At 50.6% G+C, this 113017-nt stretch overlaps 3 protein-coding genes across 14 annotated transcripts; 1 reads left to right on the top strand and 2 right to left on the bottom strand.

Annotated features, from left to right (window-relative positions):
• Positions 1 to 1173: 1173 nt before the first annotated feature.
• Positions 1174 to 29878, top strand: FMNL1 (formin like 1). The gene is made up of 26 exons (XM_064270997.1): positions 1174 to 1484; positions 12514 to 12597; positions 14128 to 14241; positions 15956 to 16029; positions 16387 to 16470; positions 16900 to 17037; positions 18615 to 18723; positions 19339 to 19415; positions 19671 to 19764; positions 21071 to 21145; positions 21413 to 21523; positions 23122 to 23271; positions 23774 to 23875; positions 24033 to 24291; positions 24512 to 24793; positions 24985 to 25109; positions 25502 to 25704; positions 26146 to 26380; positions 26563 to 26631; positions 27212 to 27292; positions 27375 to 27504; positions 27669 to 27832; positions 28068 to 28169; positions 28303 to 28398; positions 28645 to 28765; positions 29277 to 29878. The coding sequence occupies exons 1-26, from the start codon at positions 1356 to 1358 to the stop codon at positions 29378 to 29380; spliced, it is 3312 nt and encodes a 1103-aa protein (XP_064127067.1). The 5' UTR covers positions 1174 to 1355; the 3' UTR covers positions 29381 to 29878.
• Positions 29879 to 30533: 655 nt separating this feature from the next.
• Positions 30534 to 42073, bottom strand: SPATA32 (spermatogenesis associated 32). 3 transcript variants are annotated; one of them, XM_023553764.2, is made up of 4 exons: positions 37341 to 42073; positions 36842 to 36899; positions 35570 to 36537; positions 30534 to 34943 (listed from the first exon to the last, which is right to left on the bottom strand). In XM_023553764.2, the coding sequence occupies exons 1-4, from the start codon at positions 37349 to 37351 to the stop codon at positions 34841 to 34843; spliced, it is 1140 nt and encodes a 379-aa protein (XP_023409532.1). In that variant the 5' UTR covers positions 37352 to 42073; the 3' UTR covers positions 30534 to 34840. The 3 variants fall into 3 exon arrangements, with proteins under 3 accessions (XP_023409532.1, XP_023409531.1, XP_064127077.1); XM_023553763.2 differs by having other exon boundaries at positions 35570 to 42073; XM_064271007.1 differs by having other exon boundaries at positions 30534 to 31318; positions 35570 to 42073.
• A 1111-nt stretch (positions 42074 to 43184) lies between these two features.
• MAP3K14 (mitogen-activated protein kinase kinase kinase 14) lies at positions 43185 to 88624 on the bottom strand. 10 transcript variants are annotated; one of them, XM_064270998.1, is made up of 18 exons: positions 88518 to 88614; positions 76926 to 77112; positions 69816 to 73326; positions 65264 to 65539; positions 63569 to 63638; positions 62140 to 62350; positions 61428 to 62042; positions 60335 to 60472; positions 52080 to 52209; positions 51718 to 51849; positions 51093 to 51197; positions 49652 to 49815; positions 49016 to 49166; positions 47128 to 47481; positions 46847 to 46953; positions 46240 to 46384; positions 45259 to 45359; positions 43185 to 44880 (listed from the first exon to the last, which is right to left on the bottom strand). In XM_064270998.1, exons 4-18 carry the CDS (start codon positions 65517 to 65519, stop codon positions 44716 to 44718), a joined length of 2844 nt encoding a protein of 947 aa, XP_064127068.1. In that variant the 5' UTR covers positions 65520 to 65539; positions 69816 to 73326; positions 76926 to 77112; positions 88518 to 88614; the 3' UTR covers positions 43185 to 44715. The 10 variants fall into 10 exon arrangements, with proteins under 10 accessions (XP_064127068.1, XP_064127071.1, XP_064127073.1 ...); XM_064271001.1 differs by lacking the exon at positions 88518 to 88614 and having other exon boundaries at positions 69816 to 73323; positions 76926 to 88287; XM_064271003.1 differs by lacking the exon at positions 88518 to 88614 and having other exon boundaries at positions 69816 to 73013; positions 76926 to 88287.
• Between the last annotated feature and the right edge of the window lie 24393 nt (positions 88625 to 113017).

Here is a 113017-nt window from a genome sequence, read left to right as displayed (position 1 = left end):
AGGCAGGAGGTCTGTGTCTGCCCATTATTAGCTGTGTGCTTTTGGGCAAATTGCTTATCCCCTCTGAGCCCAGTTTCTCCATTTCTAAAATGAGGAGCTCAGTACCTGCCTCTCCTGGTTGTCTTTGTCAGGATGAATGAGACACAGGCCCTGGGAGTAATTGGCAGACACCAGAGATTGTTATTCTCCAAGGCGAGAGAGAGGCCACCTTAGTTCCCTGGAGGTGACAGCGTCAAGGAAAAAAAATTTTTTTTTTTTTTTCTCCTCTGCGGTGCCTGCTCCCAGCCCCGCGGTTGGCTTTAATCCTTCCTTATCCAACCCCCGTGGCTCTCCTTGGAACTGCCTTGGTGGTCCCAGCTTCTCGAAGCCAGCCGTTTTTCACAGGCGCCCTATACTAAAACCACTGGGTTTGCCGGCGCAGGCGCAGAGTTGGTCGAGGGTGGGACAGGTGGCAGGGTCTACGTTGGCCCTTGTCCGCGTCCCCCGCCCCGCTTCGTGCTTGTCGTTTGCAGATAGCTCCTTCTGGTCATTAGCTCATCTGTGGGCTAAAAAGAGGAGAAGAGAAACAAGGGGTGGGGGCCTGAAAGGGGGTTCCCACCTTCTCAGTCGGGGGCCCGAGAGGGGGACGCAGCCCCTGCGTCCCAACGCAGCACCACTGTGGGTCTCCCAGCCGCACTTGCAGTCGCTGAGAATCCTCGACTCAGAGGTTTACCCCCTCCCGCCCCCCGGCCGTGACCCCCTTCCCCAGACCCGGCCAGTGCTCCCGCTCCAGCTGGCGGCTGATATGGTTCTAGGACCCGGAGGCGCCGCCGAGCGGGCCGCCGCCTCTAGCCTCGCCTTCGCCACCTCCCGCTCCCGCAGGTGAAGCGGCGCCGGCCTCTCTCTGTGCGGCTGCAGGTGACCGGGCCGGCCGCTCCGCCCGCCGCGCCATGGCTGCGGGGGACCCCCGGCCGAGCAGCGCCCGCCCCCTCCCTCCAGCCCGCCCCCCTGGGGCTGGGTGCGCAGCGGCGGCGGCGGTGAAATGCGGTCTGCGCTCACCGGGAGCAGCAGCAGAAGTTCGAAAATCGCCGAGGGGGGAGCCTGCGCCGCAGCTTCCTGCCCCCGGCCCAGCCCTCCGGCCCCGGCGGCCTGCAGCCTGACTTCCTCCCCGCGCCCTGCAGCTCGCCGCCCCGCGCCCTCGGACGGGGCCGCCCGGATGGAACGCCGCGCCCCAGCCCCTGAGCGCCGCTGAGCCGAGACCCTCACCGCGGCGAGCCGCTGTCTCCATCACCCTCGGGCCGGGATCCGTGTCCCCCGTCCCTGGAAAGCTGGATTTCCGAGGCTGGAGGCGCCTGGCAAACTGGGTGGGGACCACCATGGGCAACGCGGCTGGCAGCGCCGAGCAGCCCGCGGGCCCCACTGCATCGCCCCCCAAGCAGCCCGCGGCTCCCAAGCAGCCGATGCCCGACGCGGGAGAGCTGGAGGAGAGGTTCAACCGTGTCCTGGTGAGTGTGACCCCGGCGGCGCGCAGTGCACGGCCAAGGGGCGGCAGGGGCTCGGCACTTGTCCCCGCCTCCGGGGGGCTCAGGTGTCGCTTGGAGATCCCTGGCCCAGCGGCTGCTTTCTCCAGGGGGTGGGAGTGACAGTGGCTTCCTTCAGAGTGACTTAGCACTCTCCCCCCAAAACTTTTCTTCTGCAACCGCCTGATCTCCCTCTCCAAGACGCCATCCCCCTCCTCCCAGCACTCCTGGGTCTAAAGGTCTTAAACAAAACTGATCAGTGAGGAAGTGGGAAGCAGAGCAGGCCAGGGGGTCCCCGGGCAGCCCCTTCCACACTACACGCAGGCCCAGCCACCAGGTGCGGGTCTGGAGCATTTCCCCTCTCTGTCTTCGCGGGTCAGAGACAGAAGGGGTTACATCTTAAGCTCCCGGGAGCAGGAGATGGAGGCAAGGTGTTTAGGTTCTGATTGTTCAGTGCCTGGGCTGCTGGGAGTTGGGTCGTTGGGTCGCGGAGAGGGTTATCTGTGTTTCTCACCCGTATTTATCAGGGTGCCTGCAGGTCCTTGTCTTGGGCATTGCCATCGGTCCACTGAAGGAATTAGGTCAGGAAGGGCGGGGTCGGGGCGGTCTGGTCACTCTGCTTGGGGTGGAGCAACAGTCCGGAAGTCCCCCTGGTTTGCTTGTAGGACTGGGAGGGCCCTGGGGACTAGGCCACTGCGGAGGGCTCCATCAGCTCAGTGGCCTAAGTTTGGTGGGGTGGCAGCACCAAAGCAGAGGCAGGGGGTCCCACCAGAGGGTGGGAGGCAGAAGTGGGGAGGGGGAAGAACCATTCATTCTCACTTCTGGCTCCCTACCTCAGCCTGTCCCGGGCCCCTTCTCTAATTAAGTGGCCTGTCTGTTGTCAACCTTCCTTTGATGGACACTGGGTGACAGGCGAATAAGGCTATGCTTTTTCCCAGAGGTCCTTCCTAGTCTGAGCAGGCTGGCATTGCAAGACTGGGGGTGGGGTCTGAGGGAGACCTGGCATCAGTAGTGCTCAATTTGTCCCCTCCACCTCCTTGACATCATTTTCCCGCCCCTGGCTGGTGGTTAGACTATACATTAGACCCTCTGCCTGGCCCCACAAAGCACCTCCCAACAGTTCTTGAAAATCTTGGCTGCTGTTGCCTCCCGGAAAAAGGCTAGGAGCAGTTTTGGAGGAGCTAGCTGGGGTGAGGTGGGGCAACAGGCTTGATTAGGGGAGAGAGAGGGCCTCTGAGGGGTGCCTCACTCCAGGCTAGCCCCAGACTTCCCCATTTCTCCACCTACCCTCTCTCCCCTCTCCCTAAACCCAGGGCCTGGCCAAGCTGAGCTGAGCTGAGCAGATGGGTGTCCAGGTGGGGGGTGGGAGGATGAGGGGATCATTTGGGGAGCCTAGGTTGGTGGTGGGTCCCTGGGCTCCACCAGCCTACTTGGGGAGCATAGGTCTTTCTCCTTAAGTGCATGTCTTTGGTGGTGGTGTGGGGGGTCCCAGGGTGAAGGCCAGGCTCCAGTCCACTCTCTGCTGTGCACACCAACGGAGAGGAGCTGTGTGAATAATGCAGACCGCTGGAAAATGCATAAGTCAAGTGGTGAGGCTTTGATGCCTGCGTAGGACATTATTTTTTTTTGGGTAGTTGCCATAACTCTGATTGGCTGGGTCTGACACTGAATGCCTTTGGGAGCCCCTGAGTACCAAGAAGTGGAGAGTGGAAGCCCAGAGGTGGGTCTTAGAGGATGATGCCCTTGTGGATAAAGGGTGGTGGCTGGGTAGAAACCTAGGGCATTAGTACCTGCTGAACTTACCCCCGCCCTAGCCCCCAGGAACCCTAGCGTTTACACTTTACTACTTCCTGAGGAGGGTTCGGCCTGGCCCTTGTCCTGTTGTGAGCAGTACTTACCCAAGGTCACTTGGCTAAGAACCTGACTCCTCACACTTCCCACCAGCAGGGGCGTTTGCCTGGAGCCTGGGGTGACAGTCTTGACCCCTTTCTGAGGCTGCCTAAAGCTAAAGATTTGGCTAAACACACACACCTGGCAATGGGCATTGCAAGGTGGGCCTCCACCTGACCTCCCAACCCCAATGGCCAGAGCCCAGTCCTGTCCTTAGGGAGTGTCTAAGATGAGAAGAACCTTAGCTTGCTGAGGGTGACAGGCCATCACCCTCAGTGTCCCCAGTTTTCATGGAAGAAGCATTACCCTACTTTGGGGATCTAGTCAGATGGCCTCAGGGAGCCCCTTCTAATCTCTCAAGCTCAGCCCTTTCACCACTGGGAGGCGAGAGATCCAGACACCCAAAACCACCCCTCCTTTTCTGGTTGTGGGCCTCCTCCCTTGGGTGAAGGGTGCCCCCACAAGGGCTATACCCACACAGGAGATCCAGGGAGCCTGCTTTTCCTTCCTGGGGCCAGCCTTTTTCCCATGCAAGGGTGTGGGACAAGCTGTGAAGAGAGAGGGGTGCCCTTACTTAAAATGGGGGCGGGAGGAAGAGCAGGTTGAGCCAGGGTTTCGGCTGCTGCCTTAGCAACGGTGGAGGAGCAGTGTCTGCCCAGCCACACGGGCCTGCTGCGGATGGTGGGAAAACCAGCCAGCCCTGCTCTGCTCTCTCCTCTCCTACGCCCATTCCTGAGGCTGGGTGGCTTCCAGCCCTCATTCCCTCCCCTGCGGGGCAGGCAGAGCCAGAGACTGAGATGGCAAGGTGCCCTTTCCAGGTTTGCCGGACAGCCAGGTATAGGACAGCCCTAATCTGTCTGTAACCTTGGGGCAGAGGTTTCGAAGCTACCTGGCAGGGCAAAGGCATCAAGCGGAGGTGCTGGGAAGGGTGTGCCCAAGGCCTAGGGTGATGCTGGCATCCAAGTGGGGGATGAACCATTTGGAATGGAATTTGTCTGAGGGGGGCCAGCATCCTGGGGTACTGTTAGCATATGCCCTTAGCATGTACCCTTAGCATGTGCCCAGGGATGTGGGCACTTGGCCAGGCTGTGTGGGGTGGTCAGAACAGCCCTAAGCAGGATGTGGGTCCTGGGAGTCCTACTGTGGCTGGCTCCTCCCCCCTCAGACTGGTGATGGGGAGCCGGGGGAGATGTCATGGTTCTGCTGCCCTAGGACTGAGCTCCATTCTCTCTGGTGGAACAGAATAGGTTTTTATTTTATTTTTTCCTAAATTTTATTAATTTTGTTGTTGTTGAGAATATACACAGCAAAACATACACCAATTCAACAGTTTCTACAGGTACAATTTAGTGACATTGATTATGTCCTTCAAGGGGTGCTACCATTCTCACCCTCCTTTTCTGAGTTGTTCCTCCCCCATTAATGTAAACTCAGTGACTCCTAAGGCTCCTATCTAATCTTTTGAGTTGCTGTCGTCAATTTGATTCCATATAGATAGTTCTTAAAAGAGCATAATGCTCAAGGCAGACATTCTTTACTTAAAACAAAACAAACTGTTGAGTCGATCCTATAGGACAGAGTAGAACTGCCCCATAGGGTTTTTAAGGAGCTACTGGTGGATTTGAACTGCCAACCTTTTGGTAGCAGCCAAATGCTTAGCCACTGTGCCACCAGGAAGCCATTCTTCACTAGTTAGGTTAACTTATTGTTTGGCTTTAAGAAGGCTTCCGGGGACATTTTTTTTTTTTTTCTTTTAAGTGAAAGTTTACACATCAAGTCAGTCTCTCATACAAAACCTTATATACACCTTGCTATATACTCCTAGTTGCTCTCCGCCTAATGAGACAGCACATTCCTTCTCTCCACCCTGTGTTTCTGTGTCCATTCAGCCAGCTTCTGTCCCCCTCGGCCTTCACATCTCCCCTCCAGACAGGAGCTGCCCAGATAGTCTCATGTGCCTACTTTATCTAAGAAGCCCACTCCTCACCAGCATCGTTCAGGGGACATTTTTGGTTTAAGGTTTAAAGATTATCTCAGGGCAATAGTTTCAGGGGTTCATCCAGGTTCCATGGCTCCAGAAAGTCTGGAGTCCATAAAAATTTTCAAAATCTGTTCTTCATTCTCCCCCCAACCCCTTTTGATCAGGAATCTTCTATGGAATCTTTGATCAAAATGTTCAGTCATGGTAGCCAGGCACCATACAGTTCTTCTGGTCTCATGGCAAAGGAGACAGTTGTTCATGGAGGCAATTAGCCACACATTTCATATCCTCCTCCTGTTCCTGACTCTCCGTCTTCCTCTGTTGCTCCAGGTGAATGGAGACCAATTGCTGTACCTTCTTGGATGGCTGCTTGCAAGCTTTTAAGACCCCATGCACTATGCAGTGAACTAGGAGGTAGAACAGAAGCACTAAACATATTATTGGGCCAAATGACTAGGATGTCCCATGAAACCGTTACTCTAAACCTCCAAACCAAGGAACCAAGTCCCACGAGGTGTTTGGTTGTCCATAAGTAGCCTCAGCAGCTACTCATTTTTTTTTTCTTTTGTCATTGTGTATATCTATCACACATCCTTCGTTAGTTCAACTTTCTACAGGTATACACCTTATTTGTCCTTTTGTGACTGCCTTATTTCGCTCAGCATTCTGTCTTCAGGCTCCATCCGTACTGTACCATGTATCAAGACTTCCTTTCTCCTACGGGCTGAGTAGTATTCCATTGTATGTATGTACCACATTTTGTTTATCCATTCATCTGTTGATGGGTATTTAGGTTGTTTCCACCTTTTGGCTATTGCGAATTTTGCTGCAATGAACATAGGTGTATTTAATTTTTAAAATAATTTATTTAATTTTATTTTGTTGTTGAGAATATACACAGCAAAACATACACCATTTCAACTGTTTCTACATGTACAATTCAGTGATGTTGATTACATTCTTCGAGTTGTGCTACCGCACTCACCCTCCTTTTCTGAATTGTTCCTCCTCCATTAACCTGAACTCCCTAAGGTTCCTAGCTAATCTTTCCGGAGTTGTTGTCACTTTGATCCCATATAGATAATTCTTAAAAGAGCATCATGCTCAAGGCAGACATTCTTTAATAGTTAAGCTAAACTATAGTTTGGTTTTAAGAAGACTTCAGGAGATATTTTTAGTTTAAGGTTTAAAGATTATCTCAGAGCAATAGTATCAGGAGTGTATCCAGCCTCCATGGATCCAGAATGTCTGGATTCCATGAGAATTTGAAATTCCATTCAGACCAAAATAGGTTTGGGAGCACGTAGCTGTGGAGCCTAGGTTGCTCAGGCCCTGTGCATCCCACCTCTGGACCATGCGGTCAGTTGTTAGGCTGGCCAGAGGCTGGAGGGTGGCATTCCTGGCAGGCAGGCTTGTCACACGTTGACCCTGGAAACCCAGAGATGTGGTGAGCATGATTCATAGAGACATCTGGGTTTGGCAAAGAGCTGGGTGAGATGGGCAGGAGCAGGTGGAACCACCCTTGGGGCTGCCTCTGTGTTTTTGCTGGGAACAGGAAGCCCTGGAAGGTGGCTTGGGCCTCCATGCCTCTGAGTTGGGCAAGGGCTACTCTGGGAAAGGTGAGGGTAGCTTCCAAGCATTGGAGTCATGAAGTTTGGGGTTTGAGTTTTGTCTTTGCCACTTACTACCTGTGTGACCTTGGGTAAGTTACTTAACCTCTCTGAGCATCACTTATCCTCACATGTAAAAGAAGAGAACAATAATGGTATATGCTGGCCTTCTAGTATTGCTGAGGGGATTGAATGATGGTGGAAATGCAGAGTGTTGAGCACAGTGTCTGGCACACAGTAAATGCTCAATAAACACTCTCCCTTGTGAGGAAGGGGTTGATGACGTTGGAGCTGATGAAGGCCTCTCCATCCTGGGCCCCTGTGAGGTAAAGGAGCACAGAGCCCATCTCTCCCCTTCCCTCACCCCCGTCAGCAAGACCACCCAAGGTTGCTGTGCACCCCTGCAGAGATTCCATCACCGGCCATCCCAGGCTAGGCTGCCACCACACAGGCCTATGTAGACAGCTCTGCAGTGGCTGGAAACCATGAAGGGCGGCCTGCCTCTCCTGGAGGGTGGAGCAGCAGCGGTGCTAACGGTAACAGTGTGTGTGGAGAGGGGGTGGAGAGGCCTCCACTTCCCCCTGAGAGAGGGTGTGTTGCGGGGGGGGTTCCCCAGTGAGTAAGAGCTCAGTGTGGGCAACAACAGGAAGCGTAGGGTGCTGGGTGGCAGGAAGTGGGGCTGACTGTTGCTGATTCCTCAGATGGGGGAGGGGGGCTGGGCCAGGTTGTCTGCAGAAGACCCCTGGGGGGGCCAAGACCCACATTTCTAGTGGTTCCATCTCCCTCAGTGCTTCTTCTTCCAAGGAAACTCAGTCTTCTCACCAGCTTATCAGCTAGGTCACCTTGGGCAAATGACTTAATGGCTCTGTGCCTCAGTTTCCCACCCATAAAATGGAGATTATAATAGTATCCACCTTGTAGACTCTTTGTTGAGGTTTAAATGAGGTAATAGATGTAAAAACACTTAGAGTGGCACTTAGCACAGGGCAAGTGATGCGGGGGTGTTCCTCCTCTTCCTCCCGCCAGCCTGCTTTATACAGGCAGTGCCTGCTATCCTGGCTTCTACCCTGTTGGTCCTTGTCCCTGCCGTGGGGGCCCTTGAACCCTGAAGGGAGAAGTTGCTAATTTTGGGGGGATTCCAGCACTCTATCCTAGGGCTGAGTCACCCCAGAGCACTTGTATAAGCCTGGGATTGTTTATAAGAGCCCCAGAAAATCTATATTCTGGAATTTTTTAAGTGGATAAAACGGGTTTTTTTGGAGATGCACTGACAGCTTTAGAACCAAGGTGGGGGCCATACAGGGGTGGGGGGTAGGGCAGCCATAGGGGCCGGGCCAGGGTGAGGAACACCTGCGGGTCTGGTTTGAAACTGGAGTTGGTGCCCAAGTTCAGGGGCATCCTGGGACTTGCAGGGCCGGGCCTCATGAGGAGAGGGTGGGCAGGTGGGTTGGGATGCAAACTCAGCTCGGCTGAAAGTGGAACCGGCGGGTGTGGCTGTGTCCAACTGCAGGTGGAGCCCCTTCAGTTTCCTGGGAGCCCCCTCCCGATGGCACCGCTGGTGGGAGGGTGGTATGAGCCTGCGAGGGGCTGGTCTTGAGTGAGTAGAGGATGGGGGCCCCCTTTGGTACCCAGAGAGGTAGGGGCAGGGAGGGAGGAGAATGGTCCACACATTCTAGTAGAAAGATTTGGGGAACCAGCTCCTTTTCTTGGCCACACTCCAAAAGATGACTCTTATCTGCCTCTTTGTCTGACCCAAAGCACTAAGAGCATCAGGAAAAGAGGGTCAAGGGGTCAGTTAAGATTTTAGCCAAGTCTAGGTTTTACCTGGATGTTTTTACCAACTTCCACTCATCATACCTTGTCACTGCACCCCCCGCCCCCACACTTTGGGCCTTTCCTGGACTCTCTCCTGTCTGTGGAATGCCTTCTGCATAGTGCTGTGCAGTTGAAGAATATTATTCCATCAGAACACAGCTTCTCATCGAGTGTCCCCAGCAGTTCTGTGAGCCTGTGAGGTAGAGGGTGTGTGCCCATTTTATGAGGAAGAAGCTGAGGCTCCGAGGGGCAAAGGAGCTCTAGGGCTGGGGGGTCCAGAGCTTGGGTCTTCTGAACCCAGTCCTGGTTCCTCCATGTCATAGCTGCCCCTCCTGCTCTCCGCCTCCCTGGAGGCAGGTGTCTCCCCCACCTGCACTGCTTGCCCCTTCTGGTCCCATCTGAGCACTGTCAGCCAACCTCCTGCTTATCCCTCCCAACCCCGTGCTGGGGACCTGGCTCTGGGGGGCTGTTCCTGCTTTCCAGGGTGGCTTCGCCCCACCCCAAGTGAGTGGCAGCTGCTGGCCTCTCCCTCACTCCCTGGGGTGGCCGTTTCCTTGGAGGGCACGGCAGGCCTGAAGAGCAGCTGCTAATTAGTGCTCAGTGCTGTCAGAGCTATTTCTGATTTCCAAGCCTAAATTTAGCCTGTCTTGCAGGCTGGTGTGTGGGCCCAGAGGCCTAAGAAGGCCCAGGTGGGGAAGGGGCAAAGGGGTACCCTGCCCTCCACCACTGCCTGGAGCTGTCTGAGATCTGGACAGGTGTGCCATCCCTGTAATTGAGGGAAGCAGGCCCCTCATCCCTGTAATAACTGTGGGCTTGTCTTGGGAGGGGCTGGGTGGTGGTTCAGAGCTAGCTCTGGGCTCAAAGCCTGGCTCTGCTCTTACTGGCTGTGCGACCTTGGACAGGTCACTAACCCAATCTGTGTCTACACCTGTACCAAAACCAAACCCATTGCCATTGAGTTATTCTGACTCATGGTGACCCCATGAGTTACAGTGTAGTACTACTCCCTAGGGTTTTTTTTTTGGCTGTAGTCTTTATGGAAGGAGCCCTGGTGGTATTTGGCTACTAACTAAAAGGTTGGGAGTTCGAATCTACTTAGCAGTGCTATGGGAGAAAGACCTGGCAATCTGTTCCCATAAATATTACAGTCTAGAAAACCCCATGAGGCAGTTCTACTCTGTCATATGGGGTCACTATGAGTCAGGATTGACTCATCGGCATCCAACAACAGTCTTTATGGAAGCAGTTCGCCAAGGCTTTCTTCCATGGTGCTGCTGGGTGGGTTCAAACCGCCAACCTTTAGGTTAGCAGCTAATTACAAACCACTTATACCACCCAGGCTCCTTCCTACACCTGTAGAGTGGGAATAATAACAGTGCCTAGTAATGGTTGTAGAGCCCTGGTGGTGCAGTGGTTGAGTTTGGCTGCTAACCAAAAGTCAGCAGTTCGAATCCACCAGCTATAACTTGGACACCTTATGGGGCAGTTCTACTCTGTCCTATAGGGTCACTATGAGTTGGAATTAACTTGATGGCAATGTTTTTTTTTTAGTAATGGTTGTGTGGTAGGAATAGGGTCACTGGTGCAAAGGGCTTAGAGCAGTGGTGGGCATTGAGGCAAAGTTGGATTCTGTGATTATTGTGGTCATCATTGCTATGGTGGAAGTGCTATCTGGGGTACAAGGGCCATTCTGGGAGCCAATCAAGTTGCTGGGGTATGTGAGCGTCCAGAAAGACCCATATTGAGGAGCAGCTGCCCTCTCAGGCTCAGATGCTGGGGCTCAGCCACCCCCTCACTCCTCTGCCCTCCTTCCCCACCGCCATCTCTCCCCCCACCCCCTCCCTACAGGCCACAGGCTCCAGCTTCCCAGACACTGCCTGCCTTCTCTCCTCCTTCCTCCTTTCCGCTCAGCCTTGCTCCCCGCCTTGCCCCTGCCCCCACCCCATGTCTCTGTGGGCTGGTGATGTATCAGGGAGGACCAGGGAGAGAGACAGAGAATGGCCCCAGGGAACCCTCCTTGGGAAAATGGTACCCTCCCCACAGCTCTCAGACCCTTTCCTGGGCAGCCCCTTCCATGTCATAGCAAGAGCTGTTCTGGAGGTTGGTGGGTTGGGGGAGGGGAGGGCGCCTGATGAGACAGCACAGTTTCCTCAATCCAGGCTCAATTTCGCAATGAGGGAGAGAGATGACGTACTCCCAACCCCAGCCAGCCTGGGGGTGTCCAGTTGATGGGCAGTTTCACCTCTCAAGTGGGGCCCTCAGCAATGGGTGCTGAGAGCACCCAGCTTCCTGTCGTCTGGGCTGACCCAAAGCAGTGATTTTTGGGGTGAGGTCTGGCCAGAACCCCAGTACTAGGCCCAGCACCTCAGAGAGGAAACTGGCTGAGGAGCCTCAGATGGGTGTGGCTCCTTTCTGCCCCAGCTGTGGCCTCTTCTTAGGGCCACCTGACTGAAGGGGCATCGTCTGAGCCTCCAGAGCCCACAACAGAAGCTTCCATGGCTCTGAATGGGGCTTCTTGGGGGCTCCCACATCCCCAGTTGAGACCCTGGCTTAACTCAGAGCTCCTTGAGGGCAAGAACTGTCTTTCAGGGCCTGACACATCGTAGGCCCTCAATAAACCAGGGGTTTACTAGATTAGAGTAAACTGGCTTCATCTTCTGGGTCTCTCAGGGAGAGGCTCCAATTCTTGGATGTCCAGGGAGCTCCTCGTGTTGGCGACACCTGGTTGATCCTGCAGCCCCGAGTTGGGCCCTCTGCCTTCCCTGTGGGGGAGAAGTTTGACTGAAACACCATACCGTTGTCATCTGTGGCTGGTCGAGGAGGGCCCAGGCAGGCTACTACTGACCTTTCTTCGGTGCTGAGGGAAGTCCCAGCCTGCGCCACAGCACTCCAGGCCTAGCGTGCTGGCTGGGGAGATCCTGTGGCTGGGTGACCTTCCCCTCTGAAATCCCCCTCCCTCCTGCAACCATGACGTACCCGCCTGGAACCCCTGGCCTGCCTGACCCGCCTGACCTCAGCTCCAGGTCCTATCTCCTCACTTCTCAGTGACCAGGTGGGAGGGGGCCCTTTGCTCTCCCCACTGAGAGGTTTTCTGGTGTTTATGAGGCACTGTGCCCTGGGCTGGAAACCCTGGTGGCGTATCGGTTAAGAGTTCGGCTGCTAACCCGAGGGTCGGCAGTTCAAATCTACCAGGCACTCCTTGGAAGCCCTATGGGGTAGTTCTACTCTGTCCTGTAGGATCGCTATGAGTTGGAATTGACTTGACAGCAATGGGTAATGGGTGCCCTGGGCTGGGTGTATGCACACATGGTGCCTGGTGGCACAGGCATGGGTCTGTGTCCATACCTGGCCACACTTGAGCCTGGCTGGGGATGGCTCCTGTTATCTTCCCACCCAAGTGGGGGAAGAGATGATACCCGCATGTCACAGAGGGGGATGCTGGGGCCCAGAGGTGTCTGAGGTCCAGGCGAGCTGGGCTGAGAACCCTCATTCCTGTCTCTGCACCCTGAGTTCCAGGAGGCATAGTCGGGGGGACAGAGTCCAGGCCTGGATGATGCTACCTGAAGGTAGTCCAGGGGTGAGAAGATGATGAGGAATTATGTGTGTGAAAACCTACTAGGGAGCTCGGCCCTTTGTGGTCCTGGGATGCCCATTCTCCCCTGCCCCCACATTGAGGCACCAGGCTCAGGGGGTCTTTGCTTTGTCCCTCCCTCCCCAGAACTGCATGAACTTGCCCCCAGACAAGGTGCAGCTGCTGAGCCAGTATGACAACGAGAAGAAATGGGAACTTGTCTGCGACCAGGTGGGTGCTGGCACAGTTCCTTGCCCTTCCCTCCCACCCTCGGGTGTCCTGCCCTGCCATGGCCAGGCTGGGGCTGGCTGAAGAAGGGAGACTGCCACACTGCCCATGAGACCAAGAGCCTGCCTAGAGGCCAGCATCGCATCTGGGGAGGGTGCTGGGGTGTCTGCAGTCTCTAGGATCCCCTCTCTCAGACATGGGGCCTCCCCAGAGAGCCTGTGAGTCAGAACCAGGGCTGAGGCTGCCTCTGCTGAGCTGGCAAGGCTGCTCCAGGGCACCCACCAGCATGGCTAGGGCCATGTCACCATCCTCCTGGCAGCCTCCCTTGACCCCCTACCCCAGGGTTGGACGTCTTCATTTAACCCCATGGGAGATGTGGAGAAGGGGCAGAAACCCCTGTCCTCCTTTTACCTGGGGCCCGGAGGAGCTGTGGCCTTCCCAGAGTCACTTGAATTCCCTGTCTCTTGGTGCTCAGTCTGGGCTCATGGGCCCGCCACCTTCATGGCTCACTCACTGCTCTTGCCCCTCCAGCTCTGGGCTGCTGTCTGGCAGCAGGGTGGACCCCTCTCCCACTACTGGGCGGGTGAGGCCTGGCTGCCGGCAGTGATTTGGTGAGGGAGGGAGGTGGGGAGCAGCATGCAAGCCTGTGGCTCTGGAGGCTGGAGCTGGGGGTTGGGGAGCAGAGAGCCTCCCCTGGGAGCCAGGGCTGGGCCTAGCCTCCTGTAATGGACGGATGGGATGACTGAGCTGGCCAGGCAGCAGTCTGGGGTTAACGGCTGGGTGTGGAAAGAGGTTGGGGAGCTGACTCCAGAGGCCTTGGGCCTATAGTAGAAGTAGGAGGTTAGGGGGAAGGCTGGAGCATCTGAGGGGTCTAAGTGGGGAAGGACAGGTGCCCCTCTGGTTGGGAGCCTCTGCTGTAGTCCCTGCCCCTTATCTGAGAGGCTGCCTGAGCTGGGGGTGGGCTGGGGGAGCCAGGAGTTGCTTTGCTGAACACAAATGAGCACACACACACAGGTAGCTAACAACACAGGAACCCAGGTGAGCAGGACAGCTGGGATGGAGTCCTGTGGAAGGAGCCCTCAGCTTGCCAAGGAGCTGGGCTAGGGGTAGTGGAGGGGGCTGGCCCTCAATGACCCCTTCCATACCGTCCCCTCCAGGGCATTTTTCCTTCCTGTCCCCCAAGGCCTGAGCTGGGGTGTGGTCCAGGGAGGGCAGGGGACTGGGAGGATGCCACCTAGTGGCCAGTCTGAGTGCCCTCCACCTCCAGAGGTATCCATGGCAGAACCCACCTCTCCAGGCCCCACCCCAGAGCTGTGCTAGCGTATGGCCTGTGAGGCCCAAGTGGGGAGTGAAGGCTAGGCCCAGGATGGGGGAGCTTAAAGTGGTCTGGTGGACTGCTTGGACTTGTGCCTTTGGTAGTTCAAAGGGGTCTTAAGACAGCCTGGGAGCCGGGTCAGGGCTGAGAATGGGGCATTGGGACGAGGGCTAGGGTAGCTCTGCCAGTTCCCTGTACACCCCATTCCCTCTCCCCAGGAGCGATTTCAAGTCAAGAACCCCCCTGCAGCCTACATCCAGAAGCTGAAGAGCTACCTGGATACTGGTGTGGTCAGCCGGAAGGTGGCAGCTGATTGGATGCCCAACTTGGGGGTATATGTCTCCCCTTTTTTCTCTGTCCCTTTTCCCCTGCACCTCCCAAGCTGTGGGCAGCTGGAGTGACTGCGTATAAATGTACACTGTTCTCTGGGCCTGTGTGGGGACAGGTATGGGTATGTGTGTATTTCTAGGGGATGGAGAGTGCCCTAGACGTGGGGTTTTACTGATTCCTCTGAGCGTCCTGTATGTGCATATGTGGGTACACTTCTGTGTACTCATGTGTGTGCAGGTGTGCACGTTGTATGTCCATGCATGGATTCGTTTGTGTACTCTGTGTATATTTTTGTGTTTGTGTATGGATGTGAATGTGTTTGTGTATAACTTTATATATATGTATATACCAGAGTGTGTATGAAGCCCCTCTATTAGTGCTCCTGGGAGCTGTCCATGTCTGAAGCCCCCCACATTAGTTCTCCTGGGCGCTGTCCATGCCTGAAGCCCCCCACATTAGTGCTCCTGGGCGCTGTCCATGCCTGAAGCCCCCACATTAGTGCTCCTGGGTGCTGTCCATGCCTGAAGTCCCCACATTAGTGCTCCTGGGCGCTGTCCATGCCTGAAGCCCCCCACATTAGTGCTCCTGGGGTTAGCCCATCAGCACTTGTTAGGTCCCGTCAAGTTGGTTCTGACTCATAGCGACCCTCTGCACAACAGAGCGAAACACTGCCCAGTCCTGCGCCATCCTTACAATCGTTGTTATGCTTGAGCTCATTGTTGCAGCCACTGTGTCAATCCACTGCGTTGAGGGTCTTCCTCTTTTCCGCTGACCCTGTACTCTGCCAAGCATGATATCCTTCTCCAGGGACTGATCCCGCCTGACAACATGTCCACACATGTGTTCTGTGTGTGTGTACCCCATGTATCATGGCCAGGCATGGGTGTGTGTGTACCCTGTGCGTATATACTCAGGGTACCTGTGTGTGTGTGTATGTGTGTATACACAGGATGTCCATGTATGAATGTGGATGTGTATTCCCCATGTGTGTATATATCTGGATTGCTTGTATAGGAATGTATATGTGCATGTGTGCTCAAGATGTCCATGTATGGATGTGTATGTGTACACTCTGTGTGCTTGTATGGAGATATGTATGTCTTTGTGCGCTGTATGTCTGAGTATGAATGTGTGTATGTGTGTGTGTGTCTGGTGTGTGTGAGTATGTGTGTGTGTGTACGTGTCATATGTGTCTGAGCATGGTTGTGTGTGTGTATGTGCCCTGTGTATCCGAGTATAGGTGTGTGTGTGTGCGTGCCGTGCATGTCTGAGCATGGATGTGTTTGTGTACGTGCTGTGTGTCTGACTATGAATGTGTGTGTGTGTGTGCGTGCCATGTGTGTCCGAGTATGGGTGTGTGTGTGTGCCATGTGTATCCGAGCATGGATGTGTGTGCGCGTGCCCTGCGTATCTAAGTATGGATGTGTATGTGTACCCTGTGTATCCGAGTAGAGAGATGTGTGTGTGTGCCCTGTATCCAAACATGGATGTGTGCTGTGCACCCCGTGTTCTGTGTATGGGGGAGTATGTGTAGCCTGTGAGTGCTTGTTCTGCTGGGCGGGTGTGTGGAGGTGGTGGGGAAGGCTGTGCGTGAAAGGCCACGGGTGCCAGTGTGGTTGTGTGGGGGTGGCTGCTGCTGGGTGCCACCTCAGGGCTTGGTGGGCCTGTGAGAGGCTTGGGCTACCCCCACCAGGCTGCCCTGTTCTTCACCCCCAGTTTAAGAGGCGAGTTCAGGAGTCCACACAGGTGCTGCGGGAGCTGGAGATCTCCCTGAGGACAAATCACATTGGGTGAGTGAGGGGCTCACATCCCCTCTCTGGTGCCCCAGGAGAGCTCTATCTCCAGGAAGCCCTGGGCTTTCCCTTCCTCCTCTCCCTGTACAGGGCTGTGCCTGTGGACCCTCTGTTTTGGGGTGGGTGTCGGGACTGCGGCCCCACCTCCTCCACTGCCCCACCTCTGGCCCTCATCTCAGCCATGCTTGAGCCGTGGTTCTTGCCTGAGCCCCTAGTATCCTGGGCCTTCTGAGCCAGGGCTTGTGGTGTCTCCCTGGGGGAGGGGCACCCTGGGGCCCTTGCACGCCCATTACCTGCCCAGTCTGGGCAAGCCCTCCTTCCTGGCTGGGACTCAGGGAGCCCTGTGTCCTGTAGGTGGGTGCAGGAGTTCCTCAACGAGGAAAACCGTGGCCTGGATGTACTGCTTGAGTACTTGGCCTTTGCTCAGTGCTCCGTCACGTAAGTGCTCCAGTGTTCACCCCCATGCCCCCATGCCGTGCCTCATAGCCTCACGCTTCCCTGTGCCTTGACCACTCCTCTGGCCAGCTCCAGACAGCACAGCCCCAGCCCAGCCTGGAACCCTGTGCTTGGCCCTGAACGATCCCTTTGATCCCTTTCCTGAAGACCTGCCCTAGACAGGGAGGAACATAGCCTGGGGTGCCACCTGGGACCTGGGGGACATCCCATTGGTGCACTCTTCTGTTCCACCCTTCCTATGCTCCACAGTCCCCCTACCCCATGGCTATGCCCAGCCCACTGCCAAGAACACAGCCTCCTCCCTACTCCAGCCTCTCCCCAGGCCTGTCTCTTTTCCCTCAATTTCCTCCACCCCTCTCTTAAGTACCCCTACAGCGTTGGCCTCTAACCCCACTGCATCATCCCCTGCAGGCATGACATGGAGAGCACAGACAACGGGGCACCCAACACGGAGAAGAGCAAGCCCCTGGAGCAGTCAGTGGAGGATCTCATCAAGGGTCCCCCCTCATCTTGCCCACCACAGCCTAAGAGTCGCCATCTGACCGTCAAGTATGTGTACCCCATGGTGGGTGGTGGGAGAATGGAGAATTCACCCCTACATCCCTGCATCTTGCCAGCCCACCTGGCACCCCTGGGGTGGTGGAAGGGGTAGCCAGGCACTGGGAGCAGGGTTGGGGCCACAAACAGGGCTTGGCTCACAGGTATGTTAAGAAGCCATTGGGGTGGCCACCTAGGGGCTGGAAATCTGGTTGGGCCTGGGATTAGGACGGGGTTTCTGTACCCATCTAACCCCCTGTTTTCTCCCATGTGGCCTCCAGATGCCCCCCTTCTCCCCGGTATGTAGCCCCCTGGTGGCAGGTGCATGTCTGGCTGGCTCCCTGGGATGGTGGGGGGTTGGGTGAGGTCAATGATTGATGTCCTGGGTTCAGCTACTGTGGATAGGACACCCCACCCAACTCTGCGCAGGAGACGGCCCTGGAGTATCGGCCCTGGAGTATGGTGTGGACCCTCAGCTTCCTCCCTTCCCACTTTGGGTCTAGGTGACCACCTTCACATTAGGCTCCAAACACTCACAATGTACTCATCCATTCATTCATTCAACAAACATTTTTTAGCACTTACTGCGTATCAGGTGCTGTGGTGGGTGTTCAGGAGCCAGACTAGCCTGTGATAGGGGACCCACAGTCTAGTGGGGGAGAATTCAGTGTGACAGGCTGTCACAGAGGTGTGACTGGGAGCTCTGAGAACAGAGGTGGCCACTGCCTAGGGCATCAGGAAGGTGTCCCAGAAGAGGTGACACTGGAACTCTGTCTTGCAGATGAATAGAGACTTTACAGGCAGTGATGGGGACAGGGAATGGCATTCTAGGCAGAAGGAACAGCATGGACAAAGGCTTGGAATGTGACAGGAAGATGGGAGACTCAACTGGGTGGTGGCAGGGCCTCTCAGTATTGTTGGAAATATGACAGAATTGTGACAAGGACCCAACATGCGGAAGTCACAATGGGCTGTTCTACAGTGAAAACGTCACACATGTTTTGGCAAATAACAATTACACATGCTCATATAGTACTTGCTATGTGCCAGGCACTGTTTTGAGCATTTAATATATTTATTCATCTTATAGTCCCAAAAAACCCTATCAAAAAGTTATAGCTATTACCACTTCCACTTTACAAATAAGGAAACTGAGGCCCAGAAAGATAAAGGAATTTATCTAGTAAGTGGCGGAGCTGGGATTTGAACCAATGTAGTCTGAATTGAGACTCTGGCTCTCAAGATGGAAGATAATCCCAAGTAGCCATGAGCGCCACCTTGTGGCCAACCCTTCCATGGCTGTTTCCAAGCTATGGCTGTCTTTTCACTCCATAGCCTCTCCACCCCAACCACAGGGCAACCCTTTTTAATGCCATATTGCTGTTAATGGACTTTACTTCCCTGACTCCTCTCTTCTCCTCCCCCCAGGTCTAGGGACTGAGGAACCCCACCTGCCCTCAGATGGTCTCTTTTGTTGGGTGGACAGGATGTAGTGGCCTAGGGTTCCAGAGTCCGTCTGAGTGAACAGTGGAATGGGAAGTGGGGGTTCCGGACTCTGACCCTGGCTGCCTCTCCTCCACCCCACTCAGGCTGACCTCAGCCCACAGCAAGAAAGCTCTGCGGCATTCCCGTATCGTCAGCCAGAAGGATGACGTTCATGTCTGCATCATGTGCTTGCGTGCCATCATGAACTACCAGGTGCGCTGGTGGGCACGGGGACTAGGGGGCCCAGGAACCAGGCCTGTGCTTACTAGGAGTTGCCCAGGCTGCTGGGGTTCTAGGACCAACTGTTCCTTCACCCCATCGCCCACTGGGGAGCCCTAGAAGTCTGGGCTGTTAGCTCAGTGTCTTGAGGTTGACAAGTCTTGAGGAGAGTCCCAGATTTTTGCTGCCTCCTTGTCAGTCCTCCTTGAGCACCCCTGGTTGTGGCCAGGGATGTGGGTGTGCCTCATTTGGGGACTTAGACACACACACCAAGAAGGGCTGGAGAGTGAGGTGGCAGCAGACAGCAGCCTGTGGCTATTTAGTTTGGAGGAGTGAATTGGTGAAGTGGGCCCTCCCTCACTTAGCCGGCCTTTGAGGATTCACTATGTCCAGGATGCTTCAGAAAAGACAAAGGGATTTAAAAAGAGGGACAGAGCCAGGCTTTGGCTATAGCAGAAGAGGGTGTGATTGGATAGAAAGGAATTTCCAAGCCTGAGGGCAGTTAAAGGCCAGAATAGCGTGGCACTGTCTGTGCTGAAGGTGCTGGGCAGAGGGTCCTGGCAGTCCTGGGGGTCTGCCCGGAGGAGCTGACCTCTCTTCTCTCCCCAGTCCGGCTTCAGCCTTGTCATGAACCATCCCGCCTGTGTCAACGAGATTGCTCTGAGTCTCAACAACAAGAACCCCAGGTAACGTCCACACCCCTCCTTTCTTCACTTCTAGACCCTCCTCCTATTTAACCCTTTGCCCACTCTGTCCCCCAGTTCTCAGGACTACTGCCCAGATTCATTCTACCCCCATCATTGGCTCCTCTCTTCTCCCTCAAGCCTGGCTCCCCTGCTCTTGCTGAGGAGCTCACTATCAGCTCCCCTGTCCTTGCCAGCCCTGTGCCCACCTTTGCTGCAGAGCCTGACTGTTTTCAAGGGACAACCTTCTCTCCCCAGAACCAAGGCTCTGGTGCTGGAGCTGCTGGCAGCCGTGTGCCTGGTGCGGGGGGGACATGACATCATTCTTGCGGCCTTTGACAACTTCAAGGAGGTACTGGAAATCTCCTCCCCCGTGGCCCAATACGCACCTGCCCCTGTGGTGGGCTTGGAGTCCCATTGCTAACAATTGTTGCCTCTGTTGGGGGAAGCCAGGGACGTCAGGTGGGCATTTGGGGAGCAGGGGGAAGTTTTGAAGAGAAGGTGCAGAATCACATAGTTACACTGTCTGGGGCCACAGGGTTAACTCCTGGATCTGCTGAACCTCTGACCCTCAGCTTTGCCACAGCCCGCTGACATGATTCACACATACATCTGAAGTTGCTGACGCTGGGTAACAGGTTCACGAGAAGTAAATGCAAGACATATGATGCATATGCTGGGAAATATTCATCCATTCATTTATTTAATGAATATTTCCCGAAGTACCTACTGTGCCTCAGGCACAAGAGTGAGCACTTGGGTTACACTGGTGAACGAAAGGAACAAAGAAACAAAGCGAGGGAGATGGATAATAACAATATAACAAATAACGCATAGTGTGTTAGGAAATGATCAGTGCTGTGGGAAAGAAAATTGTGTAGGGTAAGAGCAGAGACATTATGGGGGAGGGTGACTGTTTGCAGGGTGGTCAGGAAGGGTCTCCTTGAGGTGAAGGTTGAGCAAAGCTGTGAAGGAAGTAAGGGACTTGGTGCAGTGGCATCTGGAGTGAGAGCGCTTCAGGCAGATGCAAAGGCCCTGAGGTGGGTGTGTGTCAGGACACCAGTGTCACCAGAGTGGAGTAAGTGAGGGGGAACAGTAGGAGGGAATGTAGAGAAGAAATAGGAGGTTGAGCCCTGTGATTGAGTTCTGTAGGGCCCACTTGCCTTGGACCTTGGATCCCATGGCTGCTGGGGCACCTGGGTTTGGCAACAGTATTTGGGAAAGCAGAGGCTAACCTGGCAGGTGGCCAGCTGTGCTAGAAAGAGGAACTTCAGAGCTCCTGGGGGGATGGTGGCAGCCTGCCAACAGGAGAGGGTGTACCTGCAGTTATTGGGTAGGGGGTGGGATTCATTTGCATACAATTTGCATAGATTTCCTTGTAGAACTAATCTCTCACCTCCACCTGTGGACCAAAGGAATGATCCAGGTCTGGACCTCCTCCTGAGTAGTACCATAGAGACCAATTTCTCAGGCTTGTCTCTAATACAAGGAAGGTTTTCGGGCAATGAGGACGCTAGGTAGCTGCAGTCTGTTGGTGAACACAGGAGCTCTCTCCTAGATCCTGCCCTGTGACAATGCGGACTGGGGTGGGGGAGGCCAGGTTTGCCTCTGGGGCTAGGCTGCCCAGGCCATCAGTGACACCATTCCCCTCCACTCAGGTGTGTGGGGAGCAGCACCGCTTTGAGAAGCTGATGGAATATTTCCGGAATGAGGACAGCAGCATCGACTTCTTGGTGAGCTCAGTGACACAGCAGGCTTAGGCCTGGCCAGGGCCACTCTGGGAAGCAGGAGACAGCTAGGGGCCTAGGTATCTGGGGTCTGGGCCCTGCCCCTACAAAGTGTGAGGACTGAGTGGTCAGCGTGGGGGGGTGGGGCGGGTGGATGGCAGAGAGGGAGCAGGCTGGGGGAGAGGGAGGGAGATTTGGGAGTTAATGGGGGATGGAAGGCCCTGAGCACCCCCACCCAGAAGATCATATACCTGCTCATGTCCCTGCCCCCAGGTGGCCTGCATGCAATTCATCAACATTGTGGTACACTCAGTGGAGAATATGAACTTCCGTGTCTTCTTGCAATATGAGTTCACCCACCTGGGTCTAGACCTGTACTTGGAGGTGAGCCCCACATGCCCCAAGCCTTAACCACTCACCCACAGCAGAGCATGGCTGAGTGGTTAGCAGCATGAGTATTGGGGTCAGGCAGACCTTGGTTCAAATCCTGGCTCTGCCACTTCCTGGCCATGTGATCTTGGATAGGCTTCTTCCTAGCTCTGAAACCCAGTGTTGTCGTCTGTAAAATAGGAGAATAACAGAGATAATAACAACTCTAAATGTGTAGAACAGTACTGGGCACATAGTAGGTACCTAGTCCATGGAGCGGTTTTTGCGGGCACTGGATCAGGCTCTAGGGGTTGCTGGGTCTGACTGTGGGAGCACCAGCCTCAGACAGGTGCTCTGATGCCAGCACATAATGGGGAGTGACGAGATACTGGGCCAAAGTGGGAGCCAGATCACCTAGCCAGGCCCAGGCCCTAGGTGAGAGCTTTGCCCAGGAAAAGTATGCAGAGGGGCTTGATGCGTCCTGGCGCAGCCAGAGCAGAGAAGCTGCAGCTTCTTCCCTGATTCCTTTGGGAAGCTTCCTGGAGGAGCTGGGGTTTGGGGACTGGATTTTTGAAAGCCAAGATGAACAAAAGGTGAAAAGCAGACTAGAATTGTATATCCACACAAAGAGATATTATTCAGCCATAAAAAGGAATGAAGAGACTACAACATGGATGAACCTTGAAAACATGATGCTAAATGAAAGAAGCCAGACACAACAGGCCACATATTAGATAATTCATTTTATATGACATTTCCAGAATAGGCAAATCCTTGAGACAGAAAGTAGATTAGTGGTTGCCTAGGGCTGGGGGAGAGAGAGGAATGGGGAATGCTAATGGGGACGGATGATGAAATGATCAGATATTAGATAGTGGTCGTGGTTGCACAACCTTGTGAATCCACTAAAAACCACTGAATTATATATTTTATTTAAAGAATTTTGAATTGTATTTTAGATGAGGGTTTTACAGAGCAAATTAGTTTCTCATTAAACAATACATGTACTGTTTTGCAACATTGGTTGCCACCCCCATGACATGTCAACACTCTCCCCTTCTGGACTCCAGGTTCCTCGTTACCAGCTTTCCTGTCCCCCGCCTCCTGCCTCCTTGTCCTTGCGCCTGGGCTGGTGTGCCCATTTAGTCTGATTTTGTTTTATGGACCTGTCTAATTTTTAGCTGAAGGGTGAACCTCAGGAGTGACTTCAGTACTGAGTTAAAAGGGAGACAGGGGGCCATACTCTCGGGGTTTCTTCAGTCTCTGTCTGGTCTTTCTTTCTTTTTTTTTTAAGTTAGAATTTTGTTCTACATTTTTCTCCAGCTCTGTCCGGCATCCTCTGTTGTGATCCCTGTCAGAGCAGTCGGTGGTGGTAGCCGGGCACCATCTAGTTGTGCTGGACTTAGTTCGGTGGAGGCTGTGGTGCTTGTTAAATTGTATACTTTAAAATGGTGAATGTTACAGTATGTGAAGTGTATCTCAATTAACAACAACAAAAAAAGCAAGCTAGGGCTCAGGCCCCTTCCTCTGAGTCCTTGTGGGGGGACTAGAAGGACTGTTCCCCCCCCCACACACACACCAGTCCTCACCTTGCTTCTTCCACCTGGGGACAGAGGCTGCGGCTGACGGAGAGTGACAAGCTGCAGGTGCAGATTCAGGCATACCTGGACAATGTCTTTGATGTGGGCTCACTGCTAGAGGACACGGAGACCAAGAACGCAGTGCTGGAACATATGGAGGAGATGCAGGAACAGGTGGCGATGGTGAGAGCAGCCTGCATCCACTAGCACATAGTAGGCTCACAGGCCCCACACCCAGCTCAGATACTGGCTCTAGGTGTGAATTACGGGTGGCTGTTGACCTGGCGCATTTGTCCCAAGTCCAGATCCTGAAGCCTTTGGGTGCCGTTCTCAATGAGTGTTCATTGAGCTTTTCTACACTGGGCTGGACCTATGAGAAAGGCAGCCCCCCTGCTCTCCCAGTATGCAGACCCAAGGCCCTGGCTTGGGTGAAACTGGGTCCTTGGGTCCCCTCCCAGCTCAGTCTCCTCACTGCCCACCTCCCTCTTGAGAGAACTTCAGTAATCTCAGTGCCCTACCTACTTGAGTTCAAGTGCCAGGCTTGGGCCACCCACAGTACCCTGGGCTGAGAGCATCCAGAAGCCACCCCCAGCCCTCCAGGCAGGCATGCCTGGTGCCACCCCCTCGCTGGCGGCACCAGTGCCCCGCTGTGGGTGGGAGCTCACCAAATGTACTGCTGCCACAGCTGACAGAGAGGCTTCGGGACGCAGAGAACGAATCCATGGCCAAGATCGCCGAGCTGGAAAAGCAGCTAAGCCAGGCCCGCAAGGAGCTGGAGACCCTGCGGGTAAGGCTGGGGGCTGGGCTGGGCCGAGCCAGGTGGGCTCCCAGGAACACAACAGTTGGGACTGCTAAGCTGACATCCTCCTCCACCCCGGGAGGGGGATGGTGATCTGGGCCAGGGGTCTGCAGGTGGGCAATGACCCTTCCCTTGGAACTTACAGGAGCGCTACAACGAGTCTACTACCGTGGGCGCCTCCAGGCATCCCCTAGAGCCTGAGAAAGTGCCTCCCCGCACCTCAGCGCGGCCCTCGGCCCTAGAGCTGAAGGTGGAGGAGCTGGAGGAGAAGGGGTTAATCCGCATCCTGCGGGGGCCCGGGGACGCTGTCTCCATCGAGATCCTCCCGGTCACTGTGGCAACTCCAAGCAGCGGTGATGCCCTTACTCCGACTCCGGGAGTGTCCACGGGCTCCCCCAGTCCAGGTGTGCAGGAGCTTCAGACTCGGGGCCAGGTCGGGAGGGAGAGCTTGGAAGCGTCTGCGGCACTGAGGGTTGGAGAGGGAAGCTTGAATTGTGGGCGCCGCTCAGGTGTGTGCGGTGGTGAGAATGGGCCCAGTGTGCATGCGTGCGGCGGGGAGGCGGAGATAAGACCGCCTGGGTAAGAAATTGACAGGCCCCCTCCAACCCCCTTTTCCACCTGCAGCAGAGCCTGCTCCAGGAGCAGCGCTCCCACCCCTGCTTCCAGGCTCCGCTCCCCAAGAGGAATCCCCGCCCCCGGCGCCCCCAGCGGCCCCGCCACTCCCGGGCAGCGCAGACCTCCCACCCGCGCCACCGCTGCCAGGAGACCTGCAGCCCCCACCGCCGCCCCCCCCACCGCCCCCACCTCCACCTCCGGGCACTGATGGGTCTATGCCGCCACCGCCCCCACCGCCCCCAGGAGGCCTGTCTGATGGCTTTGGAGGGCCTGGCCAGGAGATGGGCCCAGGTGAGTTCACCCCCACCCACGGGCCGGGGCTGGGGAGAGGGAGGGAGCGGAGCCCAGCCTCAGTGTCCTCCAGGACCCTCCCTCGAATAGCCTCCTGATACTTCCTGCCTGCCCTGTCAGGCCTTGCTAAGCCCAGGTTCCCTCTAGATCCTCCTCCCCTCTCCATGCTCACCTCTCCCTCCCTGCCCCAGGAGTGAAGGCCAAGAAACCCATCCAGACCAAGTTCCGAATGCCGCTTTTAAACTGGGTGGCCCTGAAACCCAATCAGATCACGGGCACAGTCTTCACAGAGCTCAATGATGAGAAGGTGCTGCAGGTGCGTGTGGCCCTGTCTTGCCCCAGTGTGGGCACCAGCAAGGGAGGGCACTCACTCCAATCATGCTGGCATTGGGGGTGGTCATCTCCTCTACCCCCTTGCCTTTCCACCATTTACCCCTGGCAAATGCCAGCTCTTCTTTCAGCTTTAATGGCCTGGGATCTGGGTTACCTGGCTTGGGTGCTCCTCTTCCTCCTTGATGTACCCACAACCCCCTGTGCTTCCCTTTACCTCCTATCATGGCCCATGGTCAGGCTGGGTTATTGGTCTATTTCTTGCCTGGTGGCCTGGTCGGTGCCAGGTAGATGGTTCTAGCACTGAGCACATTCCTCAGTCAGGAGTGTACCAGGCCTTGCCTCGCCCAGCCCCACCTCCTCTCTCTGGTCCCTCAGGAGCTAGACATGAGTGACTTCGAGGAGCACTTCAAGACTAAGTCCCAAGGCCCCAGCCTGGACCTCAGCGCCCTCAAGGGCAAGGCATCCCAGAAGGCCTCTACCAAGGCAATACTCATTGAGGCCAACCGGGCCAAGAACCTGGCCATCACCCTGCGCAAAGGGAACTTGGGGGCTGACCGCATCTGCCAGGCCATTGAAATGTGAGTACCCTAGCACTGGACTGGTGGGCAGTCCAGGCCTTCTGCTGGGCCAGGGTCATCAGGCGAGTCCTAGTAAAAGAGCCCCAAACACTGGACAGAGTCAATCAGGCCTCACACCAGCCCTGGTCAGGGGAAAGAGTGGGGAACAGTGTCCCATTTAAAAAACTGAGGCCACACAATGAGTAACTGCCCAGGCCGGGATGTCCCCACTCCCTCTCTGTCTCCTTGCCCAGCTGTGGGTACTCAGGCCCAGGCATTTACAGCTGGGCACCTGCCACTGTGATATAACAGGGACTCCAGGCTTCCTAGCATCCACTTTCCCTTGTTCCCTGAAGCTGTCAGCATATGGCAAATATTGAAGTTCATTTATTCAGTCAAGGGTGGAGACGGCCCTTCTCTCCGGTGGGTGGGTGTGGAGTGACATCCCCACTACACATACAGGTATGACCTGCATGCCCTTGGCCTGGACTTCCTGGAGCTGCTGACCCGCTTCCTGCCCACGGAATATGAGCGCAGCCTCATCGCCCGCTTTGAGCGGGAGCAGCGGCCCATGGAGGAGCTGTCAGATGAGGACCGCTTCATGCTGCGCTTCAGTCGAATCCCACGCCTGCCTGAGCGCATGGCCACGCTCACCTTCCTGGGCAACTTCTCGGACACTGCCCAGATGCTCATGCCGGTGCAGGCAGGGGGACATTGGGCAGGGGGACAGCAGGCAGGGGACAGCGCATGGTCTGGGGCGGGGGTGGGGGTGGGGAGGAGGCAGCCCCAGCCTGGGCTCCAAGGTGAGTCTGGGAGTGCTTAAGCCTCCCGATGGGGCCATTCCCCCCAACTCACCTTGCCTTCCCTCCCCACACCCAGCAACTGAATGCCATCATTGCAGCCTCAATGTCCATCAAGTCCTCAGACAAACTCCGCCAGATCCTAGAGGTGAGAGGCCAGGCCCAGGGTCCTGGAGGTGGACCCCACGCATGACTCCCTGCCTGCTCTGGGTGGTATGAGAGTGAGGCCAGACCCTTCCCTGCACACCGAGGATGCAAGAAAGATGAGATGCCCACTTCTTGCTTACATGCCCCTGATGGCACCTCAGAAGGACAGAGCTGTAATGCCATGTCTCTAATTGCACGTTGAAGACCCTGCCTGAGGGCTCAGCCTCCCCCCCCCATCCCGTCACCAGCGAATAGCTCTGTGATTAGGGAGCCCCAACCACACCTGCCCCCTGGAGTGTCAAGGAACTATTAGAAAAAGCTGTTAGGTGACCCCACAGCCTAGGAGGGGTGTCAGCAACACAGTGTGGGGTAGGAGTGGCAAAGCACCATGCTGCCAACCGTGCACACATGTCAGACATCCACACACACGTGTATACGTGTCATGGACCTGAGGGGTCCATGCAGGAGTCGAGCGGGGCAGAGTGTGGGGCGTTTCTGCCACCTTTTCTCCTTGTGCTATTTACACTTAAGGGGGTACCCTCAGCCCCAGCACCCCGCTGAGCTGACTCCTGCCCCTCTAGATTGTTCTGGCCTTCGGCAACTACATGAACAGCAGCAAGCGTGGAGCAGCCTATGGCTTCCGGCTCCAGAGTCTGGATGCGGTGAGCGGGGCAAGGAGGGACCCCTGGCTTGGGGGATGGGGGCTGGCTGGTGGCCAGTAGCTTATGACAGGCCCTTATGCAGCTATTGGAGATGAAGTCAACTGATCGCAAGCAGACACTGCTGCACTACCTGGTAAAGGTCATTGCTGAGAAGTACCCCCAGCTCACAGGCTTCCACAGCGACCTGCACTTCCTGGACAAGGCAGGCACAGGTATGGGATTCTCAGGTCTCTGGGTGAGGGGACGGGCGGCTCAGCCTGGGGCCACTGGGCTTGGCTCCGTTGGGGAATGGCGAGGGGACTGCAGGATGTCTACGGTTGGGGTGGGAGTGCTGCCTCTCTGACTCTCTGCCCCTGTACTGCTACACTGCACCCAGTATCCCTGGACAGCGTTTTGGGGGACGTGCGCTCCCTGCAGCGAGGTCTGGAGTTGACACAGCGGGAGTTTATGCGGCAGGACGACTGCATGGTGCTCAAGGAGTTCCTGAGGGCCAACACACCCACCATGGACAAACTGCTGGCAGACTGCAAGACGGCTCAGGTACTGGGGCTGGGGAAGCTGAGGTGGGGGGGATACAGAGGTACTGGGATCTGGGTGGGGTGTGTAGCCAAGCCCTGGAGGGGTGTGGCCCCAGCTGGGACATCATGGGGGGGATGAAGCTCCTCTTGGTCTGGGGGAGCAGAGGTGAAGTGGCCAGTATCTTGGGGGGAGGTACCAAGCAGGGGTCAGGCTCCAAGGAGTCTGTGCTGGTGGGGCTGATGGGCTGTGCCCACAGGAGGCCTACGAGTCCGTGGTGGAGTACTTCGGGGAGAATCCCAAGACCACATCCCCCTCCATGTTCTTTTCCCTCTTTAGCCGCTTCATCAAGGCATACAAGGTACGTGTGTCTGGTGGGTGGGCTGGGACCCCTGTGGGACATTAAAGCCTCTCCACATGGGTGCTTCTTTCTTGGTGGGAGGATGGGGAAATAGGAAGGGCTTCCCTCATGGAGACTCCCTTCTGCCCCTCAGAAAGCTGAACAGGAGGTGGAACAGTGGAAGAAAGAAGCAGTTGCCCAGGAGGCAGGCACCGATGCCCCGGACAGAGGGGAGCCCTCAGGACCCAAGGTAGGCAGCAGCCTCTAAGCCTCTGCTGGGATGCAGGGATGCTTGGTATCCTCATTGTCCTCTAGTCTTCTCCAAGTCATCACTGTATGGACAGACCCTGCCCAAGGCGAGGGTGGTGCCCCAGGAGCCTGGGATGGAAATGGGTGCCCTCTGCTCAAGCCAGCTGCCCTTGCTGTGGAGGACCAGGCAGATGCTCTAGGGCTGGATAGGGCAGGGGATCTTCAGCTGGAGCTCTGTACCCCCCAGTCGCCGCCCAAGGCCCGGCGGCAGCAGATGGACCTCATCTCGGAGCTGAAACGGAAGCAGCAGAAGGAGCCGCTCATCTACGAGAGTGACCGCGATGGGGCCATCGAAGACATCATCACAGGTGAGGGCTCTGCTGGGCCTCTGTCCTGTCCTCAGTCTGTCCTGTGCTGTCTCTCTTCCATCTGTCTCCCTCGGGGGGTCTGGCTGCCTCACTGCCTTTTGCCACTTTTTCTGTCTTTTTTCTTTTTTCCTCTCTCTACCCCTCCCCACCTTCCCACCTTCCCCCCAACCCTCAGTGCTCAAGACGGTGCCCTTTACGGCCCGCACCGGCAAGCGGACATCCCGGCTCCTCTGTGAGGCCAGCCTGGGAGAGGAGATCCCTCTCTAGCTCCCCAGGTACCCAGAGGGCCTAGTGTCTGACCCAGTGGCTGCCCCCAGCCCTGGGAGCCTTTGGGGGCAATGGACCTGTGCATGGCTGGGATGTGTTAGAGCGAGGTTTCGCAAACAAGCAGTGCCCCCTCCCACATGCAAACAACCTGGGTTCCTAGAAGGGTGAGGCCTGTGCTCAGGAGTGGAGCTCCCAGCCCTGGGCAGTCTCCTGAAGGGTGTATGTGTCTCCTCTTGGCTGCCAGATTTGCGGAACCAGCCCTACATCCGCGCAGACACAGGCCGCCGCAGTGCTCGCCGGCGCCCTCCGGGTCCCCCCCTGCAGGTCACCTCTGACCTCTCGCTGTAGCTGCTATCCCCTCAGATGGATTCTGCAAGGGGTGTAGGCCGGAACTCAAGAAAGGTGGTCCTCAGCTCGGCTGGGCCGGGCAGCCCCCTCCTCCGCTGTCCCCCACCATGGACCGGCACTTCTCTCTCTTGCCACAGGGGGCAGCATCGGGGCCTCTCTCCGCAAATGCTGCTTGCAGCACCCCCTCTCCCCAAAAGCCATACTTAGCCCTAGCGGGAGCCTGGCCTATAACTTATAAAGTGCAGCCTCGTCCCTCCCCACCAACTCCCCAGCCCCGGGGAGTCTCCGTGGACCTTATTTTTATACGAGATTAATAAAGATGTTTGCAAAAGATGCGCGTCGGCCCAGTGCCTGCCCCCAAGGCGCAGCCTCGTTTTGCTCGGTAAACGCTTTACTTGTACAGGCTCTTCACTGCAGGTCTCTGCAAACAGGCCGGCGAAGGGGAGGACAGCTGCTTCTGCACTAGGGTTGGCGGAGAGGGAGGCAGCTTCAAGTGGCGCATACACTCTAGCGACTGGTCTACGAACCCTGTGGGAGGGAGGAGGGGGATGTGCGGAGGTCCAGAGGGCAGCTCCGGTGAGAGATGCCATCAGTTCCCACTGCTGTTGAGTAGATTCCGACTCATAGCAACCCTGTAGGTCAGAGGAGAGCTGCCCCATCGAGTTTTTTAAGGAAGCCGACTGGTACATCTTTCTCCTGGAGAGCGGCTGGTGCATTCCAGCCGCTGACCTTTCGGTTCGCAGTCAAGCGCTTTAACCACTGCGCCACGAGGACTCTTTAACTTCTTCGATGAGCCCCACCCAAGTCCGCCTTTCTGAGGCCCCGCCCCCTCTCCTCCAGTCCTGCCTCCAGTCTGCGTACCTCTCCCGTTCCCTATGCCCTAGCCTCTACCTTATAGTCAAGCCCTCACCCTTGGCTTATTCTCCCCCTGTCCCTGTCTCCATTTCTTCGGCTTCTGCTCCCACTCCTAGCCTGTCCCTCTTCTCCCTAGTATCATGCCCCATCCCTCCTCCTAGCGTCGATACCCGCAGGTCCGGCCCGCGTTCTCCCGTCGCGTCTCCCTGCCACGCCTCCCGCCCCGCCCCTGTTCCCGCCACGCTCCACTCCTTGCTTGCCCCGCCCCTTATCTGCATGGCCCGCCCACCCTGCCGGCCCCGCCTCCTCCCCGCTCTCACTTAGGCTGAGCTGCCTTTTGCAGGCCCCGCGCTTGGGGCCTCTGGGCTGGTATGGTTTGGGAAGTCGGACCTCCGGACGGGGTGCTCGGGTCCTGGTCCTGCGTTCAGATTCCGTCCGCAGGGCCAGGTTCGGTATCTGAGAGTAGGGGCTGCGCGCACCTGGGGTGGGGCGCCGGGGAGAAGCCGGAGGCGTGGATGGAGGGTTGGACGTGATTGGGAGTGCCCCCCTCCCGCAGGCCTCGCCCCACGCCTCCTGCCCTCTCCGCGCACCAGCTTTGTGCAGCCTGTGCAGCGAGCGCGCGAGCTGGGCACTGGAGAAGCCGCTGACGCGCGGCCGGGCAGTAGAAAGCGAGGCCCGCGGGGGCGTACGGGGAGCGGGCGTGGCCGCGGGACTGGCCCGTCCAGCCTGGGTTCAGTTGCAGAGCCTTCTTCTTGGAGTAATAGCTTGAAGGAGGAAGGAGGTGCAGCCGCCTCAGACGGCGCCCAGCCCAGCCTTCTCCATGTCACAAGAAGGGAAACCCAAAGCAAGACCGGAAGCCACTTGTCACTGGCCTGGGGCGAATTGGGGCCCAGGGCTTCTGTCTCTGGGGCAGGATCTGCTCCCTGCATCCCCGGCCCTGAAAGTGGTCGTCGTCAGCCCACGTCATCACCTCCTGCACCGACTTGGAGGGCACAGAGCCCTGGTCCAGCAGTTTGAGCAGCATCTCAAACAACAGCGTCTGCAGGCCCTGGGGGTCATGGATCCGGCTGTTCCTCACTCGGGCTGGGGACAGAAAGCATGAGAAGGCGGTGAGGAAGGACCTCCCCCGGGCCAGGCCCCGCACTGTGTCATCAGTCTGGTCCCTCACCCACGCACTGTGCGAAGCGGTGATTGTCAGTGAGGACACCCAGGAAGTCCTTGAAGCTCACGGTGCCATCACCTGGGGAGAGAGAGTGCCGTGGTGCCTCCCCTGCAGAAGTCCTGTCTTCCATACGCTTTAGGGACTTGCTGGCAAGATGCTGGCATTCCAGGAGTTAGAGAATCATGCCAAGGGGGAGACCCCAGTTTGAATGGGGGAGAACTAGCCCTTGCCCTGGGAGAGCCTCAAGGCTGGATGAGAGTAAACACTCTGCAGAAGGTGTGTTAGGTGGGATAGGTGTGTTAATCTGGGAGGGTTTCCTGGAAGAGGGAACTTTAAAACAGGATCAGGCCAGGGATTTTGTGGGCAAGCGAGGCGTTCTTCAGGGCTGGAGGTGGGAGACCACAAGTGGGTGGGGATGAGGCACTGACCATCCAAATCTGCCTGCTGAAGAGCCTAACACATCTCCTCTGGGCTCAGCTGGATGCCCACACTGCGCAAGGCAGCCTTCATGGGCAGCTTTCATGCTGCACATGTCCACAGTGCCTGCTGGGCTGGAGCTGAGCAATCTGAAGACATCCTGGAAGGCTGAGGGCAAGGAAGGGAGCAGGCAGCAAGGCGAGCCTCACATACAGGAATCCTGAGATCCGCCTACTCTAGCTGAGATAGGACCCACCTACTGGGTGTATTTTTAATACAAAGAACAACTATGGCTGCTGTGCTGGTGCTTGTCAATCATCCATTCAGTCCTCAATTTAACTCATGTCCAAGGTTACACCACCTTTAAGGGGCTATGATGGGATTTGGACCCTCAGCCTGGTGCCCAAGTTACAGTGCTCTGCACGTAGACGGCACTGACAATTGGTGATGAATAAAATGATCCTGATTTGAGCGGCCTCTGCCAATATCGGGACATAATCTTTGGGGGGCATTTGGGCAGTAACTCCTTCTGTTCCTACCCTCAGAGTCCCAGATCCCTGGAGAGGACTCAGATTATTTTCTTCCACCCTTCCTTCCTCTCTCCCTCTTCCTTACTCCCTTCAATTCTGTTCATCCATTCATCTGCCCAACCAAAACCTTCATTCACCCATTCACCAATCCATCCAGAACACTTGCACACACACACCACTAGGCTATGGGGCTGTAGATGACTGGCATGGAGGGAAGGTTAGAATCTAGTAGACTAATCACCTGCTTCCTGCAGTGAACCCAGCCAGGCAACCTCTTTTAATGCTGTCCTGAGCACTCCCTATTTTTCCAGCCCTTAGGCCCTCACCTGCCAGCTGTCTGGGTGTCAGGGGCAGCAGGTTCTTGTCTGTCAAGCTGCCTGGAAGGAAGAGGTTGAAAAGGCCTTTGCACCTGCTGCAGACAGATGCCAAGGCCAGGCAGGTCTCATCCCCAACCCAGTGTTCCAAGTCTGGCCTCCAGTCCCTGCCCTCATCTCTGAGACCTCATGCTTGGGTATGGCTGTACTGGATAGGTAGCCACAAGGCCCTTAAACTTCCTTGCCCCTGGCCTGGGCCGCTCAAACCCCGTGGCCATGGCCACTGCTGCTAGCTCCATCGCCAGCTGCAGCCTCCCCTTCTGCTCTCTGTCCACCTGCTCCTCCTCTGGATCTTGTGAGAGCAGTCTTCGAGGCTTCTGTGGAGGCCTTGGGAGTGGGGAGAAGACAAGGCAGAGGGAGCCAGCCCACTCTCCCTGCTTAGACTCTAGGAGTATCCAAGATCCCCGACCCAGGTTGAGCTCACAGTCGTCAACCCCAGGGAACTCTGGAGGCAGAGCTGGGGCAGTGCCACCTCCCCCCCAGGTGAGGGGCAAGGACCCTCCCCAGCTCTGTCACCTGCACTTGCTCTGTGCTAATGGGGCTGTCTTGGTCTTCTGCCCACTGCTGCCTGAAAGGCAGAGTCACAGGCTCTTAGGCTGCTCCAGGGCCCTGGGCTGCAGCCCCAAGCTGTGCCTTGGGGGTTAGCATTTTTTCTCTGGGCATGCACTCTCTCACTCACTCCAGGCCCACCCAACCCTGCTGGGGACACCTGCTGCTTCCTTCCTTCGAGTTCTTGCCTCCCTTAAGGCACCCTTGAGTCCTGATGGCAGAGGTCCAGAGAGAGAAGCAGCCCCTGAGTCCCCCAACTAGCGGGGACGAGAGTAGGTCCAGCCCAAGGTCAGGCTAGGGCCCCCTACCCCAGCTCCCCTAGGAGGGGAAGGTCTCCTTCCCCAAACAATGCAAATTCACAAACCAGATTTTAAAAATACCACAGAAGGGATGCATCCCAGCAGCCTGAGGGTGCTTCTGGCCCAGCCCCTCCCCAGATACTCACTTCTGCATCTCCTGCTCGGCCCCTTGCTGTCTGACCTCCTCCTCCACCCTCCTGCCCCCTTCTCCTTCTGGCCTGGCCCATTTGTTACCACTCACTCCTTCCTAATCCCACTCTCCCAGGCCCTCCACACCGCCCTCCTCAGCCCCTCCCAAGCCTGGGCAGGCCCTTGAAGTTCTACAAGCCTGAGCATTCACTTGACAGGGCAACCAAGGCCCAGACTGGGCAGTGAGTCAAGAAGCCGCTGTGCTGCTTCCCCTTCTCTTTCTCACAGATTTCCCTCTCAGCACCGGAGTCCAACCCCATGCCTCCACCTCTCCTCTGCTGGCAGCAGGGTCCATCCTCTGTGCCTCCGAGGCCGAACCTTGTGCATTTGTGTGCTTGTTTTGTACACAGGCATGTATGTTTATGTGTGTTGTGTGCACGGTTCCTGTGTGTGTGTGTGTGGATGTGTTTGTGTAGGTACCTGGATGTGTGACCCACTGGTTAGCTGATGGGCTGTGTGTGTATGTGTGCCTGTTTGTGTACGGATATGTGAGTCTGGGCTGCACATGGATGTGCACCATTACACGTAAGCACTCTCCTACATTTTGGGGTACCTCCAGATCTAAGCTGTGGCCCCCTGGCAGGCCAGTACTGCAGCCTCACTTCCTTTCTCCCTCAAGCACCTGGACACCATCCCTTCCCCACACCCAGGCCTCCCCTGTGGAGAGAAGCAGGAAAAACCCCCTTCACAGCAGCCCAGACCCACCCCCAGGAGGCCCCCTCCTCAGGTAACCTGACAGGTCCCTGGTTTCAGGCCAAGCAGAAGTTCCCATTTCAGTTGTCTTAGGGACGGATGCCTCAGACAGCGCCCCGGGGCCTCCCCATTGGCTGGTCATAAGTCTTTCCTCCTGGCTTAGAGGACTGGGCAGGTGGGCGTGAAAGGGGAACTACCCATGGGAGCCAGCAGGAGCAAAACAGATGGCAAGGAACAGGCATGGCAGAGTCAGGGACAGTGGGACTTGGGTAGCTAAAAATGGGAGTGGCTTCCCAAAAAAAGTCAAGACCAGGGCACCGCAGCCAGGTGTGCTTGCTTGGTCCAGACACGTTTGCACAAAAAAATCTAAGCAGGGGCCAGCACTGGAGGCTTTATTGGTTTTGTCTAGTCATTTCTGTGGGGGAAGAGGGGGATGACAGCTTAAAATGGATTTTCAGCAATAAGGGACTCCCTTTCTTGGTTCCTGGCACCGAGCTGCAATGCAAAAGAAAGAGCATCACTTGGACCCTGGTGGGAGGGTGGGGAGAGAGGGGAGAGCCCAGAAGCCTCTTGATGGGAGTGTTGGGGGTCAGAGGGCCTCCTCCTGTTCCGCGCTGATGGACAGCTGGCTTTCTGCCGTGCCCATTCATCACCAGGAAGTGAGGGGTGCTGGAGAACCCTATTCTCTCACTCTTCCCTTGACAGAAGAGGGCTGGGCCCCAGGGCTGGGGATATCAGGCTCTCCCCTGAGCAGACTCTAGTGCAAGCATTTTTGATGTGGGAGAGGTCATCTACCCCCTGGGTAGGAGGCGTCCTAATGCTAGAATGGCCCTTCCCATTTTGATCCCAGCTCCCTGCCCTGGCCCTGGAGTGCTCGCCGTCCATGGTCCCCAGCCCTTCTCCAGCCCTGGCCTTGGCACCGCACTTCAGTCCACTGGAGCCTTCTTTCCAGCAGCCTTTATGAGGTCACTGAGGTGGAGACATCAGAGCCCTCCCCATGCCCTGCCTGGCCCCTCGTTCCGCTGTTCCCCACCCCCACCCCTGTGTGAGGATGGGGGAGGACCCACAGGTACTAGCACAGCCCCGTCTTCAGGGCTGCTGCTGGACAGGCCCTCACTTACTCTTTCCTGGCTCCCTGAGGGGGTAGAGCCAAGGTCGGTGGTTGGAGAAACTTGACTTCCCCTTCAATGGTGGCCCTCTTGATTCCCAGATTGTTGAAGCCCAGGCAAGCACCAGGGAAGCTCTTGTCTCCCTCATTCCAAACTTTTTGTGGTTCGCCGGCTTCAGCTGGTTTTTCTGATGGCTTCTCTGTTGGCACCTCTGCGGGCTTTTCCAGCTCCAGGTCCGCTCTGGTGGGCTGGGCAGCAGGGTCCTTGGCAGGCTCTGTAGAGGGCTCCACGGCCTTCTGGGAAGGAGCTTTGATCAAGTGCTCCAAATTGGGCAGGTCCTTGCTGCTGGAGGCCATGACCAGGGAAGATGCAAAATTGATTAGGTCAGCCAGGCCGATGGCTGCTGGGAGACTGGAGGAGGACAGGGAGGGGCTTGTCAGCAGCGTCTGGGAGCTTGTGGTTGAATAAGCTCCCTGGGCCCTGCAGCTCAGGGCGTCGTTGGGGACGTTCTCCTGGCCTGCGCGGCTGGAGGTCAGCATGTTTGTGACGTTTTTCCTGGGCTCCAGGCCTATTGCTGGTGTCGGGCTGTGTTCTGAAGCCTGGATGTTCTTGTCTGCCCAGAAGAGGTGATTGGAGGTCTGTGCGCAAATGGAGCGATAGCTGGTGGACATCTGCTCCTCCTGCACGGAGTTCAGGCTGCATGGGCTGAGGTTCCGCTCCTCGTCGGGGTAGAGGGGCTCTATACTCTGCTGCTCAGGGGCTTCGTCTATACTCTGCTGCTCAGGGGCTTCATCGAAGGACTTCAAGTTGGTCACCTTCAGCTCGGGCTCTGTTTCTAGCGCAGACTCAGGCTTGGGCAAGTTTACCTCTAGGTCTCCCTCCAGCTCTGGGTCCAGGTCCGGGTACGGGTCTAGGTCCATGTCTGGGCCCACTTTGGGGGATGGGGGCGACGGCTCGTATTCTAGCAGTTCTGCTTCTAGCTGAAAGGGTACATCTGAAAGCTGAAGAAACAAGAGCCAAAGGCCCCTGCCCCTGAGCTCCTCCCCACCCCACTGGTACTTCTCACTTCTTCCCCCACACTTGCCCCTTCGGCAGAGTTCTGCTTGGGGTAGGAGGCAGTGTGTGGGCAGGTGGGGGGTGTGTGAGTGTGCCCACATTGGCCTGATGCCAGGGTCCCAGAATTGTCAAGGGTAGGGGTTGGTCAGGATTTAGGGAAGATGGATCTCAAAAAACCCTGCCTCGGCCTACCACCTCCCCATGAGTGGTGACCCCATCCACTGTTACCTCTAGCTCATCTTCTTGTACGAATTGGGACTCAGACTGGTGTTGGGGTAAGTTACTCCTATGATAGAAGGAGACAGGGTGGGTAAAAGGGCTCTGTGGGGTGGGTGGGGTGACTTCAGTGGGACAGAGGTATCTGGGTCCCTCAAGGCCCTCTGCCTTGCACAGAGGCTGGCAAGATGTCCTTCACCTTATCTGTTCCCCTGGCTGCCCCGTCCCCACCAGGAATTCCAGAGTGGTATTCTCAAGCTTTAGTGAGTTTAGGGAGCTCCTGGAGAGCTTGCCTACTCATTCCCCTCCCTCAAAGGAGTGGAATGAGGGAATCTTCATTTTTATCAAGAATTACAGGTGGACCGATGCAAGGGGTTCTTTCAGCTCATGTTGAGAGCTAGTGCTCAGGAAGTCGGTACGTGAGGAATTTGACAGCAGTAGCAGGGGGTAATGTTGGAAGTTTTGGAGGGTGGGGAGATGAGGTCCTACAGTGATGGGGGCTGGTTCTTACTGTGTATCCATAATGTCTACTGACTCCTTGCCACAGCAGGAAAATCCATTGACACCTGGCAGGGAGAAGAAGGTGAGAATGGGGGAGCTGCAGGACGGGAAACAATCTGAGGGATCCTGGAGCCAGGGTTGGGTACTCCACCCTAAGCTTCCCCCCTTCTTCCTTGTCCCTTACCTCAGCCCATTTGCCATCCTCTCTCCCATCCTGCCCCTCCTCTCTTCTCTCCCTTGCCAGCATCACTAGCCCTATCCTCCATGTCTACTTGGCTCCACTTGCCACCTTTGCCTTTATTTCAACTTTCAACTTGGCCTGGCTGACCTGATCAATTTCGCGTCTTCCCTGGTCATGGCCTCCAGCAGCAAGGACCTGCCCAACTTGGAGCACTTGATCAAAGCTCCTTCCCAGAAGGCAGTGGAGCCCTCTACAGAGCCTGCCAAGGACCCTGCTGCCCAGCCCATCAGAGTGGAGCTGGAGCTGGAAAAGTCCACTGAGGTGCCATCAGATAAATCACTTGAAGCTGGTGAGCCACAACTTTCAAACTTTCTTTCTCCCTACTCCATCACTGTCTTCCATAAGGGCTAAGGCTAAAAAACAGTAATAGGTCCCATTTATTGAGCGCTTACGATAGGCCAGGCATTGCACTGAGCACTTTTTGTGTTTTTTCTTTCTAATTCAACACAAAAAATTAGAAGAGGTTCGTTTACCCAAAGTCCCACAGCTGATAATTGCTGAAGTCAGGACTTGAACTCAGGTCTGGCTACAGTAACTCTTAACTTCCCTGCTGGACGCTGAGAACCACCCATGTACCATGTGGAGCCTATATACTGTGTGGGGCCTCTATCACCACCCAAATCAATCTTCCCCATCTCCCTCCCTTCCTGCCCCTGTGTCCCCTTTTTCTACACTCTCTGACCAGGCCTCAGATCTCCTGCTCACCCCCCTTCTAGCCTCTCCTACTCTGAAGCCCTCTCTTCCCCAGGCTTTTCATTCAATTGCACACTTGGTGTCATCCATCCTGAACTCCGGGCCTGATCTGAGGTGATCGCCTATCTGGTGATTCATAAGCTCAGATCACCTTCTGCTAGGGACAGTGAGTGACTCCTTGGGGGAGGTTGCCCCATCCCAGTCCCCTCCTCAGAGAGAACTTTTATTGCAGAAGCTCCTCCTTCATCCCTTGAGGGCGAGAGACACCAGGCTGTCCCGTCCTCTGCTCCCCAGGGTAATGGATAGGGGTTGACTGTGGGGCCGTTATGGCACAACTCAGACCCAAGAGCCTGGGGTGTGGTAGGAAGCGACAGTCCTGGCTGGAAGAATTGCTCCCAGAAGATATGTTGTGGCCTCCGCACAGAGGCTGGGAGTTCCTGCATGGCTGGTCCTGGGATTGGGATTTGGGCACATCCACGCGTCAGCATTCAGTATACCAGGTTTGGGCCTGGAGGACCTTGGATCTGCTGGGTGGCTGGGCTGGGGCTGCACTACCATGCGTTGGCCCCCAGTGGCCAGCTCAGTGATATCGCTTCACCTCTACTTCCTTGACCACCATGCCCCCTTGGCTTCTTCTTCTTTGTCTCCTCCTCCGCCTGCCCTAAGTGTTGCTGTTCCTCAGGCATCTGAGTTAAGAGCCTTCCTTTGCCTGCTTTACAAAGTTTCCCTGGGCAATTTAATCAACACTCACAGCCTCAACCCTTCCATAAAGAGCAACTGGATGTAGGCAGGAGGAGAAATCATTGCAGTATGAACTCTGAGGCAGCACGGGTGATTGGAAGAAAGCACTTGAGGCTGACTCAGCTTGGGACCTCTGTGCCTGACCTGGGCAAATTCTATTAGAGATTTCAGTGATGTTCTGTAGTATTTGAGATAATTGCAATTTCCAATTGTTTGTTGCTCGTATATAGAAATATGTTGTTCTTTTATCCTGCAATCATGCTAACACGAGTTCTAGTAGCTTTTTTGTAGGTTCCATAGGATTTTCTACATAGATAATTGTGCAAATTAAAATAGTTTTACTTCTTCCTTTCCTATCTGGATGCCTCTTTTTTTTTTGGTCTTATTGCACTGGCAACCATCACCAGGGCAATGCTGAGTAGAAGTGGTGAGAGTGGACAGCCTTACTTTGTTTCTGTTTAGGGGAAAAAATTCATTCTTTCACCATCAAGTATGTTGTTAGCTGTAGCTTTTTCCATAGATGCGCTTTATCAGGTTGAGGAAGTTCCTTTCTATTCTTAGTTCGCGTAGAGTTTTTAATTAGGAATGGATGTTGGGTTTTGTCTAATGCTTTTCCTGCCTGTATTGAGACGCTCATATGGTTTTCTACTATCTTGTCAGCCTGGAGTGTCTTTGTGGGAAGATAGTATAATTACAAATTCAACATTACAAAATAGATATAGGACTCTTTAGACAATTTTTTCTTGAGTGAGTTTTTGGAGTTTGTATCTTTTAAGGAATTTATTTCATCTAAACTGTCGAATTTGTTGATATAAGTTGTTCCTAATATTCCCTTATTATCCTTGTCATATCTGTCAAGTGTGTCCACAGAAGACTTTTGAATCTCTATTTCTTACTCCTGTTCTCTCCTGAGCTCCAGATCCAAATACCAGTCACTGATTGCACATCGAGGGACCTCAGATTCACCTTGTCCAACACTACGCATCCCTTGCTGGGGCAGGAGCCTTCTCCCCTCTCTGGGATGCTCCTTGTCACCTATTGGTGATGCTGCTCAGGGCTCACCTCTTCCTGGAGACCTTCTGGACTCCACTTCATGGCCTTGGGTTAGAGGCTTCTCTTCCAGTAGCCCCTACCCTGACCCCACTGACCTCTATCTGGGCACACGGTGCCTTGCTGGCCACCAATTAGAGGTGGGCAGTGTGTATGGGTTGGTACCCAGCACAGAGTCTGGCCCCAGGTGGATGTGCAGCAAATGTCTACGCAAATAAATGAATTGGTTCTCTCTCACCCTGCCAAACCCTGCTGTTCCTCATCCGTTTTGTACCTCAAGTTCACTTCCTGCATGTCCAGATTCTAGCCTGGCCAACACAGTTCTGCATCTCACCCCTGCATTCCTTTGCACTCTCATGCCCCTCCTCCTCTCGCCCCAATTTATCCTTCATCCTATGACCCAAATTAGAAACCTGGGTCATCTATGACTCCCTGTTGCTGCTCCAGCTCCTGACCTCCTCCCTCTGATGCTCACCTTGTACACATGCATCCCCTTTTCCACTCTGACTGCCTCTCTCCTCTTTACCTCCCAATACCAGAGTCAACGCAGACCTAGGACTTACTACCTGCCAGCACCTGGTGCTCAGTGCTGTGCAGGCATTTAATCTTCACTGCCACCCTATACACAGGTGGCCTCAACGCTCCTCTCATGGAGGAGGAAACTTGAACAAAGTCACACAGCTATTCAGAGCAGAGCCACAGCCTAAATGCAGATCCGACAAGCTCCGAAGTCCTGATGCTAACCACTGTGCTGTCTTAAATCTCTTTGGGCCTCCATGGCAACATGTTCCCCTCTAACTTGATCTTCTCAGTGACCCCAGAGTGATTCTATATCACATCTGCCTCCAGTCATGTTCAGACTTCAGTGCAGCCTTGAAGGTCCTGCATGGTCTGACCCCGTCTGTCTCAGTTTTTGATAACCAGCTTCCTGCTCTTTGCCCCAAGTCCAAGCTACCCCAGAACATGGCAGTCCTTTTCATTCCTCAGGGCCTTTGCACATGCTATTTCCTATACCTGCAAAGCCCATCTTCTGGCAAGTCCTACTCGTGCCTGAGACTGCAAGTCTCCAGTGTCATTTCTGTGACAAACCCAACTGTCCAGCCTGTATTTTAATTGCTAAACCAACTCATCAGACTCAGGGCCTCAGGACCCAGCTCATGAGGAAGCCCTGAGAGGGGTGCAATAAATGTCACAGGAGTGATTTAAGGTGCCAGGAATAAGTCTGTTACCCCGTGAATTTGGTTTTGGGGAAAGCTGCTCTCTGGTTGTAGATCCTTGGCACATTTTTAACACTGGCCTATGTCTTCCCAAGAGAGAAGGTACCCAAGGAGAAAGCCCCCATTTCAATGCGGATCTGAGCCAGAGCTCTGAGGGGCAAATACCTTTGTTCATTGGTGATATCAGCACAGAACAATGCAAGGCACACAAAACCAAAACCCAAACCAAACCCATTGCTGCTAAGTCCATTCAGACTCTTAGCGACCCTACAGGACAGAGTAGAACTGCCCCATAGGGTTTCCAAGGAGTGGCTGGTGGACTCCAGCTGCCAAACTTTTAGTTAGCTGCAGCCGAGCTCTTAACCACTGAGTCACAGGAGGAGCTCAATAAATATTTGTTGAAGACTGCTCCTCCCTGCGGCAAAAGCACCAAGTATCAACCAGGGACAATGTGACATGATGTTTTTGGACGATCTGCAGTCTGGGATAATTCACCGGCTGTTTGCTGGGCACAAGCCATGCCATTTCCGTGGACCCAGGGCCCCTCAAGAAACCTGTTGCATCTTCACCTTTACCCCAGGATGTGCACCGGCACCCGTGTGCACACACGTATTTATGCACGCCGCAGGGGCGAAGGCTGGGTATGGAGGTGCGGACACCAGCTGCTCCCTTGCCTCGCGGGATGGCAGGAGTTTGTCTGCAGCACTTCCCTTCCGGCGCACGGAGCTTTGGGAGCACACGCAGCGTCCCGGCCGATTCTTTGCCACCCGCTCCGCGCCCCGCTCTGACTTTCACTTTTCCCGCCCCCCGGAGCCCACCCCCCCGCCCCGGCCCACTGTCCCTCGGCGCCCGCCCCACCAGGCCGAAAGCCTGCCCGCTCCGACCTGTCACCCCCATGCCGACTGAGGCTTTGTCAGGAAGCGGGGAGCGGGCTGGTGGATGCTGCCCTTCCGCCTCCAGTGCGCTCTTTGGCTGGGCGGTGTGGGGGGCAGTGGACATGCTGCAGGCGCCGGCGCCTGTGATGTCGCCGCCTCTGTGACGTCCCGCTGCTACCCCGAGGGCAAGGAATAGCGCCCCCGATTCCTGGGGGCGTGAGTGCAGTGCGGGGCTGCTGCCGGCAGTGGGTGGGGGCTGCAGGAAAGGCAGAGGGCACGGCGAATGGGTCGTATTCCTGGCGGGGGAGGAAGGCGGCCGTCGCGGGGAGTCGTACGGGGAAGGCTGCCCCACCCAGCCCCGCAACCACAGCCCTTTTTGGGAGACCTCGGGCTGCTCTGCTCACTACAACAGGCCCAGCCTATGAGGAGCGCAGCGACACAAAGCCTAGCGTCTGGGACTGCGCTTTGCAGCAGGTGGGGGGCACACTGGGTACAGGCTGCTGCCCCTCCACTGGCCAAAGACCGCTCCAAGAACCCCACGGTGTGGACGACTGTTGGAGTGCACACATATTTGTGCACATCTTCAGGGGTGTGAAGTGTTTAAAGAGGCACCTGTGTGGCCGGTGGCATTCATCCTCAGACAGGCCCTGAACCTGACCAAGGCACCCACTCCTGAAAGTCATCCTTGGTGGCATGCAGTCCTGCTTAGGAAGCAGCTGGGAGGGGTGGCACAGTCTGTTCTGGGTATGTGGTCAGTGCCCATCCCCTACTCCTCTCCTGTGGCCTGGCAGCGTTTGGCCAGGGACTTCCCCGCTGCCACTGGATGGGGTATCTTACCCAACTGGTCTGATTAGAAAGCCCAGAGGGGACAGGGATGGTGGGGAAGCAGGCCAACTCAAGGACTGAAAACAGTCCTTGCCCCAGACAAGGGGCCAGCTGGAAAAGACCCCTCCAAAAAGGCCAGAGAGGCAGTGGTTAGGATTAGGAGTTCAGCAAGCAGCAGGTAAGAGTGAGGACACCTATGGCCTACAGAACAATTGTCGTCCTCTGAAAATTTATTGCTTACAGTCTACAACCTAGACTCTGCAGTACCAAGGCTGCAGTTCTTCATGTGTTGGGGGTTGGGGGTCTCTCCTTGGGTAACAGTATGGCTCCATGTGAATGACTGGACAAACATCACCTTGGCAAGAGTCGGGACAAGCTTTCTGAAACTTGATAAGGTGCTATTCCCCAAGGAGGTGTTTCAAGGGACCCCCCATGACCCCAGAAGGCTGGGGCTAGCAGGCCCCTTAACCACAATGATTCACAGTTGATTAATGCTACATGCGTCCTGATCAACACCCCTGGGCTGGGACAGTGGGGAGGGGAGCTCATCTTAGAGAAATCTGGAAGAAGTTTTACGAGTCACATGAGTGTAGACAGGTCAAGACTTGAGTCCCTTCACCCTGTCACCTGGCCCACTGGGGGCCACGTCATTACCTGTGCTCAAGCAGAGCCACTGACCTGCCCTCCTGGAGGGCGGCCATGAAAGTGCTTTGAGGTTATCAGAGTGCAAAGTGCAGCTGGCAGTGCCCCTGTGGGCAGGGGCAGGGCAGGGTCAGTGCGAGTGTGAGGCCCTGGCCACATCCTTGGGGAAGATGGCGTACTGGGTGTCAAAGCCGTGACCCCGGCAACAATGGTGCCACTGTCTGCTGCTTTCTTTTGCATCTATCATGCCCCATCCTCAGACCATTCCGGTCAAGTGGGTCTCGTGTCCACCCTTCATTTTTACAGATGAGGGAACTGTGTGCAGCTAGTCAGGGGCAGTGCTGGTCTGCCGTGGGGGCTCTGGATGCCAGAATGGTCTGTTGTTCTGGGCAAAGTGCTGGCCAGCAGCAAAGGGCACGTGCTTGGGGACCAAGAACCATCCACTTAAATACCTTCTTTGGTTCTTGGTTGAACCCAAGTTCAACAACTGGACCTGTGCTGCAACAACCTGAAGTGTGGTGGAAGCTCCCAGGAATTCCTTCCTTCCTGACTTCATCTGAACAGTTCTAGATCTAAGAGTGGGTTAGACGGCCAGGAAAGGCCAGGTGAAGGGACAGAGGCCCCCTCAACCATTAACCCAAGGGCCTGTACTGGACCTGGGTGTGGGATCTCAGACACTGACACCCTCACACCTGCCCGAAGGCTGAGGACAAAAGGGGCTCACCTACCCCCCGACCAAGGCCAGAAGCTACTCTCCCCTGACTGCCAGCAAGTGCTCACTGATCCAAACATGCCAGGCTAGCTTGTTAGGGCTGAGGGTAGAGAAGACCCTCTTTACTCCTGGAGTGAAGAGGCCTCATGCTTTCCTCCTCTTCCTCACGTGGGCAGTGTTCTCTTGGCAGGCTCAGGCAGGACTCAGGTGGGAAATCCTGGGTGGTGTTTGCTAGTCCTGCTTTGCTGCTGCCAGCCCCTGGTCCCACCGCTGACCCAGGGGACAGAAGGTCCCTGGGAGTAGGCTGAGCCTGTGTCTCAAGGGCAGTATCTAGCCACCATGAAGGAAGGCTGTTTCGGCAGAGCAGAGCTGGTGGTGGAAGGGCACGGCTAGGGCCTGTTCTCCAGTTGGCCGTGCTTGACTCTCCAGCTCCAGGTGAAGTTGCCATCAGGGGCCAGGGTGCACTGCAGATCGATGCCTGAGTCTGGCACTTCCATGTCATAGCGCACGGGCTGCCCATCCTTGGTCACCAAGCTGAAGGCTGTAGCCGGGATCTGGAGGTGGAGTAAACCACGGGGTCTGAGAAAGCTGGTATGGGGCTCAGAAGCCACCCAGAAGCATAAAGCTGATGGTCCCCTACCATGCTGGGAGGCATATCTCCCTCCAGCCAAGCAGGCAGCCCTGAGGGCATTACCTGCCTTTCATTCTAGAGTACTTGGAGAATTTGCCTGGCTCCAGAGAGGGTCCAGAGGACCCTCAGTCACCACTGCCAGTCGTGTCCTGAGCCCCCAGCCCTGGTGCACATCTGAGACCATGTCCAACTATTCCACAGGGTGCCATTTCTACTTACTCAAAAGCCTTCCTCCCAGAGGGCTGGGCCAGGCACACTGGCTTTGAGGCCTCTGCCCCTAAGCAGGTACCTGTCCCCTTACCTGACTGCTGATGCCAGTTGCGATGTCTCCCACCTTGACACGGTGGAACTCCCGGATATGCAGATGTTCGCCATTGAGGGACTGTATTTGGACTTTCACACCTAGAAGGCAAGATGATAGTCAGGAGATTGGCGCCCTGAGGAACCTTTTATTAAAAAATCCCTCTGTCCTACGTAGAGGGAAGCAGGTCTGGCTGAGATGAAGCTGCAGAGATGACATTTAGGTTGCAAGTGACCCTAACGTTATACACCTGCTAGCTCTTCCTCACGGTTTTCTGCCAACCCCTAGAATTTGGCCTGCACATGGCAAAAAGCTGAGGTTGGCTCTTATGCGGAAGTAATATTCCAAATTGGACATAAGTAAAAAAGGAACTGAAAACAGAAATTCTGAAATTAGATTGTGACAACTCAGACTGCAATGTTCTTTGAGCTAGAGTGGCTCTGGCCAGGCCACGGGGCTTCATGTCATGAGTCACACCAGCCCTGAGGTGGGCCAGGCAAACCCAGCCCTTGTTCTCTCAAAATCACACTATGATCTGTGCAGCCAAGCTTGAAACTAAGATACTATATGTTGTCTTTCTCATATGCTGACCTCAAATCCCAGAGGAGGATTCCAAGACATCTAACTTATGGCCTCAACAAACTTGTAGCTGAGTTCTTGACTGAACTACCCAGGGCCTCCTATCCTTCCCTTTCTCTTCAGAAGATGCTAGTTGGTCAGTTTCTTGACTCTAGGCCAGAAGAGACTTCTCTCCTTCCCAAGCCAGGGGGCCTCTGGGACTCCATCACCAGCCAATGAGGGGATTCTGGTTCTCCACTGCCCCACCAACAAAGGCTCTTGGGCAATCAGGGCCTTTGCTCTGAAGCCAAATGACTAGCCAGGCACCTCAAGATCTGGGTGCCACGGCCCCTCAAAGAGTTCCTAGTCCCAAGCAGATCAGCCGCTATGGGGGTTGCTGAGCAGATGATTGTGGGATCGTACCATTGAAATAGCTTGGTGTGTCTGTGGGCCGGCCCCGGGCCAGCACCATGTTCCAACTGGAGCTGCGAGCCTCTGCCTGGCTGCTCCACGAGTGCACGCCGGAACTCAGGGTGTCCCGTGAGCTCTGAGAGGCCTTTGATGGGTTCTGAAACAACAAGGGTGGACACAGACTCAGGCCTTGGAACCATCATTGGCCTTGGTCTCATTTAAGGCAAAGGAGCCCTCCCCTGGGGAGAGGAGCTGTTCATGTCCTAGGCTGGAACACAGCTCTGCTGGGCATTTTTGAGGCTAAGCAGAGGCTGAGCTCATGGGGGGCCCCTAAGCTGGAGATAGAAAAGAAGTATTTCTGTGGGGACCAAAGCCTACCTCCATGCTATCCCCAGTAGGTAAACCCATTTCCTAATCCCTCTTGAGAGATTACCTCATCCTGAATAACCATGGCCCTCCCTCCGCAGGACCCTTTCCAGAAGGAAGGCTCCCTCACCTTCCCTGTACCCACTTCTTGCACACTGTCCATTCACCAGCTGGACACAAAGCCACCTGCTCTGTGCCAGAACCAGGAGAACTATGCCCCTGGAGTGACAGCTCCTGGCCCATGCTGACTCACCTTCTCACTGTCCTCTGACAGGGAGAGGCTGTCGATGCTGAGGCACGACAGGATCTGTTCCTGCTCCTCCAGAGAGAATGGCTGGGACAGGCTGTTCAGAAATAATTCTGCAGGGAAAAGTGGAAGACAGCTATGAAGGCTGGGAAGGGCCTGACTTTACAGTCAGGGTTCTTTCTGGAAGAAAACCACGCTGGATATAGAGGAGGAAACACCGGCCTTGGTGGGAAGCCCAGGGCCAGTGCTCAGGGATGCAGGGGCCTGAGGGCCATGGCCGCCCATACCTATTTCCAGCTGCTGCAGTTCTTGCTCGGGGAAGGTTGCTCTGCGCTCCGGTGAGCTTGGGCTTTTGGCAGGGGCTGGGTCCAGGGAGGACAGAGGCAAAGGTTCCCATGTCCCAGACTCCTCCTTGCTCAAGTTCAGGGTTGGAGACTTGTTCCGCTCTGGGGGTTCTGGTGGTAAAGGAGGCTGGAGCTTAGGAGCCCCGTCTGCTGTGCTCTCAGCTGGCTGGGGTCCTGGGGTCCCTAGAGAGAGCTCCCTTGGCTGGGTGTGTAGGGCCTGGTGATAGTTTGCTTGGTTTGGTGGCAGATGTCTTGGTTCTTTATATTCTCCCCTCCAAGGGCTCTTCAGACCTCCCACTACAAAACAAGAGAACATAAGCGGAGAGGTAGAAGCATGTCAGGACACAGATGGCTTCAGCCATGTCAGGATACCTTTCTTGAGCAGAGGTGGGCCACACCTGAGCCACGTGAGAGGATTCTTGCTGGGCCTTGTCAGGGAGACCACTTAGGAGGGCAGTGGTAGTCTCCAGAGGGGGCCTCTTAGGTAAGATGGCCTCATAAAATGGGAACAGGACTGTATTTGTCTCTTATTCCATTTCCCTTCAGGTTTAACAGTAGCAAATTGAAAAACTACAGAACTGGCTCCAGAGAAGGACTTTGTTATAGCAAAGAGAAGATCCTCCATTGCCCTCACCACCCCCTCTCCAGGGTCTGTGCTTCCTGAGGGCACCATTTTTCTGGAGTCGGGACAGTGCTGAGGCCACCCTCATAATTATAACTACATCCATTTTAAGGGTGGGAGGCTGTGCAAGGCCTCTTCCTGTTTTGTTTCCTTTAAATTCCCAATGCCACTCTTTTCCCTGCCCATTCCCCAGGTGACGTTCTAGTATGTTTAACGTGTCACTTTATTATTATTACTATTATAATATTACTGCAAAACGTGTGTGGTTTTTATCAATCAATTTTTAACTTACAAACAAGGCACTGTGTTCTATGTCTCATTCTGTTTGGTTTCTCTCTGCATGCAGCACCGTGGTTATAGGCTCCATCCGTGCTGCTCTGTTAACATCTAATCTGTTGCTTTAACTGCTGCCTGGCGCTCCCTGTGCATCCCCACCTTTTACCTCTTCACTCTTCCAGTGAGGGAAGGGGGACTGCACCCAGCTCCCCTCCCACAGTGCAGGTCCTCAGACGTGTCCCCTGGTGGATCTGTGTGGGAAGTGCAACCAGGAGTGGAGGCCTGCAGATGTCTGCCTGAGCGCTGCGGGACGCCCTCGAGGGGGCTGTAGCTTTGTCCACAGCCTCAGCAGTGCTCAGGGTTCCATTCCCCACCAACGCATGGCTCTACCAACTTTCTGATTTTCCCAGGCAAAGGGCTGTAAAGTAGACACCTGGTTTTACTGTGCATTCTCTGGTTACTAGTGAGTTTGAGCCCTTCTTTATATGTGGTATGGGGAGCTGGTGACACAGTGGTTAATGCTGTTAATCGAAAAGGTCAGTGGTTCAAAACCACCAGCTGCTCTGTGGGAGAAAGATGTGGCAGTTTGGTAGATTTACAGCCTTGGAAACCCTATGGGGCAGTTGTACTCTGTCCTATAGGGTTGCTGTGAGTCGGAATCAACTCGACGGCAGTGGGTTGTATGTGGTAACCCTTTTCCTCCCATCTCTCGAGTCTTCCCTTTTACAACAAGGCACAGCATAAAGCAGTTTTACTCACATCACTTCAGTCTGTCTAACATTCCTGAGGTTGGTATCCTGCCCACACTCTAGATGGGTAACTCAGGCTCCCTGAGGTGAGCACCTCACTTGTGCCCACTACACTGCCTGCCTCTTTGCTTTGCCTGTGGCTCTCAGCCCCGCCAGGGGGAGCTGCAGCAGCGCAGGCTCTTACCTTGCTGCAGTGCCAGGCTGACCTTGACCCCCAGCTCCACCGCGGACGCTCTGTGGATGGGCTCCTTTCTCAGCCCCTCTTGGATGGCCTGGGCAGTGAGAGGTGCACAGGAAGGTGGGATCTCCCTCACAGGTGGGGGCTCACTGGCAATCTGAGGGTCAAAACACAACACAATGAGGCCTGTGACCCTCTTTTCCCAGCACCCAGCCTTTCTGTTCCTGCCCCACACTGTGCTGAATAGGCCTGTCATCAGGAATGGAGAGGCCTGGGGTAGAGTAAAGGCTGGGACTTCTCCTAGAAAAGGGAAAAAGGGTCAGGTAGGACCAGCCAGGGTTAGGGAGCAAGAGGCCCATGTCCTCCAGGCCCGGCCTATCAGGAGGCGGGTGACAGTGGCCCAGGATCCGGAGAGAGGAGAGCTCTGACTCGCCACGAACTCAGTGCGGCCCTCACCTGGGATATCTCCTTGTGCCCTCAGACCTGGGTAGCAAGCATTTTTGTCAGGACCTGTGTTTCTGCTGAGGCCTCCCCCTGTTCCCTGCTGACATCTGCCACTGAAGAGCAGTCAAAACGGGAGGCCACCTTGCACCCGCAGCCCCGGCCCATGGCCTACTGGCCTTCCCCAGTGCTGTCACTGACCTTGAGGCAGAGTGGCCCTCGGAAGTACTGAGTCCACGGGTGGCAGCCATTGAGCATGTGCAGCATCATGCAGCAGCTGCTCCAGACGTCCACCTTGGCGTCACAGGGCTTGCCTGTCACCACCTCTGGAGCCATGTGGGTCTCAGTGCCGGGGATGTAGTCCCCTGAGAAGGCAAGGGCAAGACAGAAAAGTCAATAGTGAATTCTGCTGGGCAAGAGCCTGGGCAGTGACTGCATCAATCAGTTCCTGGGAGACTGTGAATTTCCCTGGTAAAGTACTTCAGATGAAGAGACAAAGCCCCTGGGTCACTCTGGGGAGGAGCTCAGTCGGGGATTCTGCTGGGACCGCGACAAAGGACACATCATCTAGAACATGGGCCAAAGCCTTCAAGTGCCTTTTAAAAACGAGGAGGGGGCTGGAGATTAAAAATCAAGGAGAAGACTAACTAACGGCATGATGTTCCTGAAATATTAGAAGTAAGAGAAATCCAACTGTAGAAAACTTATATGCATAAAAGACTGGAAAGATCAGTACTGGCTATTAACAACAGTTTTTTTCTGGTGATAATGGATTTTTTATTTTTGCTTAGCTCTACTTTCTACAAGGAAAAGCTTTTATTTTTTAAGAAAAAACCCCACTGAAGTTATCTGAACATGGAGGTGAGGTGTCCATGGTCAATTTACAGCTTCGGAATTACCAACACAGTCCTTAAATGACAAAGAATCACAGTCACTCAAAAGGCTGTTTTTCCTCCGGTCAAAATGAAATCATTTTATGCTTAATGCTGTAAGTGAAAACGGGAGGGCACAAAATTGTATTATAGCGGCCTTAACTACACACAAAGGAAAAAAAAAAAAAAAAAACTTGGAAGGAATTATCCAGTATATTCACGATTAGAAATGGTAAGAATTCTTTTTTTTTCCCCCCTCTTCTTTTATACCACTTAACTCTGTACTTGCCAAATGTCTGGCGTTGAATTATTTTAATAATCAGAAAAATATAGTTAAAAATAGGTGCTTCCCCAGCTACAGAGCCCAGGCCCGTTGGTCCCACTGTGCTTCCAGTTAACTGTGTTCTCACACATGGAGAGCTAGGGTCGCAGCCCAGGAGCACAGCTCTACCAGAGAGGCCAGACAAGAGTGATAGAGTCATGGGGGCTCCAACGAAGGAGGCCTGGGACCTGAGGCAAGGCCCCCAGCCTTTCTGCTCCCTTCTCTGTATAATGGGAACATCAGAAATGAGCACTTGACACACGTTATTTAACAACAAAAGCCTTATAATGACCCAGGGTTGTTGTGGGACTTAGGTATATATCAGTGGATATAAAGTGCTCACATCTCTTATTCCCATTACAGAAAGCCCAGGGGAAGGCCCACAGCTAATGCTTAGTAAAGGCTACTGCTATTAGCATGGTGGGGAGGGGCAGTCTGGAGGCCTTACCTGTGAGCAAGGACTTCCCCAGGCCATCAGGTTGAAGGCACACAGCATGGCCAAAGTCGCAGAGGGCTGCGCGGCTCCCATCGCTGGACAGGAGCACATTGTCAGCTGCCAGCCCGCCCCGGGGAGGAAGAGGAACAGGTGAGTCATGTCGTATCCCAGCCCACCCTGGCTCGGCTTGGCCTGAACCTCCAGTGAGGTCATTTTCTGGCTGATCCTACAGGGCAGCTGCCGCGTCTGCTTAGTTTCATTAGTCATGGAAGATGGGAGGAGGGTATCAGCTTAGGCTAGAGGTAGGCAGCAGGCTGGATCTCTGAGGATGAGGGAACAGGAACAGAGTTCACTTCTGGGTCACTACCACTCAGCTCTGCTGCCCCCACCCTCTCCCAGTGGTCACCAGTACGTAGGGTCGTAGTCTTCAGTTCTCTGTGGGGACTACCACTTGAAACTACAGTGCCTGACTGAGGGCCTGGAGAACATCCTTATCCCTCCCACAACCTGTCAGCATGATTCAGGCCCTGCCACTGGAGATGACCAGGCAGGCCCAGAACTGGGAGGAAGTCAGAAGACAGGATGGGGTGAGGGGAGAGCCCACTTCAGACCAGGGCCACGGGGGCCTGGGCCTCACCTTTGACATCTCCATGCAGAATCCTTCGTGTGTGTAGGTATTCCAGCCCCTCTAAGGCCTGGCCCAGGTAGTACAGGGCCCGGTCCTCCGGCAGACATCCCTCCTGCTTTACGAGCTGGCCTAGAGAGCCACCTAGGAGACCAATGGCCAGTCTTTACAAGGGGTTTTCCCAGGCCTCCGAGCAAGCCAAGGGCAAGAGCAAAGGGCAGGTAGTAGAAAAGCAGGCCTTTCCTGCAGATGTCATAGGGTTGAGAGGTTAAAATGGATTGATTAAATGGGTAAAGATCGATACTGGGCAAAACTTGGGGGAAACCCTTGGCCCTAAATTTCGAGGGAGAAAGAAGTGGGACTTGGTGTCTTACCTTCCAGCAGTTCCATGAAGATGCTGACCCAAGGACCTTCCTTCACAGCACCATACAAAGGGACAATTCTGGGCGAGGTCAATCCTGCACATGCCACCAACTCCTCTGCCCGAAACACTTCAATTCGCACCTGAAAAGACCCAGAGGTGGCTGAGTAAGGGGTGAAGGAGACAGCCTGGTTCCTCTAGCATCCTGCCAGAATGGAATCTGGTAACTGCTATCCAGTCATCTCCGGGATCCACGTACAGACTGCTGATGTTCCCAGTGACGATTTGGAGGCCAGGCAGCCCCGGTAGGCCTGCAGAACCTTCAGGGACTGAACTATGCGCTGTGTGTCCTTGGTGTCACGTACAGCTTCTTGTATTTTACTGAAGTTCGGGAGTGCTGACCATGTATGAAATTGTTCATACAAAAACTAGTCATTGTCCAGGCTCTTGGCAGGCTGCGCACCCTCAAATCTGCCAAACAAGACATTTTTACTCCCAGCCCAATGTCTGGGAAATTTCTGGTACATGAGACCTTTTGTTTATCAACATCCATGTCTACTCTTCAGAATCTGGGTTTCTGACTTATCTGAAGCTAGAGCTGATGCTGCTAAGATTCTGTCTCAGGATCCTCTGGACGGAATCCTCAGCACCCTTCTCAGAATTTTTCTTAACTCATTTATAATTGTCTCTTTCTCAGAGGACTCAACTCTGCAGGCGGGGCAGTGTTGATGTTTGTTCTGTTTGCAGCTGTTTCCCCAGCATTTGGACACATAGGAGGCATCAGGGGAAGTGATGGCTGCAGAATGTAGGCCTGGAAAGGTCATTCACTCCTTTCTGGAGGGAGTGGCAGCTTGGCATGGTGGGAAGAACCAGCCTTGTTGTTGCTGTTGTTAGGTGCCGTCGAGTCGATTCCGACTCATAGCGACCCTATGCACAACAGAACAAAACACTGCCCGGTCCTGCGCCATCCTTACAATTGTTGTTATGCTTGAGCTCATTGTTGCAGCCACTGTGTCAATCCACCTCGTTGAGGGTCTTCCTCTTTTCCGCTGACTCTGTACTCTGCCAAGCATGATGTCCTTCTCCAGGGACTGATCCCTCCTGACAAGATGTCCAAAGTATGTAAGATGCAGTCTCGCCATCCTTGCTTCTAAGGAGCATTCTGGTTGTACTTCTTCTAGGACAGATTTGTTCGTTCTTTTGGCAGTCCACGGTATATTCAATATTCTTCACCAACACCACAATTCAAAGGCGTCAACTCTTCTTCAGTCCCCCTTATTCACTGTCCAGCTTTCACATGCATATGATGCGATTGAAAATAGCATGGCTTGGGTCAGGCGCACCTTAGTCTTCAGGGTGACATCTTTGCTCTTCAACACCTTGAAGAGGTCTTTTGTAGCAGCTTTACCCAATGCAATGCGTCTTCTGATTTCTTGACTGCTGCTTCCATGGCTGTTGATTGTGGATCCAAGTAAAATGAAACCCTTGACAACTTCAATCTTTTCTCCGTTTATCATGATGTTGCTCATTGGTCCAGTTGTGAGGATTTTTGTTTTCTTTACGTTGAGGTGTAATCCATACTGAAGGCTGTGGTCTTTGATCTTCATTAGTAAGAGATTCAAGTCCTCTTCACTTTCAGCAAGCAAGGTTGTGTCATCTGCACAATGCAGGTTGTTAACAAGTCTTCCTCCAATCTTGATGCCCCATTCTTCTTCATATAGTCTTCTCGTATTATTTGTTCGGCATACAGATTAAATAGGTATGGTGAAAGAATACAACCCTGGTGCACACCTTTCCTGACTTTAAACCAATCAGTATTCCCTTGTTCTGTCCGAACAACTGCCTCTTGATCTATGTAAAAGTTCCTCATGAGCACAATTAAGTGTTCTGCAATTCCCACTCTTCGCAGTGTTATCCATAGTTTGTTATGATCCACACAGTCAAATGCCTTTGCATAATCAATAAAACACAGGTAAACATCCTTCTGGTATTCTCTGCTTTCAGCCAGGATCCATCTGACATCAGCAACGATATCCCTGGTTCCACATCCTCTTCTGAAACCGCCCTGAATTTCTGGCAGTTCCCTGTCGATACACTGCTGCAGCCGTTTTTGAATGATCTTCAGCAGAATTCTGCTTGCATGTGATATTAATGATATTGTCCTATAATTTCCACATTTGGTTGGATCACCTTTCTTGGGAATAGGCATAAATATGGATCTCTTCCAATCAGTTGGCCAGGAAGCTGTCTTCCATATTTCTTGGCATAGATGAGTGAGTACCTCCAGTGCTGCATCTGTTTGTTGAAACATCTCAATTGATAGTCCATCAATTCCTGGAGCCTTGTTTTTCACCAATGCCTTCAGAGCAGCTTGGACTTCTTCCTTCAGTACCATCGGTTCCTGATCAAATGCCACCTCTTGAAATGGTTGAATATCAACTAGTTCTTTTTGGTATTATGACTCTGTGTATCCCTTCCATCTTCTTTTGATGCTTCCTGCATCATTTAATATTTTCCCCATGGAATCCTTCACTATTGCAACTTGAGGCTTGAATTTTTTCTTCAGTTCTTTCAGCTTGAGAAACGCCGAGCGTGTTCTTCCCTTTTGGTTTTCCATCTCCAGCTCTTTGCACATGTCATTAATATACTTTGTCTTCTCGAGAGGCCCTTTGAAATCTTCTGTTCAGTTCTTTTACTTCATGAATTCTCCCTTTTGCTTTAGCTGCTCGACGCTCAAGAGCAAGTTTCAGAGTCTCCTTTGACATCCACCTTGGTCTTTTCTTTCTTTCCTGTCTTTTCAGTGACCTCTTGCTTTCTTCATGGATGATGTCCTTGATGTCATTCCATTAACTCGTCTGGTCTTTGGTCACTAGCATTCAATGCGTCAAATCTATTCTTGAGATGTTCTCTAAATTCAGGTGGGATATAGTCAAGGTCATATTTTGGCTCTCGTGGACTTGCCCCGATTTTCTTCAGTTTCAGCTTGAACTTGCATATGAGCAATTTATGGTCTGTTCCACAGTCGGCCCCTGGCCTTGTTCTGACTGATGATATTGAGCTTTTCCATCGTCTCTTTCCACAGATGTAGTCAATTTGATTTCTGTGTGTTCCATCTGGCGAGGTCCATGTGTATAGTCGCCGTTTATGTGGGTGAAAGAAGGTATTTGCAATGAAGAAGTCGTTGGTCTTGCAAAATTCTATCATTTGATCTCCAGCATTGTTTCTATCACCAAAGCCATAGTTTCCAACTACTGATCCTTCTTCTTTGTTTCCAACTTTCGCATTCCAATCGCCAGTAATTATCAATGCATCTCGACTGCATGTTCAATCAATTTCAGACTGCAGCAGCTGATAAAAATCTTGTTTCTTCATACTTGGCCCTAGTGGTTGGTGTGTAAATTTGAATAATAGTTGTATTAACTGGTCTTCCTTGTAGGCGTATGGATATTATCCTATCACTGACAGCGTTGTACTTCAGCATAGATCTTGAAATGTTCTTTTTGACGATGAATGCAACACCATTCCTCTTCGAATTGTCACTCCCAGCACAGTAGACTATACGATTGTCCGATTCAACATGGCCAATACCAGTCCACTTCAGCTCACTAATGCCTAGGATATCGATTTATGTGTTCCATTTCATTTTTGACGATTTCCAATTTTCCTAGGTTCATACTTCGTACATTCCAGGTTCCGACTATTAATGGATGTTTGCAGCTGTTTCTTCTCATTTTGAGTCATGCCACATCAGCAAATGAAGGTCCCAAAAGCTTTACTCCATCCACGTCATTAAGGTTGACTCTACTTTGAGGAGGCAGTTCTTCCCCAGTCATCTTTTGAGTGCCTTCCAACCTGGGGGGCTCATCTTCTAGCACTATATCAGACAATGTTCCGCTGCTAAGGTTTTCACTGGCTAATGCTTTTCAGAAGTAGTCTGCCGGGTCCTTCTTCCTAGTCTGTCTTAGTTTGGAAGCTCAGCTGAAATGTGTCCTGCATGGGTGACCCTGCTGGTATCTGAATACCGGTGGCATAGCTTCCAGCATCATAGTCACACACAAACCCCCACAGTACGACAAACTGACAGACATGTGGGGGATATGAACAATCCTGGGCTGAGGTCCTGGCTCAGCCATATCCAAAGGCAGATCACTTCTCCTCAGCCGTGTGCGAACAGGGAGACGGTGGTATCTGCTGCTGGGTAACGTGAGGACTTGGAGGGATGATACCTGGTACCATACCTGGCAAACAGTGGGTGCTCAGGAAGCACTCGCTCCTCACTTCCTCCTTCTAACTTGAATAAGAGAAGCTTTTTAAGCACTTAGACTTCATAATAGAGAAAGGTCCTTCTTCCAGGCTGCTTGCTGAGGCTGGTTCTTGTGTAAACTTTGAGTAGTAGCACCAGGGGGCGCCAGGGGTACCAAAACCAGTCTGGGAGAAATCTGTCTGGGACTCAGCAGAGTTTTGTTTGGAGACCTGTGGACTTGGCAAACAGCTCTGCTGACATGGGGCTTTTGAACTTTTGCCTATCAGTGGTAAGTGTCTCTTTTCTGGTTACTTAAAGGATATTTGGTTTGGTTAATCAAGTCACATGAACTTTGACTCTTCACTGTCAGCGTTTCCAGCTCTTTAAAGGGCCTCTGAATCTGGGTTGGAACTAATTCACCAATAGGACTTGTATCAGCAAATGTGTGTTTTAACCCTACGGTCCCCAGATTGTGAGCTGAAACCCCAAGGGTACTGCAGGGAACTGAGGGGCTCACAGGATGTTTTACGTTTGAGGGAAACGTGATGCTTGGTATCAGTGGGCACTGTGTAAACTACTAGCTCAAATGAGCTCACAGTTTCAACATTAGATCACACTAAGTTCCTTTCGATGATATATTTTGTGAAGCTGGGTTTTTGTAGGTTGCTGTGATAAAAATCAAGTACTTTAGGAAAAAAAATGTGGAACAGGACACGGAGGTGGTGGTGTCCAATCTGATTTCAAGGCTTGAGGGGCTGAACAGTGCCCAGCCTTAGTAAGGAACTGTGGTTGTTTAGAGTGGAACACAACTTTTTCTTTCAATTTATGTGTATTTTTTAAATGGCTACTAAATTGTTTGGACAAATATGTTATTTGATCTAACTACTTGATAAATGGAGCTGTTAGGTGTTTCTTTTGGCCTGAGGCAACAGGAAAAAACTGCTGAGACATTATGGGCTGTGAACCAAACACGTTTGGCAACCTTTGCTTTAACCTTTAAAAGAAATCTGTACGTCTTCTACAGCGTACTAAACCTGTGGCTGTCGAGTGGATTCCACTCATAGCAACCCTACAGGACAGAGCAGATCTGCCCCATAACGTTTCCCAGGAGGGGCTGGTGGATTCCAACTGCCAACCATTTGGTAAGCAGCCATGGCTCTTAATCACTGCACCACGTTAAAAAACATCTCCAGTCACCCAGAGCAAAGTGGGGTGGGGCGAATACTTCAAAACACAAGGTGCTTCTTTAGAGGTCTGGGCCAGCCTCAGAGAGAGTGAGCTGAAAGGGCAGTCAGGTGGGGAGAAAGCTCCTGGCCTTCTAGTCCAGGTCCTACTGCCCGTCTAGCCCACCTCCCCTCTCTGGATTTTAATGTCCTCACCCATAAGGTGAGGGGCTGGACTGTGAAGAGGATGTTAATGAGAATATATCAATGCCTACTTAACATTGAGCATTCTAACTGTTCTAAGCACTTTACAAGCATTAGTTATTTATATTTTATAATAGCCTAGGAGGTGGTATTATCATTATCCTCATTTTACAGACGAGGAAGCTGAGACCTGGACAAGTAACCTGTCCCAGATCACTAGGTAAAAGAATCTGTGCTGGGGCTTTGGTTGGGGAAGCCTGACTCCTGAACCATCAGCCACGCTGCCTCCCTGAAGGCCTTTCCAGGTGCAGTTTCTCCATCTGGGCCCTTCAGGAGCAAGCACACCCAAGCAGAAATGCAGTCAGCAATCGTCTCCTTCCTAGCTGCCTTGCCCAGAAGCAGCTTCCTTCTACTGAATGGCCTTCTTGAAACTCTCCCCTCTTGTTTTCTTTAGTATTCTTATCCATTTTATTTCCTCTGTAAGAAGGAGGCTAATAACAAGTTTTTTTTTTTTTAAGACTCCAGCTTGCTCTGACCCTGTACAGCCTGACCTCTGATCCCTGGCCCACCTCCGAGGCTCTACCCCCTTAGCAGGGAACTATTTCTCATCTGGGCTTCCAGCTGAAAATCCTAAAGCACTGCCTGCCCTAGCACCCCGTTGAGAGAAAGAAGGGGCTGTGTGGGCTGCCAACAAGCCATCCCCACTGAGTGCCCTTGGATGGGAAAAAGGGAAAGTTCTGAGAGGGGCCAGCTCTGGTGCTGGGCAGTCTGCATGTTGTGGCTGGAGCTTTTCCGACTGCTTCGGGGAGGTGAGAAAAGTAGTATTTGTCCTCTTCTACTAAATTAGGGTTGTTTACCTTGTTGCCTGGGACTCCCAGAGCCTCATCAGGGGAACAGCTGGGAGGTGCAGTGACTAAGCTCCCCAGCACTGGGTGTTCATCTCCAGGACACTTCACACTCTCTCGCCCTCCTCCCGCCCGCCTCTCAGGAGAGGACAGCTGAGCCTTCTCCGGTAGCCTGGGGAGGGGAACTGCAGCTGAGGAGGTCAGGCCCGTGGCCTTGGCATCCAAGTGGAAGATGATGACCCATGATGGCAAGAACTCAGCACGTGTTTCTGTCAGTGGGGGGTAGTGAGGGGTGGAGCTAGCTTATTTGATACAATATGTTTAAAGTTTGGGGTAATACCTATGGATAGTCCCCTTTCTCACCCTATCACCAACTTGAACACCCTGGCCCGTGTACGCACCAGGGAAGCCAGGTCTATTCACATCGCAGTTGGTATCCTTACCACTTAAGCACCCACTGCAGTGGTGGTGGTGCTCATGCTGCATGGAGCCTGAGCATGCTGGGCCTGCCTGGTCTGGCTCCTGAAGGAATAGCCACTTGAAACATGGTCCAGAGTTTATTTTGTCCTGCTCAATGAGCCAAGGAAATGGCCCATGGAAATATTTCTGACTTCTGGCTTCTGAGGTCCTGGGTGCTAACTCTGAGGCTAAGAGTCTAGGCCAGGGACAAGATGGCTTCTGATCACGATGAACTGAGTGTCAGGGAGAGGAGAAAAGACAGCCGAGTGGGGAGCAGGGCTGACAACGTTGAGGTGTGTGGATCTGCTGCCACTGCTGCCAATTCTCGCCAGGCCTGGCTGGTCTGATTTTACAGAGGCAGGAGACTCAGTTCTAGGGCCCCCATGTGGCCTTGGACAAGTCCTGCTCCCCTTTCCAGTCCCCAGTTCTCACCAGTGAGATGTGGGCGTGGAAGAGACGTTCTGTTCCTCCTGCCACAAATCAAAATTCCAGGACCACGAGCCTGCCTCTCTCCCCACCTCTCCTGAAGAGTGGTTCAGAGCACAAACTGCAGAGTCAGACTAACCTGGGCCTGAATCAGCCACTAGACCAGTTACTTAATCTTGTGCTAAGTCTCATTTCCTCTTAATATCCGTCTCATATTGTGAGGTCTATTGTGAGGAACAAAGGACATATGTATTGATATGGCAAATAGTGTTTAGTGATTTGTAGCTAAAATCAGTGAAGTGTTTACCAGGTTCCAGGCACTGTGCTGAGCAGTTCACACCTCACATTCTCTCTTCCAGTCCTCTCATGAGCCCTGCTGCTCAGGGCTGCTATCCCCACTTTACAGACGAGGACACAGACACATGCCTGTCCAAGGTCCCACAGCCCAACTCAAACCAGATTGCTCTGACTCCCAAAGTATAAGGTCTCCTCCTGGGAGGCACCTGATAGGGGGAAGCTATTGCTCTCATTACCTTCTGGTCCAGGTGGGGGTGGCCCCACTGTGTGGTGTAGAGGTTTTAGCTCAACATGAATTCGATAATGATCCAACCATCTTCCAGGTTTTGATTTGTCCCTAATGGCCTGGCATTTATTTAGAGTGGCCCAGACTGTATTCAGTCTGCAGATGGCTGCATGTACCCTTTCATATGCCCTTGCACGTACACACATACCAAGTACAGCTTCCAGGCCAGGACATGTGACTGAGACCGCTCCTTCCAGTTCCAGCTAACCCAGGGCTAGCGATAGCCAAGCTCTGACAGACCCACCCTGCCCTGCTGGCTTCCCTCTTCAGCCCCGGCATGCTTTTTTTTCTTTTGGCGGGGGGGGGGGGGGGGGGCGGGGGCAGTGGTGGTGGTGGCGTGCATACCTTTTTGACGGCACACTGGAAGCCAGTCTGCTTGTCCTCCATCCTGTGTACTTCTCCAAAGGAGCCTCTGCCCAGGCGGGGCTGGTGTGTGGCCCAGTGGATCTCCTCTCGGTACTCATAATCCACTGGCTTGAGTTTCTGGGGTTGGCAAGAGACAGAGGTTAGTTTCAGTGGCCAAGGCAGCAGAGGGATGAAGAGCTACAGTGAGAAAGGCTCTCACAACCAAGGACACCACTGGGTCCGAGGCTGGGCTCTGAGAGGCAAAACCACAGGCGGGCTTATAGGACTAGAGCAAAGGCAGAGAAGAGCCTCATGGGCTGCCTGAGGTGGCTGACCCTCATGGTGAAGAAATGGTTTTTCCCCAGACTTGTGGTTGTGGGACAGAGATGGAATTGTAAGCAGCCTTGACAGTGTAAAACTGTAACTCAGGAGAAAGAAAGGGGAGAACAATGAAGATGGGCAGGGGTCAAGGGATAATGTTAAAATTGGATGGAATAAAAGTCAGAAATTTAAACTTGGTCAAATCATTTAAAGTCACAAAGTTAACCAGTAAGAGAACAAAAGGAAAAGGGGAAGAAGGTGGGCTAGTGAAGATGAACAAAATCTTCGTCTTTTATATCAGGGAGCCATTAGATCATATCTGAAGTGGAACAGATACACGGTTATAGCTGTTTCTCAATATTTGTATTATTCATATAATATGCATGTGCGCACGTGCACACACACGCACACACACACACTCTCTTTAGCAACAATAAGGTAACTAACCAGAATAACTAAAAGCAGAAATAGCTAAAAAGACTAACTGACAAGTGAGCTTGGAGGTGGGAGACTACTGCTTTTCATCAGTGACAATTTACTATTTGACTTGTTGCCAGGTATATCAGTGACTTTGATAAAGAAAAGCAAACTCCAAAGGGTGGGAACTTGAGACTGAGTCTGGCAGGTCTGGAGCGATGCCTCTTCACTAATAGTTGGTCCCACCCTGACTCCCAGCTGCTGCCCTTGGCCCCAGAGTTGGTGGTACCTGTGTGTGTGTGTGTGTGTGTGTGTGTGTGTGAGAGAGAGAGAGAGAGACTGGGGGAGCAGTTACCTCATTAAGCAGGACTCCCTCGCTGTCCTCAGTTTCGGGGCTGGGTCCCCGCAGCCTGGGGCCTGTTGCCGACCAGGTTTTGGCCAGGCTGGCCAGGCTGTGGGCCTGGCCTGAGCTCACACTGCCCTGGAGAGCATGCACCAGGTATTCCTCCACAGAGAACTTCTCACAGGGTCCACGTGATGGGCAGCTGGGCTCCCAGTGTGGGCCAGGTAGGGGCTTCTGACTGTCTATATGTGCCAGCTTGCCCAGGTGTGGGCCAGGCAGGGGGTGCTGGCTGTCTGCACATGCCAGTTTGCTCAGGAAGGACTCCAGGGGGTGAGGGTTCCAGGGCTGGAGAGGGTGGAATGGGAAGGGATGGGGCAGTCTGCTGTAGGGGAAGGGGTGAGTGGGCTGGGGCAGGGGGCCCACATCTTGGGGGTGGTGGAGTTTCCACACATGGTTCAGACATTGCAGGGGGCTGATCAGCTTGTGAAATTCTGTTCGAGGAAGTGCTGGCCGTAGGCCCTCCCCGAGTTTCTTAAAACATAGTTGACCAAGGCTGGGCTCCTGCAGAGGCTTGATGAACTGGTGTGTGTTTCTAACATATGAAGAGCCTAGCGGAGACTCATCCTCCTGTGAGGGAAAATACAGTGTTAGGAATAGGGCCAGGGCCAAGACAGGCTGCTCCTCAAAGGAGACACTCTGGAGGCCCATAAGCCCAGGGTCTCACCTGCACTGGGACTGTGCAGCTCTCCTGCTCGGGGGTCCTGGGGAGAGGTTTGGTTAAGGCCACTCCCGCCTGAGCCAGGCCCTTTGAGCTCTTCTTCTTCCGTTTCTTCCGGGCTTTGCCGCGACGCTTTCCCTTCCAACATACAGGGGCCATTTTGCCCTCAGTTGCATGGGCCACATTGTTGGGGATTTGATCAAGACTATCAGACTGGCTGCCAAAAAGGGAAAGATACTCATTTTAAGCACGAGGAGGCAGTAAGACATAACGGTTCAGGACACTGGCATCAGAATCATACAGACCTGTGGTCAAACCTCAGCTTTGTTATTACGTGTGCAAACATGGAAATGCTCCTGAACCCCCCAGGGACTTCAGTTTTCCCACTTATAAAATGAGCAGAGTATTTTCTGTCATGCAAGGTGGAGATGAGGTTTAAATGAAGTAGCTCATTTAAAAGGCCTACCTCGGTGCCTGGCCCCAATAAGTAGTAGCTATTGCCATCGTGATGAGGCATACGGTTAGCTCTTCTCGCAGAGAGGGTGGTGGTGGGAGACACACAGTTCTCTCACTGCTCACATGGGTGCTACCCTCCATGGCCTCATCTTCCGCCCCCACAGGAAACTCAAAGGCAGCGGACTGAGCCCAGGTCTGGGGACAGCTAGAAGCCTACAGGCCGCTGAAAGAAGTGGGTCTGTCAGAAACCCTTTACCCTAGGCCAAAAGGCATCTGAGGTAGCTTCAAGAATTCTATCAAACACTGAGCATTTCTTGGTTCAAGGAAGCAGCCATCATCACAACCTTTTCCTCCACAGCAGTTTCCTAATTCCAATGATAAAAAAGTCTGCCTGGTCGTAGAAGATAGAATTGCTTCTAGGTTCAGCTCTCGGTTATCAAAAATTATCTTTAGGGGAATGGGGAGACTGGGAACAGATGAACCTCTCCTCTGGCTTTTTTCTACAGGGCTACAGAGCTGCTCAAATTTACATTTCCACAACCCTCATCCCTACTTGGTGTGCCTCACAGGAGACTCCAGCAGGTTTTTCCCACAGAGGGCAGTTAAAGTGGCACCTCTGGGGCTTTCACTCATGGTCACGTACCAGTGAAAAAGCAGCTCCTATTCCCAGCACCCTCCCTACTGAAGGGGAGCGAGGGGTGCCTCAAGGACTCTGAGGAGAATAAAAATAAAATGTCAAGCTGATGTGACCCAGAGGCAGTCAGTCTACCAGCATCTACAAGCTGTGAAAAGCTTTTGAAAAGCTTATTTGGCTAAGAGACCAGCTCAGCCAGGAAAGCCTGGGCTGGTTCCAAGAGCTGAACCACAGGTGCTGAGGAGGCAGCCAGGGGTCACTTGGGAGCAGCCTGGGCAGGCAGCTGGGGGAGGGAGGACACTGCCCTCAATTCCCTGCCTTCCCCGTCAAAGCTTGCCTGCTTACCTGTACTGTTTCGACCCAGCGATGAAAATTCGTTCTGAAAAGGTGGGACTGAACTCTTGGCTATTCTCACCTTTTAAATAGGGGGAAAAGGGTTGGATAGAGAAGTAGAAGGGAGAAGAGAAAGAACAGAAATTCAGCACTTAGGAGAGATACATTTTACAGCCATGTTCTTGTGCCATTCTTCCCCCTACTGCCCAGGCCCGCCTCCCCCTGGTGGCTCACCTCCCTACCATCACCTTCTTCTCTCACCAACTATCCTCACCTCACTCCCCAGCCCAGCAGTCATGAGCAGAGGGCATGCCTGTAATATGGCGACCATAAGGGTGACCACCTCACTTCATTTACTGTGACACTCGAGTAAGATAATCTACATAAAACACTCAACACAGTGCCTGGCACACAGTAATAGCTCAATAAATACAAACTATTTTTTTTTATTGTATACGTACCTGTATGTTTTCTGGAGTCCCTGAGTGGTGCAAATGGTTAAGCCCTGGACTACTAACCTCCCCAACCCAAGAAGCGTAGTGGGGAGAGGGGAGGCACATGCCTCCAGGCACAAGTCCAAGGGGGTGCCAAATGAAGCTGGCCGGCGAACCCCCCATCCCCATAGACGGCCTGATGCGGGGGACAGGGTACAAATTTAGAGACTGTCCTGAGCACTCACTGCCCTCGCTAAGCCTCTGGCCAACCCCCTGCTGCTCAGAGGCACATCGGAAGTAAGCGTGGTGATCTGCTTCTGAAAGAGCGCAGCCTGAAAACCCCATGAAGGAGCAGCTCTAAAATCTGCACACATAGGGTCGCCATGAGTTGGAACTGACTCAACGGCAACCAACAACAACATAATTTTCACATTATCTCATTCACTCTTTTTTCAATTTTTATTTTCTCATCACTCTTCAAAAACCAACCAGAAGGAAAATGAGGGGAAGAATTTATATATGTGGGAAATATCTTCACAAACTCAGTCTCTCCAGGCTCCGCCAAGAAACTGCCCGAGTTGGAGGGTAGAGTGTTGGAGAAGAGGACGACTCCTGGCCCTACTCAGGACTCCTGAGAGTTTCTCTGTCTCCCAGGGGAAGCTGCCATTACTAGTCATTTTGAGGTATCCTGAGTGGATACAGAAGGGCCAGGCCTCACCCTGCAGTGGCTTGCTGCTCTAGACTGGCCCAACAGGACCAGAGCAGGTGTTCACTCTTTAGGGTGGGGCCATCTCTAGGTAGAAGGTGGTGAAGGGCCTACAGGCCCCAGAGGGGCTTTCCAAGAGGCCTGGCCTTTCCTGTCTGGGGCTTCTCAAGAGTCGCTCAGCTGCTCATGGTCAGAGCGGAAGCCTCATGCCCTGCTTGTGGAGCCTGCAAAGAGTGTTCAGGACCGTGAAGAGCGCCCAGGAGACCCAGGCATTCCTGCCTCCTAGCTCTCCTCCTCTGCTCTGGCCTCTATTTGCCACTTTGCCCTTCTTGTGCTGTTCCCAGGGCTTTCATAGCTCCCACTTTGTTACTGACTTAAGCCCCTGTGGCGTCTTATAAGAATCTTATATAGCAGTCACACTGACCTTCCTCTTCTACAGGGGGACCCTAAGTCCAGCCTCATCTGTGCCCAGCCACCTTTACACAAAGGACTGCGCTGAGCTGCAGGCCCACCTGCAGGCCTACCATATGCCCTTTCCGCCAAGAGCCCTGACCCAGTAGCTCTTACATTCAGCCTGGGCAATGATGGAAATGGCGGCCAGCCCTCCTTCGGAGCCTTCCTTGGCTGTGCCTTTGGTAATCACATCATTCAGGATATCCCATTTCCCGCAGAACACGGGGCTCTTCTCTGAGGCCTCAAGCTTGCACACGGAGCTTTGATTCTTCCCCAATGTCTGTGCCTTCTCCTTGGCTTTGGCGAGCTCCTTCTGCTGCCCAACTGCTGAGCCAGGGGTGCCTGGACAGGCCATTTCCATCACTGCCATCTCCCAGGCTCACGCTCACCCTGAGAGAGACAAAACATATAGCACGTCACCATAATCCCAGATCACGATGGGTCCAGATCAGGCTTGGGCTGGAGAAAAGCAGGGGGGAAAGGGCCTCTGCCTCTTTATACTACATGTATCTATTTTCCAACACCCCAAATGGTGAAGAAGTCAACCTCTCAGCATCTACACATGCACCATGTTGTGTGTGCCCTGGCCCTTCCAGCTCCTCAGCATAAATGTACTCTCATCCAACAGGATGATTTCAGATCTACTTCCTCTAGGACAGTGACAATACAAACATCCAGGTTGGCTCTTTCTTGCCTTTATAATGGCTAAATCTTTTCCTGTTGTTTGTTTTACAGCAAATATATGCACCCCTAGGAAAGGGTGGGAGATCCTATCCCCCAAAACCATCTGTAACCTCTTTGACTCCACAGGCCTTGCCTTCTTAGAGGACTTGTATATACCAGCCACAGTGGCTTTTCTCCAAGTGGAGAGAGAATCAAGTTTTTGTTTTTTCCCCCCAGCAGGAGGTATATATACATGCATACACACACACACACGTACATATATACACACACACATATGTACAAAGTCTCAGAAAGCCTAAAAATCAGCATGCAAATAGCAGAGCTCAGTACTTAGCTTCCTTTCTAAGATGCATCTGTTTGTGGCTCTCTAGAAGGAACCGACATGCTTTCTTCTATAATGTCCAAACTTATTTGCTGAAAACTTCTTCTAGGTACCATTTTTCTTTCAGGCAACATAGTAGTGGAATTTATATTAGAACCCCAACACTAACCTACAGCTCTAAAAATATGAGGACAAAGGACAAGAATTCACTTTTTCTGGGTTCTATCTCGGCCAGCCCTGCCTGTCACCAAGGAAGCGATAATCTGTGTGAACAGCATGGAGACAAGAACTGTCATGAAAGAGGTCTGAGACTGTCACCATTTGGAAACCTTTTTAATGATCTGGACTGTGGGCTCCCAAAGGACAATGCCCCTCTGGGGTGTGGCTTGCTTTAGACAAAGCCTGGGAAGAAACCAAATGCAGCCAGGTTTTTAATAACTGCCCTCTGATGAGAGTTTTAAAACAGTAACTAATGCTGTAGTCTTCCCTGCTGTGATGCCATTAAACCTAGGTCACTCCTTCTGTTTGCTCTTGGGGGCATAAGGGCAGATCATGTGAAGCCTAACCTCTAATGTCTCTGGCCCGTGGCCCATGAGACCGTGGAAAGCTGTGATATACTAGGTTCGAGCCTTCTTTCCATTGAATTTGCCTCGCTTGTCTTTCCCCACCATAAGGGCTACCAAAGGCTGAGCCAACTTGATTGACAGATGGGGTGAGGTGGGGTAGGGTTTACTGGTCACTATTAACTTGATTTTTTTTTTTAGCATCTCTGCCTTCAAGGGCTTCCTAATCCTCTGAACTCCAAGCAGCTCCCAGCTTCTAGCATGGGTACCTGGATTCTGTCCTGAAGGCCAGATGCTGAGGAGGCTGACTGGGCAGCCTCATGGTTATATGATGGTCTTCTGAAGTGTAAGGGGTATCCTGACTTCTAAATTAGGGGTCAGCTCTCCAAGGTAGGGTATTTTGCTTTTAACTATACTTTCATCTTACCCCACACCTCCCCAATTCCCTGCCCCTCCAAAAAAGAATTGATCTAGGGCCTAGAGTATATCCTAGGGCCTAAAGTATATCCTACCTTTCTCAGCCTCTTTACCAGGGGAAATAAGATCTTTAAAAAACAAACCCCAAAATCTCCAAACCTAACGGTATTAGAGGTGTGCTTATAGGGATCTTGGGATTACCTCAACCTCGTCAGTTTTACTTGAAAAAACTGAGGCCTAATGAAGTAAAGGCTTGCCCAAGCTCGCCCAGCCCATGCGTGGCACAGCAGGGCCAGGACCTGGAACCCCAGGCTCTTTAGGCTGTGTTGCCCATTCCCAAAGTTTCCTGGGTTATAGGAAACACAAGGACGGGAAACTCTTGGTTTTCCCTGGTCAGAACATTGTACACAGTGGTGCCCCCGGTATGTAGCATAGCAGGGCACAGATCAGACAATTGATGTTGGCTGAATGATGAAATCAAAGGATGCAGAGTGCTTTTCCATGCCTTTCAGAGAGAAGATGAGCCTGAGCATCAGGGATAAAGAGAGCCCACTTGACTGATGAGAAAGATGAGGCTGAGGAGAGTACAACTTGTTCCAAGGGCACCCAGCAGTCCAGTGATCTAGCTGCCCTTGAGCTCAGAGAGCCTCTCTGTCTGGTATGGCCTACTAAGTGTTCTGGATTGCTTATCCTGAGCTAGAGCTCCTCCAGAGAGGCTGTGGGGCACCCCGTTGCCCTTGGGAGCTGTACTTTCATCTTAGTGGTTAGGTAGGCATCTGGCCAGGGGCCCTGTTCCTCCCTCCATGAGCACACCAGGCTCCCCTATCCCCAGAGAAGAAGCCAAGGCTTAGGCTGAGGCAGCTGAGCTCAGAGCCTCCTTTGCAGTTCTCTGATGACTCATCCAACAGCCTGGCTGGCAGAGAGAGTAACAAAGACGCCGTTGAGAAGCTGACCCAGCAGATGGCAGCTGAACCTGTGAAGGCCACAGGGAAACGGACTGACCCTCACCTCCCAGGGGCACGAAATCACCGCCTGGGAGCTGTAAAGCTTCTCCTGTGGCTGCTTTCCTATGCCACATGACCATGACTCAGACCCTCACCAACCGCCTCCAAGTTCAAGAGACTATTCTCAGGACACACTGGCCTGACAGCAGCACTTCTATACACACACACACACACACACACACACACACACACACACACACACACATTCACTCACTTGTCCCTCTTCTCCAACTTCTGTAAAAGTTCTGCAGTAAGCCTGGGACGGCTGGCCAGGTAGCTTTCCCAGCCCTGGGCTCTGGACCCTAGCTCATTGCCCCAGCTCACAGCCCCACGTGTCTACCCCTTGTCACTCCTGCAGCTTATGAGGGAGGTGAGAACTAAGGGGGAGCTAGTTATGTTTCTGCCTTTGAAGGCCAGTCAAAATCCTGATCCATTACTAAGCCTGGACACTCTCTCCATTCCACTCAGGCGTCAAATGCATTTGACCCTGATGTCCTCTGTATCAGAGCTGTGGACAGGAACAGTGGCAACAGCCAAACCCACTCAGCCCACCCACAAGTTCATGAAAACAAAAGGGGAAAGGAGAAGTAGAATTCATTCAGTATTATTTTAGGACCTAATGCATGTATGATGCCTATTCTCTCTTCTGCGAAGTCCTGACGACCCTATGGAGAAGTCTGGGGGGTAGGAATGACTGATATGGTACCAGAATCGACCCTGGGTCCTAGCTGTGTGATGTGCCTGTTGTGAACAAGGGGCTCCTGAGCCCTGAGACTCAACGTGGCTCCCCACCAGCTAGTAAAGTTCTTCTGTCCAAGTTGAGAAGTTCTTAGTCTGGGTTCAAGGATGGCTTTAAGGAGATCTGAGTCCCCAGAAATGATGTGCCATGTGCATTTTTCCAAGAAAGAGGTACCATAGCCTTCATCATATTGTCAAAGACTCTGTATTCCCCAGAAGGCTGCTCTAGTCTCCTTAGAAGATAAGGGTGAGAGCTAAATGTCTGATTCTGGCTCTGTCCTTCCAATCCAACCTGACTGCAAGTTAGAATCATCACATGAGTTCTTAAAATCACTCACCCTAGATTACTGAAATCAGAACCACTGGGCATTAGGCCCAGGCCTGTACTTTTGACAAGTTCTCTGGATGATTCTGATACTGAGGGGCTAGGGACTACCATCTGACCCAGCTCTAAACTCTAAGGTTGCACGGTAGTCATTAGCCACATTTGATTATTTAAATTTATTAAAATTAAAAAAATAAAATAAAAAACCAGTTCCTCAGCTACACTAGCTACCATAGTGGATAGTGCAGATAGAGAACATTCCCACTGTTGCAGAAAGTTCTATTGGATAGCACGGCTCTAAGGTGACGGCCATGTTTTCTCTGACAGCAAAACTCCCGTTCCTTGGATTCTGGGACAGAAATGGGGTTTAGGCGAAATTAATTTTTTATTAACTGGAAGGCACAAAAATAATGTTTTAGATTTTGATCTTCAATGATGGTAACCTTTTTAAAATGTATCCTATTTTAGTTTCCTGCTTTAGTAAGTACAGTGCAATGAAATCACCAGACTAGGTGGTGATTAAAAGCAGTGGGACCATTTTTGTCAAATGAAATCATACCTCAACCCCCAATATATAAAAGACCTAGAAGCATGCAACTGGTATGTAACTCACATGACAAACAGCTGCTCTGGGTAAGAGAGGGTGGGAAGTGCCCCACGTGCTTAGCTTCCCTTTGTCCACCAAGGACCTCTGTGGAGTCCTGGTCTTTGAGGAAGATCATTTGAGAACCAAGTGGCCTAGCAGGTCTTTTGCGGTTCCTTCTAGTTCCAAAAACATAAAGACTTGTCAGGATTATTTTAGGGCCAGATGACTCCAACTCGAAACAATAATTATCACTGTTTGTTAAGCACCTACTGTTACTAATCTCATTTTCACATGTGAAAGCTGAGGCTTAGAGAAGTTAAACAGGCTGCTATAAAAGTTCCACAGTTACAAGCTGTGGAGATGGGGTTGAACCAGGCTGCTGCCTTCTGAGTCTGCAGGCTAAACCTGAGCAGGTAACTTCTCTAAGTTTCTGTTCTTTGTTCTTTAGAATTGTTTCGAGGACTCAATGGGCTAAAGTATATGCAATGCCAATCAGTTTGCCTGGCCAACAGAAGATGTTAAATGAATGTTCATTCCCTTGTCCTTACCAAGCTAGCAGATGCCATCACGAGACAAAGGGACTTCTCTGTTTTGGCATCATATAGTCAAAGCGCCTTGAGCCTTACCTAAGGCATTCAACATCTTGAGCCTTGGTTCTCCCACATATAAAAGGAAAATAAAAATCTTCATTTTATAGTGCCACAGTGACCATTTCTTCTCTTGAGAATGTCCACTGAGGGGCCAGGGCAGACCAGGGCAAACCCCTCTCATGATTATTTCATCTGGAAGTAGAAACTTGTCCTTCTCTGAATGCCCAGAGGGACAAACTGCAGAAGCGTAATGACTCAACTTCCTTAATAAGATATTGGTTGAAAACCAATCTCATCCTGATGCTTCCTCTTTTAAGCCTTCAGCTTGCCCGGCTACCAGGCCACAATGGGAAAGGCCAGCTTCTGCCAATCAAGAATGAGAGGCTGTGGCCAGGAAGGGGAACCACGGGCAAGTGGTCAGCAGAGCAAGCGGGCCTACAAAATAGCCATCTGGCCAGGCAGACACAGTGGTCCTTATCCACACTCAGCCTGGTTTACCTTCTGACCTGCCTGATCTCCCTGAGGCCCAGCCCCCAACCTCTGTTCTAGCCAGACTGTCCCCTCCACTTGCCCGAGCAGGGCTGCAGTGGACAGACGGGATTCTTTTTCTTTGCTCACCCTGTTCCTCCCATACAGAATGCTTTCCTCCTCTATTAATGTCTGCCCAGATCTTATCTATCATTTGAGACCTATCTCCTCCGTGTAGCCATTTATGACAGGCTTCTTCATTCATTCAGCAAGTGTTCCATGAGTGTCTCTGAAGTGCTAGGGGCTTTAATAACCACTACATTCATTAAATGCCTTCTGTGTGCTGGGCATTAAACGAGATGGTTTATCTATATTATTGAACTTCACAGTAACCCTGCAAGGTTGATAATTTCGTTCCCATTTTACAGGTGAAAAACCCACGGCACAGAGAGCTAAGTTATCTGCAGGAACAAATAAGGCGCAATTTATACAAGTAGGACATCTAACAAGGGTTTAGGGCTAAAGTCAAGACATTCCTGGCCCTTTCACCTGGGACTCAAGGATCCTCAGCTCCTTTCTAGAATAAAGGCTTGTTGGCAGAGATACCTGGAACATTCAGAAACTGAGCAGTGTTATTACCCCAGATGGATATTAAAAAAAAAAAAAAAGCCAAACCTGCTGCCGTCGAGTCGATTCCGACTCATAGCGACCCTACAGGTCAGAGCAGAACTGTCCCAAAGGGTTTCTAAAGCTGTAATCTTTACAGAAGCAGACTACATCTTTCTCCTGTGAAGCAGCTGGTGGGTTCAAACCGCCAATCTTTCACTTAGCAGCCGGGTGCTCAACCACTGTTTCTCACCAGGGCTCCTTAGATGAATATTACTACACCTATTTTACCCCTAGGATCTGCTCACTATTAGTAACAATTTCTTAGGTGATGTAGGCAGGAAGCCCAAGAACGAAAAATGAGGGGTCTCCTCAGTCAGGGCTGAATCAGCAGTAAATTTGTCAGACTTCTAGTTGAGTTATACCAGTACATGCTCCTGGGGTGTTAGAATTTTTAATGTGATTAGTTTTAACACGTCATTTCATTTTCTTAAAACAATCAAACCCACACACAACATATACATACGTAAACCAAAGTTCCAGCAGGATGGCACTTCCTTCACTGAAAGAACCACTGAAGGATGTGCTTTGGCAAGAAGAAATGTAAATCAGAGAGAAAAACAGGATGCAAGGAATAATGGTAGGCATAAGAATTGATATGCTGGTCAATTCAATTAACAATAGAATGTGAAAAAAAAATTTTTTTAAACTTAAAAAAAATTAAATTCTAGACAACAGTAAAAAGGAAGAAGGTGGAGCGGGTTGTTCAATGAATAAAAAGTGATATAATCATTGTTTTCTTGGGGAATTTGTATATATAAGATACTTATACTTCCTTAGAAAAAAATTACAGTTAAGTATGTTAAAATTTAAGGGTAACTACTACAAAAATAAAAATACAATTCATAGTTTCCAAATCAGAAGGATAAAGTAGGAAAATAACAAACTTTTATATCTCTAACAGGAGACAAGGAAAGGAGGAAAAAAGAAGAAAAAGGATAGTAAACATAAAATGAAAACACAAGATGGGAGAAGTAAGTCAAAATACTAATACATCATTAATCACCATATACATGAATGGATTAAGCCAACAGACAATTAGGCTGGATCTAAAAAGATTTAGCTAGATGCTGACTTACAGAGACAAAACAAAATTACACAGAAAGGTTGGAAATGAAGCGATGGAAAGAGATTGCCCAGCAAATACACCTACTCCTCACTTATCAACTATCTTGTTATCCAACATTTCACATTTACAACAATAGTGAAAAAAACTTACTATTTGGAGCGCTAACGATGTACATCTGGCAGTAATGAATGCTGAGGTGTGAAGCAAGAGTAACAATGGGTGTGACGGTTGTTATGTGTCAACTTGGCTGGGCCAAGATTCTCAGTGGTTTGGCAGTTACGTAATGATATAATTTGGCAGTTGCGTAATTATGCGGTCACCCTCCATTTTGTGCTCTGATGTGGTCATCCTCCATTTTTGCATAACACTGGTTTTTGCATAATTACCTGTTCTTTGGAACCTAACAATGTAGGTAAGTGAGGAGTGGGTGTACTAGTAACAAAAACAAACAAAAAACCAAAGTAGTATTAATACCAGACAAAAACACAAAACAAAACTTAAAAAGATACAACAATCACTTATACGCCCCCAATGATAAAGCATCAAAATCCAATGACTGGTGGCAGCTGGAGGCTTTGTAGATGAGTAGGGCCTTGGCTTCAGAGTGTTCTGTCAAACTGCAGAGAACTACAGGATCTTAGAACACAGAACTCCATGAGCTCATTTTGGGTCTGCTGCATGTTGGGCCCTGTGCTGAGTGCTGGGAGTATGCTGAGGAAGACGCAGTCCCTTGAGGACCTGTCTACTGGGGGAAACAGACAAGTAGTCAGACAATTAAAACACAATAGAGTAATGCAGTGACAGAGACAGACACGCAGCAGATGCAGTGGGAGCACAAAGAGAGACCCTTAGTCCAGTGTGGGTGGTGTCATAGAGAGGCCTCTAGTTCTGTGTGAGGGGTGTCATGGAGAGGCACCTCGTCTAGCGTGGGGGGTATCAATAGAAAGGTACCTTGTCTAGCGTCGGGGGAGTGTCATAAAGAGGCACCTAGTCCAGCATGGAAAGTGTCATAGAGAGGTACCTAGTCCACCATGGAAGGTGACATAGGGAGGCACTTAGTTCAGCCTGGCGGGTGTCATAGAGAGGCCCTAGTCCAGGGTAAGGGGCGTCACAGAGAAGCACCTAGCCCAATATGGGGGTGTCATAAAGAGGCACTTAGTTCAGCGTAGGAGTGTCAGGAAAGGCTTCCTAAAAGATGATGCCTGGTCTGAGTCTCAAAGGGTGAGCAAGAATTGCCCAAGAGAAAGGAGAGGGTATTCCAGGTAGGGAGGACATCAACAGTTAAGGTTCAGAGGTGAGTCTATTTGGGAATTATGAACTGCTTGAAGTTGCTAGTGGGTAAAGCTTAAGTCAGAAAGCCATAGGAGATGAGGAGATGAAGCTGGAGACTAAGTTCACATACCAGATATACCCCCAGGATTTAAACTGTCAAAAGAGCAAGAAGGTATTAGTCTACATTCTCTCAAACTCTTAGGGGTAGAGAGTTACAGACAGAGAAGCAGATAGGACAGGGGCAGTCAGTGGATGCTGGGCATTAAGTGAAAATCCTGCCATTGGTACTGAACCCCCTCAGCCCGAGGCTGACAATAGTACAAGTTAAAGGCCTCTGGAAGGCTTACTTAATTCTCTCAGAGAGACAGATGGGCATAAGATCACTGGGACCTAAAAACAACCATGTGAGGAAGGAGAAACCGGGATCGCTGAGGCCCACACGCAGGCACTCCGAATAAAAACTAAGCTGGTGGAATCTCAAAACCTGCCTCACTTGCCAGCTTGAAGCCTGCTTCCCAGGTGAGCAATTTCTGTATAAGCATTTCCCATTAAGGAGGCTATGAAATGTCAATGTACATTAATCACTAAAATCTTACAGATCAATTATAAGAAAGAAATCTGACATGCCCACAAAACTCAGTCTCACCACCAATTCTGTAGGTTTAATTGCAGGGTACCCTGGTGGCATAGCTGCTAACCAAAAGGTCCGCAGTTTGAATCCACCAGGCGCTCCTTGGAAACCCTACGGGGCAGTTCTACTCTGTCTCATAAGGTCGCTATGACTTGGTATCGACTCGACTGCAACAAGTTTGGTTTTTTAACTGCAGAGTAAATAAAATTTATACAGTAAAGTTTATGACTGTCCTATAATTCCTGCCACAACCCAGCCAATGCTGGCTAGCTCCAGGCATACAAAAACACTGTCTTCAAGGCCCCTTAGCATAGGTCTTACCACCTCCAGCTTTTCCCTGACCCTCTCCCACCCCCCAGTGATGCTAAGGTAATCTTTAAACATCATCTTCCAACTTCGAGCTCGAAGACAACTGATGGCTCTCCACTGCTTATGGCCCTAGTCCTAATTCTGTGGTCCATAATCTGTCTTACTACTGTTTCTCTAAACATGGGTTTGGCTTTGGCCATCTGATCTCTCCACAAACCCATACTCAACCCTACAGGTCTCTGTGTGTGTCATGTCCTTTCATGACCGCCTGCACAGCCTGTCTGTCCTTCACTGGCGAAGCTCTGGCTTCCACCTCCCAGAAGCCCCTTCCAACAGCTCCATGGCCCCAATAGCTTCTTTTTCTGCCTGCCTTCAGCATTTGATCTCCTCACTTTCCTCACCATTATTCTGGCATTTATTCACAGATTCCTCTTTCACTCATCAAATGCAATATGTAGGTGAAAGGGCTCAGGAAATGATAAAGCGTTATATAAAGAAAGCCATTTTTTGTGTGCACAACTCATAAAATTGCAATCTAAGTATGGTAATACCAAAAAGATGTATAATCAGATTTCTGGGGTATTTTTATAATAGTAAAAAACTGGATCAAAAGATGTCTAATTACAGGAGAAGTAAAAATTTTAAACAAATCATCTTACATCTATTAAAATGTTTACAAATAATTTTTAACAGTACAGGGAAATGCCTATGGAATACAATGTTAACAGAAAACTGAGAATTACAGGCCGTCCCTGGGTTACAAAGGTCCTGACTTAGGAACAACTTGTACTTGCCCTTCAACGTTAAACTGATCTTGTTTGTAACCCCGGGGCTGCCTATATAGCTGAAGTGAAATCAGTGAGAGTTTTTCCAGGTCTCACAACTTTCCCACTTTTGACAGGGTGCAGTCTTACACTTTTCTATCGCTTGTTTTGGTGGAAAAAATTTGAGTTTTCCTTCTCTGACAGGTTTCTGCTTTACACAGATTCTGGCTTTCACAGGTTTTACTGTATCAACATTTATAAACACACAGACATATACAGCAATGGTTCTCTTTTGGTGGTGAACTTACGGATGTTTTAATATTCTTGGTGCTTTTCTAATTCTTCCACATTTTTTTTTGGTCTGGTGAGCCTGTATTACTTTTCTCAGTTTTTAAAAATTTTTAATAGATATTTCCAAATGGTAAAAAAAAAAAAAAAAAATACAGAAAAGATATACAGTAAAGAGTGTAACTCCTTCCCACCCTTCCCCACTCCAGAGGTGATACCATTAAATTTCTTGTCTACCCCTCCAGAGCTGCTCTCTGTAAAGTATTACTTCCATAGCGAGAAAAAGCTATAACTAACAATGGGTCTCTTCACTTGATGAGCTGCTGCCCCCCAACATCTCCCCCCAGGCCCAAAAAGCTCCTCACCAGAACCTCTGTGGCTGGTCAGTGATTCTGGCAGCAGGGCCACTAAAACAGAAGGATATCCAACAGGCCCACTGGGCTGGAAACAGGCAAGCTCACTCCTCCAGGTTTTGGTTTTCATTTCACTCTCTTTTTTGTTCTCCCTTGGGGACTGAGCTTTATCAGTTGTGACTCAAGAAGTAGGAAGGTGCTCAGGGATGGCTCTGTCAGCTACCCTCAACTTCTATGGCCACTGCTTCCCCGCCCTTATTTATAATCATCCGATGACAAACATGCAGTGGTTACAGGCCTGCACTAGAAATGCTTGTGGGCATGAGTGGCCCCATGGACAGTGGGAAACATAGCAGAACTGAGAGGAAACTGCCAGCCCCTCCTTCACTGCTTATGTAAAAGGGTGGAATCTGAGGGCTGGCCCCAATCCAGGAAACCCAACGGAGGGCAGGGTTTTTGGCTAGCCTCTCCTACCTTCCTTATATAGTATCTGACCCTTTTTTTTTAATCTTTATTTTTTTCAAATACAAAAATAATACTTGTCCATTGTAAACATTTAAACAATACAAAAGTGTACAGAGAGGGAAAATATTCCCGTACCTCTTCCCCCTCCCTGCAGCATAAGAAACAAAGTTTGGTGTAAATTCTTCTAGCTCTATTACCACACATACACAAACATATAGTTTGGGACTATTTTAAAAAAACAAATGTGGGGTTATATACATACCTAGTATTCTACAAGTTGCTTCTTTCATTTAACAGTATATTGTGGACACTGTTCTCCTTCAGCGTATGCAGATCTATTGCATTCTTTTTAACAGCTCTGTAAGATTCCATGGTATCATCATTTTTTCATCTATTCCTCTATGAATGGACTTTCCGATTGCTTCAATTTTTTACTCTTGTAAGCAGTACTGCAAAAAACACCTTTATTCACATCTTTGTGCACTTGTACTAGTAACCCTAGGTGTGGTGAACCCCTGAAATTGGAATTTCTGGGTGAAATTCTTGGTGGGATCTCTCTCTTCTCCTTTTTTCTTTGTCAGGGAATTAGGCAAGATCTATCACTCAAGGACACGTGGTTACCAAACATTATATTAATCATGGTACTTATAATCTAGTTGGGGAGAATGGATGGATGGATAAATGACAAAGGAATCACAAAATGATCTTGGGATCGGAAGGGCCCTTAGAAGTCATTTATTCCAACATATCACTTAATCCGGAGGAACAGCCATCTAGCCTATACAACAGGATAGGATGGCCCTGGCATCAAAAGATCTGAGTTCCAACCTTAGTCTCTCAGCTCTCCGGTATGTGACCGCGGGCAGATCACTTAATACGAGACTCAGGTGTCTCATATGTAAAATAGGGATTCTCAAACCTACGTAACAGGGTTTTGCAGGATGATGAATTGTTTCAATGCCCAATATGGTGCCTGGCACACAGTGGGTGCTCTGTAAATGTCAATGGCACCACCAGTAATACGGATGCTATTAAAAGATGAACAGTTCTTTTCGTGATTGGAAGTCCAAATTGTTTGAAAGTCCTTGCCTGTGCAGAGCTGAAACCCACGTCCCATATCTTCTAGCCAGCAGTCCTAGTGTGAAATGGAAGATCTGGAACAGAGTCACTGTCAAAGGAGGAGGAGGAGAACCCGAGTGCAGAAGGTCAGGAGTGGTCAGCAAGAAAAGGCCAACCCACGTGGGAGGATATTCTTCACTGAGCATTCTGCACAGCTCACCCAGTGCCTCTCTGCGGGTGGAGGCTCAGCGCTGAACGGCCTGAGGAACGAACCGCTGCTGCATGATGGGCAGGGACCCAGAATTCCTTGGCAGCTACAGCTGAAATCAGTTGTCCCATGGACATCTTTGGGTGTTTTCAATAACCTGCTGCTATGTGTATATACATAATTACACGCTGGATGTCAGTAATAACTAATTTAATAATGGCAACTATCACTTATTGTTCACCATGTATTAGGATGTATTGGGTGGTGTTTACATTATTTCTGGAATCTTCTCAATGATCCTGTGAGCAAGGCACTGATATAATTCCCTTTATATAGAGGAAGAAACTGAGGGTCGGCAAGCCCTCAAGGAAGTGACAGCAACAGGATTTGCACCCGGGATTCTTTTATGTTGAAGCCCATACTCTTAACCACTACATTGTCTGCACTTTCATACGATCTAAGCTTTAAAAACTGGGATCTCAAATGCAGAAGTTGCCAGAAGCCAAAGGTTTGTTATTTAGAAACCCAGGTACTGACCCAGGAGGAAGCACCTCAGTTAGGAAGCATGAACACAGCCTGCCTATGTTCTGGAAAAAACAGCTTTAAAATGGCGATGGGGACCAAGACTGTGGCAGACCTGCGTTCCTGAGCCCACCCATGCACAGCAGGGCCCAGGCCAGGGACTAATTCTGTTACAAAGATCCAATTTACCACTCATTTTGTAAAGCCCGGCTCCTAGCTTCTTGAGCTTATTTACTGTTCTTTTATAATAAAGCCTTGAACATCAGCTGCTAGCCTCATAAATATGGTCAGTACTTTGTCCCCAAGCCCGATGTAAGGCATTATATAAACTTTAAAAGAAAAGTATTATGATGCATTTTCATTCCAACTTTCCAGTTTTTGTACGAGGAGAGCCAGAGTAAACAGAAAAGAAGCCACAGGAGCCATCTCTGATCTACAGAAAGCAACATGGAGTTGGTATGGAGGAGAACATGGGGAAAAGGCAGTATCACGGGTACGGGGGGAGTGGGGGAATGGGGGGGAATCAACCACATGTGCACTTCGTTTTCCACAATAAGCAGCAAGGGATTTTTAAAATGTATGTTACATAAGAAAAGTTTCAAGTGTCCCACTCTGAAATCTGCAGGTTGGGGTATTTGGCTTAACTGAATATTCTCTTTATGTGGCAGCTACAGTGTATACCATTCAACAGTTAGCAATTCCAAAGACTGCAGTGCCGTCAACTGCCCTCAACTCTACAATCACGCTGTACACAACCAGCTTTCTTTGATGAGTCAAAATTCACTTCTGGATCTTGCCAAGCCTTGAGGTCATCATTACAAGCTACGTTTTGGTTGTGAAAAAAACTCTCCTTGTTAACCTTTCAGATTGGATTCTGAGCAAAGAGCACTTCCTTAGGCTATGTTCAATGCCCCTGAAATAGAGCCGCCCCCTCCTGTCTTGGTTTATAAATCAGGCTTTCCCAGGTGGGACTGGCTTCAAGCAGGGTCTACCAGTATTAAGAGAAGACGAAGAAAGACAGGCTTAGCCTCCCTTAAGGGAGGAGGCTTCAAGTTAATTGTAGTCACTGGTGACTGGTTCTGAAATTGAGGAACTAGTTTGAGGAACTTCAGAATAAACAAGAAACCCAAACAACTCGGCTTTCCACAGAAGACTTCCAATGCATGAGGGTAAATGGAAGGAAGCACATGGCTGGTTTGGCTCCACCCTTTGGCGGTGGAACCCTGACCATGGCCTCATTTCAGATGCTGCCTTACATATACACTCTTTGACAAACTGGCTCAAGTGACCAGCTTGAGGACATGAGCAGTAGGGATACATTTGACATGGCCCTTTACAATGAAGGGTTCACATTCCTGCCCACCCCCAGGAGGAGAGCACAGGGCCGAGTGGCATCGATGTCAGTATTCTCAGAGGATCTCAGGTGGATTCCTTGGTGAGGGATGGGTAACCCATGAAACAGCTTGTGGTTCTTTTACCCTCTCTCAGGCCAACAGGGTAGAGAAAGGAGGAGTCTGGATTCTAGTTTTGTATTTTCAATCAATGACAAATATTTATCCAGTGCTACCATTCTCCTGGCACTGTGCTGGCCAGTGGGAATACAACGGCAACCAAGACAGACAAGACCCTTGCCCTCACGGAGCTCCTTCCCCCAAGTGCTGAAGTTTCGAGGTTGCTATAAAGCACCTATTTCAAACTGAAGAGTAGTACAAGGTCCCAAGATGAGAGGAATGCCAAGGGTGTTCCCACCCAGATACCTGCAGAATGGGGAGGTGAGGTTCCTCCCCTCCGAGGGTCTGAGCAGCTTTGTATGTGACATTAGGACTGGATCAAGCTGGAAAAGGAGGGCCCTGGGCAATGGTGCCTTCCTTGCTCCTCTTCAGCACCCACAGACATGGTTTATGATTTAGCACCTGGGTTGAACTGTAATGAGCCTGCTTTTGTGCCCATCTTTCCCTTGCCCTAAGAGCAACTCTAGGGCAGTGACTCAATCATCCATATTTTATATCCTAGCACCTAGCTGAGCCTGGCACATTTGGCATGCTTGGCAAGTGTCCACTGACTGAAAAAAATGACTGACACACTCCTGAGGAATAAATAAGTGTCCCAGGTTCTGAGTGCCTGGTTGGCCTGGGATAGGAATATCCAGACTGTCTAACCACCTGGCAAGCTGGAGGGGAGGGGCGTCACAGTATGGTGGCTGGTTATCTGACTGCACCCCAGCAAGAAGGTGTCACATAAACTGGCCGCTGAGCCATTCCTAGGGTCCCCTTTCCTAAAGGTTGACCTGTTGTTAGTCGCTGTCAAGTTGGTCCCAACTCATGGCAACCTAATGTATAACAGAACGAAATGCTGCCCATTCCTGGCTGTGCCATCTTCACCATCACTGGTATGTCTAAGTCGATTGTTATGGCTACTGTGTCAATAATGTTATGTAAAGAGACCCAATAATTTCCAATTTCTTGAGAAAGTTACCCTTCTGAATTGGAAAACATCCATTTGGGCTCAGATTTACATCTGTGTGCTAGACGGTAGGGAGTGCATGACTCTATTCTTACATTTGTCTTGGTAAAGCTATTCCTCTCTCTCAAAGTATAGCATCCACCAGTTGAGACTGCTGGGCATAGGCTCAAGTGACCCGGTTCATCCAATTAACTCCTGGGGCAAAGGGCTCCATTTCTAATCTTAATTGGTAATAGCATCCACATTTGAGGCTAGCTAGGTCCCTGTTTCCTCCTAAATCTGCCAGCCATTCCTAGTATCAACCAGAAGATCGATTCTGGTCCAATAAAAGAAAACTTCAATGCCAGCAGAAGGGTGGGTGGAGTGGGTGGTGGATCTCAGATACAACAGCTCTTTGCACTTACAGGGGGCCACCATCCAGATATGACATCGTATTTGCCCACAAGGAAGAGCCTCTCCACTGAGAGGTGCAGGACTGATCCAGCTGGGATGATGCCTGACTATTCAGCTCTTTTAGCCAACTGCATGCCACGGGCAACATAACATGCCCCTTCTTCACAGATAAAGATACAGAAGCTTCTTGGTGCTCAAGTAGGTTTGTACCCTCACAATCAATCGTTAATATTTACTGAGCCCACACTTTGGGTAAGCTACTCTTTGGCAAGGTAGGTAAGTGCTCTAAAGGTGTAGGCAACCTCTGAGACGTCTAAGTAATCCTGCCCAGAATTGTATTTTCTTTTCAACCTTGACCTCCTTTTGGTTATATAAACTTCGTGGTGCAAGACGGCATCAAACAAACAGCTTTCTGTTTACTTTTTCTTAGACCCAGAGCAGCTGCTGCTCAGGCTCCACCCTGCCCAGGCCTGGTAGAGCTTGGCTTGGAGAAAGGCTGAGAGTAAGGGGTTCAGGGTAGGGGAATAAAAGGAGGAGCTAGTTAAGAAATAAAATTCCTACACCAGGAGTAGTTCCTTTGTGCAGCGGCAGCAAAACACAGAGAAAGAAGCCTGGGTTTTAGATCAGGCTCTGCCATTAACTAGCTGTGTGGCCTTCAACAACTCACTCAGCTCCCTTAGGCCACCAGTTGCTATTTTGTAAAATAAGGGAGCGTACAAACACTAATGATCATTTCCAATACGTACTTTTTTTTTTTTTAACAGCATGATGTTATTTACATAAGTTTAAAAGTATGCAAAACAATACCACATGCGTTTATGGATATATACAAAAAACAAAACAAAACAAAACAAAAAACACCAAACCCGTTGCCGTCAAGTCAATTCCGACCTTACAGGACAGAGTAGAACTGTCCCATTGGGTTTCCAAGGAGCGGCTGGTAGATTTGAACCGCCAACCTTTTGGTTAGCAGCCAAGCTCTTAACCACTGTGCCGCTAGGGCTCTTAAAAAAATATGGATACATAAACAAAAAACCCGTTGCTGCCGAGTTGATTCCAACTCATACTGACCCTATAGGACACAGCAGAACTCCCCCATAGGGTTTCCAAGGCTGTAATTTTTTTTTTTTAATTGTGCTTTAAGTGAAAGTTTACAGCTCAAGTTAATTTCTCATTCAAAAATTTATACACATATTATTTTGTGACACTGGTTGCAATCCCCACAATGTGACATCAATCTGCACTTCTAATAGTTCTTTCCTGACAAAGCAGTTAAGGTCTCAGGTCATTTAGCCATGTCAGCCTGAAGCCACTGGATGGCTAATCCAAAGTGATGGGGTGTGGATATTGGGGGTGGAGGGAGTGTGTGGCTGATATGGGAAACAAGATCACTTGCAAGGTCTTAATAGTTCCTCCCCTGCACCTTCAATAAAGTCAAGCTCATGTGGGTGATCCGCGGCGTTGCTTATAGATGTTCTTGTCTATCAACCCTCCAGCCCAACCCAAACCATACTGGTCTAGAGCAGTCTCTAAACAAGATTCCTGCCTTGAAGGATACTTGAGGAGGCTTTAGTGGTCACAGGGTCAGCAGAAGGCCTTAGTAACCAGAAATTGGGAGGAAGAAATGGCCCATGAGTTCCCCCTGCTGCTTCCTTCTGAGTCCACTTCCGGTCCTAGAAGTGTAGACAACTGAGGTGGTGGCAGGCTTGGAATTACAGAGCTTCCTGAAACCCAGGGTTTAATCTAGCCTTCAGATTTAATGCAGTCTTCAGAGGCTCCAACTCAGGTGGGCAAAGAGAAGGCGGGTAGAAAAGGGTTCCCCAACCCAACCGGTCTTTCATACCAAAGTACGGCTTATATCTCTCTGCTCTCTGCCAAGGGATTTCCCAGCTCCCCGAGGCCAAAGCTCCCCTCTGCTTCTTTGCTGACTGTCACTGGAAGTGGGCCATTTTCCACAGTCAAGGTGGCTGGACTCAGGAGTGCAATGTCTGCTGATCTGGGCTCTGTGCCCTAGCCACACTACCCCCACCAGGCGGTCCATCTCTCCGTCAGTCAGCCAGCCCTGGAGACCTCTCAGTTGCTTCCTTATCCCTGTCTCTCAAGCTCTTGGCCTGGAGTGAGACTGATCCTTGGTGGAGAGTTTTTCAACACAGTCTGCTTAGAACTTCCTCTACAACTGTGCTGGCAACTAAATGTGCCTGTCATCTACACCCCTGCATGGGTGACTCACCTTCCAGAGAAAATGTTCTGCTCACCTAAGCAAAGCTGCCTGGAAAATGACTATGGTACCTACCAAATGTGTCTGGGGAACCGACTAGTTACTGAGCTGGGTCCAAACGCACTCTGCCTGTCACCTCCTGCCTGAAGTCAAGGGCGAGCTGCCACTCAGGCTGGCAGGTTTCATTTTCATCTGTACTGAGCTCCACAGGAGGCTTGACATCCGGTGATCTATTTTTTCTAAAAACTAGGTTCACTTTAGAAATGACTCCTCGACCATCAAGACAGCTTCCCCAAGAGAAAACAAAATGTTATTTAAAGGGAACGTCAGCCTGGTGGGGTCCTATATTTTTGTTTTGTATTAAGAAAGGGAAAAAAGAATCCAAAACCTAATATGAAACTGGTTTTTTTTCTTGTACAATTTCAAGGGAAATCTGCAAGTTCCTGACTGCAGATCCAGAGCCCCCAAACACGGTACTAGAGAGAAGCTGACAAAGATATATTTGTAAGACAGAAAGGGCATGAGCTGGGGGTGCTATGTGTTGGTGGGAACCTTCCCCCCTAATCGCCCAAAGAAGAATAAGTCCTTGCAGACTTACATTCTACACAGTATTTTCCCTTTTTTTCACCCGCAGAGTGGGACCTACTTCACCACACGTGGGCATAAGGCAGCCTCTAGAAAGGCCCACTGTGACTTCTGGCTCAGAGTTTTGGGAGGTCCTAAGGGGTGCCCCTAGTTTAGGATCACAACACTGACCAGGCGGAGCCCAGGCCTTTTTAGGCTTATTTGGAGTGTAGTGAGGGCAGTATCCAAGTGTAGTTAGTGTTAAGACAAGGAGTGCCCAATGCCAAGACCTCTAGACTGGAGAAATGCCCTCCTGGAAGAAAGGTCCTCAGAAAATGACTCTTAGACCTCTCAGGTAGTCTGACCCTTCCTGACATTATCTCACAGAAAACAGAGGTCTAGTCAATGTGGTAATTGGTAACTACAGTACTACTACTGCTACTAGGACTACTAACAACAACAACAACATTAACGGCCATCATGTTCTGAGGCTTATCCTATGCCATGCACTGAGCTCACCACTTTATTCTCTCATTTTCTACTCCAAACAATCCCATGAAGTATTTCTGACCCCATTGACAGATGAGGCACCCAATGCTTAGAGAGGGGAATCATTTGCCTGAGGTCGCAAAGCCAGATAGTTGCAGAGCCTGGACTTGACCTGGGTCTGTCTGACCTGACAGCCTAAACCACCACATTTGATATGAGGACACCATAGACTTGCTCTACTGCTCTGGGCAAAGCACTTGGCCTCTCTGCCTCAGTTCCTACATCTCTAAAATGGGGATAAGCAGACCTGTCCACCCTGCTTATGTTAAAAATATCATGAGATATACTATTCATCTTTCATCTCTACTCATTAATAAAAGCAACTACCCTGGTATAGTTACGTTCAAAATTGACATGTTCGGGGGCAATAAAAAAAAAGCTCTATCCTTCCTGTCCTTTCATGGATAAGTTAGTAGAAAAAGCAGTGAACTAGGTGTCAAGACTAGAAAAGGACATCATGTTTGGTAAAGTAGAAGGTCAGCGAAAATGAGGGAAACTCTCAATGACATAGACTGACACAAAAGCCACAAGAATGAACTCAAGCATACCAATCATCATGAAGATGGCATAGGATCATGCAACGTTTTGTTATACATAAGGTCACCATGAGTTGGAGTTGACTCAATGGCAACTAGTAACAACAAAAACAGCAGCAACAGATGTCAACAAAAGTGGGTTCAAATTACGGGCATGACACTGATTTTCTGAGTAATCTGGTCCACTTTATCTTTTTCAGGCTTCACTTTTCCAATCTTTGTTCCTGCCTTTCTTTATACGAGTATTGTGAGAAAATACAAAAATAGCTCCCAAATACTATTACTCTTGATGCCATATAATTTCAGAGGATTTATATCAGGAGGATAATTAAAGGGTATAAAATAGCAAGAAAGAAGAGGACTCTTTAAACTTGAATACAAAGAAAGCACAGGCCACTAAAGAAAAATTACTTTTCTTGGCATTGTCACTCTCAGGTGATAAGACAAGCCCAGAACTTAAGACCCCATATCTAACAGACTTCAATGTCCCACCAGCTCAACTGAAATGATCTCCTACACAACTTGCCCTATGTCTGGCCTTCCATTTCTCATCTACTGCTTTCGACATTTCAGTCAGCAGCACCAAGTACATGCAAAGCCTTCACACGTGCATCATTTTACGTGTTCACGCTACCCCTTGGAGCTGCTCAGCTGCACTCCTTTCCCTTACTAGGGACCTTGGTGTTCCAAGGCCAGAGGGGCTGGCTTATCCTTACAATTCCCAATAATCCACTGACACAGATTTTCCCCCCATGTCAATTTCATGCTGGTGCCGTCAAAAGTGCCCATAATGCTCCGATGTCTCCAGTTTAACTGAAACACTAAAATGGGGCAAACAGGAAGCATCAGACACAACTGCGGTAGTGACTTATTAATCATGAAAGCAGAATTTTAGTTGCATTTTAACCTTTTGCCAGGAAAAAAAAAAAAAACAGCTTTGAGATGATGGAAGCCTTGGTAGAAATATGCTGCCTGATTGTGTATGAAGCTTATACTTGTTCTTTAGCAATGAATTAGGTTTTAAGATTTTTTAACGTTTCCCCAAGCAAGTACATCTGTCAAGTCAACCAATGTGAATCTGTCAGCTCTTCATCAAGGTGGCTAGGCCTGTCAGGAAAGCCCATGTGGTATCCATTGAAACAGGAAAAAAATAGGAAACTAAAAGTGACTTCATAGGCCAAAGGGACAGAACACTCTTAAGAGGGTGCCAACAAGGAAGAAAACAGCCCTAGATGAAGCTTCACCTCTCACATTTCTACAGATCTCTCACTAGACTCAGGTCATGGATGGACTGTTATCACTCACCAAAAAAAAATCACAACAGTTGCCTAGGGTTGGACAGCCAATCAGGGCAAGTCCACTTCTCAGCATGAAATGATACACAAACACTCCAAGCAGATCACAAAGGAGGCAATGTTCAACAGGAGAATCAAAATGAGGAACCAAATCTCCATCTGTTGAGGCGAAACAGCCTGGCCAGACATTTTTGTTTAATAGATGAAGGCTCATCTGGCAGGGTCTCTGTCAATGGTGCCACTCCCACAAACTCTAACAGACAATACCAGGGGCAAAAAACCCCTTTAGAACTCCTCCTTATCATCTGAAAACACTCAGGAGACAGCCTAAAACTTAGCGGCTTACTGCTGTCTGATTTCACAAAAGTGCTGAAACATATACCTGGGTTCTTATTTCTAAAATTAAAGTCAGAGACTACAACTTTTATTTTGAGACCTTCTGAGAAGTTCACCACACCCTTCAAAATAAATGAGGATGTCCTAAAGGTGTCTGAACATCTTAGAGGTCTGCTATCACTGAACCAAAGAAACTAACTTTGACATTACTTTAAAAAACCAAGAGTAAATCTGAATGCATCTTAAGCAAGATGAGCACCTTCTAAGTGTCTTCTCACATTAAGAGCATAAATACCACACCAAACACTGCTCCCTCTTTCCTACATCTGAGTCCCATAATGTGGTTCTGGTCCAGGGGAAGGAGTGCAGAAATGACTTGAGCGACCCAGGCTCAAGTCCCCCACTATCAATGTACGAGGCATCAGGCAATATACGTAATTCCCACCACCACCTCCCTCAGGTACTTCACTTATAAAACAGGACAATACTATCTATCTTAGCACAGAGACGTCTGAAGCGAAAAAGGGGTTACAGGTATCAAGATACTTAGATACTTAAGTAAAGTAAAAAATACATCACAAATGTTAAGATACTAATCTCCCTCTAATCTTTCATAAAGACCATGCTTCTAGTCAAGGGGTTTTCAACCTTTTTCCAGGAATAAACTTCAGACTGCTAGTTTGTGTCATGGTCCAATCTTATCATTTAATTTCATTTGCTTTTAGAGTTCTTAGTCCTTAAACATCACTACTGTTCTTTGGCTCCAAGTAACAAAAATAATTTTACCATTTTTACTGCTGATTTCTGTACCTTTTCTGCATTCGTCCTTTTTGAGAGCCAAGAGCAACATGTTAAACTCAGCTAGGAAGTAAACACTTTTCTGAAGTTTACCGAGAACCAGGGAGGTTCCTAGGCAGGTGGGAACCTCTGCACTGTACAAGTGTCCTCTTTCTGTCTCGTGCCCGGTCGCTTCAAGTTGCCAGGGCCACGATGGGCTTCCAAGTGGTAATATTATATCTTAGCCGGCAGATAAGAATGTCCTCAGTGGAAAGGGCTGAAGAATTAAAGAGCAGGGCTGGGGCCAGAGGAAAGAGGGAAGATGCTCCGGCGGCCAGCACTGCCCCGCTGGATGCCAAGGGCAGGCTCTGCTCCTTCTCCCCGCCTCGGAGCGTGACCCACGAACTTCCCGGGGACGGGCACGAGAGTTTCACTGGCCAGGGCAGGTGGCAAGGCGCACGGGCCGGGCGCACATCAGCATAAGACACCTTGCTCCCGGAGCGAAGAGAGCCCCGATCCTGGAGGGCACCCGGGGGGTGCGGGGAGGGCGCGGCCTAGCGGTGGGGGCATCTGAGCGCAGTGGAAGAGGGGGTGTTGGGGAAGGGGAAGCAGCGCGCCCCTGCGGGCGATTGGGGCGAGCGTGTGGCCTGGGGGGGGGTGCGCGGCCTGGAGGCCTGGAGCGAGCAAAGCGTGCGACTGTAGCCCCGGCAGCGCGTGTGAGCTAGGGCAGGCGACCGGCCGCGAGTGCCGACAGCCCGTGCGCGGGTGGGTCGGACCAGGAGGGCCGGGCCGCGCGGGACCGGACGGCCGGCTCCCCCGCTTAAGGGGCGGCGGCAGGCCAGGCCGTGGCCAGGCCATGGGCTGAGGAGCAAGCTGTCCCCGCCGCCCCCTCAGCGCCCCACGACGGGCCCTGGGGTCCGGCTCAGTCACCTACCGGCCGAGCGCCGATTTCTCCAGCCAGCGAGTGTCGCGCTCCTTTCTCCCACGATCTCCCGCCGCCGGTCACCGACCGCTGAGCTCCCAGCCCACGGTCGCCCCGCCCCACGGACGCCCAGCCCCGACCGCGGGCCCCGCCCCCTCATCGCCTTCCCGGCCGCCCCCGGGGCCACGCCTCCCCCGGCGGCTGCAACTTTGCCTCTCTTCGCGCCTGCTTTCTCTGGCCGCGTCTCGACCTTTGGCCCCTCCCACTCCTCCAAGATAACCAATGAGACGGGCCCAATACTAGCCCAGGCTCTCCCCGTTGTCCCGCCCCTCTAGCGGCGATTGGTTAACGAGGCCTCGTTTCCAGAAATGGGCACTATTTCCGGACAGTGTTTATAGAGAAGAGATTGCTGGGCGGACAGATTGACAGAAAGCGGAGGCGGCCGAAGTGATTGGTGTAACCACACATGCGCGCTCGGCTGCTGGCAGTCTTTTTACCGGTTGCGTTTTTCTTGAGGTTACGGGAAGGAAAGGAGAGTGTGCGCATGCGTGGGCACTCCCAGCCTCTGATTTCGGTTACCTTGGAGACGGCGAGGCGCACCCCCTCCCGGGTGTCGTTCCACTTCCCTTTTGCTGCCAGGCGGAGGCTGCTGAGGTCGGGGGTGATGGGATTAGAAATACTTTTGTTGAGCACTTACTGTATGCCTGACTCTGTAGAGTCCTTGAGGACGAGTAAGACAAGTTACGGTGCCTGCCGTCGAAAAGCTTAGGGAGCCAAGGGCCTACACAGGTCACAGGTCGGATAAAAACGTGTGTTCAAATCAGAGCCCAGTGAGAGCGTGCGGCTGACGTGATGCAAGGCCTCCCCTGCCGGAGAAACAACGTGGTGCTAACCCTGGGCGAAGCATCTCCTCGCTGGGTATGCAGGTTACCAAACCAAAAACCAAAGCCATTGCGGTTGAGGCTACTCCGACTCATAGGGACCATAAAGGTTACAAAACCAGAAAGATTAAAGCCTTGCATATGCAAAGAAAGGACTTGAGTTTAAATACCACCGAGGTGTCAACAGTGCTTCTGTCTGAATGGGGAGGAGGGATTGGGGAGAGGGAGTAGAGATAGAAGGTATGGATATTTTTTATTTTCTAAGTTACCTATCTTTTTTTTCCAGTGTTTCTACAGTGAGCCAGTACTTCATAGTAAAAAAAAAAAATCAAAAATTATTTTTAAAAGTTTGCAAAATAAAAGATGTGCCCCTTCCATGGTAACCCCCCCCCCCCATCAGGGACTCACACAAGTTGTGACCGGCTCTAATGGTAACGGTGAGGAGGCCCCATCAAAGGCAGCTGCCTTGAGCAGTCTCTAAAAGGGTTTGAACAAAGGCCAGGCCACTCTGCTGGAATCACACTTTTCAGACAGTCTTTGGTAGCTCAAAGCCTCTTTCTGAAGATCGGCACCCAACAAACACCTTCTCTTGGGTAAGGTGTTTGTTGGGTAAGGTGTTAGGGAAGACTATTCATTTAGGCATGGAGCCCTGTGGTGAGGTGGTCAAGATCTCAGGCTGCTAACTGTAATGTTGGCAGTCCAAATCCACCAGCTGCTCCTTGGAAACTCTATGGGCAGTTCTACTGTGTCCTATAGGGTCGCTATGAGTTGGAATTGACTTGAGGGCATACAACAACATTCATTTAGGCAGGGGTCACAAACTCACAACCTGCGGGCCTCACCCACTTTCCCAGGCCAGAGACATGTTTTGTTTGGCTGGCCCAGTGGTTTTTATTTGTTTGTTTTTTAATTTAATACCTTAGCAGCGCCTGCAGTTCTTTACAGCCTCCACCCCTGTTGTCTTGTGTGCAACCACTTAACCTTATGCCACCTGTCTGCCCCTGAAGCATTTGAGGTTGTGGCCCCATAAAGCCTGTGCTTTGGAGCCAGATATCTGATGCAAATCCTGGCTCTGCCACTGACTAGCAGGGAGATGGTGGGTAAGAATGAAGCTGGACTGTTGGCTCCTAAAGCTCCCTCCAACCCCAGGGTTCTGTGTTTCAGTGACTCAGGGAGAGGTGGAGCTTGCCAGATGGTAGGTTACAGGTTAGTGTCCGTGGGCTTGGATTCCTGGGCTTGGATTCATGTCTTGCCTCTCCTCTCACCTGTTTCCTCTGGGCACACCACTTCTCAGGAAGGACGTGGGCACAGACCCAGATTCTGCAGATGCTCCCTGGCTCAGCCTTGCCTTCCCTCTCTTTCATCATTCCTTCTCTAGTACACAGTGCCCACGTACCTTCTCCAGGCTCCCTTGGCACTTCTGTAATCTTGGGCCCCCTGCATGCCCAACTCACCCCACTAAGGTTATCTGCCCTGAGAAGCTGGAATATATGAAGAAGAACAGGACGTCAGGATTGGTGGAAGACCCTTTAACAACTGTGATATGCAGATGTCAAAACCTTGCTGAAAGTGAAGACAACTTGAAACACTGATGGAGATCAAAGACTACAGCCTTCAGTATGGATTACACCTCAACATAAAACAAAAATCCTCACGACTGGACCAATGAGCAACATCACAGTAAACAGAGAAAAGATTGAAGTTGTCAAGGATTTCATTTTACTCGGATCCACAATCAACAGCCATGGAAGCAGCAGTCAAGAAGTCAGAAGACACATTGCATTGGGCAAATCTGCTGGAAAAGCAAAGATGTCACTTTTAAGGCTGAGGTGCTCCTGAGCCAAGCCATGGTGTTTTCAGTCGCCTCATATGCATGCAAAAGCTGGACAATAAATAAGGAAGATCGAAGAAGAACTGATGCCTTTGAATTATGGTGTCGGTGAAGAATATTGAATAAACTATGGACTGCCAGAAGAATGAACAAATCTGTCTTGGAAGAAGTACAGCCAGAATGTTCCTTAGAAATGAGGATGGTGAGACTTTGTCTCACATACATTGGACATGTTATCAGGAGGGACCAGTTCCTGGAGAAGGACATCATGCTTGGTAAAGTAGAGGGTCAACAAAAAAGAGGAAGACCCTCAATGAGATGGATTGACGCAGTGGCTACAACCAGGGGCTCGAACATAGCAACGATGATGAGGATGGTGCAGGACTGGGCAGTGTTTCATTCTATTGTACATAGGGACGTTATGAGTAGAAACTGACTCAATGGCATGTAACAACAATGACAACACTAATGTGATTAACGGGAGAGATTGAACTCTTTGGCCCAAAGCTGTGGCTCTGGAGAAGGAATTTCATGTTAGGTTGCAGGGAAGGAACCAGGGAAAGAACTGGTTGGAACTCCTGCTGAGAATTTGCCTTTCTGTCCCAGATATGGAAACCTTGGTGGCATGGTGGTTAAGTGGTATGGCTGCTAACCAAAGGGTCAGCAGTTCGAATCCGCCAGGGGCTCCTTGGAAACTCTATGGTGCAGTTCTATTCTGTTCTATACGGTCGCTATGAGTCAGAATCGACTCGATGGCACTGGGTTTGGCTTTTTTTTTTTTGGTCCCAGATATACTGAATCAGAATCTACAGCTAAACAAGATCCCCAGGTGAATCTTATAGATGATAATTGTTGATAACCACTGCTCTACTGGTGGTTCTCAGAATTGGTCCCTAACTAGCAGCATAGCATCACCTGGGAACTTACCAAAAATGCAAATTTGCAGCAGGAGTTCAAACCAGAACAAATCAGTTCAAAGTCCTGGAAGGAACAAACCACCCAGTGAGGAAGATATCTGGAGACAAGCAGGGTTTTGGCTGCTTTTCTCGGTCTTTCTAAGCCCCTTCAAGTGAGCCCCTTGGAGTCTCTGAGTCTTGAAACGCTTCATTTTGCACCCCCTGGAAGGAGAGCTTCAGGGCAAAATCACTTCCTCCACGCCAGGCTAGTTAGGTCACCACAGCCTGGGATGGCTCCTAGTCCTGAGTCACTGGTATGGCCTCAGTTCTGCTTTCAATAAAAGAAATTGACATTTACAGAGTGATTCACACCTGGAGCAGTGAGCAAGTTTCTCAGCGCTCAAGGGTTTCCACATTCCACCCCAAAGGCTTGGATCTGGAAATAGAAAGGTTAGACCATGATCTTCCACAAAGAAAAATCTCAGAATAACAGCTCCTATTTTTTGAGTGTTTACTAGTTGCCAGACACTGGTAAGTACTTGCTTCTTGGGCATGATCTCACCAAATCTTCACCTCTAATCCAGGGTTTCTCAACCCTGACACTATTGACATTTTGGGTTGGATAATTTTTTGTTGTAAGGGGCTATCCTGTGCACTGTAGGATGTTTAATAGCATTCCCGGCCTCTACCCACTAGATGCCAGTAGTCCCTCCCAGCCGGAGTTGTGACAACAAACAGTGTCTCCAGACATTGCTAAATTCCCATGAGGGCAAAATCACCCCCAGTTGAGAACTCCTGCAGTTTAACTACATAGAGTCCAAAAAACCAAACCCATTGCTGTTGAGTCTCTTCTGACTTACAGCAACCCTATAGGACAGAGTAAAACTGCCCCCTAAGGCTTCCAAGGCTGTAAATCCTTATGGAAGCAGCTTGCCACATTTTTCTGCTATGGAGCGGCTGGTGGGTTTGAACTGCCAACCTTTTGGTTAGCAGCCAAGACCTTAACCACTGTACCATGAGGGCTCCTTTCTACAAGGAGTAAGTACTGCTGTTATCATACCCATTTCATAGATAAAAAAAACAAAAACAACTGAGGCTCAGAGAGAAGTAACTGACCCATGGTCACTTTGCTGTAACAGAAGATCAGGGATTCAAACCAAGTGTGACTCCAGAGCTCCTGCCCCCCTGTTTGCAGGGCTCTTCAAAGAGACAGGTCTTCCAGGAGCCAATTGCCAATTGGTTTTGTGGAAGACTGATGAAGAATGGGTAAATCTTTTAAAGAATTTTTATTGTGCTTTAAGTGAAAGTTTACAAATCAGTCTCATACAAAAATTTATATACACCTTGTTTTTTTTTATATACTCCTAGCTGCTCTCCCCCTAATGAGACAGCATACTCCTTCCCTCTACCCTGTATTCCTGTGTCCATTCAGCCAGCTTCTGTTCCCTTCTGCCTTCTCATGTCCCCTCCAGGCAGGAGCTGCCCACTTAGTCTCATGTGTCTACTTGAGCCAAGAAGCTCACTCCTCACCAGTATCATTTTCTATCTTATAGTCCAGTCCAATCCCTGTCTGAAGAATTGGATCTGGGAATGGTTCCAGTCTTGGGCTAACAGAAGGCCTGGGGACCATGATGTCCGCGGTCCTTCTAGTCTAAGTCAGACCGTCAAGTCTGGTCTTTTTACAAGAATTTGAGGTCTGCATCCCACTGCTCTTCTGCTCCATCAGGGTTTCTCTGTCAGGGTATTTATCAGTTGTAGCTGGGCACCATCTAGTTCTGGTCTCAGGCTGATGGAGTCTCTGGTTTATGTGGCCCTTTCTGTCTCTAGAGCTCATATTTTCCTTGTGTCTTTGATGTTCTTTATTGTCTTTTGCTCCAGGTGGGTTGGGACCGATTAATGCATCTTAGATGGCTGTTTGCTAGTGTTTAAGACCAAGAATGGGTAAATCTTGTGCATCAGTGAGAGAATGCTTTCCTTGGATCATTTTTTCTTTTCTGTTTACCTTGGAAAAGAGGAAAGTATATTTTGGTTTTACTGCCTTAGTCAGTACAGTTTAGGGTGTCCAGCCAGTGAGAAAGTGCTTGGTGAATCATCTGTCTATGGATCTCAGGCCCCCAATTTCTGTGAGATCCTGAAGTTACGCTTGAGAACTGAGATGCGAGGCTGAGAAAGTGATAGCTATGGGGTAGGGGGTGTACCTGGAGGAGAGACAGTTTTGCTTGCCTTGCCCTAGGCATCCCTCTCCCCATCAAGGATCTTTTTGAGGCTATAGCTGAGGTGCTGCTGCCGCCCTCTCAGGCTTGGACCTGCCCCATTGCTGCCACCCAGTCCAGAGGTCTATGAAGGGGTAAGGGAAGCAGGAGAGGAGGTGAGGTGAGTAACCTCACACTGGAAGCTTAACATCAGCGATGGTGGGAATATTTACACCATGGAAATCAGCAAACAGTACAAATCAAGGCTCCCTCTCCTCTGCTGGTTGTTAATCATTTACCAGCACGTCACTACATGCAGGCCTGGCCTTGACCTGCCCCCCACCCATCCAGCCCCACATGGGGAGATGGAAGGGGATACCACAAACTATGGAGCTACTGGACAAGAGGAGGAAATGTGGCAATGTGGACAAAGGGGAGAAAAGCTGCCAATCTTGGCAAAGGATTAAGCTGCCTGGGTCGGGGCGGGGGTCTCTGTGCTGCACTGGGCAAAGAGGAACCGAAAAAGAGCAGATCCCCCATCTACCTTCCTGAGACACCCCCTCCCAACTTTGGAGCCTTCTTAGAGAGTCCTGAGTTAAGGCCTGATTTAATTCTTCTCACTTCCTTATTGGTTATCCCCTCCCAATTTATCTCCTACCTCCAGTCTCTCCATCCCATCCTCAACCCTTCTGGTGGGTTCAATTCTCCTAAGAGACCACCTAGGTCATGTTGTTCCACCCCAATGTCCCAGCATCTTCTATCCTTCAACTCCTCCCTCCTTTAGTTTCTTCCTTTCAATTTACAAATGTGATCTAATCTCTCTTCCCCTCCCACTTTCCTCTACACTGTCAGCCCAGTCTTCTTTCCCCTTTAACTCCCAAATTACTTGATGCTCCTAGTTTCTCTTCATCTCCCACTTAGGTGTATCCCTTGTAGTCTGATTTCTGCTCAACACCCCTCTCTTCAAAAACACCCCTCAGTCGCCTTCTAGTCAGATGACCTTTCCTCAGTTCTCCTCTGCAGCCAACCGCAGATATGCACCGAGCATCTAATGCCTCTGACCCTGGGGAGTGCCTACTGTCCAGACCTATCCCTGCCTTTAGGGAGCTTCCAGTCTAGTGAGTGCGCAGACCTTGAACAAGTAAGTAACTGCAGATGAGGACTTAAGTTGTTCCAAGTGTGGTGATGTATCAGGCAGTGTACAAGCAGGGAAGCTGAACCCACTGAGTTTTTAACATAGAATTTAATGCAGGGAACTCGTTGTGTAGGTGATGGAAGAGCTGAGAAGCCCAACAGGAGATTGTGAGGAAACCAGGAATTTACTACCTTCCCTGGTTTAGAGGGACTGGGGAGGAGGCAGTGTAATCAGAGACTAGGGCCAGGGTCACTTGGAAGAAATTGGAACCACAGAGAAGACGCAAATTACTTCCATAGACACCACTTAGGACCAAGAAGGAGGGGAAATACCCTGTTTTCTCCCTTTACTTTAGTCTCCCATTAGAATGTCTCATTGCCCCAGGAGCATTCAGGAGTTGGTTACCGGAAGTACAGAGCAGGCAGGGAAGGTGAGGACCAGATGGGAGGGCAAACGGCTCAGGACCAGCACAGGTACTGGTTGGGAGAGGATAAGAGGGGACTCACTTGGTGGCAGAGTCAGAGAAAGCTTCCCTGAAATCTGAAAGATGGGGGGGACTTAGAGAGGGAAGATTATTCCTAGCAATCACCGGCATTTTTGGCCAGTGCTCTTCCTGGAGTTGCCAAGATTCTGTGCTTTCCATCTCTGTTTTCTTCTCCTGTTTTTGAAATTCAAATCACTCCCCAAGGCTCAGTCCTAAGCCCTTCCACTTCTTTACACTCTCTCTCTTAGAGTTCTCATTCACTCCTGGCTTCATCTGACCATTCAGCAAAAATGAATTGATCACCTACTATGTGCCAAGGAACCCTGTAGGCGCAGTCATTAAGACGCTCAGCTGCTAACTGGAAGATTGCTGGTTGAAACCCAACTAACAGGTCTGTGGGAAAGAGATCTGCTGATCTGCTCCCATAAAGATTACAGCCTAGAAAACCCTATGGGGTAGTTTCACTCTGTCACATGGGGTCCCTGTGAGTTGGAATCAACTCAACAGCACACAGCAGCAGCAGCAACAACTATGTGCCAGGCACTGAGCTAGGCCCTGGTGACCGAGAGAGAGGAATGAGTCAGGAGGCCTGCCCTTGAGGAGGAGATGGACAAGTGAACTAAGGTAGCAATACAATGTGGAGGGTAGAAGGAATCCCTGGGTAAGGTAAGAACACATGGAAGAGCTCGAAGGAGGTTTCCTGGAGGAAGTGGTGCCAGAGCTGATTGCTGCCAGGTACACTAGCAGTAAGCCAGGTGAATGAGTTGGGGAAGGGTGTTCTGGCAGAAGGAATTGGATGTGTAAAGGCATGGAGACAAGGGATAGATTGAGGCATGTTTGGGCAACTGGGTGTGGGATGCAGTTGGCCCTGTAGGCTGTGGCCTAGACTGTGGAGGGTCTCGTAGGCCCTACTTAGTAGGCCAGTCAGTAACATTGCTAGAATGGGGTTTTAGAAAGATTGCTCTGTCAGCAGCGTGAAAGTGTGGAGGTGCAGACTGCAGACCTGTAGATCACCTGGGGGACTTTGCAGTGAACAAGATGAGAAGTGACAGGCACCTCGGCTGAGGCAGTGGCAGGGGGAATGGGAAGCTGGAACAGATTAGCAAAATATGGAGAAATTCAGTATTGAGAAAATAAATAGGATAGGAGGGTATGGTTGTGAATGAGGAGGGTGAGTCTGGGATGCTGCTCCTGAGCTTGAGAGCCATAGGAGGAGAGGATTGTGGGAAGCAGAAGAAGAGTGTCTGTTTTGGACATAGTGTATCTGAGGTGCCTCTGGCTACCTCAGTTGTCCTCTCTCAGCTGTTGACTCCCAGACTGACACCTCCAGGTGTGACCTCGATCCTGAGCTCCAAACTGGAATTTCCAGGGGCCCATGGAAAATTTCCACCTCCTAGCCGCCTGGTACCTCCAGCTCTACATTGTCCCCCAAACCTGTTTCTCACCCAGCTTTCTATGTTAATAATATCGCCATCAGCCCCAGAAGCCTCCATTTTCTCCTCTTGCTGTCTCACCCCAAGCCATGTTGATTCTTGTTTCTATAATATCCTTCATGTCTGTGACCTCTCTTTGTCTCTTTATGCCAATGCCCTCATGATGACTCATCTTTTCCTCTTGCTTCCTGTCTTTACCATCTCGAATCTTCTTGCACTCTGCTCTGTCTTTCAATGGCTCAAGAACTTGCTCAGGAACTTTGAATGGCTCTCCACTTCCTACTGATAAAGTACAAGCTCATTATCTGGCCTTCAAGGCACATGCAGTCTAGACCCAACTCCCTTTTTTGGTTGTATTTTTTACAACTTCCCTGTGGGCGCCTTTCTGTACTACTTGCCATTGCCCAAGCCACCCTGTGTGTCCTGTACCCAGACCTCAGGCTGCCCTCCAGACTGAGATGCATCCCTCTACCGCTGCCTATCAGATCACACCTGTCTTTCAAATGCCTGATAAAATGCCTCCTTCTTTAAGCATCGCATTTCCAGTTATTTACCTGCATGTCTTGTCTCTCATAACAGATGGTAAGCACCTTGATGGCAGCTTACCGTCATCATATGATGAGTTGGTATTCATTAAATGTGTGTTGACCTGAATTGGCTCAAAAACCATTTCTCAGATCAAGAGCCTGCTGTGGCTCCTATTGCCAACCACTTCAGAAGCCTAGTGGCTTCTCAGCTTCCGTCTTAGGTATTTAACCTTATTTCTTCACTGTCCCCCCAGACATGTCCATGTTCAATTTCGACCCTATGCCAGAGGTGTGAAAGATATAAAATTAATAAAACATACCTTTCCTGCCTCTAAGCGTGTCATCTACCAGGGTGGATAAGCTATGCCTACTAATAGCTGATATGTTAGTTTAAAATAATGTCTTCTGCACTCAGTCCAATCTTCTTTAAGATCAGAACTCTAATTTGGTTCAGAGTGGCGATGTGTTCAGGCTCCTTTGCAGCTTGGGTGACCATGTGACACAATTCTGGCCAGTGAGGTGTACACAGAAGCTTCTGGGTGGGGTTCTGAGAAAGCTTGCTAACAGGGGCAGACCTAGCTGGTACATAGCCTTTGTCTTTTGCCCTTTGCCCTATCTCCCCAGTGCCAGGAAGTGTAGCAGCCAGTGTCTGAGGATAAGAATGAAAACCTTATGCTGATGATGGTAGACCAGAAAGCTAGATGGACTCTGAGTTCCTGATGGCCTTATGGAACTGTCATGCCACCAAGGACTCCAACCTTCCAGGGACTGCCCACCTCTGGCTTCTGGCTACATGATTAAGGCACCGTAGTTGCATGCAACTCTGACTGATAGAGTGAGATTGGTGAACTTTAGCCAGATTGAGAATTTCCAGCCGGGAAAACTAGTCCCAGGATGAAGTCACACTGTGGCAAAAACCTTAATATCTATTAAAGTCTGTTGTATATGCTTATTAGGGATTGCATAACATATGGAAACATACAGAAAAACAGGTCAATAGCCTGGGTCAGTTGAGAGCACCACCCTTGTTTTCTGAGAAAGGGAACCTTGCCTGGGAAAACTGTGGAAGGAGGGGAGTGACTTAAGGGAATGGAGAGGCTGCCAGAAATGTCAGACAAGGATGTGCCTCAACTCCTCCAGCAGATCAGGACCAAGATATGTTTTACTCAGTGAAGATGAGGGATGCTCAGATTAGGCGGAGGGAAAGCCCAGGTGTTAAGATTCAGATATTATGAGCAGAAGTCAATCTGCAGGGACAGAAGCCCTCTGCTGTAAATCACGTTTTCCCAAAGTAGGGCATGTGGTTCCCCAGTGGAGCCCTAGACTATGTGTCAGTGGCTCACAGTTGTAACTCCTGGATCTCATGCTGAGAAAGTTTTTCCCTTCTCAATTCTCTTTTAAATTTGTCTATTGCTTGAAAAGAGGATGTGCACCCCAAAGGGTATACCTCTCTTATCTCTGGCCCCAGATCCTCCCTTTGATCTTACTAGTTTCTTATGCATCTTTTTAGAGATCTTTTATGCATTTACAAACATGTAAATTCATATAGCTGCTTTTAAAACATGAACGGGAATATGATGTACACATTTGCTCTGTTCCTTGCTTATTTCACGTAACGTATCAGTGAGCACCATACAGTGTATCTAGAGCTGCCTCATTCTCTATAAAGACTGCATAGTAGTCTATTGTATGGCCCATCCGCAATTTATCTCATCCCCTATTGATGGAGGTTTTTACCTTGTTACCATTTCCTGTTATAGGAATTGTTATAGTAAACATCCTTGCACCTATTTAATTTTGAATATAAATAATTCATGCATTCAGTAAATATTTATTCAGCACCTACTATGCACCAGGTCAGCTCTAGGCACCAGGGATAGAGCAGGCATCTTTGTTATCTAGTGCTGCTGTCACAGAATTATCACAAGTAGGTGGCTTTAACAAACTGAAATTTATTTTCTCACAGTTTAGGAGGCTAGAAGTTCGAATTCAGGATGCTGGCTCTAGGGGAAGTCTCGCTCTCTCTGTCAACTCTGGAGGAAGGTCCTTGTCTCTTCTGAGCTTCTGAGCCTGGGCAATCTTTATGTGGCTTGACATCTCTTGTCTTCCATCTCTGCTTCTTCGGCTTGCTTGTCTAATCTCTTTTATATCTTGAAACACACCCTACACTAATCCCATCTCATTAACATAACAAGGACAACCCATTCCCAAATGAGATTACAACCACAGAAATAGAGGTTAGGATTTACAACACAATTTGGGGGGGACACAATTCAATCCATAACAGCAGTGAACACAACAAACTAAGTCTTTGCCTCATGGGGATGCCATTCCGCAGTGGAGAAGAGCCACAGAATAAGTCTCTAGAAGTGGGTCACCCTTTCTTTCAATCCTTCTGATTAACTCAAGAAAGAAAGTCTCATGTCGATGCTAATATGTCTTTGACACCTCTGCATCATTTGCTATTCTTTTTAAAACAGAGTGTTGGCTCCACTTTAAGAGTCATTGTCAGGCCATAGAGTTTAGCTAGAGTTTAATAACAATGTTTGGATTTATTTTTACATAGGGAATGGTACCAGTTTTCTATCTACAGTCAAAATATGAAGGTCCCTTTCAAAGTAATTTAAATTAAAAAGAGATGAGTTAATTTAGAAAAGAAAATTAAATAATAACATCGGTGGAATTCAGATGCGGAAAAAAACAGGTGATATTCAAGTTACATCTTTGACGTAAACAAAGCAAAGGGAAGAGGCTAGGCTCTTTACATGGTATTTGATGTTTATTTTTGTATTCTCACTCATCTTTGACATTGAAATGGTCTCGCCTGCATGTTTCTTTCAGGGCAGCTTAAAAAAAGAAAAAAAAATTTTTTTTTTAATTTGCTTATCATTTTTTTTTTTAATCATTTATTATCATTTATTTTTGGTTTAGTAAGTCTTATGTTCAGATTTCACTGTGCTTCCGGTCACCAAAAGTTGTTGTTTCTTTTTTTTTAAATAAACTGTTAATAATTTGCATTCTCTCAGGAAACCTTTTTCACTTGAATTCCCCAGATGCCCCAGGCCTCTTTGTCATTGCTGGCTTTGGAGATGCTTGGATATGTTCCTGCCAGGGGTGTTTATGCAGCACCTTTAGTCAGATATTCATAATCTGGCTGAGGCTTGCCCAGTAATTCTCTTAAAGTATAATATGATGAAACAACCATCTGAAGTAGGCCTTTGAGGTGATCTCAAAGCCAGAAACTTCGGAACAAATTCCCACAACAACCAGTGGTAATCAGCCACAGCTTGTTAGCTAAAGACAAACAATTAGCCTGATGGTTGGAAATGTAAACAGGGGCATTTCACCAATGTGGTTTTAAGAGTCTCTAGCAGTGCTTGTTAGCCCTTCCTGGGGCATACTGTCAGAGGGTGGATCTTGCCTGAAGGACCAGGGGTAGAGAAACTTTGTGGTAAAAGACAAGAGGGGTTAAGGTTGCATGGACAATCTCTTACAAACAGTGGGGCAAACAGTTAATATACTTGGGTGCTAACTGAAATGTCGGCAGTACAAGTCCACCTAAAGTCCACCTAGAGGCACCTTGGAAGAAAGACCTAGTGATCTACTTCTGAAAAATCAATCATTAAAAATCCTATTAAAAAAAAAAAACAAACCCTGTGGAGCATAGTTTCCCTCTGACACACATGGGATCTCCATGAGTCAGAATCTACTTGAAGGCGACTGGACAGAGGGTTGAATGGAGGAGTGAGGTTGGGTCGTAGGGTGAGGAGAAAGCAGGGCTCCAAGGCAATGGGAGGTACATCTGAGCACTTGGAAAATGAGAAATAACAAAAAGTAATGCCATCCATTAGAGGTTAAGTCTTTGAGTTTTGAAATATGGTAAAGATTAATGGCTGGCACTTAATTACTGAGGGAGGATCTACCATGTACCAAAGGTCCCTGGGTAGCTCAGATGGTTTGCACTCGACTACTAACTGAAAGTTTGGAGGTTTGAACCCACCCAATGGCGCCTTGGAAAAAAGACCTGGCAATCTGTTTCTGTGAAGATTAAAGCCAAGAGAACTCTATAGAGCAATTCTCTGTAATAACATGGGGTCACCCTGAATCGGAAGCAACTTGACAGCAATGGTTTGGGTTTTTTTGGACCATGTACCAGGCACTCATTTAAGTATTTTATATGTACTAACTCACTGGTTCTCAAACTTTTTGGCCTTGTTATTAAAAAACTTTGAAGACCCCAAAGAACTTGGCTTATGTGGATTATAGCTAATGGTGTGATGGTAAATATTTATATTTAACAACTTGTTCAGAATCAACTCGATCGCAACGGGTTTTTCTCTGGGATTAAAATCCCTGAATTACAGAACTTGCCAATTTCCATGGTGTAAAAACTCTTGCCAAGGCTGGTTTTAAGATACCAACCCGATGTCATTGAATGTGGAGTGGCAAGAAATGTGTACAAACTCTCCCAAGCTAGCGTGAGCTGACTCCAGCACACTGCTGGAATAGTTCTCAATGTTTAAGGTATTAAAAATTAAAACTAAAAATTAAAAAAATTCATATAAAATACTAATAATAAACACAATAACATAATATAATATTATAAACATAATAACAAATAACATTTTATGAAAATAATCATTTTCAAAAAAAAATTAGAAGAATACAAAGAGTGAAGAAGAATTGATGGCTTTGAATTATGATATTGGTGAAGAATATTAAATATACAATGGACTGCCAGAAGAACGAACAAATCTGTCTTGGAAGAAGTACAGCCGGAATGTTCCTTAGAAGGGAGGATGGCGAGACTTTGTCTCACACACTTTGGAGATGTTATCATGAAGGACCAGTCCCTGGAGAAGGACATCATGCTTGGTAAAGTAGAGGGTCAGTGAAAAAGAGGAAGACCCTCAATGAGATGGATTGACCCAGTGGCTGCAATAATAGGCTCAAGCATAACAACAATTGTGATGATGGTGCAGGACAAGACAGTGTTTCATTCTGTTGAATGTGGGGTCAGTATGAGTCAGAACCAACTCGATGGCACCTAACGACAGCAACAAATTCCCTGAAGCAATTTGGATTACCCCCTTTTTGCCTGCAGTCACTTCTACTCAATCTTCCCGTCACTTGGCCCTCAGATTAGCAGCTCCTCCAGATGCTTCTTCATCCTTCTAGAAAATTCTGCATCTCCTGTGCTACTGGGATTGGGATAGGGAAACTCTCTGCCTTTCCCTTCATACCATTTGCTATGTGTGTTATCAGCACCCCCCCCCCACCCTTTTCTAGGACAATTAAACCTTTTTATTACATCACCTATAGAACGGGTCAGGGGCTGCAAGAGTGAAGTCATTCTTGTTACAGTGCCTGCACCACTTGTTATACTTCTGGAGGCTGGGCACTCTGGGGAAAGGCAGCCTGGCAGGTGGGAACGGTTAGAGGGAGGCCACCACCCTGGGCTGGAGCCTCCCAGCTTCCTCTTTTGCTATCTATACGGTCCTTTCCAGCAGTGACCTTCGAGGATTCTCAGAAGCCCCATGGAGGGAGAAGTGTAATTGTGGGGGAGGGAGGGAAGCAGTGCAGAGACAATTGGCCAGGATTCTGCCTGGAAGGTCACGGGGCTGAGCTCTGGCACCAAAGACCTTTAAGGAGAAGCAAAAAAGGAACTGAGAAAACAACCAGGAGTCTGCTCAGCCCAGAGTTCCTGGCATTCTGCCTTTTGTGTGAGCTTCCCGAGGCAGCCAAGGCCCCTTCTGACTAACAGGAGATGAGAATGGGAAGCGAAGAGGGTGGGTGGAGCAGTGGTTTAGCCTGACAGCTCTCCTGGCACTGCCAGCTCCACAGACTGGCTCCAGGTTTCCTCCAGGAGCCTATCTGGGGCTCCTAAGAACCTCACCCATGCAGGTGGTGGTTGGCTGCCTGCCACACAGGGGCTGGGGCAAGTCTGACAACCAGGTTCTCTTCCTGCCAGGGTCAAGTTCTAGGCCCACCTGGTCTGGGATAGGCCATCAAACCAAGGTCATCATCTCTGTCAGGAAGGCCACCTTTAAAACAGAATCTTTACCCAGGAAGGAACGCCTGACTCCACAGCCATTTTTATGATTAGGTAGTTGCTTTATCCTGGAAGGCACAGTGAGCCCGGCCTGGACACGATGGGTTTCAGAAAGAGGCGGGAGCGGGAGCGGGAGCGGGAGCAGGAGTGGGGTGGGGTTCTTAGGGAATAGTTATGATTGGGATCGGGGTCTTTCCTGAGGTTGTGGCAGACAAGTCCAGGAGTTCTTTTTCCTCCCTCTACACACAACCGTTGTTGTTAGCTGCCGTTGAATTGGCCCCAGACTTACAACAACTCCATGCACAGTGGAATTAAATGCTGCCCAGTCCTGTGCCATTCCCGTGATAATCCATAGGGTTTTCACCGGTAGACTTTTGGAAGTAGATCATCAGGCCTTTCTTCCTAGTCCATCTTAGTCTGGAAGCTCCTCCGAAACCTGTTCAGCATCACAGCAACATGCAAACCTTCATTGACAGATGGGTGGTGCCTACACATGAAGTGCATTGGCCAGGGGTCAAACTTGGGTCTCCTGCATGAGTGCAAGTGAAATCTTGCTAAAGTGTTTTCAGGATCAACACCTGTGAAAGGAGGGGCCGGGCAAGACTGGGCAGTGGGAGAAGTTGAGCTATGAGGCAGGCAGTCTGAGCCAAGGCCTCAGCCAACCTCATAGGAAGCTCAGAGCTGAGATGGCCTTTCAGCATTGTCTCCAGTTGAGGTGAGGGGCTTGCCTTTATACCATCATGTGGGTCCATCATTGGATACTGGCTGCCTCTGGAAGGAGGTGTGACCTTGGGTGAGCCTGTTTTCGGCAGGTGAAGCAATCCCCAAAGAAGGCTGACAGCTTAAGGCATCTTCCGGTAGCCTCCTCAACAACTGGGGCTTTGGGTGGTGCCTCACAGCATCCACCACAGGTGTGTTATTGAAAATCAGGCCCAGACAGTAAGTGTAAACCAGCACTGTATTGGGTACCCAAAGCAGGATGCCTGGCTGGGTGTTTCAGCTGGGATCCTATGCAAATGCAGGGTGGCACAAAGCTCCTGGGCGAAAGGAATGAATTTAGGGCTTGCTCAATCCACAACCATTCATCGCTGTCCCTCCTCCTTTCCTTCACCTGTTCCCTTTGCTTTTTAGGACCATTCAATGTTTTTGCATGCATTATATCATTTCACATGCATTATATCATTTAATTTGCTGGGAGGTGTGTGTAATTATTCTCACCCCCCATATCCAAACTATCAGCAAGTCTTTTCACTGTTACCTCCAAAATAGAGCCCCAAACCATTCACTTTCTCCATCTTCGTAATCTCCTCCCTAGTCCAAAACAGTACCGTCTATCTATTGACTGCTGAAGTTGCTTTGATTCTGAACAAGGGTGGCCAACAGCATGGAGCTGCTGAAAAGACAGATGACAATGTAAACAACAGCAACAAAAATAACAAGACCACTTAAGGAGCCCTAAGTAGAGCACATACACTAACAAAAGCCAAAAACATGATATTGGAACTGAAAAATCAGCACGCGAGCTGAAAGTTGAGAATAAAATTCAGAGGCAGGAGAGCACAGTGGTCAATGGCATGGCCTCTGAGACCCATTGCCTGGGTTTTTCTGGTCTTGGAACAGCCTCTTATTTCTCTATGACTCGGTTTCCTTGTCTGTAAAATGGGAGTGATGATAATAAAATTATAGTCATGCATCGCTTAACATTATGATACGTTCTGTGAAATAGAACACTATGTGATTTGGATGTGTGTGAACACCATATTGTATACAGCCTCCAGGTTATGAACACTCAACTTACGTACAACTTATAGTTATGAACCAATCCCTGTAAAGCTTGTTATCTTAAAAATTCGAGGTACAATCATTTGTAATAACAAACAGGCATTACTTTGTGACACGTGTGAAAACATTATTATTATTATTAGTGTATTATTACTCTGATCAGGATTTCTAAACTCTGTTATAACCTTATGGGACCATGGACGAATATGCAGTTGAACATTGCCTGAGTGGACGTTATGCTGCACACGACTGTATTACACAGGGGTTGTTATGAGAAGTAATGAATCACCACGTATAAGACATTTAGAACAGTGCTTAGGGCACACAGGAAGTACTCTATGAGGCTGTCATCTTGGTCCCCATACAGCATGGCAGACTTGGCTGTTGACAGTCCTTCTTGTTTCCATTCCTCCTTTACTCCTGTCTCTAACACTTCCTACTCCACATGGAGTCATTTATTCATTCAACAAATATTTCTTGGACGTCTACCCATGTTTTGTTGTTGTTGTTGCTGGGTGCTGTCCAGTGGATTCTGACTCCTAGAGACCCCATGTGACAAACTAGAACTGCCCCATAGAGTTTTCACGGCTATAAATGTACCAGGCACTAAATTCTTGTTCTATATCCCATGGTAGAACACAAGTCCTTGAGCTTGTGAGCAGGCATCCCCAGACTTGCTCTCACTGGGGTGGGAGGCTCCCTCCCCTGCCATCTCTTGTCCGTGCTCAAGGTCACCCAGGTGAAAAGACAGGTTCTGTGTGGTACAGCCACCTCTTGTTCTCCCTTTTGGACCTTTAGCTCCTGGATCAACATCTTTGGGCTGAGAGTCGGCATCAGGACCTCATGAACTCTGCTTCTCGGACCCAAAGAACACTCAGTGGGAAAGGAGGCCAACCATTTTCTTAGGGCCTTCTACAGCCTTGGAACCCTGTTCTCTCACATAGGTACCTTCTCCATGTGGATTGTACCTTGGCTGTGACATTGTGTAATCCTGGTTTAGACGTCAGCTCCTCATCTCAGGAAAGGCCCTGGAAGGGATGTGGGAAGGTTAAACCTGAGGGAGCAGGAGGCTAAGTGGGTAGAAGAATGGAGTGGAAATCAAGTCAGGCAACAGGGTCTGAGAGGGAAGAGGAGTGAGAGATGCTGATGAAGATGCTTGGCATGAATTAATTTATTAACTCATTAATCCTCATAACGTCCCTACGAAGTCATCCATTTTACGGAGGAGGAGACTGAAGCAAAGACGGGTTATGAAACTCGCCCAAAGTTACACAGCTCGTAAGTGGCAGAGCTGTTATTTGAACTCCACCTCCTGGAAAGGAAAGGTCCAGAAGACCCAAAAGGGCATCCTGAGGTGGGCATGTACCTAGTATAGAGCAGGCACTCGATGAGCAATGTTGAATGAATAGTGGCATAGGGACTTTGGGAATGAGGGCTAGGGGCTGGCTCTTCACATAAATGCCTAGTGGCTGTTGGATCCAGCTAGTGAAGCATCTTTTTTTTGTTGTTGAGAAAATACACACCAAAACATACCCTGATTCAACTGTTTCTACATGTACTATCCAGTGACATCAGTTACATTCTTTGAGTTGTGTTACAACTAGTAAAGCATCTTATCTTTCCCACCTAGCAACTCCTCAGACACTTTGGTCAGGGTCCCCCTACCCACCAGCCAGAGGGAAACCTGGATTTACCAGGTTCAATTCCAGCCATACAGGAAGGAAGGTGGCTGGGTGCGGGGCACAGGCTTAATAGTGGTCATTTCCTACCTTTGTGACATTCAGGCCAGGTATTTAACTTTTCACTGAGCCTCACTTTCCTCGGTTGCAAAATAGGAATAGTAAGTCCTTCCTCATAGGGTCATTGTGCAGATGAAATTCTGTAGGTGAAGAGCCCAGCACAGGGTAGAGATTCAATAAACGATGCGTTTATTCCTGCCGTGGCTCCTGGTCACAAACCTCACCCCTTACCTTGTGCTTATGTCTGGTGGAGTTTTTACTGTTGACAGAGCCTTTCTTGATCCCATCTTGTTTTGTTTTTAATTGTGGTAAAAATACATGTAACAGAACATTTGCCATCTCCACATTTTTTACATGCACAGTTTTAGTGATATTATTTATCTTGTGTGACCGTCACCACTGTTTCCAATTTTTTCCATCACCTAACATGAACTCAGTCCCCCCTAAGTCCCATCTGAGTTTGACTTGGATCCTCTTAGCAGGTGACAGGCCCTGCAGGACCCCCGTTTCTGTTTCACGGATAAGCAAATTAAAGCCTAGGAGGTAGGGGAGGACGCCAAAGCTTCCTGGGGGTCTATGGGGTTCTGCGGGTGAGCCAGGAAGAAAGGGCCCTTCCAGGAGGTGGCAGGGGGGCCAAGGAGCCCATTGAGGACTGCCTGCTGTCCCCTCCTCCCTCAGCTGCCTAACCCATCAGTGTGGCTGCGATCTGTTGGCCCACAACTGGTTCCCATGTTCCCTTTCCAGCAACAGCCTGACCTCGTCTGCTTGGAGAAAAACAGGAAGCTGGGCTCTGCCAGGCTCTGCCAGGAATCGAAACACACCCTTCCTTGGCTCTGGCCTGTGAGGACACTTGGATGGTGGGGGACTCTGAGCGAAGGACACAGGACGGTGTGTGGGGTGGGGTCTTCACAGGGCTAAGCCAGGGTGGACTGGGCCTCACCAAGGGGTTTGGTTCAATCAGCTGGGCTTGCTCTGGCCTGGCCTTGCTGGGCCACCCTGGGGGCCAAGAGAAAGGGTGAGGTGGAGAGTGGGGGAAAAGGGCTCCTAGCCTTCCTTTCCAGTTTGGGGGCAGAACATGGTGGGGGCGGGGTAGGGCCACATTAGCACTTTCGCTTCTGTGGGCCCCTTACTCCATAAAAAAAAAAAAAAAAATATATATATATTTAAAAATTTATTTTATGACTGTGTTGGTATAAAGATGAACATAATCCAAGTTGGAATTATAATATATTCATTATTATTAAATCCATGTTATCTTCTGATTTTAAAATAAATTAAAATGTAAACATTTTGATGGGCCCCTAAAGGTATTCTTGGTCTGAGGCACTATGCCTCTTGTGCCTAATGGTTAAGTGGGCCCTGTAGGGGAAGCTTCCAGCTCTTTCCCATTCTGCAGAAGAAGGGATTAGTGCTCAGATCTTAGAGGTGAACGTTTGGCTCGGCCTAGTGCAGAACCTCCTTGGGGCTCAGTTTCCTCTTCTGTAGAATGGGGGAAGGAGAGCCCCTCACTCCTGACGCTGTTCTGAGATGTTCCTGTGAAGAGTTTGGCTCAGGGCCTGACCTGAGTGAGCTCCCATTGTTTGCACAAGCTTATATGAGCCTCCAAGGCTGGTGGCGCAGTTGTTAGGCACTTGGCTGCTAACTGAAAGGTCGGTGGTTTGAACCTACTAGCCGCTCCACAGGAGAAAGATGTGGCTGTCTGTTTCCACGAAGATTACAGCCTTGGGAACTCTCTGGGGCAGTTCTACTCTGTCCTATAGGGTCGCTATGAGTCGGAATCGATGCAACGGCAATGGGTATGTGAGTGAACCTCAGGGTCCTAGGGTGGTGCAAACAATTAACATGTGGCTGCTAGGGTCGGAACTTTAGAGTCCATCCAGAGATACCTCAGAAGAAGGCCTGACAAGCTTCTTCCAAAAAATCAGCCACTGAAAACCCTATGGCACACAGCTCTACTCTGGTGCACGTTCGGTTGCCCTGAGTCAGAATTGACTTGGCGGCAGCTGTTTTTGTGTGTGTGTGTGTTTTGTATGTGAGCCTCAGACTCCAGAAGGGACCAAGGCAGTTGCAAGGTACCCGGCTTGGGGGTTTGGGCACATTCCCAGGGTTCCTGTACCTTTTCCTTCTCCCTCCTTTCTTGTCTTTCCCTCTTGGATCCCTGCTTCAGAGTCAGATCCAAGGCAGTAACAAATGTAATGATTCATGTTAGTCCAGTTTACAAATTTTTTTTACTCAACGATCTCATAGTCCTCACAACTGCCCCATGTTGCTGGAGGGGATACTAACCTTCAGAGAGGCTAGGTACCTTCTCCAAAGTCACACGGCTGGGAGGGACAGAGCAGGACAAGAGCTTGGATCTGTCAATCCTGACCTCAGTTGGCTCTGTCAAATCTGAACCCCAAGGAGTTCATGCCAATCAGCGTGAGTGTGTGTGTGTTGGCTCTTGCGACAGGATGAGTGACTGATTAGACTGACCCTGGAGGGGTACAGAAAGGGCTCAGGACCTTGCTGGGGTGTGCTGATAGATGGCCCGGAGATATAACAGGTCTTCCTGCTGGGCTCTACTGCAGTCCCTGAGGATCCAGCCTTTTGTCTGTCCTGCTCTGGACCCAGGGCAGGACCTGCTGGTTGGTCCCTTGGTTCTGCTGCTCCCCCTGATCCTGAGCTCCTGCTCCTCTTTACTAGCTGTTTCCTTACTGGCAATGTAGATTAGGCACCTACTGGGTGCAGAACCCAGGGAGGAAAGCTCTCTGAGAGAATGGCTGCCATTTTATATTAGAATTCTAGGGTCAGCTTTACTTTTTTTTTAATAGACTTTATTTTATAGAGCAGTTTTAGGTTTACAGAAAAATTGTACAGAAAGTACAGAGAGTTTCCACGTACCCCCTCTGCCCTCTGCACATGGGTTCTCCTATTATTAATATCTTGTATCAGTGTGGTCCATTTGTTATAACTGATAAACCAAAATAGATACATTATAAACTCAAGTTCATAGCTTACATTAGGGTTTGCTTTTGTGTTGCACCAAAAAAAAAAAAAAAAAAAATCAATCCCACTGCTGTCGGGTTGATAGTCCTACGGTTTTGACAAGTGCTAATGTCATAGGTCTACCACACAGCATCATACAAAAGAGTTTCACTGCCCTAAAAGTGCCCTATATTCTACCTATTCATCCCTCCCCTCTCCCCCTTCTCTCCGGCAACCACATCTTAAATTTTTATCTTTTTATTGGAAAGCAATTTATTTACTATCTTCGAATATACACAATTTCACAAACAAAAATACAATGCAAAGCTGGTATTCATATTAGATTTCAGTAAACAAGATTTAGCCCCAGGATGAAGAAGAATTCACAGGCTGAGAATGCTGTTGAAACATGAAAACTGATTAGTGTGTAGGGTATGGAGAACCTCTTTCAAAGAGCTTGAAGGAGAGAATGAATTTCCATGTGGCTTGATGTTTCGGGTTAAAGTTTTCATTTCTGTGCCGTTCATGATTAAAACCTTCCAGCTCCTCTGGCTGAGTGAAGCTACTTTTGTCTCTTGTTATTTTGGATTTCCTAAGAATCTGAGCTGGGGCTTGATGACAAATGTGGTCCTGAGCCCAGTCACTCATGGACAATGTGGGCCGACGGCCTGAGATGCCACGATCCAAACCTCCTTTGCCAGATGAGGATGGGGGTGGGGATGGGGGACCAGTCACCCAGATGGTAGGTGCAGAGCCTGAGAGCAAATCCACAGCTGCTAATGGTCTCTTTATGACCCCAATTCCATCCTGTCTCTGCTTGGAACCCTTCAGGGGCCTCCTATGGCTCTCCCTCTTCCTGCCACTTTGGCTGAAGCAGTCCCTGCTGTTACTCCTTGTCCCAGCCTCCTGTTGTCTTCCTCATAGCCCTGGGCATCTGCAAATGATCCATTTATGTGTGTGGGTCTCCGAGTGGAGTCGTCTCCTCTGCTGGGCTGTAAGCTTCCTGGAGGCTGAGACTTGTCCTGTCCTGCTCACCACCCTATACTCAGCGCCCAGCTTAGTGCCAGTGCACAAGAGCACCCAATAAATATTTGCTGAATCCATGATCGGTCAAGAGGACAGATGTAAACATTACATAGACCTGGGTTCAGATCCCAGCTCACCTAGTGGCTCAACCCCTCTGAGTCTCTCAGGTTTGTCTTCAATGGGGAGAAGGGGTAATAATGGCGGCTGGCTCACTGGGCAGCTGCAGGGAAAAACGAGCAATGCACATAAAGCCCTTTGCAGAATGCCTGGAGAACATGAATACATGCTCAACACTGTGAGCTGCTATGATGAGGAATCCCCCTGGTGACAGCGAGGGGTGAGGATGAGGGCCCAGGACCCGCTGTGCAGGCTGATGCAGGTCAGCAGAGCAGAAATGAGGGGTCAGATGTGCCTTGGGATGACAGGAAAGGATAAATTTATTCTGTGGACTCTGGCCAGATCATGTCAAATGGGCCGGAGAATATAACCCATGTGGTTGCCTGTGGAAGTCAGCAAGGGAGTGGTATGGGTCAGCTTAGGAAGTGGGAGAGGAGAAGAGGGGGCATCAGCTAGGCCTGCCAGGTCCTGCTCCTGCAGATACACTGATAGCTACCCATGTACTTATCCCTCAGCTGCTGCTAGAAATCGGCCTCCAGCCAGAGCCAGGGCAGGGAACAAGCATGGTGGTTCAGTGTCATGAATTCAAATCCTAGCTGGGTGACCAGTGACCCTGTTTCCATCAGAAGCTGTAGAGTGGAGCAGTTAGGAGCATAGGCTCCAGGGCTGGACCTCAGGGTTCAAATACCCTACTATGCCACTTTCTATGGGATTTTGGACAAGGCACTGAAACTTTGAGCCCCAGTTTACCCATCTGTGAAATGGAGAAGGACATGATAGTTCCCCTCTCATTGGAATGCTGTGAGAGTTAAATGAGTTAATAGACATGAAGCTCTTAAAACAGTATGACATGTGGTGTCATATTACTGTATGTCTTAGTCATCTAGTGCTGCTGTAACAGAAATTCCACAAGTGGATGGCTTTAACAAAGAGAAATTTATTCTCTCACGATCTAGTAGGCTGCAAGTCCAAATTCAGGGTGTCAGTTCCGGGGGAACGCTTTCTCTCTCTGTTGGCTCTGGAGGAAGGTCCTTGTCATCAATTTTCCCCTGGTTGAGGAGCTTCTCAGTGCAGAGACCCCAGGTCCGAAGGATGCACTATTCTCCTGGCTCTTCTTTCTTGGTGGTATGATGTCCCCAACTCTCTGCTCACTCTCCTTTCCTTTTACCTCTTTTAAGATAAAAGGTGATGCAGGGCATCCCCCACAGAAACTCCCTTTACATTGTATCAGGGATGTGATCTGAGTAAGGGTGTTACATCCCACCCTAATCCTCTTTAACATAATCTAATCTTGCCTCGTTAACCACAGACAGAGATTAGGGTTTACAACACGTAGGAAAATTACATCAATCACAAAATGGAGGACAACCACATAATTCTGGAAATCATAAACTCACCAAGTTGACACATATTTTTAGGGGGCACAATTCAATCCATGACATTGTATATC

The sequence above is a fragment of the Loxodonta africana genome, chromosome 18, assembly GCF_030014295.1.
Source record: "Loxodonta africana isolate mLoxAfr1 chromosome 18, mLoxAfr1.hap2, whole genome shotgun sequence".
NCBI classification, from domain to species: Eukaryota; Metazoa; Chordata; class Mammalia; order Proboscidea; family Elephantidae; genus Loxodonta; species Loxodonta africana.
The sequence above is the reverse complement of the archived record's forward strand: the minus strand, read 5'-3'. Positions and strand labels throughout refer to the sequence as shown.

Coding starts and splice junctions, on each gene's coding strand:
- MAP3K14 (XM_023553760.2), bottom strand. CDS start 65,519: ATGGCAGTGATGGAAATGGCCTGTCCAGGCACCCCTGGCTCAGCAGTT. Junction 51,850..52,079: donor CTTCATGGAACTGCTGGAAG/GTAAGACACCAA, acceptor TTGGTCTCCTAG/GTGGCTCTCTAGGCCAGCTC. Junction 44,881..45,258: donor CAACTGGCATCAGCAGTCAG/GTAAGGGGACAG, acceptor CTCCACCTCCAG/ATCCCGGCTACAGCCTTCAG.
- SPATA32 (XM_023553763.2), bottom strand. CDS start 36,714: ATGTGGGCACACTCACACACCCCCCACCTGCCCACACACTGCCTCCTA. Junction 34,944..35,569: donor CCTCAGGGAGCCAGGAAAGA/GTAAGTGAGGGC, acceptor TTTGCATTGCAG/CTCGGTGCCAGGAACCAAGA.
- FMNL1 (XM_064270997.1), top strand. CDS start 1,356: ATGGGCAACGCGGCTGGCAGCGCCGAGCAGCCCGCGGGCCCCACTGCA. Junction 17,038..18,614: donor AGTCGCCATCTGACCGTCAA/GTATGTGTACCC, acceptor CACCCCACTCAG/GCTGACCTCAGCCCACAGCA. Junction 27,833..28,067: donor CAGACTGCAAGACGGCTCAG/GTACTGGGGCTG, acceptor CTGTGCCCACAG/GAGGCCTACGAGTCCGTGGT.